At 36.9% G+C, this 101,200-nt stretch overlaps 8 protein-coding genes and 1 non-coding gene across 18 annotated transcripts; 5 read left to right on the top strand and 4 right to left on the bottom strand.

The window, feature by feature from the left end:
* The first annotated feature begins 2,022 nt into the window (after window positions 1–2,022).
* On the top strand, window positions 2,023–5,287 carry apof (apolipoprotein F). The gene is made up of 2 exons (XM_051895883.1): window positions 2,023–2,186; window positions 3,451–5,287. The coding sequence occupies exon 2, from the start codon at window positions 3,475–3,477 to the stop codon at window positions 4,726–4,728; it is 1,254 nt and encodes a 417-aa protein (XP_051751843.1). The 5' UTR covers window positions 2,023–2,186; window positions 3,451–3,474; the 3' UTR covers window positions 4,729–5,287.
* A 1,727-nt stretch (window positions 5,288–7,014) lies between these two features.
* stat2 (signal transducer and activator of transcription 2) lies at window positions 7,015–21,157 on the top strand. Of its 4 annotated transcripts, none has more exons than XM_051895880.1 (24): window positions 7,015–7,226; window positions 8,225–8,356; window positions 8,533–8,680; window positions 10,280–10,375; window positions 10,480–10,572; window positions 10,645–10,723; window positions 10,825–10,901; window positions 11,227–11,378; window positions 11,462–11,620; window positions 11,702–11,791; window positions 13,810–13,869; window positions 14,046–14,066; window positions 14,153–14,246; window positions 14,390–14,437; window positions 15,831–15,914; window positions 16,017–16,115; window positions 16,231–16,366; window positions 16,473–16,525; window positions 16,624–16,718; window positions 16,815–16,954; window positions 17,059–17,247; window positions 18,264–18,318; window positions 19,160–19,218; window positions 20,388–21,157. In XM_051895880.1, exons 2-24 carry the CDS (start codon window positions 8,226–8,228, stop codon window positions 20,777–20,779), a joined length of 2,550 nt encoding a protein of 849 aa, XP_051751840.1. In that variant the 5' UTR covers window positions 7,015–7,226; window position 8,225; the 3' UTR covers window positions 20,780–21,157. The 4 variants fall into 4 exon arrangements, with proteins under 4 accessions (XP_051751840.1, XP_051751842.1, XP_051751841.1 ...); XM_051895879.1 differs by having other exon boundaries at window positions 7,044–7,226; window positions 8,200–8,356; XM_051895882.1 differs by lacking the exon at window positions 19,160–19,218 and having other exon boundaries at window positions 7,042–7,226.
* gpr84 (G protein-coupled receptor 84) lies at window positions 21,122–31,301 on the bottom strand. Its single transcript, XM_051895884.1, has 2 exons — window positions 31,077–31,301; window positions 21,122–28,018 (listed from the first exon to the last, which is right to left on the bottom strand). The coding sequence occupies exons 1-2, from the start codon at window positions 31,097–31,099 to the stop codon at window positions 26,794–26,796; spliced, it is 1,248 nt and encodes a 415-aa protein (XP_051751844.1). The 5' UTR covers window positions 31,100–31,301; the 3' UTR covers window positions 21,122–26,793.
* Window positions 31,302–34,135: 2,834 nt separating this feature from the next.
* Window positions 34,136–37,828, bottom strand: LOC127513820 (trypsin-like). The gene is made up of 8 exons (XM_051895887.1): window positions 37,682–37,828; window positions 36,845–36,865; window positions 36,583–36,751; window positions 36,203–36,471; window positions 35,974–36,119; window positions 35,515–35,728; window positions 35,316–35,429; window positions 34,136–34,704 (listed from the first exon to the last, which is right to left on the bottom strand). Exons 1-8 carry the CDS (start codon window positions 37,728–37,730, stop codon window positions 34,700–34,702), a joined length of 987 nt encoding a protein of 328 aa, XP_051751847.1. The 5' UTR covers window positions 37,731–37,828; the 3' UTR covers window positions 34,136–34,699.
* Window positions 37,829–49,415: 11,587 nt separating this feature from the next.
* On the bottom strand, window positions 49,416–51,661 carry LOC127513819 (tryptase-like). Its single transcript, XM_051895885.1, has 8 exons — window positions 51,613–51,661; window positions 51,422–51,442; window positions 51,157–51,325; window positions 50,806–51,074; window positions 50,569–50,714; window positions 50,106–50,454; window positions 49,899–50,009; window positions 49,416–49,764 (listed from the first exon to the last, which is right to left on the bottom strand). Coding segments are annotated over exons 1-8 (1,116 nt in total). The 3' UTR covers window positions 49,416–49,762.
* Window positions 51,662–55,260: 3,599 nt separating this feature from the next.
* On the top strand, window positions 55,261–58,519 carry LOC127514872 (trypsin-like). The gene is made up of 8 exons (XM_051898125.1): window positions 55,261–55,309; window positions 55,480–55,500; window positions 55,579–55,747; window positions 55,836–56,104; window positions 56,193–56,338; window positions 56,541–56,755; window positions 58,291–58,400; window positions 58,512–58,519. Exons 1-8 carry the CDS (start codon window positions 55,261–55,263, stop codon window positions 58,517–58,519), a joined length of 987 nt encoding a protein of 328 aa, XP_051754085.1.
* Window positions 58,520–59,809: 1,290 nt separating this feature from the next.
* eif4bb (eukaryotic translation initiation factor 4Bb) lies at window positions 59,810–70,405 on the top strand. Of its 5 annotated transcripts, XM_051896911.1 has the most exons (15): window positions 59,810–59,958; window positions 61,881–62,021; window positions 63,994–64,199; window positions 64,347–64,463; window positions 64,545–64,599; window positions 64,689–64,841; window positions 65,381–65,515; window positions 66,014–66,133; window positions 66,248–66,503; window positions 66,709–66,782; window positions 68,229–68,472; window positions 68,576–68,604; window positions 68,695–68,833; window positions 69,708–69,780; window positions 69,995–70,405. In XM_051896911.1, exons 1-15 carry the CDS (start codon window positions 59,946–59,948, stop codon window positions 70,070–70,072), a joined length of 1,833 nt encoding a protein of 610 aa, XP_051752871.1. In that variant the 5' UTR covers window positions 59,810–59,945; the 3' UTR covers window positions 70,073–70,405. The 5 variants fall into 5 exon arrangements, with proteins under 5 accessions (XP_051752871.1, XP_051752874.1, XP_051752872.1 ...); XM_051896914.1 differs by lacking the exon at window positions 68,695–68,833; XM_051896912.1 differs by lacking the exon at window positions 68,695–68,833 and having other exon boundaries at window positions 68,576–68,638.
* A 1,995-nt stretch (window positions 70,406–72,400) lies between these two features.
* On the top strand, window positions 72,401–98,229 carry tns2b (tensin 2b). 3 transcript variants are annotated; one of them, XM_051896909.1, is made up of 26 exons: window positions 72,401–74,565; window positions 77,874–77,979; window positions 78,192–78,229; window positions 81,529–81,561; window positions 83,817–83,851; window positions 84,012–84,192; window positions 84,278–84,328; window positions 84,463–84,585; window positions 85,112–85,176; window positions 85,944–86,027; window positions 86,106–86,218; window positions 86,707–86,767; window positions 87,249–87,324; window positions 88,476–88,605; window positions 88,694–88,756; window positions 88,845–88,961; window positions 89,417–90,718; window positions 92,013–92,082; window positions 92,197–93,026; window positions 93,913–94,137; window positions 94,246–94,323; window positions 94,404–94,481; window positions 95,518–95,686; window positions 96,010–96,078; window positions 96,367–96,396; window positions 97,415–98,229. In XM_051896909.1, the coding sequence occupies exons 1-26, from the start codon at window positions 74,452–74,454 to the stop codon at window positions 97,557–97,559; spliced, it is 4,386 nt and encodes a 1,461-aa protein (XP_051752869.1). In that variant the 5' UTR covers window positions 72,401–74,451; the 3' UTR covers window positions 97,560–98,229. The 3 variants fall into 3 exon arrangements, with proteins under 3 accessions (XP_051752869.1, XP_051752868.1, XP_051752870.1); XM_051896908.1 differs by having other exon boundaries at window positions 84,009–84,192; XM_051896910.1 differs by lacking the exon at window positions 96,367–96,396 and having other exon boundaries at window positions 84,009–84,192.
* An 819-nt stretch (window positions 98,230–99,048) lies between these two features.
* trnaq-uug (transfer RNA glutamine (anticodon UUG)) lies at window positions 99,049–99,120 on the bottom strand. Its single transcript has one exon. It is a non-coding gene; the product is annotated as a tRNA-Gln (tRNA).
* Window positions 99,121–101,200: the final 2,080 nt, after the last annotated feature.

Raw genomic sequence — 101,200 nt, 5'->3', positions numbered from 1 at the left:
TTGCGAATTTTAATAAGCCCTACGTAACCAGACAACTCAGCATAATGTGTTAGTTAGTCCATGCGGGTGCAGTAAAAATGCTCCTACTTACATAGGAGTTAAATATTGTCTTAAAGGAACACTTTAACATGCATTTGTATGTACAATTACAACAAGTTAGCAATTTAATTGTTTGGATGCAATAACCAACAACAATAAAAGGGGGGCAGGGGCCGGGGGGAATACTTGGTGGCTCATTCCTAACTCTCCACCCAAATGATTTGTTATTTTCTTAGTGCTGACATCAGTACGCCAACGTCATCTAGAGAAAATGTGTATCTGGCTAAGCCTTTTGCTACACATGCTGAGACATTTGCATAATCTAAATCAGATTTTAATTCTGGTTACTCTTGGTGAGTCTGATTATTGTGATTATTGATTATTGAGTCAGACTTTAAAAAACAAAAATTGTAAACAATAAGTCATCCAGTGTTGGGGAAAGTTACTTTTAAAAGTAATGCATTGCAATATTGCCTTACTCCCTAAAAAAGTAACTAACTGCATTACTTAGTTACTTTTTATGGAAAGTAATGTGTTTCATTACTTTTGCATTACTTTTTCTCACCTGGGCTGGGATTGCTTGTTTTGTTTTGTTTTTTATTAACAACGAAAAAGTTCTATTTTTGGCAAATGTAAAGGCCATGGCTTTCACACCAAAAGTGAAATGAATATGCCTCAGGCTGAAGGAAATGCAAATACAGGTCTGTACATTAGAGGGCGCAAATGTGATGTTTATCTAAAGTCATTTTTGCTTGAATTGGTCATTGTCGAAGCAGGTCAGCAGCAAAGATGTTGGTTAATAAAGTAAGATAAAATACATAAAATTTGTTTAATTTAATATATTTAAATATTGCAGTTTTGTGCAGTATCCTGAGATTGCATTTCGCTGTTTTTATTCACGTTGAGGAATGACTTCTCAAAAACTACTGTTTTTGTGCAAGTGAGATGAGTAAATGCCTGCTCACATTTAGTCTAGATCTACAATAACTGTCATGTTCATACAGCGCACAAAATGCCTCATCACTAACTCACGATTTCTCTCAACATGGGGACAAGAGAGCTGTCAGTCAATACATGGGAAAACAAAGTAACTTGGGTTACTTATTTGAAAAAGTAACAGATATTTTGTTGTGAATTTAAAAGTAATGCATTACTTTACTAATTACCTGAAAAAAGTAATCTGATTATGTAACGCAGGTTACTAGTAATGCATTACTCCCAACACTGGAGTCATCAAATCTAAAATATTTTCTTCATTTTTAATTTTTAAAAGACAAAATTGTACCTTTCACAAGTTTTCCTTTTACGTTTTCCTTTTATTTCTATGCTAGTCCTGAACCTGGGGAAATTATGGAGAAATGTTTGTGTGAAATGTTGCAACGCCCTCTCATGGCAAGTTTTGCACACTGAACACAATACATCAGGGTCCAAATGTCCAACTGCACATATCTTTTTAGGGTTTTTTTTTCCCATTTAAAACTGTAAATAAACACAAAATTATACATACAGTAAATACATACATAAGTAAATAAATGAATTTCACTCTTCTGGGCCACACTTAATCCATGAATTAAACAACAAGGCCTACAATATACAATGAAAGAGTGTGAGAGAGTGGTAAAAGCATTTTTTTTATATAGCCTAATTTATTTTTTAGAAATATTAAATTAGCTGTGAAGAGATGTTGGATGTTGTATCATATGTTGATTCAAATATATGGCCTGTAGAATATTGTTTAAAATGACTGAACTAAGAGGAAATTTGTGTGAGGGTAATGGCCTGAAAGCAAAATATGCAGTCCTCCATTTTTTTATAATCACTTTGCTAAAAATTTACACACGGGTGCACAATCCTGCTCTCCCACACAGGCATGAAACAAGTGTGCTGATATTTATCTGGGTCAAACACAAAGCCCCCGCACCCCCACATGGTCTTTGGAGAAAAAGCAGAGCGAGAATGAGAGAGGACATGAGGGTAAATAAACAAAATGTCCACAGAGCACATTGATCCTCTCCACGTGATGTCACATTCATGGACAATGGGGCCAGCGAGAGAGAGAGAGTGGGTAAAACGAGAGAGAGGGAGATGTATATGTTTTTTGTGAAGGCTGGATTCTATCACAGAGGTACCATCGGGATTGTTAGAAGGTAAGAGTCTTATTCATCTCATATTAATATGAAGATCAATAATTCCAAAGCAAGTATAACATTCTAATGACTTGAGATATCATTTCTTCTGACAGACTGCATGTTTGAGAAATGTATTTAAAATTATATGTTGAAATTTATGATGGAACAATTTTTGTTTAATTAATATTCAATTTTAAACTATGCAATAACATTCACACAGTAAATTAGAATTGGATTATATTTGCAAATACATTAAAAAATAACATTTTACTTATTTTATTTAAATAATTTGAATGTGTTTTAAATATATAAGATGTAGAGAAGAAATGTAAAAACAGCAAAAAAAAAAAAAAAATGTGCTCATCCCGTTCCTTCCTTCCTTCCTTTTTTTTCCAGCTGCACTATGAAAAAGACAAACACACAAATACACATATCTCATGTTCTCACCCCATGATGTAGCTACAGCTGCAGATATTTGTGTACATACACAGGTCAAAAGTTTGGAATAATTAAGATTTTGAAATCTTAAAAATGGTTGCTGAAACTTCAGCTTTGCCATCGCAGGAATAAATTACATTTTAAAATATATTAAAGGTGAATGTGTAAAATTTGGGAGGATTTATTGACAGAAATGCAATATGATATACATAACTATGATTTCAGTGCTGCATAAAGACCTCACATAATGAACCGTTATGTTTTTATTACCTTAGTATGAGCCTATCTCAGACACCGCGGGTCCCCCTCCATGTCAAATCGCCATTCTGTGCCAGCATGTTTCTACAGCAAGCCTAAACAGACATAGTACAGAGGGCGTTTTGTCACTTGTTCTTCTCAATCGTTCGTGTTTTTGCTTGCATCGTCACTACGTTGAATACGCACGAAGAAGTAGTAGTTGTCTTCTGGTTTATTAGAAGCAGAGACCGTTCTTTGTTAGAAGTAAGAAGAAGACGGCCACTATAGCTTCTCCGAAAGGGAGGGGTGTGCGCCGTTAGTTGCAGTTCGCAACCTCACCGCTAGATGCCGCTAAAACTTACACATTGCACCTTTAAAATAAAAAACAGATATTTTAAATTGTAATAATATTTCACAATACTAGTTTTTACTATATTTGAACAAATAAATGTAGACTTGGTGATGATAAGACACTTCTTTCAAAAACATTAAAAAAATCTTAATTATTCCACACTTTTATAATATACTTTATTGCACATACATAGCTTCATGCGTACACTGCACACAGTTCAGCTTCTCTTTTTTCTTCTTCTTCTTTTTTCACCAGAACCTGCGATTTGCTTGGTGCTGCATGACTCCACATTTCAACATGGCTAAATTGGGTTCAAAACTCAAATTGTTACTTCTCATCCACCTCTTACTGTCTGAAGTAGTATTTGGCAGAGCTCCACTCCCTCAAAGCAACCTGAGGCCCTCAGTCACTTCAAAAAAGTCTCAAACAGAGAAAGTAGAATCACAAGTGGTTGAAGATGGTCTTCTCGCCGCCAATCAGTTGGTCTTAAACCTCTCAGCCTCTCTACAAGGTCAGCTGGATCTCCAAAGCAATGCAAGCTGTGTAGAGCTCGCTAATGGAGGCTGGAGAGGAAATGGTTTCTCTCAGGAGCTATTGGGGTTGGCAATGGTGCCTGTGCTGGTGTCAGCAGGATGTTTGTCTGAAGCCCAGGCTTTGGTAATGCAACTCTACGCAGTGTTAGGCCAAAACGATACATGTGAATTTTTGCAGGACATACTAGTGCTGATAAAAAGAGGCAAAGAGAGGGAATCAGAATACTTTAATCATCACACCTTTACCGGTGATTTCCAATCCCCTTCATCTCCTCTTATGCTCAACTCTGAGTCACAGCGCCACCTGCAGGCTCTTATATTTAACATCCGTCAGTTAGCTGAGGCGAGTGAGAGAGTTGATGGTTATAAGGGTAAAGTTGGACCTAAGGGGCAATGCAAGGGATGGGTGAGGGTGAAAGGCACCCGGTTACTGGGACAGATCGCAGAACAGAGCAGACCATTGCGTATTGGGGAAGCTCAGCAGGCTTGTCAAAGCTTGGGAATCCAATGTGCAGGTGTGACCCAAGATGGTAATTCTGGATATTATTGTGTTATCTTGAGGCGTGGAAGCAGAGTAGTGCCTTCATCTAACTCTGAGAGCTGGATTCAGAATTGCAAGGTGGGCTCTGTACGTTGGCGCAGAAACGGGGTCCCTCAGCATCACTGTGTCAATGAAAAAGAGGAGCGAGTGTATACGGTTGTGGAGTGGATTCCTGCAGTTTCCACGCTGTATAATCTGGGAACAGCCGTTTACTATGCTTCGCTTAACTGCTATGATACTGCAAAAGAGAGAGCCATCTTCAGCACTGTGGATCTGGGCACAGATGCCCTCATGGCTGTAACGGGTGGAACCGCAGGGGTAGCTGGTTATGCACTGGGGGCTGGTTTAAAAACAGGCGTGAAAGCAGGGATCAAATATCTGCTGAACAACATGAAAGACGATTCTAACCTGCTAATGAACCAGAACAGCTTGGAGGATGGAATTATCACTGTCCAATAAGAACCAATGAGAAGATTCAAGAACACAAAGCACTGCTCTGGGGACTCAAGGATTTTTCCACCAGCAGTAAATGATGTTTAAGAAGCTCTGTTTTGTATGTATGTTCAGTCATATAGTTTGTTACAGTGACAGTTCACAATATCAGTCCCATAAATAATATTAAAAGTTAAATCTCTACTGAAACAGTATTTAAATGCTGTTTTAATTGGTAGTCATTTTAATTGGGTTTTCATATGTCCTGTCACTTTCTATTTTGATTGTAATATTGTTAATATCCAAAAGGTATGTAATGACATAAGCATGGAAGAAACGTCATTTTTGGTGCGTAAAAAAATAACAATAGGAGTTACATGAGCTTATTGTAGCAATGGATTTTTTCTCAATTTAAAACATTACATTCTGTTAGATAAAGTTAATCTGTATGATATTTCAATATTTTATATATTATATAATATGATATGATGTTCACCACATGTATTTTTGCACATGTGAAATTTATGTGCTTTTTCTGTAAGGGATATTATTAATTTTTTTAAAAAGACATCCCTTTGATGCATCATGTTCATTTTCTTGTCTTTGTGTAAATAGTGCCTGAGCTTGACCAGAGCATACTTCTTGAAGTCCGGTATGCCTATTCATAAAAATACTTCTTTAATTTAGTTAGACCTCAAAAGGTTCTGCATAACAGAAATGTTGGACCTACATTTATATCATTTCTCCAGCGTAAGCTGAGACTTTTGACTCAGGTCAAACAGCATGGGTAATATTTAACTGCTATTATAAGTCAGTTATTTAAATCAATAACATTAATGGGAAGAGCAGAACACTAGGCAATAGAATACAAGATAAGAATAAACAGAGCATGAAGTCATAGGCTACTTTAATTTGTAACTGTCATATGTTGCATAATTGATTAGCCCAGGGGTGTCAATACGGCCCGCGGGATGATTTTAACTATAATAAAAAAAATAGTGGCCATAAATCCAAACGTTTTTTAGTTTTATTTTGGTCAATCTTTATTCCGGGCTTGCAAACAAACTGCTTTGTAATAATTTCCCAAAATTTAATTTGTGGAAATATTTATGAAGTCTGTGAACAGGACGTTAACACGGATACACGCTGAATACGAACACAAAGAGGAGAACAGACGCGCCAGCAGAGAAAATATAGGAAGAATAATATAAATATTAAATTAGGGTTGATATGAATGTATCTCTGAAGGGGACTGTCTTTAGAAAAGTCTTGATGGCTTTTTCTCTTAACTCCGTATAAAGTAATAGCCTATTTATAAATGCAGCTTTGTGTATAGCGGTAACCATGGAAACGCTATATCGCTGCTGTTCCATAAGCGCCACCTACTGTCAGAGAGTGAATTTGCATTTTCATTCAGTCCGTCTGCTGGTTTTGTTTTGTGCAAATGTCTTATATCGCATAATTTCACAAAACTAAAGTCAGACCATGCTGTTTTTGCGTTTAATCTTGATATTATACAATAATTTAAATTAAATTAAATTAAAATTAAGTCTGCAACCAGTATCAGAATCGGCCAATTTGTTTCTAAAAAACTTAGCCATGAAAAATCAAAATAGGTGCATCACTAATAAAAAAATATTAAATAAAGCATTATTTTAAAAATCAAGTAGTATTTTCGCTGTAGAAACAAATGCAGTTTTAAAGAGCAGTATACTAGTTTTCTTGCAAATTAATTTATTGTTTATATGTTTAATATTAATGCAACTATCTGCACACTAAGGTTTTTTAAAAAAAAAGGTAATTCGGCCCGCACATGGTCAATTTTTTTGTCCAATCTGGCCCTCACCCTAAAATGAGTTTGACACCCCTGATGTAGCCTATAGGTCAACAGTACAAGTAATAGTTAGAAACGTGTCTACCTGTAGCCTATTTCAGTGGATAAATTCCTTGTTTTTTACATAAATGTATAATCGTGTTTTTTATATGCATAGTGTAAAATGAATAAATATAGAATAAACGTATTCCATCTCTCCCCTGTTAATCTCAAAACGCGTTCGTAAAGAGAGTGTATGGCTTTTTAAATTTCCGCGGTAGTAGGTACGTCGTTCATAACATAACTTTCATTTCGTCATTTCTTGGAATGAGAGAAGAGAGCTCGTGAGTTTCGTTTCTACTGCTGTTCTATCAACACCCCTCCGTTGTGAAGAATTTAAATGACAGGTGCTTCAACCAATGGTGGCGGTCAATGTGCATGTCCGCGCCAATGAGGGTTTCACTACGCAACTAAATGGGTGGGACTTCATTATTCAGTGAGTGGGCAAAATTGTGTCGCGTTAGAAGCGAGCAGAGGGAGGTTTATTGAAGAGCCGCCTGTTTCCTGAGAAGCACTGGAAGTGTGTTTATTTACTCGCCAGCTGATGTTCAGTTTAGTGCGGTATACTTGTCTTTCCTGTATGCCTGCAAAAGGCGCTAATATTTCTAATATTTGAGGATAATTTCTTCAGAAGTGTAGACGATTGGTTCAGGTAAGTTATTGATAATTCACTTACATGCTAATATGATTGTTATTTACCATGTGCTGCTCATTACTTCGCAACATGAATATCGCTATACTGTCAAATGTCTAGGCCTAGTTTACTATTACTGTATACAATAGTCCTTATCGTTATTGTGATCGAGGTGTCACGCTTTGTCCTCACATGATTAGAAACGCAATCTTGACTCAAATTTTCCGCTGTTGATTGAGGAAGGGTGTGCGGGTGTGGAAAACTTTATTAGTGCAGAGTGCATGCAAGGATGTTTTTCAGTTTTGGACACTTTTGGCCCTGTGAAAATTAAAGCTATCTTAAAAACACTTTTTACTCTCTCACTAGTTAGTTTAATTTAATTTGTCTACTAATTTAATGTCAAATAGTCCAAATAGTGCAAATTTATTCCTGTGATGGCAAAGCTAAATTTTTTAGCATCATTATTCCAGTCTTCGAGTGTCACATGATCCTTCAGAAATCATTCTAACATGCTGATTCTGTGCTCAAGAGGCATTTCTTATTATTATCAATGTTGAAAAAGTTATTAGGCTAATTGTTTACTCAAACTTATGTTATATTTCCATCAAAACAAAAGACTTTTCGAAGAATCTCTAGTGTTTTCTCTAGAACAATTCTTACTGGCCAAAATAAACACCATAAAAATGGTTAGTATTACAGTGGACCTGAAGTGCTAATGAAATTACCTAAAAATTCTGATTCACAGCAAATCAGAAAACTCATTTGACTTTAGATTAAAAAAAAATGCATTTTGATAATTCACACAATATTTTACATTGATGCCATACACTGTTATTCTGTATTCCAACTTCCAAACTCAGAATTTGGAATTTTCTCACCTATATTTGGAAATAAATAACCACTGTAATGGTGCTTAAGCGCAAGCATCTGACTTGCAAAGCAGAGCAGGTCAGTCCCAGTTCTAACAAAGCATCATTTAACCTATCAGCAGACATGAAATGTGTTTTATTTTGTAGAATGACTCAGTGGGAGCGATTGCAGCAGCTGGATACAGTGTATTCACAGAGGGCTTCTGATCTGTACAATGGAGATGAATTTCCAATGGAAGTCAGACATTACTTGGCGCACTGGATTGAGGGCCAGGACTGGTGAGTGCTGTACCTGTGTGAGCAACAAGTAAAACCTGCAGATTGTTTTTTTTTTATTGCTCTCTATTCCAAAATGTGTTAATAACCATGGATGAATCACGAAGAAATGCAAATAACTGCACCAAGGAATGTCAACTTGTTATTACAAGTAAAGTGTTTGTCTGTGTGTGTTGCAGGGAGCGTGCTTCTCGGGACTCTTCCCAAGCTGCGTTCCTGTTTCAGGTTCTTTTGGAGAATCTGGACAACCAGTTCAGTCGTTTTGCGCAAGAGAAAGATAGTTTCCTACTGCAGCGAAATTTCAGACGCTACAAACAAAACTTTCAGGTAAGTGTACTTCTGCTGCCAACAGTATCATTCCTGATGCCCTCTTGGATCTCTGAGGTCTTTGAAATTGCAGCACACGCTTTAAAGGCACAATATGTATGATTTTTGTATTAAAATATCCAAAAACCACTAGAACAATGTTATATTTTTTGTTGACTTGTGTACTTACAATATCCCAAATATTTCTAGTAATGTTTAAATCAAGAGAAATTTAACCAGTGTAACGTCCTATGTCATTGCGTCGCCTGTCAATGACTTCATATCCGCGTTACCTTCGATTTCTAGAAACACCAAAGATGCTTTAATATATTATGTGTTTTATTAGACAGGGAACAACTGTTTGGATACCTTTTTTGGGTTAGTCCTATTGTTTGAATCTCGTTTTCTTGATGAGTAATGTGATTTTACCATGACTCAGAGACAACACTATTTTGTCAAGTAGCTAACATACCCTAGTAAAAAAGTAATATATTTAAAATATATTTATTTCATACAAAGTATAGTTTAAATCTATTAACATATTTACTGATATATCGCTTGAGACTTAATAGTATAAAAATTACAATTAAACTTTTTTTCGAGTACTACTTGTGCATGATGCACATTTCTTAATATTAAGCCTAAAATGTGTGTTTATTACTATTGATAAGGATTGTATAATCTTTGAATAAGATATTTAAAGTGTACCTAAAGTATACTTGCAATAGTTCGAATTTAGCACAATCAAATACATTTAAGTATATCTTTAGTTGGACCTCAGCACTACTTCCGCACAATTAAAGTGCATTAAGTACAGAATTAGTTGTTCCAATTTAGCAGACTTTAAGTATACCAGTTTAGTTATAAGTTATACCAGTTAAATTGCAAGGTATTTTTATTAAGTACATGATATGTAAATGTATTTGTAGTATACTTAGCATGAAAAAAGTGTATTTCAAATACATTTTAGTATATATATTCTTCACTAGGGTAGCATAATCAGAAAGATCTTTATTTGCAGCACTTGTGGCTATTTAATTAGAATTAAATAAAATAATGTGAATTTAAGTGATCAAACGTAACTGTAACAAAGTTTAGGGTAGAAGAAGGCAGACGTTAAATGTAACTTTAATCGTAAAATAAACATAAACAACAAAATGAAACGAGGGGCCAACTGTGGCATATAAGCATAATAAAAATGGCAACGTAAAGTGTCCCAGGCTCTCGGCCCCACACTGCTCCATACCACAGTAACGTTAGTAAAACTTGAGTACATTAGCTGATCCATGAACATGATTTCTGCCTGAGTCCCGTCGGATTGCTTTCCATCACCTGAGGAGGTGAAGATGACAACTCCCATGATCCCACGCTCAATCATGGTACCATCAAGCCACAGCTTTGTTATTGTTTTGAGTAAGTGACCTCTAGTGGCAAAATTTACATACTGTGCCTTTAAATGTACATGTTTTTATTGTTCATCAACTGGAAAATTAAATTGCTCTTTTTTATTTATATAACTTAATGGTTATAATTATTGTTGTAGTTATGAGCTTATTTAGAAAACTGCTGGGTTAATCAGTGACAGCTATGGGATTATTGGTCACATTTTCTTGTTTGCAGAAGTACCAGGAGGAACCCTATACTCTTGCCGCTATTATCAACTGGTTCCTGGTGAAGGAGAAAGAGATCTTGAATGATGCAGAGCTTGCACAGCAAGTCAGTACCTTAATGTGTTATTATCATCATCATCATCATCATCACTCTTATTTTCAACATCACCATCATCATATTCTGATATTCTCTCTCTCTCATCATTTCAGGTGCAGACGTTGCAGGTTCAATCGACTGCAGTGGAGATGGAGAGCCAGAGACAAATGGAAAAGAAATTAAAAGATCTCAAGATAAAAGTAGAGGTGTGTGTTTGTGTGTATCCGCTTGTATGTGTGTGTTTGTTCAAGAGCATGATTCATTTTTTCTTTTGGCAGGTGATGGAGCACAACATAAGGTGTTTGGAGGAGCAGCAGGATGAGTTTGATTTTAAATTTCAGACACACAAAATGGACTGTGAGTCTCTACACTTTATTTAAACATATTGTCCTTGATTTCATTATCTGCGGTGGTTAATATGTGTGTGTGTGTGTGTGTGTGTGTAAATGTGTGTTTAGCTTGTACAGAAGAAGAGAAAAACATGCAAAGACAAGGGCTTCAGAAGATGCTCAATGCACTTGATAAGTGCAGAAAGGTAGGCAATTGTTCTGTGCACAACTGTTCTATTCTATTTTATTCTTTGTTATTATTGTTAACTAAACCTAAAAATAACTAAAACTTAATTGAATTAAATCTAAAATAAAATAAAATGTAAATATTAGATGAAAATGAATGGAAACAAACTGAAATAAGGTTAAGTTAAAGCACTAAAGTTACTTACTGGAATCAAATAAAAAACTAAAACTGAAACTGAGATAAAATGAGACCTAAATAGTGATATTTAAAAAAAATAACAAAATTATGTTTCTTGACTCCGCTGTTTTTTTTTTATTTATTTATTTTTTTTAAAATTGTCTCAGGACTTCCTGTCTGATATCTCGACTATGTTGGATGCTACTGATTGTCTGAGCTCGGTGCTTATAGATGAGGAACTGGTGGACTGGAAGCGGAGACAACAGAAGTCCTGCATTGGTGCTCCTGATGATACAAGTCTGGAACAATTAGAGAAATGGTAACCACACAAGAATTTCTTGCGCGTTGGTCTTTACGAACACCATTTGGATCTGTTTTTAAGCTGTTTATGTCCTTTGACAGGTTCACTCAGATTATAGAGTGCATGTTCCAGCTGCAGAAGTTCTTACAGAAGCTTGATGAGCTCGTAGGGAAGATGTCCTACGAAAATGACCCCATCCCAGAACGAAAGCCCCATTTAAATAAAAGAGTGGACACCCTGCTGACCAACCTGATAAAGAGGTACACTCAAACACATACGCAGCATATCCATTAATTTTTCTTCATGCATGTATGCTTTATTATTTGTTGGTGTGTTTTTAGCTCATTTGTTGTAGAGACTCAGCCATCCATGCCCCAAGGACGAGGTCCCCTGGTGCTACGCACAAATGTCCAGTTCTCAGTCAAAGTCAGGTCAGGCTCTGACATTTATATGCCACATTACACACCACTTGTTAAAATGTGAAAACCAGTATTGCTTCTAGAGGTCGACCGATTGTGGATTTTACCGATAACGATAACTAGGTTGGACTGCACTGGCCAATAACCAATTAATCAACCGATAGTTTTTAAAACGGATACTGAATGAAAACAAACAAAATACTCCAAGTAAACTAGTGCTGAACTTTATAATAAATATTAATATAAAATATTAATATATTAATTATACCTTGATCATGTTAATTCATTGTGCATTAACTAATGTTAACAGATACAACTTTAAAATTTAAAAATGTATTAGTAAATGTTGAAATTAATTATCTAACAATGATCTATACTTCTACAGCATTTATTAACCTTAGATTTAATGTTACAAATGGACTTTTATTGTGAATAATGTTACTATTTCATATCAATCCAAAAACATCTACACAAAGGCCATAGCATTGAAAATAGATACATATGTATTTTGTATGTATACTCTTAACACTTGATGATTATCTAATCAAAATAACAAAATATATATTACAGTGACATTAAAAAAAGAACTGAAATCAGATGCATTTCTGTTTTGTGGTAACACTTTAGTTTAGGGTCCAATTCTCACAATTAACTAGTTGCTTATTAGCATGCATATTATTAGGATATTGACTGTTTATTAGTACTTCGTACTGCATGACCGTATTCTAAATCCTACCCAGTAACTAAACTTAACAACTAACTTACTAACTATTAATATGCAGTAATTAGGAGTGTGAGGCAAAAGTCGTAGTAAAAAATTAATAGTGGGAATTGGACCATAATCTAAAGTGTGACCTGTTCCATTTCTGTTGTCTGCATGAATATATCAATTTGTTTTCTCACGTCGCTAACGTTAAATGTGCAACTTTTCTTGCAAACGAATGCATAAAAATGACCAGCTGGATATAAACTAATGTAAACAGATGGTAACAACTGTGACATTAAACATTTGGGTTGGACTTGCATGTATTTTTTGTCACACTGTTTTTAATTTTAGCATCCTCTCAGCCTTGACGGCAAACATACTGCTGTTCTTTCTCTACTAATGCAGCATCTAGTCAACAAATTAATTACTTAATAATGATATGAAAACATGTAGTGTAGTGTACTGTACAAATACCGTTTCGTTGTCTATGTTTTACATTTGCATCTGAAGTGTCCCGGTCCGTGCAGCGCACAGCCTCATGTGTCAAAACAAACTCCACGTGGCGTCAGTGATAGTTTTTATTTCGCCTCTAGAGGCCGCTCTCATACTGTATAATGACAGCGGACCCTTCTCAGCTACTCCAACCCAGAAAAACTATCGGTATGCATTTTATTCCAGCAATCTGGTATCGGTGCCGGTTAATCGGCAAAACCGAACAATCGGTCGACCTCTTCTATTTAAAACTAAAATGATCAATATAGATGCTTTGTTTTTATATATTGCTTGTGACACGGGTAAATCCTTTCAAACATTATGGAGTTGAGAATATGTACATTATTTTTTGTATATTGTCCTATACATGACCACTATCACTTCTGAGGAACTAAGTACCTTGTGAGGAACTAAATATTTGTCAAAGTGACCTACTTTTATGCAAATGTCAGTACTGCTTTTGAATAGTTATATCTTTATTATGCATGCACAGACCTGTTTATGTAACCAAATATTTGTTCCATTTGCATACATGTGCCTGGGGTGAATGTAATGACTCAAACACAAAGGAAATCTTTCAGTTAAGAATTTTATTTTTCAAATGATCACACAGAACCACAAGCAGAACTTTGTGCCCTGAATACATTTTAATTTTGCGATAAACAAAATTAATTGATTTTAAAAAAGGGGGGAATTAATAGTTACTTTTAGAAAGTGTTCACCCATTTTATCGTATATTTTATTAAAAATGCTTAGTTCAGGTTGTTGAGATAGAAATGCAGATAAATGTTTGCCCTCAGACCTGAAAGGACAATCACTCTCCTCTCTACAGGTTCCTGTATAAAGTTCCTGAACTCAACCATGTTCTGAAGGTGTCTGTTTCTGTTGACAAGTAAGATCACTGTCTCTCCTACTTTCTTCATTAGGTATGATTTGTGAGACTGTAGAATCTGAGTCATATATGAGAATGAGTTAGGTTTGTGTGGTTTGATATGGTTTTAAATTAGTCTGTTAGTGGTTAGGTCTCTGAATTCTTACTGTCTTCTCTCCCTCCATCTTTTGTTTCAGCGCTGCTTCACAAGTGAAAGGGTGAGTTTTTCCATACACACATTCTGAACACACACTTCCCTTATCACCCCACCCACCAGGAACTCATGACTATGTGTTTATCATAGGTTTCGGAGGTTTAATGTGCTAGGTACTTCGAGTAAAGCCCTTAACATGGCTGAGAGTACGAACGGGGGCATGGTCGCTGATTTCAGACATTTGGTGAGTTAATATTATGTGACGGCACAACATCATCTGAGATATTTATACCTGGGTAGACAGTATAAATAACCATATTTTAAATATAAACATAAAAAGGTAATAAAAAGTTAAATCATTGTGTATGTGATTTTTTTTTTTCACAGACGTTGAAGGACCAGAAAGTTGGTGGTGGAGGAAAAGGAATCAACGATGTGAGTTTTCTAAGGATGTCATTAATAATATTCACTTGTAACTACATTGCTGCACATATCAAGCATAAAACCAGCAGATAGTAAAAGAAACAAGACTAGAGCACACAAGAGTCAGCAAAGACTCAATACAGATTAAGTAGATATTTTGCTTTGTTCCAAAACAGGGACCTTAATTGTTACAATGTTGCATTTCTCCTAGGTTTGGTTTGCTTTCACAAGGTGCATTTCAAAGCATACCCAAAATATGTTTATGTGAAATGTGCATAAAACTGTTCTCTCACTGATCAGAGTGCACCTGTTTTTTTTCCGGGATATCCACTAAATTAAACACACATAAACCAATGTGAGCCTTGATTCCCGCTCTAACTGATCTAACTCGGTTTGTTGGTCCATTGAGTCAGATTACTTTCTCAAGGCAAGCAAACTATTTTCATATATGCCTAATGAATTCAACTAAGGGAGAAAATGTGCCAGGTTCTGAAACAAACAGTTGAAATGAGCCAGGTGTGTAAACATCCTTTTACATGTTTAGAGTTACTCCTAATAAAACAAATTGGATTATAGAGCTGAAGATAATAATTGAAGACTTCAGATGCAAATACCTCAAAGTCCATCTGATATGTTTTCTTTTAAATGAGCATTTTTTACCAGGCTCCTATGTTTAGGTTCAGTAATTTCACTTTAATGGCAATGTCAGTTATTGAAATGCCTTATTTTCAAAAATGTCACTTTAGTCAATTAATTGGTATTTAACAAATTTGACTGTCTTTTGCTGCAAAACCAGCTAAATCCATGTTTTGTCTTTTTTTAGCAAAAGCCTCTAAGTTCACCTCTTTGGACAAGGCATAGTAAAACGTCCCTTTCTGTCAGTTTTACAGCCGCAGCAAAAGAAACACTGTTGTGTTTACTCGCTACTCACGAAATCCTGTCATTGCCACTGTAACGATGGACAAAACATGATAATTACTTGCAGCTTGGCAATTAAAAGCTGGCTTACATGCACATCGTCATTCATCTTGAAATCATATGATTCGATTTGCGTCTTCCGATTGGTTCTTCTGTGGACTTAGAGGCTGACAAGGGAAGTGGCGTTTAGCAGTTTCTGCTAACGAATCGATATTTCTGAATGGGTTGGGATTAAGTGGATTTGAAGTGAAAGTATTTGACGAACATATCCTATGCGGAGAGCATTCGCTCAATGTCATTATCTCATTTTTGACAGAGGTGGCATTTAGCTGCTTTTGCATCTGAACTCTTAAATTCCACAAAATAGATTATTTTCTTCTTATTATTTACTAGTAGTTAATTAAAACAATTAAAATTGAGAGACAAACCAATAAGTAGAGTTCTGTTTATATGTATGTGTATAAATCTTTTTGTGTGTTTCATGCAGCTCTCATTGAGTGTGACTGAAGAACTACACAAAATAAACTTTCAGACGCAGTTTGAATATCAAGGCCTGTCTGTCTTTTTAGAGGTGAGATGTTTTTTCCTCATTCAAAGCATTCTCAGTGAAGTTTGAACATTCCAAAGATTTGGCTCTGTAATTTTCATAACCACACTTCCTTTTTCCTTTCAGACCTCTTCTCTTCCTGTTGTGGTGATTTCGAACTCCAGTCAGCAGCAGAGTGCCTGGGCGGCTGTTCTATGGTTCAACATGCTTTGTTCAGATCCCAAGGTCGGGAGCAGGAGTTACTCTTGGCTAATAATTAGCCTGAATCATCATAATAGAATCTGTTTTTTTATTTTTTTTTATTTGTATCACTACAATTCACTTTTTTGTGTGCATCTAGAATGTGAAGTTTTTTGAAAGCCCTCTTCCGGCCTCCTGGGCACAGTTTGGGGAAATGCTAAATTGGCAGTTTCTCTCCTCTGGGAAACGTGGTCTAGACAGTGACCAGTTGGAAACCCTCGCCATCAAGCTCTTTGGTATGCACACGTTACATCTTTCGTTCATTAATAGATAACATTAAATAAAGTAATATAGAGTTCATAAAGTAATCTGGTGTTTGTTAATGATGTAATTTCCTATCAGGTAAACAACAGAGCTATGACCAGTGTAAGATACCCTGGGCCAAGTTCAGTAAGGTAAGAACAGATGAATACAGTTATTTAGCTCTTTGTGAAATGCCTGATATTGTTGTATGAGTGTTTTGTTTATTTGTGGTTGTCTGTGTGTGCTTTAGGAGAACCTCCCTGATACAAACTTCACCCTGTGGGTGTGGCTGGATGGAATTCTAACCCTGGTTAAAAGCTACCTGTCAGACCTGTGGAGTGATGGGTATGAATGCTATAGATAGATAGATAGATAGATAGATAGTGAAAAGCATAGCTGAAGTGTGTTTTTATTTTAACACAAGTATGTTTGTCTTTGTAGCTCTATAATGGGTTTTGTCAGCAAGGGGAAGGAGAGATTTTTATTGAAGAAGAAGCAGAACGGTACTTTCCTGCTGCGTTTTAGCGAAAGTATTAAAGATGGTGGAATCACATTCAGCTGGGTGCAGTACTCTAACGATGGTAAAACTGGTCATAAAAATATATACTTCTCTAAGACTTCGTTCAATCTCTGAAAACACAGAGTCCAATGAATGACAGACTGGATACACCTTCTTTTTTGTTAGGCATTCCAAGTGTGCAAACAGTGAAGCCATTTACCAGTACTGACCTGAAGCAGATTGCTTTACCTGAGATCATCTGCAACTTTCGGATCATGGTAGCAGAAAACATTCCAGTTAACCCACTGTGTTACCTTTACCCAAACATTCCTAAAGACCAGGCCTTTGGCAAATACTACAGTGAAAAGACTGGAGGTGAATTGTTTATTGAGAATGTGGTGTATTTTATTGTAATTACCCAAGACTAATTAAGGGAGGTATACATTGTATTTTTATGGGCATTTAGGCCCTGTTTACACCTTGTATTAAGATGCGTTTTGGTCGATCGGATCACAAGTGTACGAGGGAGACGCATACCCGTTTACACCTTTCAACCACTTCTGTCCTGATTTCTTCGAGGGGAGGGTATATGGGCGGGTAAATGTATGGACAAAATAACCTCGTGCAGTTTACATATGAATGTGCCCAGAGATGACAGAAAAACATACGGAGAGCATCAGCTTTCGTTTCTGCTCTGATAGCCGCAAGATCACGCCGAACGCGGTGAGTGTGTGTTAAAAATCAGGAATGGTGAGAGAACGTTGTGCTTGGTACATTTTTCGTCTTCATCCGACAAAGTTTAAATCCTGTCTGGCTAGCGCGCTTTCCTTAATGTTTACGCGTTAGGTCAGTAGTCGGAGAGCAGGTTGTCTTTAGTGACTATTCGTCCACGTGACAGTTTTCACTATGAAAGCAATCTGGCCGAATGCTCTTTCGACTACCTCTGGAAGGGGTCGAAAGTTGACAAGCTCAAAACGTCTTACACCCCATTTACACCTATATTTAGTGTTGTCTGCTTGTGATCCAATCGACCAGAAACGCATCTTAATACCAGGTGGAAACGGGGCCTTAGTTTGCAGTCCTTAAAGGTGTTGACATATGAATGCTTCAGTTGTCCATTTACAACTTTCAGTATAAGGGTCACAAAAAATGCCCACTGCAATGCATGTCAACATAGATTTGAACTGGGAAAGGCTTATGCTCATTATTTTACTGCTAAAAACAGCTGTATACATCCATACAACCATACAAAATATGATGTTAGATTTCTTTTTCCAAAAGGAATATATATTATACATTTCCCATTCACACTTTAACTAATGTAGAATGTACTAAACTTTTGCTTATGCTGAATTTCAACACAAAATCATTTTCTTGATGTTTTGTTTCAGAGGAGAATCCTTACCTGAAGTACATCAAAACCAAACTGGTGTTTGTCTCTAAAGAGTAAGTCTGTGTTCTGTTTGTTTACTGGTTTAAGTTTGTGTGTTGTGTGCATGCAAATTATTTCAAAAGTGTGTGGGGTTGTGTGCTATAGCTAACATTTGTGACGGTGCACATGCGCTGTCTGTAGTGCTGGTGTTTAGTGCATTAGTCATATTGTATGATGTAATGATGAGGTGTAAGTTTATATTGTGAGTTGAGTGATGTAATGTGGGTGGGTAAATCAGTTTTTTTTTTTTTTTTTTTTTTTTTTTTAGAGTTGCAGTAATATGTACTGATAAGATTTTTTCCCTCATCATTTCAACCAAATGGCCATTGTAGCTAAGTACATTTCAATGTGTAAAACAAGTTAAATACAGTAAAACAACAACAACCAAATAATAATTGGTCCCGCACACATGCAGGCACATGATTTTAACATTCAGAGTCTTGAGGTGGTACTAGATTAGTTAATATTTCCCTTGTCCGCATTCCACTCCGGCTTGCAGACAGTGTGTGTGACAATTTGTGTCATCAGCACCATCCACGAGAAGGAGTGGAACATGGAAAATGAAGTATATCTGGGCCTTAAGAACAAGATGTACTTTGCCATACTTTTTATCGCTGCCTGTGTAGAGATAATACAGGTTATCACTAGATGTCACTATGTGATGACGTGAGGCTCGCATTGTGGAATAACAGAATTCATAAAGTTACAACAATGTGATTTGGGGAAAAGTTTATCATACATATGATGTTATGAAGTTTAAAAGTGAAGGGTTATGCTGTAAGACTCAGGTATGAGTAGACACTGAAATGGCTGTTCTGCTGGTTTACTGGAGTGCTCTGTGCTTGGTTGCTGTAGGAACGGATGTACAAGTGTCGAAGAGGGGCCATTGTCTGACCTGTGCACACAGGACAGAGGTGAGTCCTGCCTCCACGGCCCCTCCGAATCTAACCAGCTCAACTGGCCTCTCAATCACTGAACTGTCAGATGTGTCTTGATGGAAAAAGGCTTTAAATAGTGAATGAAAATGAAAAGCCTTTCCAGATGCGTCTCTTTCATTCAGAGGCTTAATCAAATCTAAACTTGTTTAGATTCTTTCTTTTCTACTCTTCCCTACCCAAATGCATTTGATTCATAGTGCACAAAGGGACCTTCTGTGTGTGTGTGTGGTGGGCTGTGACTGTGGTGTTTCTGTTTCAATAACACAAATCTAACCATTACAGTAATGAATGATTTCTGATTGACTGATTAAAAATGTGTATGGAAGCTTGAGGTTGCATGCCACATGCACATGCAAAATGTAGGGATGCACTGATACCGATAAGCTGTTTTTTTTCACGTTATTGCTGATAACTGATAAGTATTTTAATATTGGCTATTTAACTCTTTTGTCTAAATCAGTGGTTCTCAAAGGGGGTGTGGTTTTTAAAGGGGGCGTGACCAAAAAAGTTCGAGAGCCACTGGTCTAAATAAATAACACACAAAAACTTAGTTAGAAAAGTTAGTTTTAAATATTAATAAATAGTATGAGAAATTATATTCAATTTGAGATTTGCTAAAGATTATATTTTAACAGTGTTATTAAATTATTATCATTTTTAAAGATTTTTTTTTTTTTTTTTTGCATGTTGCATGTCACATGTAGGGATGAACCAAGATCGAAAAGTTTTATTTTTATTTTATTTTTTATCTAAATGTACAAATTGGGGAAATGAGCAATAAAATATGCACCCATTGATGAATCACAAATCTCTAATATCGTCTGAAACCGATATGGTACTGACATATTGTGCATCCCTAATGCTGTTGAAAAAACACTTTTTTTTTTTTTTTAATCAGCATGTATAATTCTATGAAGAACCTTTAACACCCATGGAACCTTTCCATTACACAAAAGGTTCTTTATGGTGGAAGAGGGTTTATCAGATTATTAAAATGTTCTTCACACTAAAAAAAAAAAAATTCTTTTAATAACCTTTATTTTAAAGAGTGAAGTTAAATTGCATCAGAAAAGTTGTTATTATTGTAATGCAATTATTGGGTTTATAACATATCTCTCTTGCTTTCTCATCTCCATCTTTGAAAGATCCTCGTTCTTTTTCTGAGGCGGGTGATGATGATGATGATGACGATGATGACGTCTTGCTTCAAGGGTCTGAAGTGTCTCCAATGCTCAGCTGCCCTACCGTTGATCCATTTTGGCTGAACAACGTTTTGGAAAATGATGGCGAGAACACTGCTCCAGATTTATTTCCTCAACCTGATCCCCACATTCCTCCATCATGCCTCCCACAAACCATTCTAGAGAATGACGTGGATATCTTTAAAGAAGAAATTTCTGCAGACACTGATGTTCGTCTCATATTGCAAGAGTTTCTAAACTCTCAAAACATCCTAAATGGCTTAGACATTTCTACAACCGAGGACAACTTCAATGGTTTTGGCTTGGACTATTCTAACATGCCGCTGACCCCCTGAATTTGATCCATGACCCCTGCGGTTAGCTAAAACGTAGATTTGTCAACCCGTATAATGTTTTCTGTAGTTCTGATTTATGTTGTAAGTATTAAGCAGATATGCAAAATGCTTATTACAGCTCATTACTTCATTTTCTTTACTGATTTCATTATTACTTCACCCATTTAGTGTGTATATCTGTAGTAAAGCCTTTGACTAGGCTTAGATGCCCATCCAAGTCCAAAAAAAAAAAAAAAAAAACTTTGGAATGAGGTCATGTGATCTGACCCTACCATTCGTAAGCTGCTACTAAATATTTGCCCTTATAAAAATTGTTTATTGATAATAATTCAGATAGTTTAATTTTTATGTAAAAAAAAAAATAAAAAAAAAAGTAAATATACATATTTCTACTATATGAGTATTGATCATGCTTTTATGATCCAAGTAAATGGATTTATGATCCAAGTAAACTTTTATGCAGGTTGAAAGGACAGTTTGTATTCTTTTAATTAACTGGGACTTACTGGAGAGAGGTAATTTGATAGTGAAAGTGATCAACTTTATTAATGTGTCAAACACCTTTAGTAATGTGAATCAGGCAGTAGCTTTGAGCTAATGTTTTGAAAAGCATCTCGTGAACAGAAAAGCCATATCTGTGGTCTGATTTCTCTGTGTGTGTATTTATCACTAGAATAAACTCTCTAAGTAAGCAGTGAAAGTTTTAAAAACTGCAAAACACATGAAAAATGTCTTTGCATTTTAAAAGAGCACCTTAAAAAGAGATACAGTGCTTGGATTAAATGTTATCAATTACATTTAAAGGCATCAACGACAATACTATGATTGTAGTCTTAGTAAAACAAGGTTATTCTTGTTGCATCTATAGGGAATATTTGCCAATGAATAGCTGGCATTGCACTAAATTCCACCTTAAAATTTATCATTTTATGTAAAATAATGAATGTCTAATCATTGTTTTGATGAACAGGATTACCCTAGGATTTGAGACACTTTTTTTTTTGTCTTTTTATGGTAATTTTCCATTTTGTATAACCACTATTGAGACTAGAAAAGTACTTTAATTCCTTGCTTTTGAGTCAAGTGATTTTTTTTTAATTTTTTTTTTTTAATAGCTCTAATCATTTAAAAAGAGATTTGATAGCTTTTATTAAATTACCAAACTTCAAGACAATACTTAATTTTCTTGTTTCCAGTACTGGATGGAGTTGTCAGTTACAAAGTTTTGATTAATCAGATACTGCAATTAACTTCTGTAAAAATGGAAACAGTAATATAGACACTTAGATTTTCTATTACTTTGAAAGTTGAATTAAGTTAAAATGTTCTGTTTGCCCAGTTGAATGCAGATTCCTTTATCTTGCTGGAAAAAAAAAAAACTTTATATTTGTTTTAATTTCTTTGTAATTTATTTGAACAAAATTCATCTTAGACTGATTGTATGATTACATGGAGAGGAGAGTAGCACTGTTTTTGTTTCGTTTTTTGACAAAAAATGCAATTGAGTGGAAATTTGTAGGAACAGATTGCTTGATTTCTTTCTATTTCTTTTTTTACAGACGTTTACAAATAGAAGGTACTGTACGTGTTCCTCCAACTAAATCTGTTAGGTATCAAAGAAGACTGGACAGTTGAACTCTTTTGGAGAAAAATGGTCCATAATTAATATTTCTTTCTTTTTTCACTGAAATGACCAAATCATAGTAATTATCATGCTTTATCATGCAGAATCATTGTTACCCCATAAGCACTTCTGTCCTGAATTTGTAGACTTTGTTTCAAATGCATGTAATGATGTTTTGTGTTGTATACACTGTCATTGTCCCAGAAAATAAACCATACTGTAGTTTGTTTTGTATCAAGACTTTTTATGATTGCACCACTGTTAACATATTTCAGTGTTCTCCAATAAAACGCCTAATGAGATATATAGGGTTGTCAGGAATTTGTTTGTTTGTTTGTTTGTTTGTTTGTAAACCATGACACTTACAGTGGTGGTCAGAATTATTGGCACCTTTGGTAAATATATCAAAGATGACTATAAAAATAAATCTGCATTGTTTATCCTTTTGATCTTTAATTCATAAAATTAGCAAAAATCTAACCTTGCATTGAAGGAAAAGAATTGAAAGTGGGGGGAAAATCACATTATGAAATAAATGTTTTTCTCCAAAACATGTTGGCCACAATTATTGGCACCCTTTTATTCAATACTTTTTGCAACCTCCTTTTGCCAAGATAACAGCTCTGAGTCTTCACCTATAATGCCTGATGAGTTTGGAGAACACGTGACAAGAGATCAGAGACCATTCCTTCATGCAGAATCTTTCCAGATCCTTCAGATTCCCAGCTCCATGTTGGTGCTTCTTCTCTTCAGTTCACCCCACTCATTTTCTTTAGGGTTCAGGTCAGGGGACTGGGATGGCCATGGCAGAAGCTTAATTTTGTGCTTAGTGACACATTTTTGTGTTGATTTTGATGTTTGTTTTGGATCATTGTCCTGATGGAAGATCCAACTACGGCCCATTATTGGATTTCTAGCAGAAGCGGTCAGGTTTTGATTTTTTATCTGTTGGTATTTGATAGAATCCATGATACCAAGTATCTGAACAAGATGTCCAGGACCTCCAGCAGAAAAATTAAAGGCCCACAACATTAAAGATCCAGCAGTATATTTAACCATGGGCATGGGGTACTTTTTATCCATGTGTGCACCAAACCCATCTGGTGGGTTTGCTGCCAAAAAGTTCTTTTTTTAGTTTCATCTGACCATAGAAGCCAGTCCTGTTTGAAGTTCCAGTCTTGTCTGACAACTGAATATTCTGGATATTGTTTCTAGATGAGAGCAGAGGGTTTTTCTTGTAACCCTCCCAAACAACTTGTGGGGATGTAGGTGTTACGTGTGGTGCTGCAGGGATGAGGCAATACACGGTAATCCACAAAGTACGGGTATTTAATGACCGTAGGAACAGAAACACAACACTAACACACGGAAAGCTAACAATAACATAACATTAAGAACGGACAGGGAGTGAAGGGAGTGAGTCCATTATATAGGGAGTGCTGATGAGGAAGTCCAGGTGCAGGTGATGAGTGCTGATGGGGAGATGACGAGGGAAGTGAGTGCAGGTGTGGAGACAGGAGGATCATGGGAAATGGAGTCCGGGAGACAAGGGAACTGTGACAGTAGGTGCTGTTTGATAATTTTCTTTAGGCTTTCTGAGACTCAAAACTCAACTAATCTATGCAATTCTCCAGCTGTGATCCTTGGAGAGTCTTTGGCCACTCAAACCTTCCTCCTCACCACGCATTAGGACGATTTAGACACACGTCCTCTTCCAGGCAGATTTGTAACATCTTTAGTTGATTGGAACTTCTTAATTATTGCCCTTATAGTGGAAATGGGGATTTTCAATGCTTTAACTATTTTCTTACAGCCATTTTCTATTTTGTGAAGCTCAACAATCTTTTGCTGCACATCAGAACTATATTCTTTGGTTTTTCTCATTGTGATGAATGATTAAGAGAACTTGGCCTTTGTGTTTCCTCATGTTTATATATGAATGGGAATATACTTCAGAGATATTTTACTCATAAAAAATTCTAGGGGTGCCAATAACTGTGGCCAAAGTGTGTTGGAGAAAAACATTTATTTCATAATGTGATTTTCCCCCCACTTTCAATTCTTTTCCTTCAATAAAAGGTTAGATTTTTGCTAATTTTATGAATTAAAGATCAAAAGGATAAACAATGCAGATTTATTTTTATAGTCATCTTTGATCATATTTACCAAGGGTGCCAATAATTCTGACCACCACTGTATCTGATCAGGCAGACTGTTTTTTACAGTCCCATAACAGAGTGGTGAGATATTGTGTTAACAAATTGGTAAAACCAGATTGGTGAACAAGATAGTATCTGTTTTCTTACACAGGGCCAAAATTAGATCTGTCACATGTTCCACTGTACACACGCATTTCGTATCGACTTGCAAACTAGATTTGGAATTGGTGATTTATGACTTTTTTTAAACAGTGATTCCACAAATAATATAATAACCAAATCTTGTGGGCCATTTTGAGATGATTCATGAGCATGATACCCAGTATTTTGACCTCAAATTTCTAAATTCAGTTTGACCTCAGCTTTGACGTCATTTGTGTTATGGTTCTTCATTTGTTGCAATGTTAGGAATTTTTACAGATTAGGCAGTCAGGAACACTCGTCTGGACTTGTGAAACTGACGGTTTTGTATGTGTGTGCAAGTTCAGCACTAAAAAAAAGGAAGATGAAATGAGATATTAATATAAAACATAATAAAATAAAATAATCTCTGTAGAACCAGAAGAAAAGCATTATTTGCTTTACTTTTGTTCTTTTTAGTCTCTTACAGAACCACACAGGAAAGTGAGGAGAAAAGAAATAATCTCCATTAGCCATCATGTCACGAGCAAGTATGTATACTTTCTCTGCCACATAAAGCATTTTTGCTGACTTTATATTTTAAGTTACTCTATTTCAAAAGAAACAGATTCAGAAAAATACATGAGTTATCTTTCATGTTTTAATTGTAGAACACTGATATGATGTGCAACACACATTACAGATCCACCAACATTTTGAGGAACTGCACAAATAATCCTTTAAAATAATAAATTCATAAATTCAGCTTCTTATTTCACATGCTAGAGGCCCAGCTTAAACGGTATATATCAAAATGTAAACACCACAGGAAACAAAACAGGACTTAAGAAACTCTTGTGGTTTCATATATGAGGTAATAAATGAAGCAGTGAGGCATGTCTGTTCTTGTTTTCTCTATCACCCCGCTTTAAATTTCCATGTTCATTTGTGCGTGTGGTTACAAGCGTTTTTTTTTTACATGATTATGAATCATTCCTGTGGTGTCACACATAGTTACTCTGCTTATGTGCAATCAAAAAAAAAAAAAAAAGGGGAAATGAAAGAGAAATTTTGTGCATTTGCAGTGAAAAGCCACATGACACGTTTTCTTTCCGAACTTTGATAGAGCTGGAAAATCCCACTGCTTGAAAAAGAAATGCTTACGGACCATGACCTATAGTCAAAGACTAGCTACATTTAAAAGTACAATCTATCTGACAATATATAAAGTGAATGGAAAATAAAATGGAATATAAAAATACATGAAAATCACAGCTGTTGAAATTGAACAAAGATAAACCTGAGAACTGTGATGTTCTCCACAGAATAAATGTGCAACGAGTGCCATATTTCATTATACATAATATGTGAAGTTACTGAACATATACAGAGCAAAATCACTTAAAGGGTTAGTTCACCCAAAAATGACATTTCTGTCATTAATCCACACCTGCAAGACCTTTGCTCATCTTCGGAACACAAATTAAGATATTTTTTGATGAAATCTGAAAGTTTTTTTTTAATCTCCGATTGAAAGCAACGAAATTACCACATTCAAGGTCCAGAGAAGTAGTAAAGACATTGTTAAATAGTCAACGTGACAACAGTGGTTCAACCTTAATGTTATGAAGCGATGCGAATACTTTTTGTGCACAAAAACAAAACAAAAATAACGACTTTATTCAACAATTTCTTCTGTCAGACTTGTACGCAGTGAACGCAGTTCAGCGCTTCCGTATTTACGTCCAAACGCCGGCTCGGCATTGGCCGAGGCTGTCCGCGCAAGTCGTTATTTACTTTTTGTGTGCAAAAACAAAACAAATTTTCGTCGCTTCATACTATTAAGGTTGAACCACTGTTGTCACATTGACTATTTTAACAATGTCTTTTCTGGACCTTGAATGACGGAATTACATTGCTTTCTATGGGGGATAAAAAACAACTTGGATTTCATCAAAAATATCTTAATTCATGTTCTGAACATTACGGGTCTTACGGTGTGGAACGACATGAGGGTGAGTAATTATTGACATACATTTTATTTTTGGGTGAACTAACCCCTTTAAAAAGCAGTAGCTTTAGGTCATATTCGGATTGAAATGACTTCTTCATTATCGCTTTATTGTGAAACGGCGGGTTCTCCATATCCAGGTTAGTGGATGTACAGCTTTGCTTAGTAGGTCTTTGTAGGCCTGGTTAAACTGCCGGTTCATGGCGGCATACAACAAAGGGTTAATGCAACTATTTAACCAAGTGAGGTTTGCACAAAACATATGAACGACCTGTGGTGCGCGATTTGCCTTATCGGCAACATTTAGCAGCAGAAATGGTGCAAAGCAGCCAACAAAACACAAAAAGACTGTGAAACACATCCGAGTCACGCGTTTAAATTCACTGTCCTCTCCTGAGTTGGCAGCTGGAGTGGTCTGGATTACTACCCGGGCTGGTTTAGAAGATGTTTTTACCTCATTGGAGGCACTTTGAATGGAGTTTTTTGACTCTTGTGTGGTTGTGTGGCCTTCTTGCGCTCTGTTTTTATGCTGCTCTGCTCCCGCCCCATCACTGCTGATCTCACAGCTTTGAGTTGTTGAGGCTGTGGCGCTGATCCCGCTGTCATCCGTCGTCCCTTCGGCTTCAGCCTGCTTGCGTTTTGATGAGCGACGACTGGGCCTGTACTTCAGGAATGCTTTGGCGGCTACGCTCACCTTACGGTAAATCAGAAAGTAAAAAAGACCCACGCAACCCAAGCCCAGGAAGAAGTACATGAAAAGAAGCACAGTGGTGTAAGGCCGGCCCTTAGTGCGGTGAAAACTGCAGGTGCACACTTGCGGGGCGAACACGTAGACAGGCCAAAGTGGGCCGAAACTGGCCACACCTAGTACCCAGGAGGAGATGAGGAGCACCGCCACTCCACGGTGGGATAGGAGCAGACGGGCACAGCGAGAGGTGCGATGCGCAACAACCAGGTAACGGCTCATAGCGATGAGGCATAATGTAATAATAGACACGCTGTTGGACAGGAACAGTAGGAATCCAAACATCTGGCACCATGTGGCTCCGCCCCTCCAGTGCAGGTGCAGATACGAGTCAACACTGACAGGTTGGAGCATGGTGCAGTATAGGAGGTCAGCGAAGGCAAGATTTACTATCAGAACGTTGAAACGCGTCCTCAGGTTGACATCAGTAGCAAAGGCGAGCACCGTCAGAATATTCCCTATGGTTCCTACTATGGTCACAGCCGATCCCAAGAGGACGCCAAAATAACGGTAGCCCTCCACAGAAGGGGACGCACAAGAAAAGGTATCATTTCTCAGAGGATCCGTCTCGTTCCACATCCTAAAAAGAAACAAAAATTTTAAGCTCATCAAAAATCAATATAACATCCTCGTGGTCTAAGTAAGCAATAAGGTACTCGAGGCTGTGCTGTATCGTGAATAAGTTACAGCTGAAGGGCGTTGTTAGGCACGACGCGAAGTGCCTGCAACCCCTTCAGCCGTGACTTATTCACTATACAGCACTAGCCTCGAGTACCTTATTGCTTTTATAAAACGGTTACCACACAATACAAATATTAAAGCCAGAAATATGTATCAATGCAACTTTCATGAAGTAAACTTTTTCTAAAAGCCTTCCTTCCGCCGGGAAAAAATAGTCCCTGACCGTGAACAGCAACAGAAGTTACATTTTCACGCCATTAGATGGCGGCAAAGGCTGACTTTATGAGTGTGTCAGTCAGTAGCGAAGACTTTTATATTGAAAAGACTGATTTGTTTTGAACCTTGTTAGTCACGTGAAAACCCCTTAAATGTTAAAAGGACAAGATGATACATCGGACATTTAAACTGATTTTTTTATTATGAACATAGGACTGACCTGAAGGAAAATGCAAAATCTGAATGCAGGTAATAAACTCGCTCACTCGATCTCTTTCTCACAACACTCTTCTACACAATACAGTAAGCTTCAATTAACAATATCAATTGAGAACATACAGTTTACGTTGCTAAGAGTGTTGTATATTGATACACAGAACCGTTGGGTGAAGCGGTCATAGCCGTGTTTTATCAGAGATTGTATATTATAGGGAGATGCCTGTATCTACCACTGGAGAAAGCGTAACGGCTAACTTAATCACGTGCGGCACCTCTCAGCCTATCGTGTAATGGCCTCTGGTGTCCTTTCCTGCGTACCGCCGGAGCGTTAGCATTACATTACGCTTTTTTGGCTAACGCCCGTTACGCGTGAGCGTAAATACATCGCGCGAGTATTCAAGGTTGCAGGCTTACCTCCCAGGGGCTTTGGTTTTATCATGAATAAAACACAGCTATTGACCAGTCAGATTCGAGGACAGGAACTAACCGTTTTTTAAACAAATAGGTGACACAACTCTTTAGCACCCTTGTAAGCACAAACATCCTGTTTTATTGTTTATCCTGTGTTTTATTGACTACATTTCACTTTCAGGGCTGATGGTTTTATTATTCTTTGTGAACCATGTGACTGGATACCACAATTTAAGGTCACTATATACCACATCCTGTTGCCTAAAGCACATCTGAAATCTGGCTTTTACTGCTCACTTCAAAACTGCAACAATTCAACATTTTAATTGATTTCATTTAGTTAGCCTACTAACCTATATGGACAACAAATGTGTAGATTTTAAAAGAATGCCTTTTGTTCTTCACATCAAAAAACAAAACAAAAACGTTAGTTACTGTTGTCAAATTTGATTGACTGTCAGGCTGTGCATTAGTGGTGGGGGAAAAAAAAGTCTTTCTGCCAGTTAGATCCATACACCAGTAGGTGACGAGAAGTGACAAATCTTTATGAGTCAAGACTGGAGCCCCACCACTGCGCATTTTGCATGTAATAAATTTTAATATGTATTTTTTGTTTGAGATTGTGGCTACCTGCTGTGAGTAGATTGAAGCATAGTCCATCATAGACTAACTAGCTCTCTTTTAATTTCTGTTTGTCTTTTTGAGTCAAGATTTCTAGAGAGGAAAACTTTTTTTTAAATGTGTATTTGGGAAGTGGTATAAGCTAATATCATTCTGCCTTGTGAGATAATTTTGTAACTTTGTGTGTAACAAGGAAAGAAGATAATTAAAAAGAGTGGTGAAAAGATCGTAGATGGTGCTAGATTTAATATCTGAAGCAGTTTGTTGAAGTAATTTTTTGCTCATTTTGTTGTTTTATTGGTTTACATATTTTTCCCTTTTGCTATCTCTGTTTATTGTTAAATCCCACATTTAAGAGTGTTCATATTATTTTATTGTATTTTATTGTATTATTTTAAAGTATTGCATACTTTAATTTATTTCAGTATATTTCTGGAAGTTCAACTGCGCATGTGTAGTGTGTTGTGTGCTCTACTTTTGAGAGTGATTTGTATAGAGTATAATTGGTGTAAATAATAATCCCAATAGCATTTTGTTAGGAGTACAAGTTAGTCAGGAGACAGTCAAAAAACTCAGCCCTGTATCCGTGTTTTACCCTGGGTCCAGCGGTAAAAGCGAAGCGAAGCGATGCGTTTGTGTAAAAAAAATATCCATATTTGAACAAGTTATGAAATCAAATATCGAGCTTCCGCCAGACCGCCTTCCGTATTCAACGTAGCCTACGAAGAAACGCATCATTTCACTTCAGAAGACCTTTATTAACTCCCTGGAGCCGTGTGGAGCACATATTTATGATGGATGGATGTGGATGGAAGCATTTTCTTCAGCTCAAACTAGTGACCCCTATTCATTGCCATTATAAAGCTTGGATGCGTCAGGATATTTATTAATATTTCTCAGACTGTTTTCATCAGAAAGAACAAAGTCATATACACCTAGGATGGCTTGAGGGTGAGTAAAGCTTGGGCTAATTTTCATTTGAAAGTGAACTAATCCTTTAATTCATAAGAAATTATAGTTCACCCAAAAATTAAAATTAAGATATTTCGATGAACCAAACAAAACACCTACACATTTCTCAAACTATCTCTTTTATGTTCCACAGGTTTAGAACAACTTGAGGGAGTAAATGGTGACAGGTTTTATTTTTAAAGGTGAATTATCTTTGTCTTTTGCCAAGAAAACTCATGGACAGTCTCTCACGTATGGAGAGAGATGTCCATAGAATCGCCAAGAGTCGGATATGACTGAAATGGTAATATAGCTAGATAAACATATAACATAAATAAGTTAAACATACATACATATATATATATATATATATATATATATATATATATATATATATATATATTAGTAAACAAACATATAAGTTAAGCATATATAAATTAAATGTAGAAAGTTTGTCAGACATCCATTTAAATAAAACGCACAGTAAAAGGATTCATTTGTTCAAAAAAAGAGGATATTTTTGGCTGTCAGTGGCTTACCTTGCAACCGCTGTGGCGTCCATCCTACTACTATATTCTCTGGTTCTCTTTTTTTACCTCCTTCCTGATTTTATATATCTCTACTTTGTTCCCTTTTTCATTTAGCAGCTTGTCTCTGCGTATCTTTTTTCTGTGTTTTATCAAATAGACCCTCCAGCCACGCCTTCACCGCCGCTTACCTGGTACTGTTGTTTTAACACACTCAGATGTGAGGTCACTGTAAGCCTACTCTGTTTCACAATCCTGGAAGAAATTTACACAGTAATGGTATTTTTTTGCCAATAGATATAAAGGAACAAAGAAAAGGAAAGTTTAGCCTTGCTGTTCTTTCCGCTTTGATGATTCTTGATACCATTTTTGTCACTCGGGGAAAGCAGCTTGGCTAATCAAATTCAATTTTGAATTTCTGTGATCCTTAAAATCACTGATTGTTCTGTATGTTCATCTTTTACGTAATAATAAGTCATAAAGGCTGAAACTGTTCAAACAATTCCAACAACCATCTTCGCTGAAACATAATTGTCAGTTTGGTTTTTAAATGAAGGTTTATGATACCAGCACAATATGAGACAGAAAGTGTTTACACAATACACACCAAAATATACTTATACAAGCAGTTTGACTGATAATTGGTGCGTACTGAATTGTGGCAATACTGCCAGTTTATTTGCTTGTAAAGTTTCTTATATGTCCATAAATGAAGCAGAACAGCAGCAGGAGAGACTATACTGGACTTAGAATACATTTCATTTTCAGCTTTGCAGAAATTAAATCTCTAAATAATGATGGCACAGCTGTATTTGCTCAAGATAAGCATGCTTTACAACTAAACCACCCTAACTGATCTAAAATAAATAGATACACATTTACATTTATGCTTTTAGCAGATCCTATTATCCAAAGTGTCTTACAACAGAGAAAAAAAAAAGCAATTCGTCATATAGCCAACAATATTTGTAATATATAATGCCAGGTTCAGAAGGTTAGATTATAAAGCAAGACAGACAGACCTGTAAAACCTAACAGTGAAAATCGCTAAATGAAATAAATTCATTTTACTTAACATTTTTAAAAAGTTAAAATAATTCAAAATAATTAATTGGTTTGTGTATGACAAAATTAAACAAATTAGTTCAGTCAAATTAACCTTATTAACCACTTTTTCTTTCAAGTTCACAGAACTGATGTATTTTAAGTAAACTGAACTGTTTCATTGTTTTGAGTTTTATGAACTTATTTCTTTTAATTTAGATGAACTTAAGTTTAACTGAATCTGGGCTGGAATTTCTATTTCTATGTTAAATGCTTTATATTGCTGAACTCATTCGGCAAGTGCTATACCATGCTATTGTTAACATGTTAGCAAAGCAGTGTGAGTTAGAGAAAGCAGGGCCCCCTTGACCATCATTAATGCAATGACTGATCTGGTAACACTTTATTTTAGGGTCTTTTAACTAGTTGCTTATTAGCATGCATATTACTAGAATATTGGCTATTTATTAGTACTTATTAAGCACATATTAATGCCTTATTCTGCATGACCTTATTCTACATTCTTAATCCTACCCAATACCTAAACTAAACAACTACCTTACTAACTATTAATAAGCAGTAAATTAGGAGTTTATTGAGGGAAAAGTCGTAGTTAAATGTTCCCTATACTAAAGTGTTACCACTGATCTTCATCCATCTTTCCACTCGGACAGACATGATTACAGGTATTTACGCAGTAGTTTCATCCGCTGACATTTGACCTCTGATTCCTGACCTCACAGCTGGCATGTGTACATCTTTAAGAATGATGGTGTGTGTAGATGTCTAATCTTGATTAATATAGTTGTTTTGGATAGATGAAGGGGATAGAGAGGAAGAGAGGGCAAGTTTCTATTTCCAATGTTTTATTTTTTTTCCAACTTCTAACAAAGTCAGTGATTCCCATTGTAGTAAAAAAAAAAAATGTAATTAAAAAGTGTACTCAAGTTTGCATACTTGAGCACAATTCTATGCCATTTTGTTGTATAAATATTGTGATTAGAGCATTCACACTAAAATTCCAACAAGAAAAAGTGCACTTTAAATACCCAGATAATTAACTTTTTTAACAAAACAAAACCAAAAAAAGTCTGGAATGTTGGACACTGGTTGCACCTTTAGTTATGTAGCAGAAGGAGAAGGGCTCAGACACTGATGGTGGATGAAAAGATAAACTTATAAAACTCACACTGGACAGGAGAGTACAATGTTGTGCAAAACGTATAGTGTGTCATTTGGGACACAACCAAAGTCAAGAAATATCAAGGATATTGTACAGCTAGAAATTGTTTCAGCTTGTAATTACGGTAATTCTGGCATGACATGGACACATTTGTGAGTGACGTTTTTTGAGTTGAGCAACAACAGCAAAAAAGGGGATTTTTTTTTTTTATGTTTGAAAATACTGACATTGCCAGTTTTATAAATTCACTAGGAAACAAAGTGATGTTTTACAAGGACCTACTACTATATTTAGTGCATATTCCTTTGGACAGAAATCTAAATCTGCAATATTTTAAGCTAATTTCATGTCATTCATGGAGACTGCAACACCACTATTTGGATGTGCTACACTCTTAGAAGAAAAGTTATAAAACCTTAAAGGGTTGGCGCTTCATATATAGAACTTCTTAGGGTCCCATTTTATGGATTTAGTTTTAATTTATTTTGTTTTAATTCATTTTTCATTTTAATTACATTTTATGAAATAAACAGCTTGTAAACATACATTATCAGTAGAAAATTTAAAATAAACCATTAAACATGAAAGTACTGTGTCACAGAAGACATTCCTCCGTATATAGAACCTTTCTGGCATAAAGGGTTCTTTTAAATTGAGTCAAGAACCCCTCCTGTCTAAGTTGATGATTCAGACTTTATGCTCATAGTCAAAAGTCCTGCTGCATAAGACTATCAATGTCACCAAAGTTTGTGGTTTGTGCTTTGTAAGCAGTTAGGATTCATTCTGTGCTCACATCACTCCCTGTTGGAGAGATTTATTACTGCAAAAGGCGTTAAAGACACAGTGTTTTGAAGTATTTAATGATTCTGATGGAACTCATGATATATTATTATACTTACATTGCTTAATATAAAAACTACATATTCAAGAATTCAGTGACATAAATATGAATTTAAACTCAAAGAAATGCCCAGTTATTTGTCAGCAGAAATGTAGTGATTACAAAGACATCCATTTTAAATTCCAAGTCATTGTTATTACACATTTTTATATAAGAAATGTGCATATGCTAAATGAAGAAGTGCCTGTAATTAATCTTGTTGGTTACATGCTAGAACTAGAAAGAGAGAAAAACAAAATAGAGAGAGGGAAAGGAAAAGCTACTAATGGTGTGAGGTAAGTGCTGTTGTTGAACATAAACCATATACATTTACACCCCTGAGTGAAGTCAGTGCAGCAGATCTTTGAAAGACTGTTTGCATTCTGACTGTGCAACGTTTCCGAAATCAGCAATGAATTAAAATCTCCTGGAAGAACAGGCAGATAAAGATCTTTTATCACCTGACTTGTGTGCAAGTGAGGTGCTCATAAGCCTGCTTTTGAATAATCCATGGAGTTAAGACATACTTCACACTGCGGAGACACAAAAGCAAAAGTGAGATGGAGCAAGAGAGAGTTACTTATGGTGTTTTCATTTAGGACATGCAAAGTGAATGTTTAATGCATGTTATGATGTGCACTGTACAGTAATAAAACATACTTGGATCTGTATATCTGCATTACCCCGTTGAAAAAAAACAGCATATACTGGTTAGGTATGTTTTGAAGCATGGCAGCTGGTTTGAGCTGGTTTATGCTGGTCCTTAGTTGGACATGAGCCAGTTTAAGCTGGTCTTGGGATTTTGTTGTGATGCTTCAAAACATACCTAACCAGCATATGCTGTTTTTTTCAACAGGATATATATATATATATATATATAGCAAAGCAAGTGGCATTTATTTTAAATAAACATTTTACAAAAATAACTTTTGTTAGGTTTTAAATTTATATAATACAAAACAATAGATCTGTTCAAAATTAAGACAAAAACACTGATTTCATACATTCATTAACAATTACCTCAATCGCCAACAATCACCTTGTTTGCAGATGCCTCAAGATATTTTGTTAATAACGCAACAACCTAAGTGAATTATGTTTGTGTTTCTTTTTGTATTGTGGAAATGAATGTGTTTGGACTTACCAGCACAACGCTTTTGGTAATCACTGCAGCATTTTGTCGTGCAGTTAGTATTGCAGTTGCAGCGATTTGAAATGTTGTACTTCTCATTGCATCTCCCTCTACAGGAGGTTGAGGCTGCGCATATAAACAAGTGTTAATCAAACAAATATGACATATATGCAGGGTATATGTCTGTAGGTATGTGAGAGAAGAGTTTTACTTAGACTGGCAGAGGAGCAGGAGTTTGGGGGGTTGAAGGTGACAAATCCCGGCAGGTTCTGTCTGATGTTGTTAGTGATCCAAGACTGATACCGAGACACACGGGTGTATACCCCAGGAGAGTTGGGATCGGCACAGCCATACCCCCAGCTGGTGATCCCAGCCTGAACCCACACTGTACACTGCTGACTCACCATTGGACCACCAGAGTCACCCTACAGAGAGGGACAAAAAGTTTTTTTAATTTTGGACAGGAAAATGGCAGTAAAATGGCAGTCCGTACTCCAACCTGTGCCCTGATGTTTCATGTATATTTACACTGTAGCTATTCAACATCAAGCATTTACACTAAATGGGTAATGTGAATTCCAAAAATATATAGTAGATCTTGAAGTGCATTATATGTTATACAGTAGCTGTACACACTAAGATGTAGTAAAAATCTGGTTGGTTGTTGTACCTGGCAGGTGTCCTTGCCTCCCTGCGTTAAACCAGCACAGATCATGTTGCTGGTAACAGATCCAGAACCCAGCAGATTATTACATTGATTATTAGCCACCACTGGAACCATAGTCTCCTGCAGAGTCCCAGGAGCAGGTAGGCTCACTGAACATACACAAACACATGTGTGGTGTTAATTAATTGGTGGTGTTAGAAGTAGATGTATGTGTGAATGAATGTGTTTGTACCTCCAGACCGAACATCTCCCCAGCCTGTGATCCAGCTGCTGGTGCCAGCACTGAAGACGCTGTTCTGGGCCGCCAGACACACGGGTCTAATGTAGTTATTGAAGGTAACGGTGGAGGACAGACGCAGCAGAGCGATGTCATTGTCATTTGTGTTGCTGTTGTAGGAGGGGTGAACGATTTTCGTTCTCACAGTTCTCATGACTTCATTGGCATTGGTTCCCTGCTGTGTCCTCCTTCCCAAGTACACACGCAGACTGGATGTGCTGACACTGAATACAGTCAGAGAACGTGAAAATGAGAAAAGAACAAAACAACATACTAAGTTCATTTAAGACAAATAAAACAAAATAAGTGCATATGTGTGTTTAGGTGAATCTTACTCAGGTAAACAGTGAGCTGCCGTCAGCACCCATTCACTGTTGATGAGGGAGCCTCCGCAAAAATGACCTCCATAGGTAGAGCTGTGCAGACTGACCTGCCACGGCCATGACCCATCAGGCGCATTCACACCACCCACAATACGGGTGTTTAGAGGGGCTTGTCCACAAACTATGAGAGAGGGAGAACGATTGTTTACATAAGCATTTCTGCATAAACTATTTAACTTGATGTTGACATCTGAAGAATGAGAGAAGCTCTTACCATTCAGCTGAGAAAGTGAACCTGCAAGGGCAGGAAAAAAGAAATTTAAGAGATTTAACTTGTGTGACTGAACTTGCGGAAAACATCTCTGGGCAAACCGGTTTAATTTTGAACAATTAGCAGCCTTGCCTCCCCCAACCATTCAACAAGTGACTTTTATCACTTTTATGTACATTTCACATGCCCAGTAGGTGTGGCTCACAAAGTAAAACATTTATTTATAGGCCACATTCTGTTCCTGGATTGTTAACAGAATGTGGACCAGAAAGAGAATTTAAATAGATTATCTCACATGATCATTGCAGTTCAGAAATCCCAAACCTTGCTTATCTTATAAGATTAGTCACTGTGAACCTGGATGTACACTGTGCGTTTTTATTTTTTTCCAGTTTGTCCTTTTAGCAGTGGTTTTTAATCTGTGCACCACATAAAGTGTGAGAATGGTGGTGCGTTCATGTCATAAATCAGAAATATGAACAAAAAGAAGTTTGTTGGAGTGCATAACATATTTTTCTGACACATTTCTGACATGATGCATCACAAGCATGTTGCAGTGTTTCTGTCAAGTCCAATTGACGAACAAAGGGTTCTTATGAGTCGACTCTTTCAATAAAGTGTTTAAAATATCTCACTAATCCACGAGTTACTGGTCAAATGAATCAGCCATATGAATCAATGTATGATTCACTTACTGAACTGCAAGCTTCATTATTTTCATAGCCTTTAGACTGCTCTTATGTGCTGTGCCACAAAGAAATCAAAAATATATTCACTTTTTATCTGTATCATCCCTTTGTTAACAATTATCACTGTAATAGACAAATCATGAAACCTTACCTTTAACACACATGAGCAAGGTCAAAGTAATGCAAGTTGATCTCCACATCTTCACACAGTCCCTCTGTTTGTTAGCTGAATGGATGCCGGTGGAAAATTGGTACAAAGTGACTCTAACAATCCATTTTATATAGTTGTGCTTCTCAAATTGCTCTTCTCGTCACTCACTCACCTGCCTACTTCTTTTGTCTTAATGCTCCTCCTCCATTTTTTTGTCATCCTCTTTCATTCTTCACATTTTTTTTAGCATGCAAAGCTGACAATTACCAACAACTTCACTGAGAACATTTATCACAATTTGCACTTGTTTTTATAGGCCCTATATACATTGTTAAGGTATATTTGCGCAGACATAATAAAGGCAAACGTCTCACAGAGTCACAGGCATTTTTTTGTAGGAAATTGATAGTTTGGAATTTTGTATTTTTTTTTCCAAAGAATTTCAAGCTGGCACAACAAATACATTTCAGTAGAAAAATAAAGAAAAAAAATCTGGAATGACAAAAGAAATTATAACAAAACTCTTTGAATGCCAAAGGTTTTGACAAAAGGCATGACAAAATATTTTAAGACGTATTTTTTTCTTTTAGTCTGTCTTTATTTCTTTCCTGCTCGCTTTATTTCTGGTAACACATGAATAAAGAAAAAACATACTACATAAAAGCGAAGATGGTAATAATACCCTTTATTATCACAAAGACACAGACAATGGGCTGTACTGGGAATGATTACGTAGGACAACTTATTGTCAGATGGCAGCCGTGATTACTCATCATAAAAGACGAGTGAGTCAGTGTGTGAAAAGGTTTTTTTTTTTTTTCTTTTTTTTTTTTACATTTTATGCTTTAGCAGTTTCACCTGAAAACACAAGAATGAAATGCCAAACAACAGTTGGTTTCTATAGAATATACGGCCTAACTTATTTATACTTATTTATACAATATATAAGATTCAAATTAAAATGAGTTCATTTCAAAACTATGATTTTGAAGTCAGCCAAAGATGAAACTTGAGCTGTAAAACTTGAAATGTTTCTTTTAGCATAGGGACACATGTGATTAAGAATATTTGTGTAAGAATTGTATTGTATATATATTTAGGCTTTACAATGTCTAGAATCTCTCTGATGTTTTTTGTGATTGTCTAGTGGCCGTGTAGACGTGATCAGTCTGGCTCTCAGGTTCCGCTTCACTTCTCTCACCTCTAACATAATTGTGACATCACAACATCATAGATCTCAAGATCCGGCAAAATACAGAATACAGAATCCTGAAAGTTGGCCTTAGAATAAGCCTTCATAAACTCAAATTGTCTTTAAATTTGTTCATTAATCAGAGATCAAAAGGTTTCAGAGCAGACTGTAGAACACTAACTATAGGACACGTCAAACATAGACTTACTTTTTGATTTATGAATCAGTTTAACCTTTATTGAAGTACTTTTTTTCAAGGGCACAAGGATGACAAAATAGGATTTTAAAGCTTGATGAATTGTCGACTATTTTGGGGGGGGGAGGGAGGTGTATTTCTTTGTCTTGTATTCATGTTGATTATATATATATCTATCTATCTAATAATAGATTTTACCAAACTACCTTAGGTTTTGTTTTTGTTTGTTTTTACATTTTAGCAGTTTTACCTGAAGGCACAGGAATGAAATGCCAAACTGCAGTTGGTTTCTACTGCTATATATGGGTCTTTCTGTAACTACGGGTACTTTTGAAAAATTAAAAAAAAAAAACCAACCTCTAAGAATTTCAATTTTAACCATCACAGTCTGTAATACATATAAAAATGTACACAAAATTGAATGTAGATGTTTATTTTATGGTTTTCATCTCTTCTTCTTCTTACAAAATGTCCTTACCGTAACGTTACAATAATTTTATACACTTTTCTTTTTTTAATTTCTATAAAAATGTAATACATTTACATAGTTACTTTCAAGATTTGTCCATTTTTGTAAATACAGATATTAAAAAATAATTAGGGGATTTTATGATGTTCTTTATGCCATGGAAAATTTTGATGCCAACCTTAGATATCAATTGTTTTAATACACGCCAAAGATACAATATTTTGCTTTTTTAATTGTAATGTGTAAATCATCTCTACTGAAGGGTTAAAATAATTTTTGCAAAAAACAGTTTGATTAATAGTTAAAATAAATCATTGCTGCGTTTATGACAGTTTGTGTCGGTAAGGACACAATGTTAATGACGCATGTTAATAATGTAACCTTAACAATAGGTTACTGTAGAGAAAAACAGAAGGTATTTTGTCAAAGAGGTATTGCAGGAAAGACTTGGTTAAAAACTAATACTTTTATGAACTTTAACTTAAAACAACAAACTAATTTGAGGCCTTCAGTATTTTGTTTTGTCCTCTGGTTTCTTTTGTTTATCCTCCACTATCTTTTCTGATTTGTCAGTTTATCTGCTCTTTTTTTTTTTATAGCTCTTTTTCCATAACTATTCATATCTGTCAGGGTCTTTTGTCATTAAGTCTCTGCATTTCTGTCATCTTATTAGATGAATTTGGTATTATCTAGAGTTGCAAAAATGGCATGTTTATATTTAGATTACAGTATAAAACTTGAATTTGTCTCTACCGCAACGCATGGTCTTGACTTAAAAATGCTGCGGTATAAAGACACATTGCGGAAATGACATTTTTGCTAATATTGCTGATAACTGGCAGCTAGCAAGGTATACATCAGTTTTGACTTTTAGCACCACATATACATGTATTCAACAGTAATATAAATTCATTTTTAAAATGTAGTTCAAAATACACAATTACTAAGCTGAATGGTAAGAACACATAATAAATACTTATGACGAAAAGATTATCTTGATCTTAGTTTTCTGGATCTTGTGAGTGACCTAATGTGGGTGGCCCAATTTGTAAGCCATGTGCTCATGTGCTAATTTCTGTTTCCATAGAAACTAGATTTGTTTGGCTTTGAACAAATGTCATATTAAGAGTCTTTTTTCAGTGTTGCGGTAAGGACTCAAGTGTGGGACAGGTGCATTTAGATGAGAAAAAAAAAATCATATAAATGAGTAAACAAAAAAAGATCTTTAAGATGGTGTAAAGTAACATTTATATGAAACTAATTCATTTGAAATAATGTCATATTGTAAAAGAATTAGCTAATTTTACGCATCTCAGCATTGAAACCACAGGTGTGGGACATGAGCAAAAATGGTGTTTGGACCTATAAATGCTTCATAATTTTTCATTAAACCATATTATTCATTCATATTATATCATTGTCACTCATGCTGTGTTGAAGATCAAATACGAACATGAAGATGAAGAGAGAAGGCAATCTTTAATAAATCCAAACAAGAGCTTAACACACACATATACACGGACGATACCCAACAATGATGAACAGAAACAAGGGAACTTAAATATATGTGCAAATGAGGTGATGATGACATACAGCTGACAGTGATGACTAAATCAAAAACCATGACAAGGACCTAATGGTGGGAAATGGTGCAGGCAGGAAAACAAAGTCCAAAACAGAGTGAAACTGTGACAGTCATATAATATTATTCATATTATTTTTTTAAGTCAAGGTGTGTAATGACACTGCGTTTATATTTATGAAGCTTTAGATGACCAATTTTAACATAAACCTTAAAAACCTTAAACTCCATTTCCCATAATCCTCCCTGCCAATCACATGCACACTCCACACCAATCACCAATTACCACACACACCTGTAGATCATTACCTGGACTATAAAGGACTTACACACACACACCACCTCATTGCGAAGTCTTGTTAACTGTTGTTGCATTTCTGAGCGTTTATTATCCTGTCTGTTTCTGTTACTGTCTGTTACCCGTGATCGACCCGTTGCTGCCTGCCTTTGATCCTTGCCTGGTATTCTGTTCTGTCAGTGATATCTGCCTGTCCTGACCATTGCCTGTATCCTGACTACGATTCTGCCTGTCCCTGCTGTTCCTGTTTGCCCCTGCTTTGACCCTGCCTGTACGACCACGTTCTTTTATAATAAAGCTTGCAAATGGATCCCTGCCTGAGTCTCGCTTCGTTACATAAACGTGCCTGTAGTTGCAGAACCACCCATATACAGTGCCCTAAGTATTGGGAAAGTAAAGACAAAATTGCTCTGTTAGCTGTGGTGTCAAGACATCTATAAATATGATTAAAAGATTAATATGAGGCAGAAGTACAGAATATCACATTTTGTTATTGACTGTTTCAACACAAAATGTTTTACCAATTAAGACAGCACTTTTAGAGTTTCATTCCTCTGCCTATTGTGAGCATAAGTATTGGGACGGTTTAACTTAAACCAAATGTAAGCAAATATTTAATTGTAAATCCCTTGCAAGCAATCACAGGAGTGAGTCTGTGACCCTTGGACATCACCAGACTCTTGGTTTCACACTTTGAAATGCTTTTCCAGTCCTTTAATACAGCCATTTTTAATGGTTAGATTTTTAATCTCCTTGATTGAGTTGGCAGTACTAGTGTTCTGGGTCATTGCCCTGTTGCCATATGAAGTACTTCCCAGTGAGTCTGGTGGCATTTTCTTGAACACTGGTAGGCAAGATTCTTTTGTACACTTCTCCTGCTGCCGAAAACAAACCGAAAACAAGATTATTTTGCTTACCCCATTGGCAGATTATATTGCTTGTTTTAAGGAATAACTTAATTTATACTTATTTTTCCTGAAAACAAGACAATAATTTTTACTTGTCTAGAAAATGCTTCTTGATTTAAGAATTTTTAAATATACAAATTGTGAATAAAAAAGGAATGCAATGATGTGGAAGTTTCAAATTTCAATATTTTATTCAGAATACAACATAGATGACATCAAATGTTTAAACTGAGAAAATGTATCATTTTAAGGGAAAAATAAGTTGATTTTAAATTTCATGGCATCAACACATCTCAAAAAAGTTGGGACAAGGCCATGTTTACCGCTGTGTGGCATCCCCTCTTCTTTTTATAACAGTCTGCAAACATCTGGGGACTGAGGAGACAAGTTGCTCAAGTTTAGGAATAGGAATGTTGTCCCATTCTTGTCTAATACAGGCTTCTAGTTGCTCAACTGTCTTAGGTCTTCTTTGTCGCATCTTCCTCTTTATGATGCACCAAATATCTTCTATGGGTGAAAGATCTGGACTGCAGGCTGGCCATTTCAGTACCCGGATCCTCCTTCTACGCAGCCATGATGTTGTAATTGATGCAGTATGTGGTCTGGCATTGTCATGTTGGAAAATGCAAGGTCTTCCCTGAAAGAGACGACGTCTGGATGGGAGCATATGTTGTTCTAGAACTTGGATATACCTTTCAGCATTGATGGTGCCTTTCCAGATGTGTAAGCTGCCCATGCCACACGCACTCACGCAACCCCATACCATCAGAGATGCAGGCTTCTGAACTGAGCGCTGATAACAACTTGGGTTGTCCTTGTCCTCTTTAATCCGGATGACATGGCTTCCCAGTTTTCCAAAAAGAACTTCAAATTTTGATTCGTCTGACCACAGAACAGTTTTCCACTTTGCCACAGTCCATTTTAAATGAGCCTTGGCCCAGAGAAAACGCCTGCGCTTCTGGATCATGTTTAGGTATGGCTTCTTTTTTGACCTATAGAGTTTTAGCCGGCAACGGCGAATGGCACGGTGGATTGTGTTCACCGACAGTGTTTTCTGGAAGTATTCCTGAGCCCATGTTGTGATTTCCATTACAGTAGCATTCCTGTATGTGATGCAGTGCCGTCTAAGGGCCCGAAGATCACGGGCATCCAGTATGGTTTTCCGGCCTTGACCCTTACGCACAGAGATTGTTCCAGATTCTCTGAATCTTTGGATGATATTATGCACTGTAGATGATGATAACTTCAAACTCTTTGCAATTTTTCTCTGAGAAACTCCTTTCTGATATTGCTCCACTATTTTTCGCCGCAGCATTGGGGGAATTGGTGATCCTCTGCCCATCTTGACTTCTGAGAGACACTGCCACTCTGAGAGGCTCTTTTTATACCCAATCATGTTGCCAACTGACCTAATAAGTTGCAAATTGGTCCTCCAGCTGTTCCTTATATGTACATTTAACTTTTACGGCCTCTTATTGCTACCTGTCCCAACTTTTTTGGAATGTGTAGCTCTCATGAAATCCAAAATGAGCCAATATTTGGCATGACATTTCAAAATGTCTCACTTTCAACATTTGATATGTTATCTATATTCTATTGTGAATAAAATATAAGTTTATGAGATTTGTAAATTATTGCATTCACAATTTGTACAGTGTCCCAACTTTTTTGGAATCGGGTTTGTATAAAACTTTATACAATATATAAGAAATAAGATTCAAATTAAAATGTTGATTGTTGAGTTATTTAATTTCAAAAGTATGATTTTGAAGTCAGCCAAAGATGAAACTTAAGCTGTAAAACGTATGTTTTTGTGGATAAAAAAATGTAAGTTCTTCAAATATTAATAAGCAGTGAAGCCGTTTTGTTAAAACATTTTTGTAAGAAATAATAATAGATTTCACCAAACTACCTAAGGTTTTGTTTCCAGAATTTCTTTTTTTCAGTAAGGCCTTTTTCCTTGTTATGATATCAAGACAGTAGAATGACACTGACATTTTTAACTTCATGCCCTTTAGAAAATATAAATTGAATCATAGATTCAAGTCATTGTGTGAACTGCATTATGGTGAAATGCAGTTCACACAATGACTTGTGTGAACTGCATTTAATTGAGCATCGTGTCTTTGACCCACATAAAGAAACAATAGTATGCTGAAGCACCAGTAATACAGTATTCATTTAAACCTGTACTTTTAAAACCTTTCAGTTTCTTTTTTCCCCAGAATGCAGTTCAACAAACCAGTTAATCTCACTTTAAAATGCTGAAACCATCAAAACTTTACATATCTCAAAAACTTATTCTAACATATCATAGCAAACATTTTCGCCCATGACCCAAGTATGTTTTGTTTTACAAGTATCTTGGATTATACAGATACTAGAATTCATTTACAAAATAGGGCAGGTGTGACAATGGCTAAAGCTCAGAGCTGGTAATCAGAAGACTGCTGGTTACAGGAATGATAATCACTCTTCTAGCCTTGAGCAAGTCTTGTAAACTCAGCTTCCTCCAGGGTTTTTTTTTTTCTATATACAGAATACTTTAAATTGCTTTGAATAAAAGCGTCTGCAAAATGACTACTTATTTAGTAACTATGGCAGGGCTTGTCCATATGTAAAGAACAGAACGGTTTTAGCAACAACGCTTACAAAATATTGGTATTTAAAATTCTGTTCATTCAGTTATTTTCAGGTCTTTACACAAATAAATCAGACATTTTGTAATGTACTTAAGTAAGCCACTTTTGTCTTTTAGCGTGACTCCAAAATATTAATAGATGCTGACAACTATACAAAGACCTGAAATGCAGTTGAGAAACATTTTTCTTCTTAGCCATTTGTACTGTACAAATGCATGTCAGTATGGTACATTTGAGATGACGCAAGTTAAAAGCAGTGACAATGACAGGGAAATTTCAAAGGAATTTCAAAAGTCATCATGTGGAAAAAGCTGCTGAAAGAAGTATTGCAGGAACAACAAGAGAATAGACTGTACAAGGATGTAGAGATAAACCTAATAAGACAGTACAAATATATTAAGACTGTGCTTATGTAACATCACACAATGTAATCACGTACGAGCTAAATATAGCCAAGTGTTAGAGATTTGTCGAGAGATGTTTATGTGTATGTGCTTTTATTGGAGGACTGTATATTCCTGGAGCTAGTTTAGTTCACTGTTAGGGTGATATCATGAGAAATCTTCATCTTTTGTAATAAAAGAGTTAATTGTACCATGCATGAAAATGTCACTATCTGATGTTAAACAGATGAATGGCACTGAACTTTCTTTAGGCAGGAAACTTCATGACAAACCGGTGTTGAAGGTGTTAGTGAAAACGTATGAAAACATATACAATATGATAAATATCAAAAGAATGAAAAATATATTAATAATGCTTTCATATTTTTATTCCTGTTGATGCTTTGGGGCAAGTTGTTCAAATAGTATAGGAACTCATAATGTAATAACTGCACATAATGTAAAAACTGCACATAATATAATAAGTATTACATTATTATTGTAATAAAATGTTCATAATACAATAATTTTCTCAAAACGTTATAAAATCTTGAGCTCATAATGTAATAACAATTTTTACATTATGAGAATGTCATATTTTCAGAATTGTAATAGCTTTTAAAACATCAAAAACATTAGTATTCCCTTACAGTACATTTTTAAAAATCTAAATCCAGTCGTAAACTACTTGCGTAATGACACACACACACACACACACACACTCACTCACACACATACAGTGGGTACAGAAAGTATTCAGACCCCCTTAAATTTTTCACTCTTTGTTATATTGCAGCTATTTTCTAAAATCATTTAAGTTCATTTTTTTTTCCTCATTAATGTACACACAGCACCCCATATTGACAGAAAAACACAGAATTGTTGACATTTTTGCAGATTTATTAAAAAAGAAAAACTGAAATATCACATGGTCCTAAGTATTCAGACCCTTTGCTTTGACACTCATATATTTAACTCAGGTGCTGTCCATTTCTTCTGATCATCCTTGAGATGGTTCTACACCTTCATTTGAGTCCAGCTGTGTTTAATTATACTGATTGGACTTGATTAGGAAAGCCACACACCTGTCTATATAAGACCTTACAGCTCACAGTACATGTCAGAGCAAATGAGAATCATGAGGTCAAAGGAACTGCCTGAAGAGCTCAGAGACAGAATTCTGGCAAGGCACAGATCTGGCCAAGGTTACAAAAAAATTTCTGCTGCACTTAAGGTTCCTAAGAGCACAGTGGCCTCCATAATCCTTAAATGGAAGACGTTTGGGACGACCAGAACCCTTCCTAGAGCTGGCCGTCCGGCCAAACTGAGCTATCGGGGGAGAAGAGCCTTGGTGAGAGAGGTAAAGAAGAACCCAAAGATCACCTTGGCTGAGCTCCAGAGATGCAGTCGGGAGATGGGAGAAAGTTGTAGAAAGTCAACCATCACTGCAGCCCTCCACCAGTCGGGGCTTTATGGCAGAGTGGCCCGACGGAAGCCTCTCCTCAGTGCAAGACACATGAAAAAACACCTGAAGGACTCCAAGATGGTGAGAAATAAGATTCTCTTGTCTGATGAGACCAAGATAGAACTTTTTGGCCTTAATTCTAAGCGGTATGTGTGAAGAAAACCAGGCACTGCTCATCACCTGTCCAATACAGTCCCAACAGTGAAGCATGGTGGTGGCAGCATCATGCTGTGGGGGTGTTTTTCAGCTGGTTGCAATCGAGGGAAAGATGAATGCGGCCAAGTACAGGGGTATCCTGGACGAAAACCTTCTCCAGATGAATGCGGCCAAGTACAGGGATATCCTGGACGAAAACCTTCTCCAGAGTGCTCAGGACCTCAGACTGGGCCGAAGGTTTACCTTCCAACAAGCACCCTAAGCACACAGCTAAAATAACGAAGGAGTGGCTTCACAACAACTCCGTGACTGTTCTTGAATGGCCCAGCCAGAGCCCTGACTTAAACCCAATTGAGCATCTCTGGAGAGACCTAAAAATGGCTGTCCACCAACGTTTACCATCCAACCTGACAGAACTGGAGAGGATCTGCAAGGAGGAATGGCAGAGGATCCCCAAATCCAGGTGTGAAAAACTTGTTGCATCTTTCCCAAAAAGACTCATAGCTGTATTAGATCAAAAGGGTGCTTCTACTAAATACTGAGCAAAGGGTCTGAATACTTAGGACCATGTGATATTTCAGTTTTTCTTTTTTAATAAATCTGCAAAAATGTCAACAATTCTGTGTTTTTCTGTCAATATGGGGTGCTGTGTGTACATTAATGAGGAAAAAAAAATGAACTTAAATGATTTTAGCAAATGGCTGCAATATAACAAAGAGTGAAAAATATAAGGGGGTCTGAATACTTTCCGTACCCACTGTACTTGTATATATGGTTTACAGGGACTCTCCATAGGTGTAATGGTTTTTATACTGTACAAACTGTATATTCTATCCCCCTACACTACCCCTACCCCTAAACCTACCCATCACAGGAAACTGTCTGCATTTTTTGAATTTCAAAAAAACACCTTTTAGTATGTTTTTTTTTTAAGCCATTTGGTTTACGAGGACACAGTAAATTACTTGGGCATTGGGCCATGGAGGTTAAAGAAACCACAGGGTGGAAAAATAGCGCTTTAGGATTTTATGTTAGATTGGATTATGTTCACCCTAGAAATATCACCTTATGTTGAGTAACTATACAAATCCTGGTAGTGAGGCAATAGTATCTCCTATTTTTCTATGAAGTTTTTGGTTGCTACTTCCTTATAGACCATGACCTCATGCTGAATTTTATCATGAACTACCTTTCCAAAAAAAAAAACTTCCCCCTCCAGGTCAGTCATTCACCTTTTTTCTAAACTTCATTGAAACATAGCTATTGTATAGTGGAAAAATCCTGGTGGCAGTCCTTTGTGTCAAGCCTGTGGGTTTATTGTTGGTGAGATGTTTTGTGCATAAACTGTAGTGGTGATTTATTATATCCTTGTTCCTAGTTACCTTATAATTTAATACAACGGTAGTATTTATTAATGTATAACCACAGGTTTTGTTACTGAATGCTCAACATCCCCTGAAACCGATCTTGCCAGATGGAACTGGATTAAATATTTTGAATGTTCTGATTGCAATCTGACTTCTGACCTATAATGCTGCATGAATCATAATCATGGACTGTTTTATTGTTGGTCTAATTTGTTGACTAATGTGTTTAATCACAGAGGAGATCTCGCCCCCCATTGACTACCATAGTAGGAAAAAAAATGCTATGGTAGTCAATAGGGGGTGAGATCTGCTTGGGTACAAACATTCTTCCAAATATCTTCTGTTGTGTACAGCAGAACAAAGAAATTTATACATTATTTTCCTGTTATCACTGTAAAGCTGCTTTGAAACAATCTGCATTGTAAAAATTGCTATATAAATAAAGGTAACTTGACTTGACAAAGGATGGAATAAATAAGCACAGATGTGTATATATACAACTATTTTAAGATAAACTAGACAGAATGAAGGTCTAGTTTTAAAAAACAAAAAACTTACTCATTCTAATGAAAGTGTTGCACATGTGTTTATTAATGTTTCATAAGTTTACAATTTCCCCTTTCGGTGTATTTAGAATTTAGAAAACACACCAGGGTATTTTTCTACTTAAAACTAATATTATCTTTGTTGTTTTCAGAAATTTGTTCAACAGCATTGCTGTTCATTATAGGTTTTGCTGAATTTTTCATACTTTGAAAAACAATATCTACAGTACCATAAGAAAATCTGTTTTGTTAGAAACAAAGCTTTACAAAAGTTAATGTAAGATGACATTTACACTCGTTAATTGTTTGAACATGTCTCATCATAGCAGTCCCTCAACATCTAAACAGCCTCAATTGACCAAAAGTTATCAGTAACTGATGAGCTGACTAGTATGACTAATGTGTTTAATCACTTTGTTATTTTCTACATGACTGTCCTAGTGATACTTTTCAATTGTAAAACAGCGTCCCCTGTTGGTGTAATTTATTACAGCAAAAGACTTTACAAGCCATGTGATGCAAAGTATTTATTTGGTCATTTATAGATACAGATTACAGACTCAAATTATATAGTCACCGAATGCTGATATTATATAATACAATTATATCATATTATTTTGTATGCTTTGTATGCTACAAGAATTTGAAATTTAATTTTTTGACACATTTGATTTAAAATAAATCTTTAGTCTGAATAGAGAAAAGAATTTAAATCTGAGCCATTTTTTTGCTGATTTAAAGAAATATTTATTGTACTTGGACAGCTTATAGAATGTATGAAGAAACTGAAAACATATATATATATAAAGAGAGAGAGAGACAGAGAGAGAAGTTGTGCCATGTAGAAGCTTGTGCCAAACAAGAGTCACCCCATGTGATCCTGCAGAGACACAAAAACATACAGATTGTGTGATATTGCTGGAGTAACTTACTGGTTCAGTGATTTGAGTTTTATTTCAGAACTATAAACACTATAAACAGTTGCATGTGTATTTTTTGTGTATATGGACTTACAGCATCGCTTTTCGTAATCCTTACAGCAGTTTATGCGGCAGCGATAATTGCAGTTGCAGCGGTTACGGATGTCAAATCTCTCACCACATCTCTTTCGACAAGAAATTGAGGCTACACCAAAAAGACATTTCAACAAGCATTAGAAGTGAGTGGTGTTAAAGAGGCATAAATGTATACAGGAGTGTTGAGTGTGTGTAAGAGAGTTACTCTGATTGGGTGGAGGTCTTAGGGTAGTAGTTATTGTTGCTGAAGTAGTAGAAGTTCGTGAGGTAGTCGAAGTAGGTGATGTAGTAGAAGTGGTTGAGGTAGTAGAAGTAGGTGATGTAGTAGGAGCAGGTAAGGTTGTAGAAACAGGTTGGCATGTGCTTGTAGGGTTGAAGACGACGAATCCTGGGAGATTCTGGACAATGGTGGTGGTGATCCAACTCTGATACTGTGAAACTCGCGTGTAAACACCAGGTGCGTTGGGATCGGCACAGCCATAACCCCAGCTGGTGATACCAGACTGAACCCACACCAAACATTGCTTGCTCACCATTGGACCTCCAGAGTCACCCTACAGGAAGACAGAGAGTTTTTGTTTATGGTACAAACTTCTCATCAAACATGGCCTAAAAGTAAAAGAGGAATCATATGCATATATAAAAATGAAGCACAGATAGACATGTACCTGGCAGGTGTCTTTACCTCCCTCCAATAAACCGGCACAGATCATGTTGTTGGTAACAGATCCAGAACCCAGCAGAGTATCACACTGAGTATTAGCCACCACTGGAACCATAGTCTCCTGGAGAGTCCCAGGAGCAGGTAGGCTCACTGAACAGGTAACACACAAACACACAATCATCTATTAGTGTTGCTATGGGTAGATGTATGTGTGAATGAATGAGTTTGTATGTGTTTGTACCTCCAGACTGAACATCTCCCCAGCCTGTGATCCAGCTGCTGGTGCCAGAAGGGAAGACGCTGTTCTGGGCCGCCAGACACACGGGTCTAATGTAGTCATTAAAGGTAACTGCCGAGGACAGGCGCAGCAAAGCAATGTCATTGTCACTGGTTTGACTGTCATAGGAGGGGTGAACGATGATCGTGGCGACCTTTCTACTGATTTCATAGGTATTGACTCCCTGCTGGGTTTTCTTTCCCAAGTACACAAGCAGGCTGGATGCACTGACACTGAAAAGAATGAATCAAGAGTGTAAAAATGATCACTCAGAGCCTGTTTGGATGAATAGTTGTGTGTTGATGTGAATCTTACCCAGGTAAACAGTGAGCTGCTGTCAGCACCCACTCACTGTTGATGAGGGAGCCTCCGCAAAAATGACCTCCATAGGTAGTGCTGTGCAGACTGACCTGCCACGGCCACGACCCCTCAAAGGCATCCACACCACCCACAATACGGTTGTTTAGAGGGGCTTGTCCACAAACTTTGAGAGAGAAAGATTCATTATTCACATGCACATTTCTGTGCTATTTGACTATATCTATATATATAACATATGAAGAATGAGACAAGCTCTTACCATTCAACTGAGAAAGTGAACCTGTAATGGAAGGAATAGAGTCATACACATTAATAGAAAGAGAGAGAGAGAGAGTTATTTTATCTGCATGTGACATCCTCCAACTAAATTAATTTAATTAAATTACCTCACAAGAAAGAGGACCATTCAGAAATGTTAGTGCTGATAAAGATTCTACCTTAAGTCCTTACCTTGAACATATAAGAGCAGGGCCAAACTGATGCACGTTAACCTCCACATCTTCACAAACCGTCTCTTCTCCTGCAGAATGGATGGAGATGGCAGATTTGGTTCTCTTTGCCTCTCACAAACCCTTTTTATACCCACTTCTTCAGCCTCTGCTCGTCACTCGTCTAATCACTCTAATGTCACACTAATCCATTACTATTATTATTATTTGCTCCTTGCCCTGTTTTCACAATGCAGACCTGTTAAAGGTTTTCTAGAACTAAATTCACTAAACAAATACATTAAATGCAAGTTTTGTTTTCAGAGATTAAGAGTTTTGTTCATCTCTGTCTAAATCGAGCAAGGCGTTCATGTTAAATCTTACAGGGATAGTTCACCCAGAAAATGCATAATTTGCCCACCCTAATTTTTTCCCCAAACCGGTTTGAATTTCAACAGTGGATCTCAGTCACCATTCTGTATATTTCACCATTCACTGCATGGAAAAAAGACACAATAATATGATTTTTATTTAAAGATTTAAAGTAAAATATAAATAATTAATGGAAAAAGATTATATTATAGTAGATGCAAATAGATAGGTTGCTCCTGATGTCACACATAAGACAGAAGCACTTCTGTTCAATGTAAATCAATTATTTAAAAAAAAAAAAAAAGTTCTATTCAGCCATGTGTTGGCATACATCACAATGTAAAAATCACGATAGTCCTCAGATCTACAAAAGTAATAGAAACTACATAGAAATTCACATGCATGGTTTTTAAATGTTAAAGTGATCAAATATTTAGTTTCTCTTGATTTTATGTAATGCTTGAATAATAAAATGATCCAAAATATATATTTACATAAGCAATTTGATTCATTTTTAGATAATAAATAAGAGAAATATGGGAGAGAATGTGAGTTGATTATTTAGAGAAGACATCCATCATCACACAGCAATTAAGCTAAGCTCAGTTTACAAAAAAAAGGTGTTGGTGAAACACGCAAGTACAAAAATGTCTAAGATACTAATTATGACCTATAAATAACAGCATGTGGCAGTTGTAAATTTTACAAAGTCATTGTAAAAGTGTATCAGAGGGCAGGTAACTCATTGAGTGCTGCAACTAGCGCTTTAGCAATTCAAGCAATCCATTTTAGAAAGTTTCATCTTCATGCAGAAACCCATAAATAACGTGAACGATATTCATAATGATTTAATTTTTCAAAATAAATCATGGGGCTTGATCAATGACCAACATTTTTTTGGGTGATAATCTCAGAAAGGAAGCAAGAAAAACAAGCTGATCAACACCATGACAACATATGAATTTCATTAAATGTGACCCTGGACCACAAAACCAGTCATAAGTCGCACGGGTATATTTGTAGCAATAGCCAACAATCATTGTATGGGTCAAAATTATCGATTTTTCTTTTATGCCAAAAATCATTAGGATATTAAGTAAAGATCATGTTCCATAAAGATATTTTGTAAATTTCCTACCATAAATATATCAAAAAATTATTTTTGTAAGTAATATGCGTTTCTAAGGACTTCATTTGGATAACTTTAAAGGCGATTTTCTCAATATTTTGATTTTTTTTTTTTGCATCCTCAGATTCCAGATTTTCAAATAATCCTATCCTAACAAACCATACATCAATGGAAAGCTTATTTATTCAGCTACTATATATATATATATATATATATATATATACAGTATCTCACAAAAGTGAGTACACCCCTCACATTTAGTATATCTTCTCAAGGGACAACACTATAGAAATGAAACTTGTATATATTTTAGAGTAGTCAATGTGCTGCTTGTATAGCAGTATATTGTCCTCTAAAAATAACTCAACATACAGCCATTATTGTCAAAATAGCTGCATGGCAACAAAAGTGAGTACACCCTAAGTGATAACAGTTGTATGTTGTTTAACCATGCAAAGCCACATGTCCTATTCATCATGTTCATGTTCTGCTTGACAGGACCATACAAATGTGTGGATCTTGTATTAGAGCAGTTAAAATTTGGTGATTTGAGGACAATTCTCTCATACTGATCACTGGATGTTCAACATGGCACCTCATGGCAAAGAACTCTCTGAGGATTTGAGAATTAGAATTGTTGCTCTCCACAAAGATGGCCTAGGCTATAAGAAGATCGGTAACACCCTGAAACTGAGTTACAGTACAGTGGCCAGGGTCATAGAGAGAGGTTTTCCAAGACGGGTTCCACTCGGAACAGGCCATAGAAGTTGAATCAAAGAAGCTGAGACCTTGTGTTGTGCGTCAGGTGCAGAAGCTGGCTTCAAAAAACAGATGCATGAGTGCTGCCAGCATTGCTTTAGGTCAGCTTGTCAGTGCTCAGACCATACGCCGCATACTGCAACAAGTCGGTTTGCATGGCCGTCGTCCAAGAAGGAAGCCTCTGCTGAAGCTGGCTCACAAGAAAGCCCGCAAACAGACAACCTGTCCAAGAGCATGAATTACTGGAACCATGTCCTGTGGTCTGATGAGACTAAGATAAACTTGTTTGGCTCAGATGGTGTCCAGCATGTGTGGCGACGCCCTGGTGAGGAGTACCGAGGAAATTGTGTCTTGCCTACAGTCAAGCATGGTGGTGGTAGCATCATAGTCTGAGGCTGCATGAGTGCTGCTGGGACTGGGGAGCTCTGCTTCATTGAGGGGAACATGGATTCCAACATGTACTGTGACATTCTGAAGCAGAACATGATGCCCTCCCTTCAGAAACTGGACTGAACGGCATGATAATGACCCCAAACACACCGCCAAGATGACAACTGCTTTGCTGAGGAAGCTGAAGGTGAAGGTGATGGAGTGGCCAAGTATGTCTCCAGACCTGAACCCTATTGAGCACCCGTGGGGCATCCTCAAGCGGAAGGTGGAGAAGTGCCATGTGTCTAACATCCAGCAGCTCCGTGATGTCATTATGGAGAAGTGGAAGAGGATCCCAGCAACAACCTGTGCAGCTCCGGTGAATTCCATGCCCAGGAGAATTAAGGCAGTGCTAAATAACAATGGTGCTCACACAAAATATTGACACTTAGGACACAGTTTTGACATGTTCACTTAGGGTGTACTCACTTTTGTTGCCAGTTATTTAGACAATAATGGCTGTGTGTTGAGTTATTTTCAGAGGACAGTAAATCTGTACTCCTATACAAGGGGTGTACTCACTTTTGTGAGATACTGTATATATATATATATATATATATATATATAGCTTTATATATTGATATATTATTTAACATTATTATAATTGTCTGGATATATTAGGATGACTAATTATTCCCAGTTGGATCAAATGGCAATAAATGATTATATAACATGAACACCTTGCCCAATAAGACAGAGATTAACAAAATCTCTTAAATAAAATGTATTTACCATTTAAGATGTTTAGTGAATTTAAAATGTTTAGTGTTTAGTTCAATACATGTTTAACAGGTCTGCATTGTGAAAACAGGGCGGGGAGCAGAAAATAATAATAAAAATGGATTAGTGTGACATTAGAGTGATTAAACAAGTGACAAGCAGATACTGAAAAAGTGGGTATAAAAAAGGGTTTGTGAGAGGCAAAGAGAACCAAATCCGCCATCTCCATCCATTCTGCAAGAGAAGAGACGGTTTGTGAAGATGTGGAGGTTAACGTGTGTCAGTTTGGTGTGTCTCTTATCTGTTCAAGGTAAGGACTTACACTTGATTTTTAAGGTAGAAAATTTATCAGCACTAAACATTTCCGCCATAGCCCTGTTTCTTGTAGGATAAATTAATTTAGATGGAGGATGTCACATGCAGCTGGATGTCCATAAAATCATTCCTCATTAATGTGTACTACTGTCTCTTCCACCGCAGGTTCACTTTCTCAGTTGAATGGTAAGAGCTCATCCATTCTTCAGATGTTAATATGAATCACAGAAATGTGCATGTGAACAATCTCTTTTTCTCTCATAGTTTGTGGACAAGCCCCTCTAAACACCCGTATTGTGGGTGGTGTGGATGCCCCTGAAGGGTCGTGGCCGTGGCAGGTCAGTCTGCACAGCATTACCTATGGAGGTCATTTTTGCGGAGGCTCCCTCATCAACAGTGAATGGGTGCTGACGGCAGCTCACTGTTTACCTGGGTAAGATTCACCTAAACACACATGCACTTGTTTTGATTGGTAGAATATACTGTTTTCTTTTCTCACTGTATTCTCTGACTGTATTCAGTGTCAGTGCATCCAGCCTCCGTGTGTACTTGGGAAGGAGGACACAACAAGGAGTCAATGCCAATGAAATCAGTAGAAATGTCATCAAAATTATTGTTCACTCCTCCTACAACAGCAACACACATGACAATGATATCGCTCTGCTGCGCCTGTCCTCTGCAGTTACCTTTAATGACTACATTAGACCCGTGTGTCTGGCAGCCCTGAACAGCAGCTTCCCTTCTGGCACCAGCAGCTGGATCACAGGCTGGGGAGATGTTCAGTCTGGAGGTACAAACACATATAAACTCATCAATTCACATATGCATCTACTTCTAACACCACTAATTAATAATTACATGTGTTTGTGTATGTTCAGTGAGCCTACCTGCTCCTGGGACTCTGCAGGAGACTATGGTTCCAGTGGTGGCTAATACTCAGTGTGATACTCTGCTGGGTTCTGGATCTGTTACCAACAACATGATCTGTGCCGGTTTATTGGAGGGAGGCAAAGACACCTGCCAGGTACAACAACCAACCAGATCATTATTTAGTGTGCACATCAAAAATGCTGCATGTTTGAAAGTTCATTATGTTTTTGTAATATATTTTGACACACAAATGTCTATCTGTGCTTCATTTCTATATATGTGATTCCCCTTTTTCTTTTAGGCCATGTTTGGTGAGAAGTTTGTCCCATAAACAAAAACGCTTTGTCTTCCTGTAGGGTGACTCTGGAGGTCCAATGGTCAGCAAGCAATGTTTGGTGTGGGTTCAGTCTGGTATCACCAGCTGGGGTTATGGCTGTGCCGATCCCAATGCACCTGGTGTTTACACACGCGTTTCGCAGTATCAGAGTTGGATCACCACTGCCATTGTCCAGAATCTCCCAGGATTCGTCGTCTTCAACCCTACAAGCACATGCCAATCTGTTTCTACGACCTTGCCTACTTCTACTACATCACCTACTTCTACTACCTCAACCGCTTCTACTACATCACCTACTTCTACTACCTCACGAACTTCTACTACTTCAACTACATCACCAACTACTTCAACCTCAACAACCACTACTACTACTACCCTACCACCCAATCAGTGTAACTTTCTCACACACACACTCTACACACCTAAGGGTTAGTCCACCCAAAAATGAAAATTCTGTCAGCATTTACTAACCTTCATGTCACTCCAAACCTAAATGCATTTATTTATTCTGAAAGAGAGGATATTTTGAAGAATGTTAGTAACCAACCAGTTCCAGTTCACATTGACTTCCGCTGTATTTTTTTTTTTTGATACAATAGTTGTCAATGACAACTTAAAATTGTTTTTTGGTTACCAACATTCCTCAAAATATCTTCTTTTATGTTCCACAGAAGAAAGAAAGTGAGGGTGAGTAAATGATTTTCATGAATTTGCATTTTTGGGTGGACTATACTTTTAAAGAGGTCATGACATGGATTTTTTTTACTTTAATATGTTCCTTAAGGTTAATTTATAATATTAAAAAAGTTTTTGCACAAAAACCCCCGAAATATATCAAATAAGAGATTACTATCAACCTTCATTCTCTGTCTGAAATGATCCGGTTTTAAGGCGTGGCTCCTTAAGGCTTGTCAGTAAACGGCCACTGTTATGACGGTTTAACGTCATCATTGCCTAGGGAACAGTATCAACGCCCACTTGCTATTGCATGTGAGTAAGTGTTTTTAAAACATTATCCATATAAAACCATCATTTCCAGACAAAGCATTATGAAATAATTTACTTTTGATTTGTGATGCAGCTGCTGTCAGATCCAATACAGCTGGCTGCTGTATCTTTTAAACAAAAGTTTATTTGCAAACTCTCCATTACACTGTGCCTCATTTACAAAGCAAAATGCTCCAAACAAACATATAATCCTCCGATGCGGAACAGCATTAAAATAAACCATCCAGTTGTTTCTAACACTGGGATCCTTCTAAAGTCTGTACAGAGACGCAAACAAGCTGTTTAAACTGGACGTTCTTTCTGTCTTCCATTTGTCCTGTTGTCGACAGACTCAAGTGCATGGAGTATGTCAGAAAGACGCATCTTTATACTGTATCCAGTGTAGACAGCGTTGGTAATTATAATGGGTTCTACTGTATTTGCTTTTGATGTGACGCTCTCTTCCAGTGTAAGCAAATGTCATCCATTAAGAGACTGAATGCCAGTGGGCAGGGCCTATGGTGCGATGATGTATGACTATTTATCGATGTCTTACTCCAAAGGCAGTCATATGCAGATACCTGTGTATCATCACAGATCCTGCAGTATCAAAACGAGCCATTTTTGGAGCTTGATTAAATAAATGTTTTGTTTATAATGAAGAAGACGTTTTAAGCTATGAAACTTGCAGGATGTTTTAATGGTACAATGATTTCTCATGTCATGACCCCATTTAACACCACTCACTTCTAATGCTTGTTGAAATGTCTTTTTGGTGTAGTCTCAAACTCTTGTCAAGGGAGATGTGGTGAGAGATTTGACATCCGTAACCGCTGCAACTGCAATCATCTCTGTAGCAGAAACTGCTGTTGGGATTATAGAAAGCGATGCAGTAAGTTCAAATACACAGACAAATACATAAACAATAGTTCTGGAACACAATTCAAACATGATTCAAATTCTTAAAAGTCTCTCAGCTCTGTTTGTTTTTGTGTCTCTGCAGGGGAATAGTGGATAACTCTTGGTTGGCACAATCTTCTAAACGGCTCACCTTCACTATATATTTCATGCATCAAGTAAATAATACTCAAAAATATTCCTTTAAACCAGAACATAATAAATCAGATTTAAATTCATTTCTTCAAAAATTATTTGCAATGAAAGTCTTTCCCCCCCTTCTCAGACTAATGTTGTGTGTGTGTGTGTGTGTGTGTGTGTGTGTGTGTGCATGTCAAAAACATACTTAAATAATACAAGCATTCATTTTATGGAACATACAAAGCATACAAATTAATAATTTATAAATGGATTATATAATATCAGCATAACATAATATTCTAATTACAGTCTTGTTTGAAATCTGTATTATATAAATGACTAAATAAATGCTTTGCATCATCTGGCTTTTGTAATGACTTTTGCTGTTATATATCACACCAACAGGAGGTGAAAGAAAGGTGTTTATTTTATCACGGTACAAACCACATGCTTGTGTATCACTGGGACAAGGATGTACAGTAATAAAGTGATAAAATCATTGCTCAATACTCATTTAAAAAGGTGATAGAACATTAAAAATAATATTATCAGATTGTTATATTTCTATGAACTTTGTTGAAAGTTGCAAGTTGCAGTACCATCTGAGAGAGCCACATTGAGTTCCCACACAGAGAAATACTAACCCATATTTTCTCTCCACAAATGTTGAGGAGTCATCCAGGCCTCTCAAAGATGAATCCACTGTACACTGTAAAAAAAAAAAAAAAAAAAAACGCATGGAAATGGATCTGGGGTAGAGATGCAGAGACAGCAGAGGTAGCAGAACAGTCCTGTTCCTCTAGCTCCAACAGCAGAGAACTGCGCTAGCAATGCCAAAGTCATATGTTGATTCTGAGGGAATTCATGAATGTTATACTTTCAATGTAATGTAATGTTAGTTGCTTTGGATAAAAGCATCTGTCAAAATGCAAAAATGTAGAACAGATTTCTAGTAGCAACCTCAGAGGAGCCAACAAAAGCCCATTTCCAACAAACAGTACAAGGGGCCCAGAAAATCTAGTGACCACTGAATATCAGGGTGTGTAAATGGCCTACCTACTACCCTTCTCTTATATATTTCATATTACAGAACACACACATAAACCTTAAAGTAAAATGTTTTTTTTTTTTTTTTGGTAAAAAAAAAAAAAATTTATTAAATAGGTTAAATAAGCCTATATAAAATTTTGTAATATTTATGCCATTTTATATCTCTAGGATTTCTGTTCAGTTTAATTATCCTGTCCAGATATGATTATTACCAGCTTTCACATCCTCAAAAAGTGCAACTTCTAAAACGTTCTCGTGTGGTTGTGAGTGAGGGTGTGATGCTTGCCTGCCCCCGTGACAAATCCCTGACGCCTTCATCCGGGGCTCTTTCACCAGAACACTCTCCAACATGGCGGCGTCAGGTAAGAATAATGCGCACTCGTGCTCTGCCTACATTTGTAGGCTTTTTTACGAAACAGCTGTAAACAAGTTTATATAATACTCTTGGGTTCAAGCGTAATGGTTATGGCATTCACTGTGTGTGTTTTTGAAACACGGCTCTGCTAAATCTGTTGGTAAAATGCAGTGAAAACATGAATTAGTTGTATTGGGAAAGCCTTATGCTCAAATGAATTAGCCAGTGTGCTAGCGGCCAAATCATGTGCCTCGTCTGTGTCGTTGTCGTCATGACTTTTAGGACGGGGCAAAATTTCGCAAACGGATGTTCTGGTAATTTAATGTACGTGGTAGTTTATAAGGTTAGTGCGCGGAAAGTTAAAATATTATGGTAAATGATAGTGCATAAAGTTCTGGATGGTGCTAATAACCCGTGTTTGGTGCTCATGCGCAGTACGTTCCAAAGGAGGGACCTGAGGGGTCACCACGTGCACGGAGCCGTGGATGTTCTACGCACGTTTTATTAGAGGAATGATTGTAGTTGTGGGGATTTCATCTTAGCGATTCGTTTTTTGTGTTCGCGATCACGGATTCATTCAGTGCAGTTACATCGTTACTCCTGTAGTTGGCGAGTGTCTTATTTCTGTCGAGTCATTTAATCATTTGCTAATTCTTTAAATGAATTAAAATCATCGAGGAATTCACGACCAAAACATCTCTTATTACCTTATATTAATTGATGTGTCAAGATTTTGTCTAAGCCATTTTAGACTGTTTAGGCATACAAAAATTAATACCTCAGTACAAAACATGCGGGGAACGTGAATGAATTTGTTCACAAAATATGATTCTTGAATGGTATTTCCAAGTCTTGTAATGTTACATCTGAATGAACGACTTATTTCAAAAAAGTAGTAGCTTCTGACACCAGTGGTATCATAAATTGTGCTGTTTTTCTGGTTGGTCCAGTTAACACACGCACTAGAGAAATAAACAGACGATGCTTATGTGGACAAGATCATTGGCTCTTTTAACTGTGAGGCGGGACTAAAGCTGTCATATTGCAGCATGTTAGACATTCCCATTCATTTTTATATGAATGAACCATCACCTCCCCTACAACATCCCTAGTGAGGCTCACTGAGTGTGTCTTATCATCTCAACTTTTCAGTTCTACATTGCATAGTGTCAACACGTCTTTTGCACAAGTGTGATAATGCTCAACATTTAATGAGTGAAGCCTATTAGCATCTGTTCTAGGTTTAATGCAGTTTAATGCAGGGTGTTGTAGAGGAAATTCTCTAAGAGTGTGGTGACTTTTCACTTTTAAGGCAAGCAGAGAAAGTGAGAAAACAAAACGTCTTTTCAGTAAGCCTATCCATTTTTTGCATAATCATACTTTGTCTGTTATCTCTGTCGCCATGTGGCCAAGCTATGATAGGAACATCAAAATATTTTTCTTATTCCGAATGTTAAACTTGGCATGAAATGAGAATTCACTCTGTTTTCTAAATGCATGTTATTGGCCTTATTGTGAGCAGTTCATCCATGCATGTTTCCTTTTTTGACCTTATAATTCTAATCAAATTTTCATAATTCTGATCTAATGTTCTGAAATGAATGACAGATTTCTCTCTGGTGACGTATGCCGGACTTCTCCTATTTTTTTAGTCTGCTTAATCACTGCCCCTTTCTTACGATTGACCTCAGGTTTGCATTCAGATCGGCCTCCATCCAATCAGCAATCGTTGAATAGAACCAAGTCCATGCCCTACTTTTTTTTTTTTTTTCCTTTTTCAATTATCTTTCACTCAGATGTACGCCACAATACGGAAGAAAAGATCTGTCGCTACTTTAATTTCATTGTGACTTTGACATGCATAAATGTATCAAATAATGAAATCGCTCAGTTTTGGCATTCTCATTGCATCTGTTATTCTTTCTTTAGCTAAGAAGAATAAGAAGAAGGGGAAGACCCTGACCCTGACTGATTTCCTTGCGAATGATAGCAGTGGCAGTGCACCCCCCAGTTACCCCAGCACAAAGACCACTAGCTGGGCAGACGAGACTGATGACTTGGATGGAGATGGTGAGTAAAGCCTGGAATGTATTACAGGACTTTTAAAATCTGAACAGACTTATTGCTAGGAGACGCATGACAAATGAAAACAATGTGTTTAAAATTGGCTCAAAATATCAAACATGTTTAATATCCTCAGACTGAATGGAACCATAGTCTGAAGTAGGGTTACACAATTTGGGGCAAAATCTAAGTTTTTTTTATTTCTTTTTTCTTTTTTCTGATTAATTTTGATTGCGATTTTAAAATTAGATTAAAAAAAAAAAAAACATTCCAGGTTTGCTGTGCTTGTTTGTAGGGCTGCACAATTTGGCCAAAATTGATTATATATCAATATGATTATATAATAATAAAAATAATTATAAATATAGCTGCAAGCAACAATTAAGGGGCCAAGCACAAAGAAGGCACAATAAGTCATGCCAGCATGGCTGGAAGCATCAGACCAACTGCAACAATGAGTAATTAAAGACATTAAGATGATTTTAGGCAAAATGGCTGATTGGCCGAAAGTGATAAACTATTAAATCAATCGGTGGCGCTGTGGCCAGAGTAAGGTGACAATGACACATGCAAAGTTTGGTGTCAATATGCCAAAGTATTGCAGAGGTAGAGCCTCACAGTCATTTTGGCATCATGCCATTAACTTTGTTTTGTCTATTGACACGAAATTCGTAACTTTTTGCCGGCATGGTCTGAAGATGATACAATTCAGTTTTGGTGAAAATCTGAACAATGGTCTAGGACCTTTTTTTTTTTTTTTTTTTTTTCCAAAAGTCAAAATGGTGGCCATGACCCAAGGAAATTTAATAAGACCAGTTTCATTACAATAGGCAAAATTAATCATTAGCTATTAGCACTTCTTGAAATTTCATTATAATTCTTGACCACAAGGTGGTGCTGCCTCAAATCTTTTGAGTACCTTCAGGGCAAGGTGCCAAGGGCAAGGCAAGTATTGTTTGACTCGCCATGCTTCGCCAAATCTAAAGAGACCAGTTTTGTGAATTTTTTTTTTTTTTTGGCTTAAAGGCCCTGATACACTTCAAGCAAAGTTCTTTGTTGTTCTTCATTTAGGGGTAAAATGAAGTTTGATGAAGCAAGTGAGTGATATACTGTTATCTAACACTTTACGTAATGGTTACGTAATGGCCCAGACCAATGGTAGTATGAAGGTGTTTACCAGCCAAGGCAAACTTTTTCGGAAAGGTCGCTTTGGCACGCTGAAACGAACTTCGTTTCGGCCTGATCTTGGTCGAAATGACGTCACATCAGTTCGTTCTTCGATTTCGTTTGAAGTATATCGGGGCCTTTAACCGTTCAGAAGTTATGAGCAAAAATGTCAATTTTTCATGTGTCCTGACCACTAGGTGACACTGTTCCGAAACTGTGCATGTACCCTCAGGTTATGTTTCTCATAACACACTAAGTTTGGTCTGAATATGCTAAAGCATTATGGAGATATAGCCTCGCGTCCATTTTGCCATGCTCTTCGTTAAATTTGTTCATTTGTTATTCAAGAACAGTTTGACGAATTATCTTGAATTCCATAACTTTTTGTTGGCATGGTCTGAAGATGATCTGGTTCAAATTTTGTGAAAATTGGAGCAACAGAGTTTGAAAAAGTAGGTTTTTTTTTTTTTTTTAAAAATTCAAAATGGCGGAATAATTTCCATGAGGGAAATTAGGTCATAGGGTGCAATTGAATGGTCTTGAGCCGAGGAATCAGAGGGAAAAAATAATTTGAGAGAATTTGTGTGAAGCAGTATTTACTGTAAATCAAGCAGCTCTGAGACTCTGCGAACACGCAGCGCATATATTTAATCAAATCTCAGCCTTTGCGGATTGATAAACAGACTAAGCCATATCGCTGTTTCGGTTTCATTTCGATTAATCATTCAGGTGTAAAAAGGATCCAAAGCATTTTGGGATCCAGTCAAAATCATATTCTGTGGTGATCAAATCCCATTCTCCTTCTCTTTAGTCTCAACTTCCTGGCATACTGTGGAGGATTCATATCGAGCTCCTCCCATTGATCGCTCCATCCTGCCTACTGCGCCTCGTGCAGCAAGGGAGCCGAACATTGACCGCTCTCGGCTGCCACGCGGCCCGCCCTACACTGCCTTCCTCGGTAACCTTCCCTACGACGTCAGTGAGGAATCCATCAAAGACTTCTTCAGGGGACTTGCGGTCAGTGGGAGCATTGCATGCATGTTTAAAAATGGGATGTCTAGATAATACGCTTATATTTTTAGTCTTGCTTGCAGGAAAATCACTCTCTTAGCTGCTTGACAAGTGCAGGTTGTGTGTAACTGTATCTTTTGTGTATATTTTCAGATCAGTGCTGTGCGTTTGCCACGGGAGCCTAATAACCCAGAAAGGCTTAAAGGTTTTGGTTATGCTGAATTTGATGATGTTGACTCAATCTTGCGTGCTCTCAGTCTAAATGAGGAGGTAGGTCAACAATAAAATACTGACCTTAGTGCATTGCTGTTGTTTTCTGTTTTGAATTAATGTTGCATTAAATCTGTGTAGAATCTTGGGAACAGGCGGATCCGTGTGGATATTGCAGATCAGTCCAATGACAAAGGTGAACTGATGATAGACAACTCCTTCACATTGTCTTTACACCTGTGAAAGTGTTTTTCTTGATTAAATTTAACATCATATTTCCTCCAGAGAGGGATGGTGGATCAATGTCAGGGCGAGACCGGGATAGAGATCGTGGTCGTATGATGGATGGTGGCCCTGATAAGACGGATTCTGATTGGAGGGCACGGCCAAGTGGAGAGCAAGATGATGGACCACGCAAAGACGACGGATATGGAGATAGTCAGTTAAACAGATGCTAATTGTATATCGTGCTTAAACAGAATACTTTGCGCATATTACATTTCAGAAAGTCTACTATCAACTGAAATGAAAGAATTTATAATATTAAAAGTAGAGCTGCTCGATTACTCAAAATAAAATGCTTTCGGATATAGCTTAATGTGCCTATCAAATTGCAAAAATTTAATTAAGTATACTGCAATTTAATTATGTACATGTAAGTAAATGCATGTAAAATATGTAATGTGTATGTAATAATAATTAAAAAAAAAAAAAAAAAAAGTCTGTTGTCAACATAAATTAAGTTTTAAGGGCTCCCTGCGGTTTTCCACCAAAATAAAAGCTCAGTGGTTTAAATTTAGAAAATAAAGATTTTTTTTTTTTTTTTAAATAATATTGCGATTAGTAATTTTGTTACTTTTTTCTTTTTTTTTTTTTTATTCAAGGTTAAATATAGATCAGTTTAAATCTGGTTTGACTATGTTAACATACAGTTGTTTGTACTACTTTTTGTAATTCCTTGTGGTTTCTTTTTGCAGGGTCACGTGACCGCTATGAGTCTGACCGTTTCAGAGATGCTCCAAGGCGTGATGATCGTTTTGACAGCGGTCGAGATCGCTTTAGTGGTAGAGATCGCTACGATGACCGAGGTAGCAGAGACTACGATCGTGGAGGTTGGTGGAGTTTCTTTCAGTGGACTTTCTTATATGATACTCAAAAATGGTAGTGCAAGTTATTAAAGGAGTAGTTCACCAAAATTTTTTTACAAATTTTGTCATTATTTTACTCGCCTTCAAGTAGTTCCAAACCTGTATGAATTTCTTTTTTCTGCTGAACATAAAATAAGATATTTTGATGAATGTCAGTAACCAAACAGTTGATGGGGTCCCATTGACTTCCATAGTATTTTGTTTTTCCATACTATGGAAGTCAATGGGGTCCATCAACTGTTTGGTTACCCATATTCATCAAAATATATTCTTTTGTGTTCAGCAGAAGAAGTTCATACAGGTTTGGAACAATTTAAGAGTGAGTAAATTATGAGTGAGTAAAGAATTTTCATTTTTGAGTGAACTATCCCTTTAAGTTCTCTTTGAGTTCTTGAATGTTTGGTGTGTACATTTATTGCAGTTTGCTTTATAAGTAATGCTATGGTCATATGATTGTCTTAGGTTATGATTCACGTGGTGGAGGTCGACGAGGATTCAGCAGTGGCTTCAGACGAGACTATGAAGGAGATCGCTACGGAGATCGAGAAGAGCGTTCAGACAGGAGGGATGATGGAAGAGAAGGTACATAATGAGACCATGCTAATGGAGAACTTAAACATGTCAGCTTTAAAGATGCAAATTTTATATCAGAAACATTGTCTCCCTATTCTAATCGTATGAGATTTTCCATTCTAGCCCCTCAACAGAGGCCCAAGTTAAACCTGAAGCCACGGAGCATCCCAAAAGAGGAGGAACAGAGTGGAAGCTTGTCCCCCCAGAGCAGCACAACAAATTCCAGCAGGACTTCCTCTATATTTGGGGCAGCCAAACCTGTGGATACGGCTGCCAAGGAAAGAGAGGTGGAGGAGAGGCTGAAGAAAGAACAAGAACGACTCCAGAAACAGATGGAGGAGGACAAGAACAGGGCCTCAGAGAGACGGCCACGAGACCGGTGAGAATGGGGAAATAGATGGGTTGATACGAAACTTGGGTGCTCACCAGCAAACCACACTCTTGTCTACTTGGAAAGGTGGTTAGTGGTGTGAAAATCTTGAAGATGAAATGGAATACATCTGAAGTCTCTAAAAAAAGTAACATTAAAATGGTGATGAATGAGTAATTAGAGAATTTTAGATGTTGAACTTCTTTTTCTTCAGAGACCCAAGTTGGAGAAGTGAAGAGCCATACAAAGAGAGGCAACGCGCAGGAAGTGGATCTTCACAACCGAAAGGTAATTCATTTGTGTTCTTAGCAGAGACCTTATCAAAGCATAATTAGAAATGTTTCTTTGTTGAAGTACTATAATTGCTAAAACTAATGCTAAAATAAATACAAATTATATAATATATATATATATATATATATATATATATTGGGACACTCCTCCAAATCATTGAATTCAGGTGTTCCAATCACTTCCATGGCCACAGGTGTGTAAAATCAAGCACCTAGGCATGCAGACTGCTTCTACAAACATTTGTGAATGAATGGGTCGCTCTCAGGAGCTCAGCGAATTCAAGTGTGGTACCGTGATAGGTTGCCACCTGTGCAATAAGTCCATTTGTGAAATCTACTAAATATTCCATGGTCAACTGTTAGTGGTATCATATCAAAGTGGAAGCAATTGGGAACAACAGCAACTCCGTCACGAAGTGGTAGGCCACGTAAAATCACAGAGCGGGGTCAGCGCATGCTGAGGCACACAGTGTGCAGAAGTCGCCAACTTTCTGCAGAGTCAATAGCTACAGACCTCCAAACTTCATGTGGCCTTCAGATTAGCTCAAGAACAGTGCGTAGAGAGCTTTATGGAATGGGTTTCCATGGCCGAGCACCTGCATCCAAGCCTTACATCACCAAGTGCAATGCAAAGTGTCGGATGCAGTGGTGTAAAGCACGCTGACATTGGACTCTAGAGCAGTGGAGACGTGTTCTCTGGAGTGACGAATCACGCTTCTCTGTCTGGCAATCCGATGGACGAGTCTGGGTTTGGCAGTTGCCAGGAGAACGGTACCTGACTGCATTGTGCCAAGTGTAAAGTTTGGTGGAGGGGGGGAATATGGTGTGGGCTTGTTTTTCAGGGGTTGGGCTTGGCCCCTTAGTTCCAGTGAAGGGAACTCTTAATGCTTCAGCATACCAAGACATTTTGGACAATTTCATGCTCCCAACTTTGTGGGAACAGTTTGGGGATGGCTCCTTCCTGTTCCAACATGACTGCACACCAGTGCACAAAGCAAGGTCCATAAAGACATGGATGAGCGAGTTTGGTGTGGAGGAACTTGACTGGCCTGCACAGAGTCCTGACCTCAACCCGGTAGAACACCTTTGGGATGAATTAGAGCGGAGACTGCGAGCCAGGCCTTCTCGTCCAACATCAGTGCCTGACCTCACAAATGCACTTCTGGAAGAATGGTCAAAAATTCTCATAAACACACTCTTAAACCTTGTGGAAAGCCTTCCCAGAAGAGTTGAAGCTATAATAGCTGCAAAGGGTGAGCCAACTCCATATTAAACCCTACGGATTAAGAATGGGATGTCATTAAAGTTCATGTGCACATAAAGGCGGGCGTCCCAAAACTTAAATAATACTAAAATAACACTGGTTTGAAGATGTCAATAATGATAACAGGAAATTTCAGGAAAAATACAGTAAAGAGATTTCTGTATCTGTGATGTTCAGGATCTAGGTCTCAAGATGGTGAACATTCAGAGAATGAAGTCTTCAGTGGCCAGGAGGATGAGCCGATCTCTCCTGCATGTCAATCACCCTCTTCCAATCAAGGAGGGCTCCCACTGAAAGTAATGCCAGCCCCTCCCCCTAAAGAAAATGTCTGGGCTAAACGCAGCACAGGGGGAAGTGCTAATGAGAAGGAAGGACCACCCTCAGCTGCCCCCAGCATCAGAAGTGCTCCCAAACCTAACAGGTGTGATTTCTCTTACAAGTTATGGAAATAAAAAATGCATAATGATGAAGCACAAGTAACAGTTATGTGCTTTTTGTCTCTCTCTATGTCATTGTGTCTCTAGGTCACCAGAGGAGACTGTGTTGGACAAGGGTAAAAGTCTCCACGATAACATTTCAGCAGATGGGCAAGAACCTTTGAATATATACAGTTTTCTCACTTGTCTGTTGTTCTGTTTGCTAGATGAAAACCGGGTTGATGGGGTTCGAAGAGATAAAGTTATGCCTCAGGGAAGAGGAGGAGGAATTGGGAGAGGAGGAGGGGGGCGGGGACGAGGGGTTGACTGCACAAACAAAGACAAACGGAGAGAACCCGCAGACAGGTGAGGCAGTCTTCATTAAAGGAATAGTTCACCCAAAAATGAAAATTATCCCATTATCCCCTGGGAAGAGCCAGGATATTATTTAATATAACTCGGATTGTATTTGGCTAAAAGAAGAAAGTCATGTACACCTAGGATGGCTGGAGGGTGAGTAAATCATGGGCTAATTTTCATTTTTGGGGTAACTATTCCTTTAATGTGAGTTTGTCACGCACTGTATAAATTCAAATGACTGCATAGTAGGGCTCTGCGATTAATTGAAATTGAGTTTCAATTTTGGCTTCTACAATCAAAGTGTTCTTTGAGCTTCGGGTGCACACTGATACACGCAAAAATGTCAAAATGCTGGGCTTGGCGAGTATTTGATTTGAGATCATAAGGAAAAAAAGGTTGTTATTTGCTGAAAAATGGGTGATATGAGGGCTGGACCGACCACATAATGACATTTGCGTAAAATGTGTTGATGCATCTTTCTATTTATGTTCATCACAAGCAGGAACAAATCTATATTATTTAATTTAAGTTTAATTTGTTTAATTTTCATTTTAATTTAAGTCTTAAGAGATGTGATCCCATTTTATAATGAACAGATTTCATTTAGGCTTTCTGTTAGGGGGAATTATAATAATAATAATAATAATAATAATAAATAATAATAATCAATAGATTAATCATGCCTTTTGAAATATGCCTTTTTTCCCTTTTTTTTGAGGTCAACAGACAGGTCCTTATTCTTTCTTTGTATAGAAAAGAGCAGCTCAGTCTTTTTTATGTTGCATTAAAGAAAAGAAAACAGATTTGTAACTTTAAGATGACTAAATTTTAGCTTTTGAGTGAATTATTCTTAAACTCTTTCATGTATTTTAATTGACAGGAAGGAGGTCAGACGGGACAAAGATCCCAGAATAGCCTCAGAACCAAAGAAATATGAAGAGAGTGCACCTCCTGTGAGTACCTCACCTAGTCCTGACCCCTCAATGAGTTTTTTCTTGAAGCATTATCAATGTAGGCTACATTGCAAGAACAATTAGACCCAAAAGATGAATGATTGTAGAAACTACAAATCATTGGTGTTGTTCAGTCCAATCTTGTGTAGAGCTTTGGGAATAACTTCGTTCATCGCAGACGTTGAGGTCATAAAATTTCTTTTTGTCCCTACAGCAATTTAGCTCAGCGAGTAAGTATGCTGCCCTACTAATGGATGGAGACCAGGGAGAAGATGAAGGTGGAGAGGAATGAGCAATTAGGAAGGATCAACTAACTACAGAAACACAGAATGGAAGAAAAAGAGCAACTGAATGATCAAATGAGGGGTTAAATTAGAATTCCCTCATGATGATGGAGTGGCGTAACTTAAGGGGATGATGGCTAAGGTACCCACAATGCTGTTCTGTGTCATGTTTATGGAAATGTATACAAGTATTCCCAAAACTGGTCCATTTTAATTAAAAAATAAAATAAAAACAAATCAGTGCAGTAAGTAGATAAATGCATTCATGTAGACATTTAAAAATCATTGTTAACTTGAAAGTCATTGTTATAAATAAAAAAAAGTATGTAAAATACTATAAACTGCCTCTGAATTCTTTCTTTGATTTAATGCAGTCAGCATTTGCATTTTTTCATAAATCTGATTTAATTGTTCACTCATTGCTCTGTATTGTGTTGTAATGCCATAAACAATGATGTTTTGTTTTTTTATTGTTGAAAAGGGCGTATGCATCTAATCTCCCACTGAAGAGTTCATGGTTAGCAAAAACACCCTCAAAACTGAGGCGCAGGCAGCAGGATAGGCTTTCCACTCAAATCCTCTTAATGCCTCAGACTGAAACTTAAGGTTTCTGCTATCTTATTTTGTTCATTAGTTCATCTCAAACCTGCATAGCATTATTTTCTCAAAAGGCAAGGTTAGTGAACTCTCTCAAAGTGCTCTCAAACCAAAGAAATGATCCAACAACTGAGGCTGTGCAGATCCTCCCAGTCTCTTGGTGATTGAGTATTGAAATAAGCTGTCCAAGACACTTAATGCTTTTCCTTCCCGAGCATTACATTATTTTATTTTTTTTTAACTGATCATAAAGGTCTGACTTGGTAGCATGTGTGCCACAAGAAAACTAGTTTGGTTATGTTTTAGAGCCACTTGCTCTTAAGATTTGAAAGATTTTGAACTGTGTGTGTTTCTCAAGGTGTCTTTCACCTGCTTTATTGGATGGGTTTTATGGCCCATTCTAGGGTGGGATCTTTGTTGCAATGCTTGTTGCATTCTTTGTGTGGTCATATTGTGCTGTTCGTCCATGTTTTCCCAGCTGCCCTAACTGAACCTCTCTTGCCTGTAACCTGATTTTAAGGGCTGTTTTAGCTTCACACAGCTACTGCAATTTCTTTTTATTGGCAGAGAAAAAGAGTTGTTTGGTATGGCATTTTTTTCATAATATCCTTCATACTCAGATGGACTGTTGCGATCTCTTCTATGAGTGCGTTGCCAATGTGTCCACACATGGAAATACCTAAACTCTCTGGTACTGTTATGAATTAGAGTTAATGAGTGCAATGTGTTTGTCATCGTGATGGCTTGTATAAGTGTGTTCTGTTTGTTTTTGTTTTCTTTTAGAGACGAACATAATATTCACTTAGTTTCAAGTGTTTTTTTTTTTTGTTTTTGTTTTTTTTTAATGAACTATAATTTAGCCTACGGTTTACAGTACATTTATGTAAATTTATCAGATAAAGATGAATTACAACTCGTTCACAACTATAACAATAACTATATTTGCATTCCAACGATATCGTTCTTCCGTGTCGTTATTATCCTTATAGTCGTGATGTGGACTTCCCTATTTTTATAGATTTAGAACGATTATTAAAACTGTACGGTTATAGCTATAGTTTTTGGTGTGAACAGGCCTTAATTTACTGTTTTTAGTTATAAAAACCGTGCAGTTATGGTAATTATTCAGATAATTTATTAGGACTCGTTCTCACCAAAAATTACAATTGCTATTTCAGCGCCCACGCCGACGTGCGATAACTGCCGCTTTAAATGAGCTCGCTCTTTAAACTCAAGTGGATTCTGATTGGCTGTCAATGTTTTAAAAATTCGTCATTTAAAAAAATATTCCTCTCTGTTGGTGATTGATAATTTATATTTTGATATTAACAACACAGTTTCCAAGCGATAGTATCGAGAAAAAACTTGGGTGTAAGAGGCAAAAAGCAGAATCAAGGTATGTGAGACTGCAGTCCTGTGTGTTTTCAGCCTTTAGTGACAGGTGCTGCGCTTTGTGTGTTTAGTGTTGTTTTCTGCTGTGTCAGGTGCATGTATGTGTGTTGTTTCTGTTGTCTGTCGAATGGCAGTTGGTGGTAACTGGTGGCTTCTGGACACAGAACCTACTGAAGTATTAGTACGACCTTAGTATTGGTAGTTCACAAATAAGTTTTTGGTAAATGGTCAAGGGTTTTTTAAGTTTTCAATCATAAGATGCGGTCAAAAGAACTTTGACCTCATATTGTGATGTTTTTAATTATATAATATATGTGCAGTGCTGTGTAGATTACTTACAAATTGTAGTCGGTTACTGATTCCAAATTACATGACAAAAATGATAGTAACGTCACGTGTAACGTAATCCAATCCATTACATTACACATTTAAGGTAAGGTAACATAAAGTGCATTAAACATTACATTATGTCAGGGTTTTCCAAACTGGGGTTCGTGAAGGAACTGCAGGGGGTTTGTGAGTTTAAAGGTGCAATGTGTAAGGGGTCCCCTCTCCATGTCAAGTCGCCATTATGCGCTACAGAGTGCGTTTAGTCACTATGTTGTTGTTCTTCTAAATCGTTTGTGTTTTTAGATGCAGCTTGCATCCTCACTACGTTGAATACACACGTAGTAGTAGAAGTAGCCTAGTTGTCGTCTGGTTTATTAGAAGCAGAGACTGTTCTTTGTTAGAAGTAAGAAAAAACCTCATTGCTTCACACAGGCTACTCTCTGCTGTCTCAGACGACGACATCTTTGTTTTTGTGTCAGCCAGACGGCCACCGTAGCTTCTCTGAAAGGGAGGGGTGTGCGCCGTTAGTTGCAGTTCACAACCTCACCGCTAGATGCCACTAAAATTTACACATTGCACCTTTAATGAAAAGCTAATAATTAAATAAATCATAAAAATCTACAATTAAATTAAAATATTTAAAATAATAAAAATTCTAATAAAAATGTTTAAAAGAAAAAGGCATTTCAAAGACAATCCATGGTTAAATGACTTAAGTGATAATTCAAACAATAATTGAGTTCATCAGGAATTGATTTTTTATTTTACACAATTAATTTAAATGCAGGACAAAATTAATTTAACACTGCAGGATACATGTCTAGCCACATACTGTAATGTAATGACACTATGAATACTCCTTACATAAATCATTTTTATGTAAATTATTTAAAATTGTAATAATTTATACTATACGTATCAATGTAAAGCTGCTTTGACACAATCTACGTTGTAAAAAGCGCTATATAAATAAAGGTGACTTGACTTGACTTTGTTTTTGGCACACAAACTTCGATATTCAATGTCTTTCTATATTTTGAGAAAAGTAAAAGTAGCTTATCAATGGAATTATATGATTTAGTCCAGTAAATGTACACTGAAAAGTCAGCCATGATATTTTTGATACCTGTATTACATTATGCTGATTCAGAAGATGCCAGATCTGTCATGTAATCTTCATTCACTTCATTAATTGCAAACTATAACCCAAAAGTCAAATGCTGATTATTCCACTCAAAAAAAAAAAAAAAAAAAAAAAGTTTTTGTCCTACAAATCTTTTATAAATTTTTTTGTACTCAGTCTTACAACTTTTGTACTTTAACTTTCTTTCAGATTTCATCTCAGGTGGTCCCTGATATTTATTCAATTGGAGTTATAACTCGCCCTGTTTTACAGAAACTTTATTATGAATGGAATTTTATTCATGGAACAATTTTGTGGTTTCATATGCTCCACAGTAACTTATTCAGTATTACACCCACACATGCAGATGCGAGGCGAGTACTGCTAGGATGGAGCGGATGTGAAGGAACAAGAACAAATGCTTTGTTGTCTCATTCTGCCAATGAAAGATAGAGATGAGGAGGAACAGAAGACCTAATGCTTTCTGTGTGTGCAGATTTAGGGACTGGGTGGTGGAGAGACATTGGAATACAAGCCTTAGGGGTTGTGTGTGCGTGTGATGGCTCCCAGTGGGTGAGCAGAGCTCAAGTGCCAGAGAAGAGGAAGGGTCTGACGTAAGCCTGCCAAAAACAGCTGCGATAGAGACGGAGGAGGGCGTTACAAAGTGTGCATGTGAGGGGGCAAGAGACAGTCAGAGGGAGGACACCCCGAGAGACACTTAGAGGGAGACATTGGAAGTGGGAGAGAATGTGTGGAAAAGAAGGTGTGAGAGATATGATTCTGTGTTGGAACTGGACGCTAAGACATTGAGGAACAAGGAGACGTCCTTGAGGAGACGGGAAACCAAGGAGCAACCTGGACTGAAGACTAAGGAAAACAAGGGCTAAGAAAGTGTAAGAGGAGAAAGAAAGGATATCTAAGGAGGAATAAAGCAAGAGAAGTAGAATGGGTTGTGTCTTCAGCAAGCAGCGATGGGCTAAACAGAGGAATTCCCAGCCCTCGGATCCCCCAAAAACACGAGACCTCACAGAGGATGCAGAGATTCTCAGCTTAACAGAGGTATGCGTGTCTGTGTGTGTGTGCACATGGGGTCATATATAGGTAAGAAGATCTCCAGGCAATGATTGCTGTGGGTCTTCCTCAATGCTTATGTTTTATGTCTTCTGTAAATCATTCTATATTTGCAATCTTTAGAATCAGGGGTTTTCAAATAGGGGTTTGTTGACCCTTGCGTGTCGATGAAGAACGTATGTAAAACATATAGAACTTGTTAGTTTTTACTATTTGTAACTTTAAAACTTTATAACTTTGTAACTTTATAACAATGATATGATAGTTAATGTACTTGATAAGTTATCGAATTAACACTTCACAATGAGGTTCAGTTTGTTAAAATTAATGCATTAGTATCATGAACTAACAATTTGTACAGCGTTTATTAATCTAGTTTAATGTTAATATACTGTTGTTTAACTTTAATTTATGTTCATTCATGATACATTAATATTCATTTTAAACAGCCTGAAATGTTAAAATGTATGTAGAAATTAACATTAATCTAGATTAAAAAATCATTTAAAAGTACTGTTTGTTAATGTTGCCAAATGCATTAACTAGGCCTATAATTGTTATACACTGTCCGGCCAAAAAAACATTTATTTCTCTTTGATGGAAATAAATGTTGTGATGTTATTTCCATCAAGAGGTGCATCAATTTTTGGTCAAGATCTTGTATTGATAATGCAAGAGGTGAGCACTCCTCCAGCACATCCCAAAGACTTAAACTGAGGTTAAGGTCAGGATTCAGAGGTGCCAATTCATGTGTGGAAATGATTCTTCATGCTCTCTGAACCAATCTTTCAGTTTTAACCTGGATGAATATTGGCACTGTCATCCTGGAATATGGCCATAATTACATCTTCTGACATGATTGTTTAAGAAATGAAAAGCTACACACTCCATCTGTTAGGGTTAAAAGAACCATTGCCAAACATAAAACATGCTAGAAACATAATACAATGATCCACTCATAAGCATTTGCGTATTTAAATATAAAGTGTTTTGTTTTTTTGTTTTGTTTTTTTTACTCTTGGGGTTCCTGAGTTGGTTGACATTCCATATGAGTGCCCCCCCAACAAGATTTCAGGTTAAAGTTTATATTTTAAGTGCTGTCAGTGGTCACTACTTGTTTTAAGTGGTTCTGTTAATAATATTTAGACTGCTGTCACTGCTCATAATGCAGTTTAATGTACAGTACAAATGAAAGTGAAAGAAGTGTATGTAAAACTATTTTTGCTGTAAGGATGAATATTAACCGAATATTCCTGTCAATGAACATTTACCCCCATACACAAGCGCCCACTCACAATCACACATGTCCGTCATTAGGCGGCAGGCTGACGCTTTGGGGTCAGACAGCTTTAGTATGTTATGTGCCCTTAGAAAACTAACCTATAGGATGGAAAAATGAGCCACCTCAGAGATTTAGATGCATGTAAATAGAATTAGGGAATATTTCCACTTCACAATTCACTGTATGCCGTGACAAACACTTACATGTCATCTGTGTGCAGTGCTGTTGACATAAAAAAGGAACATATATTCCATAACCACTCTCAAATAGCCAGATTATCATACCCATCCAAGCATACACACAAACGCATACGTTTCCTAGGGGTCCTGTGGTCAGAAAGACTGGTTAAAAATAGACAGTGGAATTCTGGGACGGTGGAAGCATACCTCGGCCTTCCCACCTGCTCCCGTCTACTCCTGCCCGGAATGTGAGTGTGTATGTGCGCGTAAGAGAATTCCAATTAGCAGGGCCAAAACTCTATTTCAGAATGTCTGCAGCAACAGTAGCAGAGTGGGATTTTTTTGGGGGGGGGGGGTCTCTCTCTGTCATAAGCCTGTACGTTTGACTTTGGGAGAATTCTAGTAGCCTAACCTAAACAGTGAGTTCATTCTGCTCTCTTCAAAGAAGTGAGAAGGCATGAGGAGAAAGCTGTGTTGTTGGATATGTGGAGGGAAATGCTTTATCCATGAGCCAACCTTTGGCTGCAGAGAGAGAGAGAAGGGTGGAGAGCTGAAAAAGTGCTTGTAAAGAACCATATTGAAAGAGAAAAAAACATAAAACCAGAGTTTCCTTTATATCTGTGTGTTTTACATTTAATATCTGGATGTCACAGGCTTGCAGTATGTAAACATAACCTCTATGAAGGGAACTTTTGCACTAGCTTATAAGTGAACTGTTGTACATGTGATTTTTAAAACATCATCTGTTATTGTAGAACAGTTATATTTCCTCAGAAATACTTAGGCAGAGCAGTTAAGGTGTTATACAGCACACATGAATCACGCGCTTCCTAATATAGCGATTGTTTACTTCCCATTTACAGCCTGTAGATGGCAGCATTGTCTAGCGGATAAACCTAACAATGTTTTATAAAGGCCTATACACTGCATTTCAAAGGTTGGGGTCAGTAAGATTTAAAGAAATATTTTTTATTCAGCAAGGACACATTAATATGATCAAAAGTGACAGTAAAGACTGTCTAAAGTAATTGTTAAATTGTTATTAAAAATAAATATATTTCAATTAAATGTTGTTCTTTTGAACTTTCTATTCATCAAAGAATCCCTAAAAAACGTATCATGGTTACCACAAAAATATATTAAGCAGCACACCTGTGTTTGCTTGAGCATCAAATCAGCATATCAGAATGATTTTTGAAGGATCATGTAACACTGATTTTTACTGTATTGTTTTTACTTTTTGATCAAATAAATACAGCTTTGTTGAGCATAGGAGACTTACAAAAACATTAAAAAATCCTATACTGACTGCAAACTTTTGAAATGTAGTGTGTATATATATGTCTTATAAAATATGTCTTTAAAATCATTATACCATTTCATAAACAAAATATTATAATTGCTATGAATTTCCTATAGCATTCATAATATTATGTTAATGAAATGGTATGTAGACGTAATTAGTTGTATTAAGTAGAAAAAGAATCACCTATTTGCAAGAGTCATGTCATTCAGTGATTGTCAAATCATCCAACTGTCTTATGCAAAATCTGTTCATTGCATCAAAAACAGCTCTATCATCACATTACTCTTACCCAATACAAACATACATTTCATTTATCACCTCCAGTGATTGATTTATGCTCTTCATATCATCATGACTGGGGGCGTGTGGACGTGTGCTCAGTGCTCTTTAATATCATGTTTGTGGTTGGCAGATGTGTTTGGGTTTATTTCTTGCCAAATGTACATAGATCCCAATATAAATACATTTGTGAAAATTGATCTGCTACTGTATAATTTTGAGGCCTTTGTGTGTGTGCTTACATATGTAGTTGGGGAAAATGGGTTCACACTCCTTTAAAGAGAGGGACTTCAAGAAGAAACACCACTGTGCTGTCTGCAGACAAACCCTGGACAGCCATGGCATGTACTGCAGAGGTGAAACACACATTTGCTTTTCTATTATTACTTTACATTTACTTCTGTTTTTGTACTTATTAGTTAAGTCTCCTGCACCCTGCTCCAATGTATGTGATTTCAGGTTTTACTATCTTTGTGGGACATTTGGTCCCCACATTGTAGGCAAAACCTGCACACACATATAATGTACATCAATATTTATTAATGTAATCCACATTTTCTCCTTGCAGAGTGTAAAACTGCAGTGCATAACAAATGTGAGGAAAAGGTATGTTTCTTTCTCTTGCAGCTGAAATGCTGTTACTACTCTTTGCTTATAATGCGAAGTACAGTGAATATGGCTAAACTGTGACTGGCACTAGATTTGGCTATAAACAATAAGGAAATGTGGCAGAAAAATAGATCCGCTTATTGTCAATGACTGTGTGTGTCCTTTTAGTGCCATATGTTCATCATAGTGGCTTTTGGTCTTGTGCTGTTTGCCGCTCACAAATATAGTACAAATAGATCTAAATCAGATGAGTTATGAACTCTGGTTATCTTTGGTATTAATAGAAATTGCAATCAGTCACCGGATGCCATCAGTGCATCACGGATATACACTAGCGTATCCACACGCGACACGCCACAGCTGTTCCTCTCGTTCTCTCCTTCATTATTTCTCCTGCACTCTTTCTTTTTTTCTTTCTCAGTAAAAAAATGGTGTTCATTGAACCACACAAAAAAAAATTAAGGCAACACTTCCCATTGCTTATGTTTTGAGTTTAATTCATTTATTATTATTTTAAGTAAATGCCTTGCCTCAACTTAAAATATCAAGTGTCAAAACAATGCAATCATAATTATTCATGCTGGTAAAAAAAGGTCAATGGGACTGGAATACAAAACCATTTTTAGTGTTGTTTCACTATTAAATTAAAATAATGCATTATGCAATTTACTATGCTAGCTTGCTAGCTATAGTTGATTTGATATTGGCTAATATTTGTTTAATATATATATATAATATAATATAATATAATATATATATATATATATATATATATATATATATATATATATATATATATATATATATATATAAATTATATGTACTGTGCAAAAAATGCTTTTGTCTTGTTTCTAGTCCAAATATCTATTTTCTGGACATTGAAAAAATTGTCTTGTTTTCAGAAAAAATAAGTCAAAATTAAGTGAGTTTTTGCTTAAAACAAGCAAAATAATCTGCCAATGGGATAAGCAAAATAATCTTATTTCAAACCGAAAAACAAATGGGGTTGCTTACCCCATTGGCAGATTATTTTTGCTTGTTTTAAGCAAAAACTCACTTAATGTTGACTTATTTTTTCTGAAAAAAAGACAATTTTTACTTGTCTAGAAAATGCTTCTTAATTTAAGAAATTTTAAATATTTGGACTGGAAATTAGACAAAAACTCTAAGTAAGAAAAGCATTTTTTTTTTTTGTGTGCAGTGTATATATATATATATATATATATATATATATATATATATATACTGGTAACACTAAAAACTAAAATAAGGTAATGGTAATATTAGTACATTATAGTTAACATGAACAATGAAAATTACTTCTAAAGAATTTATAAATCTTAGTAAAAAACATTTACTAATACATTATTAAAATCTAATTTTGTATCTGCTAATATTATTTAATGGACCTGAGCAAATATTTACAAAGAACAGTTGTATTTGTATTAACTAACGTTAACAAATATTAATAAATATTGTAACAAATGTATTGCTCATTGTTAGGTGATGCATTATTTTAATTCATTATTTAATGGCACCTTATTAAAAAGTGTTACCGGTTTAATTAATGCAGGTATCATGAGCTAACAATGAATAATCAAGTAAATCTTTGGACATTTTTAAAGCATCATTTACTTGATCTTTTTCCAGTGCATGCCCATGGTTTTAGAGAGAGAGGGAGAGAGGAAGAGTTGGGTGGTAGCAAGAGAGTCAGAGGATCAGAAAGAGAGAGAGAAAGAGAGGAGAGCACTCGTGTGTGTGTGTATGTGTGCTGTAGGAACTCTAGAAAACTGGACTCATCTGAGAAAGGTACAGACACTTTTACTTTTTAAACAAAGGGGTTTCATGTTGCTTTTTGCAAAAGTTAATTATACTTTTCATTTTGGATGGTATAATCATTTTTTTTTGTGTTTGAAGTGAGAAAATGATCTGTTTGGCACAAAGAGAAATACTGTAGAAAAGACAGATAATCACCATTTGATGAAAGTGGAGACAAGTGTAAGACACACTGACACATGAGAGATACAATCAGATGGTTATTAAGGATTATAGACAAACATTTATCTTTGTTTGTTTAGTGACTGAGAGTTTGAGAGCGTGTGATTGTGTCTGTGTCTAGCAATTAGTTGCTACCTGCTAAAACAGGATGTAGTTAATGAACCCCTGTGTGTTTCCTTATCCCACATAAAGGATTTGTTTTGTCTGCACTGTAATATGATTTTATCATTACACTCTTAAAAACAAAGGCTCTTTATTGGCATTGATGGTTCCATGAAGAAACATCTACAGAATCTTTCTATTGCTTTATTGTGGAAAATGATTCTTTTAAGAACTGTTCATTGAAAGGTTCTTTGGGGAACCAAAAATGGTTCTTCTATATGGCATCACTGTGAAAACTTTCACTTTTTGGAATCTTTGTTTTTAAGAGCGTATGTTGCAACATGTCAACTTTCAACAATTTTTGAGGAGGGCGATCCAAAGTCACTCTATTCTATAGAGCTCAAATAATGAATAAAATGAATTTTATAAGGCAGCAATGTAGAGAACATTACATTACATTGGCTTACATGGTGAAAAAAAAATACTCCTTCAGACTCATGATTTGAAGGAGGCACAGGCCAGCTGATCATCTGAAATAGAGTAGTGGAAATAGTTCACAAAGCCAGCAGGCATTTCATCCGTCCTGGATGGAGAGATCAGCTGCTTTTGTTTCTCTTTATATACGTGTCTCCACCCTCTATCCACATCTGCCTCCCTGTCTGTCAGTCTATCAGAATATCCAACATAACACTTTCACCCTCCAATATCCAGAATGGTGGTCAAGGGTTTCAGTGACAGATGCTCAAACTTTTACCTTCGGTTTACTCCAGTCTTAAAAATATTGTTACATCCTTGGCTGTTTATTTAATTGCATATGCTAACAAAAATGTATTAAATCCATATATAGCATATGTAAAATCATGTGTGTTAGAGTCTCTAAACTAATTACTGGTAAGGAAGCAAAGTAAACGTGTGCAAATATGTACGCACCCACACACTCACACACGGTGCTAAACAGTACCAGATGTCCCCTGGTGTGATGATAACCTAATGAGGACAGAGAGGATGTCTTTAAATGGAGAGTCACCCAGTGGCCCCAAAGTATGCTAGCTGCGTATGTGTATGTTTAAAACACTGGTATGTGTCTCTGTCATGGTCTCTGATGTCTAAACGCTCCATATCATGAGTCAAAGATGTTTGATTCAGTGTATCTGGTTTCCACAATACAAACCTTTCTCTGTCTTTATTTCTTCCAGGTCACTGTCCCCTGTGAAGTTATCTCAGATCCAGTGAGTATTGCTAATTTACTTCTATAACGTCTTATAACTAAGGATGAATTACATTTTTTTTTTATATATATATATATATATATATATATATATATATACACACATACAAACCCGATTCCAAAAAAGTTGGGACACTGTACAAATTGTGAATAAAAAAGGAATGCAATGATGTGGAAGTTTCAAATTTCAATATTTTATTCAGAATACAACATAGATGACATATCAAATGTTTAAACTGAGAAAATGTATCATTTTAAGGAAAAAATAAGTTGATTTTAAATTTCATGGCATCAACACATCTCAAAAAATCTGGGACAAGGCCATATACCACTGTGTGGTATCCCCTCTTCTTTATATAACAGTCTGCAAACGTCTGGGGACTGAGGAGATAAGTTGCTCAAGTTTAGGAATAGGAATGTTGTCCCATTCTTGTCTAATACAGGCTAGTTGCTCAACTGTCTTAGGTCTTCTTTGTTGCATCTTCCTCTTTATGATGCGCCAAATGTTTTCTATGGGTGAAAGATCTGGACTGCAGGCTGGCCATTTCAGTACCCGGATACTACTTCTACGCAGCCATGATGGTGCCTTTCCAGATGTGTAAGCTGCCCATGCCACACGCACTCATGCAACCCCATACCATCAGAGATGCAGGCTTCTGAACTGAGCGCTGATAACAACTTGGGTTGTCCTTGTCCTCTTTAGTCCGGATGACATGGCATCCCAGTTTTCCAAAAAGAACTTCAAATTTTGATTCGTCTGACAACAGAACAGTTTTCCACTTTGCCACAGTCCATTTTAAATGGCTTCTTTTTTGACCTATAGAGTTTTAGCCGGCAACGGCGAATGGCACGGTGGATTGTGTTCACCGACAATGTTTTCTGGAAGTATTCCTGAGCCCATGTTGTGATTTCCATTACAGTAGCATTCCTGTATGTGATGCAGTGCCGTCTAAGGGCCCGAAGATCACGGGCATCCAGTATGGTTTTCCGGCCTTGACCCTTACGCACAGAGATTGTTCCAGATTCTCTGAATCTTTGGATGATACTATGCACTGTAGATGACGATAACTTCAAACTCTGCAGTTTTTCTCTGAGAAACTCCTTTCTGATATTGCTCCACAGCATTGGGGGAATTGGTGATCCTCTGCCCATCTTGACTTCTGAGAGACACTGCCACTCTGAGAGGCTCTTTTTATACCCAATCATGTTGCCAATTGACCTAATAAGTTGCAAATTGGTCCTCCAGCTGTTCCTTATATGTACATTTAACTTTTACGGCCTCTTATTGCTACCTGTCCCAACTTTTTTGGAATGTGTAGCTCTCATGAAATCCAAAATGAGCCAATATTTGGCATGACATTTCAAAATGTCTCACTTTCAACATTTGATATGTTATCTATATTCTATTGTGAATAAAATATAAGTTTATGAGATTTGTAAATTAATGCATTCCTTTTTTATTCACAATTTGTACAGTGTCCCAACTTTTTTGGAATCGGGTTTGTGTATATGTATATATATAAACCCAACATTTAGGTTAACTGTTTGGGGTTTGAGAGACTCCTTTTTAACAAATGCTTTTTAACAAATATCTTAAAAAAACATATTTAACAGTGCATCTACATTGCATTTACATTAATTCAATAGTGGAACTGACATATCTAATGTCAACTCTTATACATTCAGTAGGTTAAAATAATGTTTAAAATAGAGTTTGTCTGGCAAAATGGAAGCTGGATTTTTTTTTTAATAGTGTTTCCTGCATGAGAAATGTTACATTACCTATGTTTGGGGTCTCAGAGACGCCAGGTATAAAACATTAATAAATTCAATGCATTTTCACATGTTAAGATTTTCTGATTGATTATACACACTGTCGTCCACTCCTGCTGGTTGTTTACTTTCTTGTATTTTCTAAAATGTGTTTTTGCTGGGGTTAAATATATCCCAAGCAGAAAAAATTTAATTTTATTGGATAATATAGTGATATATTTTTTTGAAAAGTGCATGCCTGATTTATAATACAACAGGGGGTTAAAGTTTCAATAATTTATTCTTGCTGGGTTTTGGTCTTATCAGAGGAATATAATAAAACAATTTGAAAGGAAATAAGAGGTTCATTTTAACTGGGTTATGATTTTACTTTTTTTTTTAACTTTAGTTAGTGTGTAATGTTGCTGTTAGAGCATAAACAACATCTGCAAAGTTACGTTGCCTGCCTTGTACTCACATTCTCTTAACTCTGATCTCTCCTAGCCTCCATTTCCAAACCAGCTTAACATCCCTCCCAGGTAAGAGCCAATTTTATAAAGCTAATTCCTAATAATCCTGGTTGGGATGACGTGTGGGTGACGAAATAGGCAAATTTCTTATTTTCAAGCGTGAAGTTCCTTCAGGTTTGCATGTGTTTGTATATGAGTACTTCTTTTTTGTATGTGTGTTTCACAGTAGAGACAGCATGGAGAGTGTTATGGAGAAGTTGATGGGCAGTCAATATGATTTCGATCTGACTTACATCACTGAGCGTATCATCTCTGTCCTCTACCTGTCTGACCTGGAAGAACAGCATTACAGCGCTAACCTTAAAGAAGTGGCGGCCATGTTGAAATCTAAACATCAAGACAAGTTCTTGGTCAGTTGTATTGTTGTTTAAAATCATTGTTGAGTTTTAATTCCATACGAATCAGCACTCTTATGTATCTTTTACTCCTTCTCAGCTTATAAATCTGTCAGAGAAACGGCATGATATCTGCAGGCTAAATCCAAAGGTATCTTCCTGCTCTTTGTTATTCCATTATCTAGATTTGCAAACAACCACATTTAAAAGTCACTCAATAGCTTGCTTGTTTTGATGTATGGCTCTGATTCTGTATTTTTGGGATGATCCCTTCCCCTGCCTCAGGTTGAGGAGTTTGCGTGGCCCGATCTACATGCCCCGCCCCTCGATAAAATATGCGCTGTGTGCAAGACCATGGAGAACTGGCTTAACTCTGACCCCCACAACGTGGTTGTACTTCACTGCAAGGTTGAGATCAGAAGTTATTTAATTTTTAATAAAAGAGCTAAAAGTGTCTAAATGTCATCACAGTCTTATTAAATGAATAGATCATCCAAAAATGAGATTCTGTCATCACTTACTTACTCCAAAGTTGTTCCAAACTCATATGACTGTCTTTCTAATGGAAAAGTTTAGACTAATGTACTCTCTGTTTCATGCAGTTGCAATGAATATGGACTGAAGTGACAGAAAAGCACTATAAAAGTAACATAAAAGTAGTTCATACAACTGTATTCCTAATATAATAGGATAATTCCTAAGATTATCTTCCCCATAGTGGGGTGATAAATGTTGTGACCAGATCAGAGTCAGCGAGTTAAACTCAATAACTAGATCAATCTGATTCAACTTATAGACTTGTAAATGATGACAGAATTTAAATGTTATCAAATTTTCATGTCATAGAAATTATAACCCCAAATTAGTATTAGTTGTTGAACATATTGTTTCTTCTCTGTCTATCTTACTTTCTCTCTACCTGTTACTTTCTTAGGGAAACAAAGGAAAAACAGGGGTGATTGTGGCAGCTTACATGCACTATAGCAAAATATCAGCTGGGTACTTACGCACACACGCACACGCACACACACACACACACACACACACACACACACACACATATAAAACATAAACCATAAAACATGGGATTCCATGTTGTATGGGGACTTTCCATAGACATAATGATTTTAATACTGTACAAATTGTACATTCTATCCCCTATAGCCCTAACCCTACCCCTAAACCTACCCATCACAGAAAATGTTCTGCATTTTTACATTTTCAAAAAACATTTAGTATGATTTATAAGTTGTTTTCCTCATGTGGACCAAAAAAAAAAAAAATGTCCCTGCAAGGTCAAAAATGTCTGGTATTACTATCTTTATGGGGACATTTGGTCCCAAATGTCCCCCATAACTTAGGGTTTACCAGGACTACACACACACTAACACTAACCAGTTATGGATATTCAAAATGGGTAAGCTACATCATACATTTACACTACCATTCAAAAGTTTGGGGAAATTAGATTATTTATTCAACAAAGACTAAAAAAGTGACAGTAAAGACAGATTTCTGTTTCAAATGCTGTTATTTTAAGCTTTGCCATCACATAAGTAAATTATATTTTAAAATATATTTAACAGGAAACTGTTCTTTTAAATTGTAATACTATTTCACAGTATTACTGTTTTTACTGTATTTTTGATCAAATAAATGCAGCCTTGGTGAGCATAAGAGACTTCTTTCAAAAACATTTACGCAGTACCTATTCATTATAATTCATGATTGGTATTCATATGACTCTTACTGGTGTATGTGTGCAGGGCAGATCAGGCTCTCTCGACAGTTGCTATGAGGAAATTTTGTGAGGATAAAATCTCTTCCTGTCTCCAACCATCTCAGAACAGGTATGACCAATGTTTATTTCTGTTTGTTCTGGAATAACTTGTTCTAGTTTGGCCACGATGTTCTTTCTGTCATCGCAGGTATATATATTATTTTGCCGGTCTTCTCTCGGGTGCAATAAAGATGAACAGCTCACCACTGTTCCTGCATCAGATTCATATTCCAGCTTTGCATAACTACCAGTCTGGAGGAGGTACAAAACATGCCTGTTCAATCAAACCCAGGCCTTATTTTGTCTTGTCTGTACTGAGTTTGGGGAGGGGGGAAAAACTACAGAATTCTATGTAAATGTTTTAAATGTGTTTAAATATGTTAAAGTGATAGTTGAACCAAAAATGAAAGCATCATTTACTCACCCTCATGTCATGTCCAAACCTGTGTGACTTTCTTTCCTTGGCAGAATACAAAAGAAGATATTTTGAATAATGTAATTCTGATTTTGCTTATACAATGAATGCCAGTGGGTTTCAAAACAGCTTTGGTCCCTGTTGACTTTTATTGTATCAAAAACAAACAAACAAACAAACAAACAAACAAAAAAAAAAGACATTTTTCAAAATATCATCTTTTATGTTCTACATTAAGAAAGAAAGTCATACAGGATTGGAATGACAGAAGAGTGAGTAAATAAATGAATGTAGCATTGTTGTTTTTCCTCATATTTTCCATTGCATTTTGAAGGTTACTCTCCCTTTCTGAAGATCTATCAGTCATTGCAGCTGGTCTATTCTTCAGGCAAATAGTAAGTGGGTCTATTTTATCAGTCTTGTTAAGTGTGAAATGTTTTTCAGGCATGGTGGTCACTGTGTGCTATTGACCTCAACCGTCTAAAAATAACCATTTTAATAACCACCATCCTGCTGTTTTTAGCTGCTCTAAGCTGGTCTAATCTGTTTTAAGTTGATCTTGATCTTACTCTGGCCAAACTGATGTTGCTCATCTCCCAGCTGTGCCAAGCTGGTATTATGCTGGTCAACAAGCTGGTCTTCCAGCTGAAAAGTGCCCAAAACCCCTCTAAAACCAGCCCAAAGACCTGCCTAACCAGCTTAGACTGGTTTAAAAAAAAAAATTCTGCAGGAAATCCAGGCAATGTGAGTTTCAGTCTGGCTCATAGTGTGTCCAAATCCCATTTCCCCTCTCTTCTCCTCATGTCATGTCTTGATTGACCTATGAAAACAAATCAGATATCATACTTTGCTGACTTCTTTTTGCTTATGTTACAGTGATATTCAGAGCCCTAACAGTAAGATGCTGTGTGTGAATATTGAACCAGCTCTACTGCTGAAGGGAGACATCCTGGTGAGGACTCTCAAACTTTTCACATGAGTAGATTCTTGTTAAATTAGATTTTCCGAAAACCTGCTCACTAGCCACTGCTTTGAAAGGAGAGAATATTTCTAAATACATATTTTAAAACATCATCCCATTATTAAATGTATGATAAGACACCAGAAAATCGCACGCAATGCTTAGGGTTAGTATTTATCAAAAGCTTTAACTCCAGTATTAAACTTCAGCTGAGAAGAAGTGTGCTATTAATTTGCCAAGTTTTCTGACTTAAAGGGTTAGTTCACCCAGAAATGAAAATTCTTTCATTAATTACTCACCCTCATGTTTTTCCAAACCTGTAAGACTTTTGTTCATCTTCAGAAGACAAATGAAGATCTTTTTAATGAAATCCAAGAGCTTTCTGTCCCTCCGTTGACAGCCTATGCAACTGCCACTTTCAAGCCCCAGAAAGGTAGTAAAGACATCATTGAAGTAATCCATGTGACTTCAGTGGTTTAACCTCAATTTTACGAAGCAACGTGAGTGCTTTGTTTCCTTTAAAGGGATAGTTCACCCAAAAATTAAAATTCTGTCATCATTTACTTGGCCTCATGTCATTTCAAACCCATTTTAATGAAACCTGAGAGGTTTCTGTCCCTTCATGGAAAGTCCAGGTTAACCAAAACATAGAAAATTCAAAAAGGTCTTAAAGGCATTGTAAAACGAATCCATATGAATTGAATGGTTTAATACAAGTCTTGTGAAAAGATATGATCACTTTATATGATGAACAGATTTAATTTAGGCTCAGGTTTCATTAAAATATCTTAATTTGTGTTTCGAAAATGAACAGAGGTCTTATTGGTTTGGAAAGACACAAGGGTGAGTAAATTATGACAGAATTTTCAATTCTGGGTGAACTATTCCTTTGAAAAACCCAAGCCACATGTCTGGATAAGAATCTCACAGACACCTGGTGGGCCATTAACCACCTAGCAGCCAACCAGAACACCGTCTCTTCCGCATAGCAACACTTTTGTAACCACTCAGAACACCTTAAAAAACACTTAGCAACGCCCTGGCAGCCACCCACAACACCCAAGCAATGTGTCGGCGAGTTTTGTGCAGAAAAGCACCACATTTTCTTCAGTAAAAATGTTCTTCTGACTGTCTTTCTTTAGGTGAAGTGTTATCACCGTCTCTCAGATGTGTGTAAGAGAGAATGTGTGTTCAGAGTCCAGTTTCACACCTGTAGTGTTCATGGATCTCAGCTTGCTTTTGGCAAAGGGGAACTTGACCATGCTTGCACAGGTAAATATTGGCACTGTTTGTTTGACTGCCCACTCCAGTAATAATGTGTGTTTTCTGTATTATTATTCTGATTTGTGTTTGTGTGTAGAAGATCGTTTCCCTGGAGACGCCACAGTGGAGTTGCTGTTTTCTTCTGGCCCGCAAAAGAGAGGTACACATCTATCAACTGAACTCTTCCACCATTCCTCCATCCGTTAGCTCTGTCTTAATGCTCTATGTGTGTGTTTGTGTGTTCTGAGGTGGAGAGGTGCAGGGAAATGAGCTGGGAGTATCTGTGGATCATGGCACCACAGATCCTGTTGTGCGTTGGGACTCGTATGAGAACTTTAACCTTCACCATGAGGATAGTGTTGAGGGTATGTGCACTCAGTCTAGCAAAAAACCTGTGGTTTGCCAAGGTACAAGCTACGCTGTATAAAAAAAATATATATATATATGATTTATCATCACATCTTTTTCACAAATCTTAGGTTCACAAATGTTGTTCAGATAACATAATATCTTGAGATTCTGTTGAATAAACTAATCTTTTTCTTTGCATCAACTCAAATTTTTAGTTTAAATGAACTCAATTTTAAGGAAACCAGGTTAGGCTACTTACTTGAAAGCAGTTGAACTAAACTGAAAAACATAGTGATGAACAATTTTTTTTTTTTTTTTTTTTGAGAATCAGAGAATCATTTATTTGAGGCGGTCCCAACTGGGAGAAATCGTGTTCTAGGACAAAAGACACAGACATTTTTCATACACTCCAAATTCATGACACTGTAAATAATATGGTTTTGTCTATGTATTTCCCTGTGATCTGTAGATATCTGTCACACACGGGGGCCTTTAGATGGTAGCCTGTATGCTCAAGTGAAGAAGCGCCGAGCACAAGGCTCCAGTCCCAGCAGATGCCCGACCTCCACCAAAGCCTCCACACACTTACCCAGTCATTCCTCACCTACTCCTCCTACTCAACTCTCCATCCAGCCTCCCTCACACAACAAAGACGCAAGTCGCTCCTCTGCACCGCCCGAATCCCTCTCTCCACTTCCAAGAGAAAAAAAAAGAGAGAAGGACGAAGACAGGGAAAGACACAGAGAAACCGCTATACTTGACGATGGCGACTGCTCTCCCCTGAGACCAGATCGGCCTGTTCAGTCTTGTTACGGTCGCCCGTATTCCCACACACATTCATTTTGTGGCCCAGACCTGACTAGCCCGAATGTGCTTACACAAACGCTCCACCCCAAACACCACACACTTCCCTGCAGCCGCACTGGCCCACTGCCAGTCCGAGACCTGTGTGTATCCCAGCCGGATCTTTTATGGGAGAGAGGGCGCTGTCTGCATCATCCCTACCCAGAAACCATTAGACACCTGTACTCATTTCCCCCTCAAGAAGCCCACTCTCATTCGCCACTTTCCCACTCACAGTCCTCCCATTCCCACACACTTCCTCTACAGACACGCGCATTCTTCACTGGGGAGGCATGTCCTGTGTTCCATTGTTCCGCCCTCCCTCAGGGCCGTGCCCACATCTCTCCTTCTCCGTCCCCTAATCAGTCACTGCTCTCCAGTCCATACAGAGAGTTACGTTACAGCACAACATCGCCAACATCGTGCTCCTGCAGGGATTGTTCTCACTTACGAGAGGACATTGCCCTCCACTCTTTACGTGGCAGAGAATTAGAAGCTCTACCTTGGTCTAGAGAGGCGGAGTTTGGGATTAGGAGGGAGGTGCCTATGCACTGGAGGGATGGAAGGGTGGAGTCTCATTGGGAGGGAGTTCAAGAGGCCGAATACTGGCGGCGCAAAATAGCGATGTCACCAGTAACATTATCATATGGACATTGCCATGCTATCCCAAAACAAGATCAAGCGGTATATGTCACAGACACCCAACCCGAACATATTACCCCACTCAGTCCATATCCCAGCCCTCAGAGCAGTGGCTACCACAGTCCGCATCCACCTTGTCCCTGCTCTCCACAACCGCTCAGAGAGAGTCCTGGTTATGCCTCCATCAGTCATTCCCCAAACTCCTCCCCCATTGCTGTCACACCATCTCCAAAACGAGCCAATCAGAACAGTGCCTCAGCTGAAGAGATTCAGCTTGACCTTAATGGTAATTACATTTCGTTTTTAAAACAATTAGAAGTATATAATAGAAATATTTGAGCTATAATATAATGCAAATTAAGTTTCAGACTGTATACTACTGTACAAAAGTTTGGGGTCAGTAAGATTTTTTTTTAAAGAAATTTATACATTTATTCACCAAGGATGCGTTAAATTGATCAAAAGTGTCAGTAAGGACATTTATAATGATTTCTATTTCAAATAAATGCTGTTCTTTTGAACTTTCTATTCATTTTAGAATCCTGAAAAGGATCATATGACACTGAAGACTGGAGTCATATCTACTGAAAACAGATTGCCATCACAGGAATAAATTATATTTTAAAATATAGAAAAATAGAAAACATTTTAAATTGCAATAATATTTCACAATATTTCAGTTTTTACTAGAGATGCAACGATACTAAATTTCTCAGCTGATACCGATAGCGATTATTCAGAGTGATATCTGCCAATACCGATAATGATACCGATAGTTTGGGGGTTCTGCATTTTATACCTTATTTTAAATTAATAATTAATCATTATATTTTTAATTATTCTATTTTGAAAGAAATGCAAATAAAAACTTTCTCTCCATTTCATCAACTTGTTTCAGAGTAACTGGTATCAGTTATAAACAAACACATTACTAAAATGTTAATTGAGATAATATAATTACTATTAATATTGACCATCAAACTGGTTTCTTAGCATTTTCTCTACACAAAACACAAATTCAGTGCATTTTCCTGCCCTCTTTTGATTGACAGGATATATCGGCCCTGACTATCGGCTGTTTTTAAACTATTGGCCGATAGCCGGTAGTTTGAAAATTTGCTTTTATCGGCTGATACCGATTATTGGCTAATATATTGCTGCATCTCTAGTTTTTACTATATTTTTGATCAAATAAATTTGGCCTTAACAAGCATAAGAGACCTCTTCCAAACCAAACTTTTGAACAGTAGTGTATATTGGGAGAGTTCAACAAAAAATGAAACTTCTGTTCATCACTCTCAAGTCGTCTGAGCAAGTATTTTTTTGAACCATATATTTTGTACAATGTACACACTGCTCTTTTCTATACACACAATTTGTTGGTAATTGATACTGTCGAGCTCTGAAAAGGACAGAAAAGTGACATAAAAAAAAAAATTACATAGTAAAAATTCCATATGACTAAATGATGTAAACAATGAAAGAATTTTCATTTTGGGCTGAACTATCCTTTTTACTTTTAGCTTTCTTCTCATTTCTAATCTGTTCTATTTTTTCTTTCTATTTTGTGTGTTTTGTAGATAGGAGTATTAAGGTCTTAGATGTTGATAAAAGTCACATTGAGGCCTTTACTCATCCTACCCGGGACAGGTAATTATGTTTCTTCATGTACATTAATCTCATGTCAACCACAGTGTTTATTTTGATAGCTGAAGATTGAATTTAATGTACTATCAACCTAAATCTTTCTGTGTATTCTAACAGTAGACCATTGGAGGCAGGAGAACCAATAAAAAGCAAAGCCCCAGAGGGTGAAACTTTCCCTGGGTCTCTGATCACAGTCAGTGGAGCAGAGGAAAAGATGAAGAAAACATCCATAATAGATTCTACATCTAACACCGCTGTAATTAGTAACCCACCATCATCCAAGGGTGTGGAGTTAGTGCAGGTACGAACACACAACCCCAGACCTCTCAGTAACTGTGTCCCAGAATCAGTGCAGGATAAAGGGGAGCGCCCCGGCTCATGCTACACCTCAACATCAACCTCAACAAGTCCTCAACCACCTCTTTGCTCTTCAGAGAGAAGCTCCACTTCTGAATTCTCTTCATTTAACACAAATACTGAAAGACAAAGCGTGACACCCTTGACCGACTGCAATGAGGAAAGCAGCAACAGTGACCTGACAACATCGTCCCCTGACCCTGATGGCTACGTCACACCCTCATTCCCTATAGCATCATACTGCTACCCTCTTCTGACAGTGCCTCATGTACCATACACAGGCTACACAGCAATTACCATCCCAGCCTCCTTACCCCAACCTCCTCTTCCTGAAAAACAACGTTCACCCCCCATTCAGAACGTGTCTAATAGCACTGGCACTTCCTCTGTAAAATCAACTGGAAAACCTTTTATTTTACCTGCCCAGTTCCATGTGTCCTTCTCCTCTACCACCAGTGAATTGCCTCCCACATCTAGTTGCAAAGTAACCCCATCTAGTGGTGTGGAGGAGCCAGAGAACCGCCTCAGCTCCAAGTTTGTTCAAGACAGCTCCAAGTACTGGTACAAACCTGGCATCTCCAGAGACCAGGGTGAGAAGATCTGCATATTCAGTGGTGTCAATATTACGTAACACATTTATTTGGCAGATTTTGTATGTATTCTCTCTTAATCGAACCCAAAATCATAGCATTGCTAGCCCTATGCGCTACAGTTTTACTATTATATATTAATAGTGATGCACGATATATTGGTATCATTAGAAACTTCTTTGATTTATGGGTATTGGGTGATATTAGATATTTAATTGCAAATGCTCATTTACCCTGTTTTTACATTCAGATTGCCTTGCTGTTATCAAACGCTCACCTAAATTGAATCTTTAACACTAATAATTTAGTAACACAGTAAAATGTCAAGTTAGTTTTTTTGTATAGTGCTTTTTACAATATACATAGTTTCAAAGCAGCTTTACAGAAAACCATGATGTTAATGTTTATAATATCTTAATATCTTTGTGCCTTATAGTCTGAGAGCAGATTAGAGCTGAGCGATTATATAGTTTAAATTTTGCAAAAATATTAACAATCAAGCAGTTGAGATTTGCTATGTAGTATATATCGCTTTTTTCTATTTTTTTTTTTTTTTAAGTGTTTAAACAAAATGGTATAGAGTTTTAATATTGGCCATTTATCAGTTATCAACTATAACATGAAAATAATTATCGATTTTCCTTATTGGTCAGAATTGCATCCAATACAGTTAATCGATACTCAGTGCAAGTAATAAATACCCAACAACTGCTTAGCAATGCAATAAAAAATTAAAAACCTGAGTATATTATGAGCAAATAAAATGTAGGAATCAAAACATTTAAAAATCTAGTTGTATTAAATTATCATTCTTTAGGAGCTGATGTATAAATATTGCTGTGACTCTATTAACAGAAGTAAAAAAAATATCTCTTTCCCCATTTAGCTATTGCAGTATTAAAAGATAAGGAGCCTGGCTGCTTCCTCATTAGGGATAGTAATTCATTCCAAGGCGCATATGGATTGGCCCTCAAAGTCACCACACCTCCAGCCCACGCTAGTAACCATGGTGAAACGGGCAACCCGCAGGAGCAGCTAGTTAGGCACTTCCTGATTGAGAGTGGTGCTAAAGGTGTGAAGATCAAAGGCTGTCAAAATGAAACATATTTTGGTGAGACCAAGTTGATTATGCCTGATTTATGGATGTTTTTCTAATGCTCTGTGTTGAAAACAGCGGCCCCTGTTGATTTTGTATTCTGATTCTTCTCTTTCCTCCCAGGCTCCCTGTCTGCTTTGGTGTATCAGCACTCCATTACTCCTGTGTCTCTTCCATGTGTACTACGGATCCCAGACAGAGGTCATGCAAACATGTAAACTTTTGGCAATGCATTTATTTTTTCATAGTGAGTGTATAATGACTGTCTGATTGTGTTTCAGACCTTGTTGGTGAATTGCAGGAGTTGCAAAGTGGAACTAATACCAGCACAGCTGCAGACCTATTGAAACAGGGGGCAGGTGAGTTTAGTTTTTATTTTATTTTTCTATGTATGGATGGTGGGAGGAAAAAAAACTATATATAAAAGTTTTGATCAAAAAATACATTAAAAACAGTATATGAAATATTGTTAAACAATTTAAAATAACTGATTTCTATTTTAATATAAATGTAATTTATATCTGTGATGACAAAGCTAAATTTCAGCATCATTACTCCAGTCTTCAGTGTCACATGATCTTTCAAAAATCATTCTAATATGCTGATTTGGTGCTCAAGATATTGGACATAGTGCTTCTTAATATTTTGTGCATATGATACTATTTTTTTATTCTTTGATAAATAGAAACTTCAAAAGGTATTTGAAATTTTGCAACAATGATCGATTTAATGCATCCTTGCAGAATAATAATAATAATGAAAATCTTACTGAACCCAAACATTTGAATGTTAGTGCATAAAAAAGAGCTTGATGATACACTTCATAGTTTATATTAGTTTTATTTCAAAATAAAAATATGAAACAAATGAATACAAAGTTCTGTCATGAAACTCTAGATGGCACAGGTTGATATGTCCTTAACTCAATCTGCTAGCAACCACATAATTCTCTATAGGGCACAGCTGATTGGTTCCTGCTGTATCTGTAGCCAATGAGCTCGTTGCAAAATCTTCAAATACTTGGTCAGCATTTGCTATAGCAGTGCAGCGCGCTTTCAGAAACCCTCCACCTTCCCCAGCTCCACCTGTATAGATCTGCTACATGTAATACATATTGTACAGCAGCAGCAAGTCTTACTTGCTAATAGCAGCGTGTCTTGTATGAATTGATAGTAGCAAGTCCCGTACTTGCTCTGCAGCAGCAGCAGTAACCAATAGCAGCAGCGTAGCAGATCTATGATTGCTAAACATATCAACATTGTCATATCCATTACCATGCCAAACACTCCAAGAGATGTCATGACAGAAATGTCCCTTTTCTCCCTCTAATATTCTACTCTCTCTCTCTCTCTCTCTCTCTCTCTCTCTCTCTCTCTCTCTCTCTCTCATTGTCAGCTTGTAATGTTCTCTACCTAAACTCAGTGGAAACGGAATCTTTGACTGGCCCGCAAGCCGTCTCCAAGGCAACCAAGTGCACTTTGAACCAGGAGCCTCGTCCTTCACCAACAGTCGTTCACTTCAAAGTGTCCACACAGGGCATCACCCTCACTGATAATCAGCGCAGGTACAGTACAAACACATATGTTGAATAACACTTATGTTTTGCTTCGCCAAGCAAAACAATTTACATTGTATCATGGCTTTATTAATAACACTCCCCAAGCATATTTTTAGCACCATCCTTCAAATATGAGATTAAAGTTACTTATTTTAGACATTCAAGTAAACCACAGGCCTTTATGGCTCATATCCAAGACATTAATCAGAGACACTGAAAAGTAAAAACAGTCTTCATTGTCATATTCTGTCCAAAAAAGGACACATGGCACAGATAAGCATCTAATCCATATCCTCATTCTTTGTCTCTCTCTCTCTTTATTTATATAGACTCTTTTTCAGGCGACATTACCCTATTCATAGTGTGACTTTCAGCAGTGTGGATCCGCTGGATCAAAGGTAAAATTCAAGATGGAATCATTAGGAAAATACAACTCCAATCTACAACATACTGCATTGTTCATGGCCAAGCCAATATGTATCGCTTTGAACGTAGTCTAGTGAAGATGGCTAGAGGAGAGGGTTTGCCTCTCACGCTGATCTAAGGCTGTCAACGTGCCATTATTTTTTTTGCACAAGGGCTCTCCTGCTCTCTTTTATGCCTCTCTCTTACTTGCTCTGCTTGTACATGTTGCTTAGCCTCTGTGTGTGTGTGTGTGTGTGTGTGTGTCTGTGTCTGCGTGCCAGGTGGATTGATGCTGATAACACTTCCTGCAAGTAAGTGCTTCTACTTATACACTCATATATTCTCTTTCGGTGTAGCATTTCTTATGTTTTCTGGAAGTTTATTCCCAAATATGTAAATTTAGGAGTGAGACCACATTTTTATGCCACTCAGAATAAGCAAGTTTCTTAATTTAAAGTGCCCCTTTCATGCTTTTTCGGATATTACCTTTCATGTAGTGTGTTTTATAGCCGTTTAGATCTGCAAAGTTTCAAATATCAAAGTGTATGACAAATGGAGTTATTGTCTCCCAAAAGAAAGAACCAATTCTAAACTGCCTGAAACGAGTTGTCAGTTATACCAGTCTTACTTCTTGCACAAACCTGTATGGTTTGTAACTAATTTACATAATACATAAAAAAAGTATACAAGTGCTAAGGGACACTCTGGAGCTGAAATTCAGATGTGGTAATGGCTGTTTTATTCCTGACACGCACTTTAAGAGGTAGACCAATCACAACAGACTGGGCCATCTGACCAATCAGAGCACAGTAGCTATCGTAAAGGAGGGGTTTAGAGAGACCGGATCCAGTGTTGCCAAATCCGCGATTTTGGGCTACTTTAACACTGTTGCCGCGGGTTGTTTTTCATGTCCGCAGGTTGAAGCGACCACAAATGACATGATAATTAGCCACTGGAATGTGAATTTTACAAGAACCCCACCAAAAACGCAGATTTTTCCCCTCAGAACGCGATTTTTACCGAGGGACCCCCCCTGAAACACGATTGGGCTAGTTTTGAGTAGTAATTGGGTGGGTTTTGTTGTGAAAACCTGGCAACCCTGACTGGATTCTTGATTGAACCGTTTCAGACACTGTGAGAAAATGAGGTGATGCTACAATGTATATTATGAGAAAATTAAAGTGTTTTTGACCTTAGATACATGTTAACTATAATAGTATGTTATACTATTATAGGAGACCTCCGAAACAAAATTAGGAACCTTTAAAATAGCATAATCGGGGCACTTTAACAATCTGTCATGGTCTGACACATACTTGTTTTCTATAGGATGTTTGGATTTGTTGCACGTCGCAGTGGTGGTTTGGGAAACGTGTGTCACCTGTTTGCAGAGCTCGACCCAGAGCAGCCAGCCACAGCCATTGTGAACTTCATCAATAAAGTCATGCTGGGACCTCAACAGCTGCGAAAATGAACACAGTATAGAGAGATGGAGAAAAACAAAATTGAGAGAACAAAGGACAAGATGGTAGTGCAGTGGATATTGTCAGTGTTACATTTATACACAGAATCAGTGTTTGTCATTATGCACACACACACACACACACACACACACAAATGACATTTATGACAACTCAGTATATGCAAGCTTCCACTTTTTCTCTCTTGGTCATGTGTAGTATAAATCAGTGAGACAAGGTCAGGGTAAAATTGAGTGCATTGTGAAGTGATTTTAAATTATATGACTTTTATTAAATAAAAATGGTTTATATGAGAAAAACAACAACTGGACATTTTCCTGGTAAAGCATATCTTATGGATAAATAAATGATAGAGAAAGTTTTTTAACACTCAAATCTATTTTGGGTTGAGTAAATGGGACTTTTAATCCTACCACTCAGGATGCCAAAGTGTACGACTGTTATTGTGTTGTTCTGTTTTTATTTTCATTGATTTTGATTTGACGTCCTTGTGTGTTTGTTTTTTCAGTTAAATGGTCAGAATGTTTTGGTAGTTTGTTTTCTATTCAAAATGCCCTTTACCAGACAATCATGTTTTCAGCAACTGATGCATTTTTAAATTAATATTTTTTTTTGGTATTTAAATAAAATATTAATAAAAATGGAAAATATGAAGAACTAAAATGCCTGGAGTCTCATTTTTTAAATAAAGTAACTGATTTCCAGTAATTTAGGTTTGCAGTCATGTTTGTGTTTTTTCTTCTTCTAAATTTGTTAATCATGTTGTGCTTTTAACTTATGTTACAGTTTAGTACAGACAAGCACTGCTAGTCTTTGCTTGTTGCCAGTTAGGCATAGTTCACATAGGTGTGGCATACAATCCTAAACTTGATCTTATATGATTAAAGCCATTTAATTAGGCTTAAAACTATTTTTCTCCTAGTAACCAGCAGACTGTAATCAAAATAGTACTTACGTGCTGTGCAAAGTGTAAATTAACAATATATTTATATTTAAGTGTGTGTTTATTGTGAAATATATGTGTAAGATATTAGCAAATGAAATGGGTCGCAATAGTTTGGCAGTTTCAACGTTTTGTTACAGCCACAATCTGGTAATAGAGTTGAAAAGACAAAAAATAATCACTGTAAAAGAGATCGACTAACACAAAGGATGCCATTGCAACCATTGCAACAAGGCACCAACTAGAGGGGCTGTTTACATTGTGCTGATGTGAATTTATTTTACTGTCACAAATTTTGATGACTTAAATACCATAACTAGCTATCAAATATCAAAACCAGCCCATCCTCATTAATAAATGAAATATGAGCATACTCAGGAGACTCTTCTTGAAGACACTGTCATTGCTTGTTTTGCAAACATACACATCCTGATTTATCATTTCACAGAGGTACATCGCTGATGCTCTGAGCTTGGGTTTTCTAATTCAACAAGACATTGTTCGACTACGGCAGCTTTTTCTGCATTTTCAAAAGGACGAGGTCCCACCGAGATTTGAACTCGGATCGCTGGATTCAAAGTCCAGAGTGCTAACCATTACACCATGGGACCGCACTGCCGTGAGGAGCTACTTCACGATAATTATTCATTATATGTCGTCATGAGTGTTGTTATGTACAATTGTATCGTATTAAATTGTGCGTATGTATGTGTGTTTATTGTGAATTTGCGACGTTTCCTTTCGGGCATATATATGGTGATTGGCTACCTTATTTAGCTACGGTCGCTTCAGGTTCACGCAAACCAACAGTATTTTTAGCTTGGTAAATCGTTTTAACCGTTGTGTAAGTTATAACGTACTCACTTTCATATTTGTCGAGTTTTATCAGCTTATTTTTTTTGCTTTCTTTTATTTATATTATTGCTAATAAGTATTTTCATATTGTATTTTGTTGCGCTTAAGCTCTAACATATACTTTAGCTGTAACTTAAACGCATCTTGTACAGTCAGCGGCGCGAACTGAAGGCACATCTCTCACGCACTCACAATCTCCCCTGTAGAAAAAGGTTTTAATCGTATTATTTACTTATTTCTACCGAACAGCAGTCACATCAGATTGTTACAAAACGGAATGCCCCTTTTATTATCCTCAAATCGTTACAAGAGATGACGGCCGTGCACGAACAATCCAGGGTGTTTACTTGTTAAATGTATTTATTTAATTGTGACAAAAACATCTGCAACAGATTCTTTAAGCATTTGCAAGAGTCAAATTTGAGGCTGAAAACCGTCTTTATTTTGGTAAATTTTTCTACTGTTTATCCAAACTTTTCTCCATGAAATCAAATGCTTTTTTCCCCTTTTTTTTATTGTGCCATTTATGATTAAATATGATTACAATTTGTTTTTGCTTCCCTTTTTGGCTAATATATGATATTTTCATTACTAAGTAAGGGTCAAATAACAGTCTAAAAATTCTAACAAATTTTGGTAATTTATTTAGGCTACTAGAGCCCTTGTTATAGCCTACATGTTATAACAGTTCATCATACACAATTACACGCAACTAACCCTTAACCAAACTCTATAGTAAGTACATGTTCACTAAAATGACTTGGTACTTATTCATGTAATTACACAGTAACAAGGATACCTTAAAATAAAGCGTAACCCTAGTTTTATCTAATTTCACAATGCTAACTATTAACCCGACAAAGTCCTTATATTGCACAAAAGTAAAGCATATAAAAGGCATGTTGTATTAATACTACATGCTGTTTACAAAGTGTACTGGTGATAATGTTTTATTGTTTATAGCTTCAAAAATTGGCATGGTTTCCATGCAGAATCCCGATTGGCTGGCTGCCCTTGACCTTTGACCTAAAATGAAGTAACATTCTATGTTCCTTGCACATTCCAGCGCAATCTTTGTAGTCTCTGAGCAGTTATGACCTGTTACATCACTGTAACCGTCAGAACATTTTGTGCATTACAAATGGAGAGAGGAGGGTTTTGGAAAAAAAGCGAGTATGATCACAGTCTTTAAATGCAGGAGACTATCGTGAGAGGGATCTTTTATAGGTGAACACCATGACAGAGTCATCTGAAGGTCACAAGACCAGATTAAACGTCACAAGCACATAGATTCACATATTATTTTGTTGATAGTGTAATGAGTCTGTACCTATTCCGTAAGCCTCTGAATCTTTTATTTCTCTCTGCTTTTCTGTTTTAAGTGGACGTACAAAGAATGCTTAGTACCCTAAACGTGCCCCTCTATATTTCCAGACAATAGCCCATATGTTCCTGTGAGAGGACAACGGAAACAGCCAGGGGATAACCATAAGAGGCCCCTCTCTCTGTATCTTTTACTTCCGCTCATGCTTCTACGGTCTTCCTTTCACTACGTCACCCCACCACGTTTCTCTTCCTTTATCTCAACATTAACCATCAATCTTTACTCCTCAGATATTATATACACACAAATGCATGCACACACACGACACATAACCATTCTTCTCACACTGGGTGCCACAGGGATGAATTTCCCCATGTGATCAGGCTAACACAATCAAACTCGTATGTTATTTTGCTCTTATGAATACACACAAGCACACAACGTGTGCTGCGTTTAAGGCCTAAAACAGAAGCCTCTGCTATACTACTCTGGAAGACACACCCAAAAAAACA

The sequence above is a fragment of the Ctenopharyngodon idella genome, chromosome 6 (genome assembly GCF_019924925.1).
Source record: "Ctenopharyngodon idella isolate HZGC_01 chromosome 6, HZGC01, whole genome shotgun sequence".
Lineage (NCBI taxonomy): Eukaryota > Metazoa > Chordata > Actinopteri > Cypriniformes > Xenocyprididae > Ctenopharyngodon > Ctenopharyngodon idella.
This window is presented reverse-complemented; position numbering and strand designations above follow the sequence as displayed.

What these genes read in the sequence shown, in the direction of transcription:
- apof (XM_051895883.1), top strand. Translation starts at nt 3,475, where the DNA reads ATGACTCCACATTTCAACATGGCTAAATTGGGTTCAAAACTCAAATTG.
- stat2 (XM_051895879.1), top strand. Translation starts at nt 8,202, where the DNA reads ATGAAATGTGTTTTATTTTGTAGAATGACTCAGTGGGAGCGATTGCAG. An exon ending in TCAGACACACAAAATGGACT is followed by an intron (nt 10,724 to 10,824) that starts GTGAGTCTCTAC and finishes ATGTGTGTTTAG; the next exon opens with CTTGTACAGAAGAAGAGAAA. An exon ending in GGTGCAGTACTCTAACGATG is followed by an intron (nt 16,955 to 17,058) that starts GTAAAACTGGTC and finishes CTTTTTTGTTAG; the next exon opens with GCATTCCAAGTGTGCAAACA.
- gpr84 (XM_051895884.1), bottom strand. Translation starts at nt 31,099, where the DNA reads ATGGACGCCACAGCGGTTGCAAG. An exon ending in GACGCCACAGCGGTTGCAAG is followed by an intron (nt 28,019 to 31,076) that starts GTAAGCCACTGA and finishes GTTTCTTTTTAG; the next exon opens with GATGTGGAACGAGACGGATC.
- LOC127513820 (XM_051895887.1), bottom strand. Translation starts at nt 37,730, where the DNA reads ATGTGGAGATCAACTTGCATTACTTTGACCTTGCTCATGTGTGTTAAA. An exon ending in GGGAGATGTTCGGTCTGGAG is followed by an intron (nt 36,120 to 36,202) that starts GTACAAACACAT and finishes GTGTATGTTCAG; the next exon opens with TGAGCCTACCTGCTCCTGGG. An exon ending in GAGGCAAGGACACCTGCCAG is followed by an intron (nt 35,729 to 35,973) that starts GTACAACAACCA and finishes CCCTCTCTGTAG; the next exon opens with GGTGACTCTGGTGGTCCAAT.
- LOC127513819 (XM_051895885.1), bottom strand. Translation starts at nt 51,661, where the DNA reads ATGTGGAGGTTAACGTGCATCAGTTTGGCCCTGCTCTTATATGTTCAA. An exon ending in CCTGCTCTTATATGTTCAAG is followed by an intron (nt 51,443 to 51,612) that starts GTAAGGACTTAA and finishes CTTCCATTACAG; the next exon opens with GTTCACTTTCTCAGTTGAAT. An exon ending in GAGGTAAAGACACCTGCCAG is followed by an intron (nt 50,455 to 50,568) that starts GTACATGTCTAT and finishes GTCTTCCTGTAG; the next exon opens with GGTGACTCTGGAGGTCCAAT.
- LOC127514872 (XM_051898125.1), top strand. Translation starts at nt 55,261, where the DNA reads ATGTGGAGGTTAACGTGTGTCAGTTTGGTGTGTCTCTTATCTGTTCAA. An exon ending in GTGTCTCTTATCTGTTCAAG is followed by an intron (nt 55,310 to 55,479) that starts GTAAGGACTTAC and finishes CTTCCACCGCAG; the next exon opens with GTTCACTTTCTCAGTTGAAT. An exon ending in GAGGCAAAGACACCTGCCAG is followed by an intron (nt 56,339 to 56,540) that starts GTACAACAACCA and finishes GTCTTCCTGTAG; the next exon opens with GGTGACTCTGGAGGTCCAAT.
- eif4bb (XM_051896911.1), top strand. An exon ending in GAGAGACGGCCACGAGACCG is followed by an intron (nt 66,504 to 66,708) that starts GTGAGAATGGGG and finishes CTTTTTCTTCAG; the next exon opens with AGACCCAAGTTGGAGAAGTG. An exon ending in AGTGCTCCCAAACCTAACAG is followed by an intron (nt 68,473 to 68,575) that starts GTGTGATTTCTC and finishes TTGTGTCTCTAG; the next exon opens with GTCACCAGAGGAGACTGTGT.
- tns2b (XM_051896908.1), top strand. Translation starts at nt 74,452, where the DNA reads ATGGGTTGTGTCTTCAGCAAGCAGCGATGGGCTAAACAGAGGAATTCC. An exon ending in CCATGGCATGTACTGCAGAG is followed by an intron (nt 77,980 to 78,191) that starts GTGAAACACACA and finishes TTCTCCTTGCAG; the next exon opens with AGTGTAAAACTGCAGTGCAT. An exon ending in TCAAAATGAAACATATTTTG is followed by an intron (nt 94,138 to 94,245) that starts GTGAGACCAAGT and finishes CTTTCCTCCCAG; the next exon opens with GCTCCCTGTCTGCTTTGGTG.